Below are 132,303 nucleotides of genomic sequence, written 5' to 3' on the forward strand. Positions count from 1 at the left end.
GAGGCTACGAAATCTAGAATTTGATTAAGTTGATTAAATCTTTGTGAAAACATTTATAAGGCATGTATAAAGTCTTCACAAAACAGAAGCAAGTCGGCAAAATTGTCTATATACACAATCGTCTACATGATTGATTACAAACGTTAAAACTAAGGACTAAGCTTCTTGGTCATCCTCAGGAGCGGTTTCTTCTCTATCGGGCTCCCCCTCCCCCTCCCCCCCAATTCTCGGATCCGCTCTTGCTACCATCATCATCATCATCATCATCATCGCCATCAGAAACCAAGGCTTCAGCTTTGAGCTATTTAGCCTTTTTTATCTCTTCAGCAAGGTCAAAACCTCGAGCGTGTATCTCCTCGAGGGTCTCCCTCCGAGACCGACACTTAGCAAGTTTGGCAACCCAATATTCTCGAGTATCGGCAGTATCCGCCGCCTCTCGTGCCTCCATATGAGCAGCCTCGGCATCAGCCCGATATACGGCAATGGACTTGTCCGCCATGACTTTCGACAACTCAACCTCCGCCTTGGCTTCAGCAAGCTGTGTTTCAAGCTCTTCGGTCATCTTAGCCTGAGCCAAACCCTTTTGCTTGATGCTTCGAAGCTGATCATCGGCCGATAATAATTTGGCCAAGATGGTTTCTTTTTCCGCAGTCAGGCGGTCGATAGTCTCCTTCCACTGATTACATTCAGCCTTGATTTGATTGACTTCTTCCCGAAGTAACTTGATCTTTTCAACCTTTTGTTGCAGTTGAGATAACGAAGGGTTAACTTCCACAGTTGAGTCAAACCCATACTCTAACAGAACGAGGCTCACCTGCTTATCTAGTTTGGCCTCTTCTTCATGAGCCTTAGCCAAATCTGCTTGGAGGTCCTTTATAGACTCGTCCTTTTGGCTGCAAAGAAGTCGCAGGGCATCTCTCTCCCCCGAGACCTTCTGAAGCTCGACCTCGCACTGGCTGAGGTTGACTCGAAACCTACTAATGGCCTGCACAATAGGGAAAGAACACAAGTCGAGTTTGGAAAAGAACGAAGAAACCAAGTACAGGAAAATCATTACCCGAGAAATGAAACGTTGGGCCTCTTCTAGGAGAAGAGAAGCATCACCAATGTCGGAGGCATCATCGACTCCAGTAAACCAATCCCGAAAAGGGTCCCCTACACTAGAGCCTCCGCCCATATCAGGGGTCTTCAATTCTCGAGCCTCCTTTAACGCCTCCTCAGAAAAGGTTGGAAGAGAAGGCAAATGACCCATTGTCATGGTCCCAAGTGAATCGCTCGGGATTCTCTGATCGAGACTCGGGGTACCGGAACCAACCCCGACTGGTACAGACGCCATCGGCTCAGAAGCTCTGGCGACCTCGATAGCTTTCGCAGATCGGATCACCAAAGCTGAGGCATCATCTTCTTCTTCTTCTTCTTCTTCTTCTCTCAATCATTGGACCGAGTCCATCGAAAGAGCGATTGCCTTCCTCCTCACCCTTCGAGTTTTGGGCTTGGGGTCCTCTAACCGAGAGACAGCTTTTCGCTTCTTATATTTCCCCGGTTCCAGGACTAGGGACTTGGTTCCTTCTTCACCACTCAAAGGCCTCAAAACGGCATCCTTGGTTACACCTGCATGAAAGAAAATCGGTGATGAATGGAGCATAAACAATATTTCGAAGAACACGAGAAGTAACCCTTACCATGATTCTTGGCCTCCCATCTACCTTTCGCCAAATCACGCCAAGCGCGTTCGGCATAAGAGAAAGTCGAGGCTAACTTCCGAACCCAATCCTCGAGGTCGAGTACCGCTTGTGGCATCCAAAGGGCAGCTGTATATCGGAGAAAGACATCAAATAAAATCGGAAAAAGATACGAAAAGCAACGTATTATGAAAATCACTTACAGTCGAAATTCCATTCCTCGGGGAACGGCATCTTCTCTTCAGGAATGAGGTCACGGGTCCTCACCCGGATATAACGGCCTATCTAACCACGATCTTTGTCTTCGTCGATGCTCGACATCAAAGCCTTCGATGCCCGACGATGAAGCCTGATTAGTCCTCGGAAGATTTGAGGCCGATACAGTCGTATGAGGTGATTCAGGGAAAATTCCAGCCCCCCCCCCCGGCCTTGTTGGAGAAGAAGCGAAGTAAGGTTACTATACGCCATAGAGAGGGATGAATTTGACCAAGGGTAACCTGATATCTTTTGCAAAAATTGATGATCACCGGGTCGACGGGACCCAACGTGAAGGAGTAAGTGTAAACACTTAAAAATCCCTCCACATGGGTGATGACGCTCTCTTCGGGAGAGGAAATTTGCAACACAACCTCGGAACCCCAGTTGCAGTCTTTCCTCATAGCCTCGAGATGACCCTCCGTTATCGAGCACGTGTACATCGACACATACTCACATCGACCCGGAACAGATGAAGGATTCTTAACCTTAAAATCGATCTTCAGAGTACACGGGCCGGGAACATACTCATAGGTAGGCGGCTCCACCGGCGCCTTATCGTCGGACGGCCGTGAAGAAGAAGCTTTCTCCTTCTGAGGTACAGTTTTCGAAGTTTTGGCCATTGATATGAGAGAAAGAAAGGCAAAGGAAGATGAAAAGTTGATGTAGATGGCTCTTCATGCGGCGAAATAGAGAGCAAGGGTAAGAAAATTTGGAAGAGTGAAAGACGTAAAAGTGGTAAATGTTAGATGGAGGGGTTATTTATAGGCTTGCATCGTGACGGGTCAATACCAGAAGTGGCCGACCACCGTCTGACATGCATTAAATACCTTGAAAAGACTAAATCGATGGGACAGCTATCACATACGTCATGATCGAGTCCTGTGAAAACGTCAGCTTACAACCCGATCGAACCGTCGAAGATCATATTGATTCTCACCACATCCTTCCTGAGAAACGAGGGGACTATCTGTATACGGTCGAAATAGATTTCGGCCTTCCTACGTTCGATCGAGTTCGAATGGTAAGCAACCGGAGTGGGATTTTGGGATAGTTCCGAGGCAGTACAAATATGCCTCGAGTCCGAAGGCTGATCGAGGAGTCGGTTCGATACTTTTATCGAGCCCGTGACCAAATCGATTTGCAAGGCATTGCTTCGAGGTCATAAATGCGCTACGCCCACCCCGGAGGTCGAACTCAAGCCAAAACTGAGGGCTCGACCCAATAACGAGTTCGAGCTAGTGTCGAACTCACAGACAAGAGCCGTTACAACCGCACTAAGAGAGAGAATCTTGGCGGGTGAGGAAGAGACAATTCATCATGGGTCCTCCACTATATGCTTTATTTTATTGTAAATAAAGTATGATCCCTCTATTATAAAAGGGGGAATCCTTGTAAGCATACCACCACAGAGAATAGACTGTAACAAAAGATCACTTCTCATATTGGAAGATATCTCCTCATGCTTGTTTTATTTTATTTTATTCATTCTTTCGCTCATTATTCCCATTCTCATAGTCAAGAATACACATATTTCTATTTCTCTATATGATTTGTATTAAATTGTATCACATATCCTTAGAACCATACACAAATTTAACGTTATCTGATTTTTCGGGTAAACAATTCATTTTCTGCATAAAAATTTGTGGATTCCAAATGGATATGCTATATACGCACAAAAATAACATCTAATACTTGATCGAGAAATACGAGTATGAGTAAAGTAAATTTAGTATCATAGAGCGATCCAATTTCTTTTAGAATTTATGTTCAGTTCGATCGGCTGCATCTCCATTGACCGTTGATTTTATTTTCCATACGCTTTGATGGGGAGGGATGGCAAGGTGATAAGAGTTGCCTTTGCTTTCATATTCCTTCTCAAAATATCATCACTTTTAGTTCCTTTTCCACTTTTCCTAGTTTGTCCTTATGAAATAATTAGAAGAATACGCCTTTTATGATTTTGCAAGGAAATAAAATCGTTAAATAAAATAGGTTAGGGTGTGAATCATAAAAGAGTATATACGTTAGGGGCAAAAATGCAAACAAACCGTTCTAGGAGGGTCTCGTGTCGGTAAAAAGCAAACCAAAGAAAGTATCATAATTATTTGGTTACATAATTCTCCCATTTTGAACTTCCATGTGGTCAAGTGAAAGCAAAGACCTCAAGTATTAATATATATCCAATTCTACTTTTAAAAAAAAAAAAAAAAAAGACCTCATCCCCTAGAAATAGAAAAAAATTAAGAAAACCTCAATCAGGGAGTTGTTTTATACATAATCTTTGGAATAGTAGCAATTATCAATGAAATTTTATGAAAGTTTGACTTTCATCAATTTTTGAGAAACCTCGCCTAGCTGCCGGCTATTTCTTCACTAGAATTCTGTAATGAATTATTAAAATAAAGAAACCCCCAAAAAGAAAGAAAGCTGAATAAAAGTAAATTGCATTATTTCTACTAGAAAAAAAATATTGTAGTTTTTCTCAAGGAGGGGAAAATCTGGTAGAAACCATGAGATGCTGAGTTTGGCAAAATTTTCAAATTGTGGCGTTTTGGAAGATTTTGCAGATTCTTCATTTGTAAGGTAATGCAACTATATATGAGGGAATGATAAGTTTTAAAACCCTAATTAAACTATTTATTAGTAGTTAATTCTTACAAAACTAAATTATCGCATCATTTATCAAATCCAAAAGTAAAACTCCAAAAGGCTATCTTTTTTATAAAAAAAAAATTAAACAGTCACCATTGATCATTGATGTGCAAAAGGTTACATTTGGCATCCCAAACTTTGTACATGATCCTTGAGATTTGACTATCACTATCTATCCTAACTAAATGATGGCAAAAACAAAGTTAGCTCAAGGAGGATCATAGATCCAAAAGGCTATCTAAATGAAAAGAAATGGAACAACTTAACATAACACTTAAAGCACGTAATAATTGATTTAATAATTTAACTACTTAACATTGACAGTATGATAAGTAATTGCTTAAATATGTGGATTAGTAACTAAAGGAATATATCTTGATATAATAGGTCAAATTACATGAATAGTCTAAAAATAATTTATTACACTACTAACCATGTATATAAGTAGGAATTTTTATTTAATTAATGTAGTAACCTTACGACATGAGATAATTAGGATAGGGAGAACATGATTATTGTGTATTTATTAACAGCATGATAATGACGAGAGCCAAACATCAATGTTACACACTCCTATTCCATCAATGCGATACACGAGGCAATATAATAAACTTGAAAGACTTGCAAACTTTACCAAAAGAATATGGAAATTAATTAAATTTTAATTATTCCATCAATAGATTTAGAATTAGCTGGTTCCTAATTAAAAAATAGGTACTATGTAATTAAAAAGTAGTGTCAAATGCTAGAAAACAAGAAGATGGATCAAGGGTAGTCATGTTTCACAAAATTTATGAGTTATTAATATAACTATCACTTTCATCTCATAGCTAACAGGTAAGATGACAATCAAGAAAAGAAAACACTAAAATCCTTCTTAGCTCATCCCCAAGATTCGCTGACTTCCTTCTTTCATATTTGCCTCCAGCTTCCACGCGAAAAATACTTACATATATGTGGTTTACACTAACAATATTAATTATTTACTATAGTAAATAATAAATACATGTATTCATTGATTTGGTGGGCACACTACCAATACGGGTAGATTTTTTTATTTTTAACTATCTAGACTTTAATATATATACGTTTTCCTAACAAAGACTTATTCAATTGTAGAAAAGCAAACAAGTCAGAGCGGTTCTTTCGCTTTCACTTGCACACGAGCTTCAACTGGTGATAGTTTTTATTTTCTTTTATGTTCTTTAGTCTCTTAAGGAGTAATAGAATAAGCCCAACCAAACAATTGTGACATTATTGTATTAGAGAATAATATAATCAACTGTTATTATCATAACAATATAGTATGAAATATACATAGTACGGATGAAAATTATAAAAAAAAGTAATAAGAGTTAGGTTGGCTTGTGGAGCCAAAAGTCTAACTGAGAATCTAAGTATTATATTTTTATTTTTCGTTTGGGATGGTATTATTTAATCCCCAGATGAAAGGAACTTATGACCAAACTCCCATAATAATCGGATGAAAACAACATTTTTTCTTGATATCCTACTAAGCAATACATGCTTCTCTTTCTCTGAAATTTGAAACCTTCTCAAATTCAACAATTTCTTGTACGATATTTTCTTGATCCTAAGCAGCTAACAATATGTCGTCTGCGAATCTGACATAAGTAATACGTACAGTATTGATATTTGGCCTTTTTAGGTAATGCAAAGATATTCCTTTGAAAATGCGACTTTACGATTTTCTCTTTTCCTTCCTAATCTCACGATTTTCTGTCTAGCTATAGGTTAACTTTATTTGCTTGCATATTTCAGAGTCAAACTCCCGTGCGCTCTAAGATATGACACTTATCATTTGACAGAGAAATATGAATAAACACACATATCCAATTACGCCATAGCCCGTAATATCTTTTTTTTGTTTCCCCTCTTAGACCATTCACGTTATCACGTACAAGAGACGAAGACTAGAGGAAAATAGAAAATTTACTATTTCCTCTAAAATACCCTTGGATATGGAATATTTTCAAGTAATAAGAAATAGGTACCTGGACTTTTTCCGCCTTCTTTTGATCGTAATTGTAAGTTTGTCCTGCGATAAATCTTTTGAGATGTAGTTTTCGCTTTCCAGAACACGGTGGACTACAGTATTATGAAAATTAAGCCTAATCCTCATAAAGGTAACCACTCTAGTTAACAGGTTCTATCAACCTAGGAAAAAAGAAGTAAATCGTAAAATTAATAAATTTAAAAAATGATATATGCCTCTAGGGTAAATAACATCAATGCATGATGGACTCAAATACCCTTTTTCAACTTTCACTTTAAATACTCATTTTTAACGTGAAATACATGTACCTTCTTTTAACTTCAACTTCAAATATTTTTTTTTCAAACTTCATCAAATCATCTTAACTCTTGACAGAAATATTCTTGCGTCTTTAAACTTAATAGTTCTGATCTTTTTCCACGCGCAAGAGTATCTTTCTTGACACACTATGGAGGAGATAATAGTCAACTTGGGCGGAAGAGGAGGCCAAGTTTTATATTAACTGGGCCGAAGACTGTCCCCCTCCCTTTTTAAAAAAAAAAACAAATTCCTGTTTGAGGAGGGCTTGGCCTTACCTCAATAATAAACAACACAAGGATAAGAACTTATTCTTCTCAACAAAAAGGGAGGAATTTCTTGTCACGGCCCAAAATTACCAACCGGCTGCAATGGCGTCTAACTCACTTATTAGGCAAGCCAAACATAACAGAAGCGAAATATAAATACTGAATTAACAGAAATAGTATAAGTCTAAGGCCAATTAACATAAACAATAGAGTCAATACATAACAAATCCCCAAAAATTGGTAAATATAGAGTCATGAGCTCTAAAACGGAAATACAAGTCTGAAATGCTAAATAACAATATTGTCTGAGATAAAAAAAAAATAATACGAAATGGAAAGAGACGCCAAGATTGCGGTCGAGATACAACTCTACCTCGTCCCTCGGGGGCCAAACTCAGCAATAAGTCCCAGCTACTGATGGCTCAGTCCAATACCTGGATCTGCACAATTAATTGCAGAGTGCAATATGAGTAAAACCGACCCCATGTACTCAGCAAGTTTCATAACTAACCTCCGCGAGATAATATGAGCAAGAATTATAAATGATACTGCTAATCACTTGTATAGTTCATAAATCCAACAAGTGCAGAACAAATAATATGATCAAGTCATGATAAAGGAAAAGAACCACCTTGGTGCACACAATTACTTAATGTACTCTGCTCAGTCAAAAATCCAGCATATAAAGAAGATATGCAAATAAATCAGATAGCGGTCATGAAGTTGCAAGTAAAGATGAAATGGAACAACCAAATCAAACACTGACCAGCTTTTCCTCGGAATTTTCATAATAGTACCAAACCACTTATCAGTTTTGCTCAATCCGCGGGTACACTATCAAGAAGGAACATGAGAAGGTGACCCTAAAGCGATGTATCCATATCCACACGCTGCACATCCAACTCATTTGTTGCACGAATAACTCATGTACTAATAATATCAACCGCACGGATAACTCACGTGTTGCACGGATAACTCATGTGCCAACAATATCAATATCTCGGATCCGCACGGACAAATCATGTGCCAATAATATCAACCGCATGGACAACACACATGCTTCATGGACAATTCACGCGCCAATATCACAATCCGCCCGACGTGGTCTTATGCTCAATATCACAGTCCGCCCAGCGTAGTCACGGGCTACCAGTCCAAATCATATCACATAGAAAGCAGATATACATTAATACATGTACATGATCAATGAACATCAAATCTCATACTCTTGGACTAGTGTAAGTGACATGATAAGGGTATGCATGTGCAAGTGTGATATCATGGCTCAAATCAGGTAAATACATCACAAAACTAGCAATTACCAAGTTCAATCAGGAGATTAACCTAACCTCATACATGGCTCAAATAGCTCATAACAGAGGTATAAATAAGAGAAACATCACAGCATGAAGCTTGGCAATTAATTCAAGGCATATCACAGTCTAAGCACTACCCCGGGCATGAATAATACCCTGGTGCACGCACATGGGCTTCGCCTCACACATGTACACTACCCATAGCACATAGCTATCACAAATAACTCACGCAACTAGTGCCTCAACCATATTAATGTAAGATATTTACCTCAAGCAAGCCAAATCAGTATTCTATGAAGCACTTCCCGTATGAATCAACCTCCGGACGGCTCAAATCTATTCAAAATAACTTAATATAATCAACAAAAGTCTTAGGAAACAATTCCAAATGATAAAGCTAAGATCTTGAATCAAATATCAAAATTCCACCCAAAAAGTCAACCATGAGCTCGCACCACAGAACCCGGCCAAACTCACAAATTCCGAACACCCATTCCGATACAAGTCCAAATATATATGTGTTCCATCCAATTCAAGCCTCAAAAATCGACCCTCAAATATCAAATCTTACTCTCCAAAATCATAGTCCAAAAATCCTCAAATCTCACCTTTAATTCATGAAAATTAGGTGTAATAATCTATGGGTAATAAATATCTAACACTAAAATCAAGTAATGATCACTTACCCTTTCAAATTGTGATGAAAAACCTTCCAAACACCGCCTCTAACCGAGCTCCAAAATTCTAAAAATGAGAAAATGTCCAAACCCTCTATTTAAGTATTCTGCCCAGTCATACCGCATTTGCGGATACAACTGCATCTGCGACTCCGGTTCTGCGGAAGGAAGCCTGCATTTGTGTTCCAACTCAAATCCCTGGCCTTTCACTTCTGCGACCACACTTCACATCTACGCTCACGCATCTGCAGTCCCTCTTCGCAAATGTGACCCCGCACCCGCATCCTGACTTTCGCATCTGCGATCTTACACAGTCTTCAGCCCTGACATCTTCTGCGTCCCCATGTCCGCACCTGCGGACTCGCTTCTGTGCTCCTCGGTCGAATCTGTGGACCCAGCCTTCCCTAGCCAATCACCGCATATGCGGCCTGCCAGCCGCTTCTGTGGTCTCTCACCTGCGGCTCATCCATCGTAAGTGCGAAAGCACTAGAACTTAGAAGCCTTCAGCAATACAACAAAGTCCAATAATAATCCGAAATTAATCTGATACACACCTGAGACCCCCGGACCCCGTCCAATCATACCAACCAATCCCAAACTATGATACGAACCTGCTCGGGACCTCAAATCAACCAAAAACAATATCAAAACTACGAATCATACCTCAATTCAAGCCTAAGGAAACTAATGAATTATCAACTTCCAAAACTTGTGCCGAATCAAATCAACTCGGAATCACTTTAAATTTTGCATGCAAGTATCACATGACACAATCTGATACACACCCGGGGGCCCTGGGATCCCATCCAGTCATACCAAAACAATCTCAAAATATAACACGAACCTACTCGGGACCTCAAATGACCCAATCAAAACTACGAATCGCACCTCAATTCAAGCCTAAGAAAACTAATAAACTATCAACTTCCAAAACTCATGCCCAACTATATCAAATCAACTCGGAATGACTTCAAATTTTGTATACAAGTCCCAAATGACACAATGGAATGAAGTTTATATCTCAATTTGAACGAATTTGGTGAAGATTCGAGTTGGTTTTGGTTGGAATTTCATATTGAAACGCGAGGAAGAAGACATAAATAAGTTGTATATATTTTGTATGTTGGGTATAGAAACAACATATAAAATATCTACAAGTTATATATAAATTGTATGTAAATTATAATTTTTGACCGGATACAAAAATATTATATAGATAAATTGTACATTTTGACCGAATTTGTATACATTTTAAAAAAAAATTTAGTTACTTTCTCTGAATAGAAAATTCTAGAAAAATCCATAGCTTTAAACTGTCAGCGACTGTTACTAGCCCACCTTTCCTCGGAAAGGGGGGGGGGGGTTGCATGGCTTCGATTTTGAATGAAAACCCCTAGGCATTTTGTCACAGAAATGTCTCTCTAAAAAAGTTTGCTCTCCGTACAGTATAACGACTCTCTCACAACAGTAACTTAATGTAACGACCCAACCTGTCGTTTTGAGAATTTGTATTCTATTCAGCTATTTGAAGTCTTGAGTAGCTTTATATATATATATTATGACTTGTATAAATCGTCGGTTTTGGTTTTCAAGTGATTCAGAATTGACTGGAAGAATAATTTTTCAACTAGGAAGCTTTACGTTGGATGAGTTGACCAAGTTTGACTTTGGTGCGTTTGACCTCGGATCGGAATTTCGATAGTTCCATTAGGTCCGGATGGTGATTTTGGACTTGGGCGTATACCCGGATTTGCATTGGGATATTCCTAGAAGGTTTCGATAATATTTGGCGGAAGTTGGCAATTTGAAGCTTTGGAAAGTTTATAGGTTTGACTGGGAGTTGACTTTGATGATACAGGGTTCAGATTGTGGTTCTGTAAATTGAAATAGTTTTGTTATGTCATTTGGGACTTGTGTACAAAATTTGAGGTCATTCAGGGTTGATTTGATATAGTACGACACGAGTTTTGAAAGTGAAAAGTTCGAAAGTTTATTAAGTTTGATTTGAGGTGCGATTCATAATTTTGATATTGTTAAGTATGAATTCAAGCCTTGAGTAGGCCCGTGTTATATTTCGGGACTTGTTGGTATATTCAGACAGGGTCCCGAGGGGTTCGGGTGAGTTTCGGATGCGATTCAGATCATTTTTTGGAACTATTTGGTTAAGGCTGTTTTGTGGTAGGATCTGGTGAGATTGCACCTGCGGAGATCTTGTCACAGGTGCAGTGCCCGCAGGTACGGACAGTGGAAGCAGGTGCGAAAATGGGCTGAGTTTGGGAGTACCGCAGACGGGTGATTTTGGGGTGCAACTGCGGAAGCGTAGAAGCGGGACTTGGCGCAAGAGCAGAACAAGACTCGCACTTGCGATGTCGCAGAAGCGGAAAATGTTTCTGCAGGTACGAGGCATCGGGACTTAGTGTATTTCCACAGAAGTGGGTGTTTTGTCGCAGAAGTGACGCCGCAGAAGTGACCGATATTTCGTAGATGCGAAAATGCTGGGTAGACTGTATATAATTCGAGGTTGTTCATTTTATCATATTTTTTAGATTTGGAGCTTAGTTTTGGGCGATTTTGGAAAATAAAATTCACCACATGGATTGGGGTAAGTATTCTTGACTCGATTTTGATTATATTTCATAAATCTATCTTCGATTTTTGGCATTTGGATTATGAATTTTAAAGAGAAATTGTGGGTTTTTGTTTAAACTTACCTAAAGTGAATTTTTGAGTTTTGAACATCAATTCGGAGTCGGATTCGAGTAAAATTCATATGGTTGGTCTCATAATTCAATGGGTTGTCGGATTTTATAAGTTTTGTCGGGTTCCGAGGTACGGACCCGTGTTTGATTTTTTAGTTGAATTTGAGTAAATGTGTTAAGACTCGACCTTTATCATTTGGATTGTTTCCTTGGCATTATTTGATATTTTTGAGTTGCTTTTGGCTTGTTTCGAGCCATTCAGAGGTTCATACGTGCAGAATAGCATTTCTAGAGTATTATTTGGCTTGCTCGATAATGGATTTGGCTTGTTCGAGGTAAGTAACATTTCTAAACTTAGAGTTGAGGGTAATTATCCTTGGGAACCATGTTATTTGTGATGTGTTGAGGTGACGCACATGCTAGGTGACAGGCGTGTGGGCGTGCACTGGGGTAATCATGATTCAAGTTGACTGTTCGACTATGACCAGACTTGTTTTGCTGTTACATCTTATTCTATCTGTGTAACCCCTACTTGTTAGAGTAATTGAGCTGTGATTCATGTTAGAAATTATGTTAGGCTATGTGCTTATCCGGTTGAGACCTAATGAGGCTATTTTTGTTGTTTTGAGTTATTTTTTTCTAACTGTAATTACATACTTAGTCATGATTTTTCATTTACATATCATATCTCAGTCTCTGTTCATCATCCATTGTTACATCACATGTTATCAATGTTCGGGCTGAGTGGTACGAGATTGTGAGCCCTTGAGACTTGAGAGATTGATGGCTGAGGTGGGCATGAGAGCCATGCTGTGAGTGTTATTGTGGAGTGGGCTACACGCCGCATCATGTCATATTGGCTTTGTGACTGTTACTGATTATTGTGGATCGGGTTGCACGCCGCAACAGGCCTTATAGGCTTTATATAGCACTTGGGTAGGATCCTCCCCTCCGGAGTTTGACATACCAGCAGTGAGTGCAGGCACAATGATATATATACACGTGCTTTGGTGAGGGGCTTATGAGCCAGGCACCCGTATAGTGCTGAGTGATTGTGTGTGTGTGTGTGATGAAGTGGGCAAATGAGACAGATAACTTGAGTATGTTGAGGGTGAGAGTACCTGGGAATATCACCGTGAAATCATTTATTTGACATGCATACTTTGCATGTAGGCATAGAGATGCATTTTTCCTCATGCTATATGGTATTGTGATATTTATGATTTGGCATGTACATTTGGCATGCAGGCATTGAGATGTATATTCCTCATGCTAGACGGTATATGATAATTGATGACTTGATATGCATATTGACATGTAGGGATAGAGATATACTTCCTCATGATATCTGATAATGAAATATCTTATCTGTTGTTGAAAGTTTGGAAAAAATCACAGTTTTCTGATATGCTCATATTTTGGTGATTTCGGTGAAAGATTTGGATTTTACTGTTATACCTTAAAAGCATGTCTATTTTTCTGTAACTGTGAATGAGCTGAGCATATTATCTTTTGAGTTATTACTTGTACTGCTTTCATTAAATTGCTACGAGTTATTTTTTGGCTATTGGTGTTAGACTCTGACTATTTTCCTAGCTTGTGACTCCTTTCAACCAAATGTTAGGTTTGTTACTTATTGAGTACATGTGGTCGGTTGTACTCATACTTCGCTTCTGCACCTTGCTTGCATATTTTGGAGCTGATGTTGCTCTGTATGGTAGGAGATTGCACTGAAGATGTAATTGCGTTCCGGTTATAGCTGTCTCTTATTCTTGGTAGCTTTAGATTTATAAATCCGTTTATGTATATTTTAAACATATGATGTATTTATTTCATACTAGCTTTGTAAACTCTAAGTCTTAGAAGCTTATGATTTGTACTACCAGTCCTTGGGTTATTGTATAAAAGTTTAGTTATCTCATCATTTATTTTCTCAGTAAATCTCATTTGAATTGGATTATTGTTAATTGACTTACCTAGCGGGATGGGTTAGGTGCCATCACGACTAGTTGGATTTTGGGTCGTGACAAATTGGTATAAGAACTCTAGGTTCATAGGTTCTACGAGTCATGAGCCAGTGTCTAATATAGTCTTGCGGATCGGTATGATGACATCCATACCTTTCTTCGGTAGGCTCAGGACATCTAGGATAAATTTCCCATCTTTCATTCCTTATCGTGCGGCATTGATTCATCTTGAAGCATATCTCTTTGAATTCCTTCTACTCACTCATATGTTATGCTGAGCACTCGGTATCAACTGTGCATCGAAGGCTTTCGATTTTATGGATAAGGTGCGAGATGTGTTTTCTACATTTTGGTGATGGGCCAGACTGGAGGACTTGGGGCCGGGTTTTGACCGTAGCTTGGGCTCGGTGATTTCAGTTGCGTGAGCATGTGCTTTTGGACTTATATATCCGGTAGTGTCCCTGGGAGTGAGACTTATGGCTCGGTGAGTGGTTGGATGGCTATACAATGCATATGATGTGACTGCGGGATATTTTCAGATGGTTTTAATATGACGGGAATATTTTGCTTGGGATGTGAAATGACTATGAATGCTCGATTTCTATGGATGTGTTATACAATATTGAGTTATGAGTGTTTTGAGGGATTCTTTCATGTTGTTCATTTGTGGAATAAAGTAGATTCTCATGTCTTGTTGATGAGTTCAGACTCGGGGAGATTAAGTGATTACCTAGTAGTTGTGGCTATGAAAGGGTAAAGAGAGATGCCAATTTGAGGCTAAGCAGGTGAGTTATCTCCTGTGGAGTGGTCTACGGATATATGATCCTTATGATGTTGTATGGAGAGTTTCTTTCTACTAGAGGTTATATGTGTTGCGATTTGAGTTTGGATCGGTTGTGAAAGTTGACTTGACTGTCACGAGGATCAATGCGAGCTTCGCAGGTGATTTGAGGTATTTTATGATTTGTGTTTCATGATCTTATGAAGGATTTAGTTGGATTTCAGTGAGGTGTTATGGCAGTAATAGAGTATGGGTATGGTGAGTTATCAAACGTTTTGTTCTATGGATTTGAGCCAAGTGGGGCAGTCTGCTACCGATGATTTGATTGCATGGTTATGTGTTGTATTGGTTTCGGTCTGAGACATACTTGTGGATCAGTTCTGGCTTGCAGAGGTTGAGTTCGAGGATGACTCAAGTAAGAAAATTTTGGGATGCATGATGTATTACACCTTATAGATATATGGGAATCTTGGGATGATTTGGGTTTGTTATTCGTGGTAGACATGATATGCCAAGAAAAAGGGATCTACTCGGTTGCTTAGAGGTGTGGGTTACTTCTTTGGGTGTCGTTATGCTAATGGGGCACAAGTCGTTCGGCTCGTCTAGGCAGTGCATTTGAGATTAGAATAGGGTGGATGAATCTCGAGAAGGTTCTAATGGGTTCAAGATTCGTATATGGTATTTGAGAAATTTCTGGATTTGTGAGTGGCTAAGACCTGAGATTTGCATCGGAGGATGTTGAGACTCGCAGTATTTCTATATCATTATGGATCCTACATTTCAGTGTCAGAAAGGTAAAAGAAACAATTTTAGATTCACACAAGGTCTCTTCATAGTGGGTATCTCGGATGCGGTATTTTGAGTGTTTAAATGGGAATATAGTAGCTTATGGGATTTAGGACGACGTGGTTTTATGATAGTATCTCGTGTGGTAAGCTTTGGGTAAGGATCGTTGTGTACTAGCAAGGAGAAGTGTTGAAGGAAATTCAAAAGAAACACGGAGGAAATATGGCAGCTTGGTAGTAGGTTGGATCAGTATGGTAATGATATGATTGGTTCTTTTGGTTCTTATGATGTGGTGAGGCTTTACCGGTGTTTTGTGGTAATATTCTTGAGTTTGGCAACCTGTGTGACTTAGTTGGGTTCGAGGAATTCAATTTTGATGGCTTGGTTATGTGTAAATGGGTCTCCTAGTGTTCTTGATGATTCCTACCATGGTTGGAGATGGATATTTTCTACCAGCATGAGGAGTATGTTGTGTATCGTGATTTTTTGCTGAACTGGATCGAATGGAAGGTTTCTAGCTAATTGAGTATGTATTATGCTTGCAACTCAGAGTTGATAATGAGGTTCTCATATTTTTATATGATGGCGAGACAGAGGTGGTGCGTCGTGTGAGATTGAGACATGTGCAAGTATACGGTTCAATTTCAAAAGGAATGTCATGAGTTCTAGACGGTATTGATAGTTTCAGATATTTAGAAGAATTCTGGCACTATCTGGTATCACCTAATAAGGTTGCGCATTTCAGAAGGTGCCTTGTGTTTTGACTTACGGATGCTTTATTGGTATTGCGGTACTCGCCTGGTTGATCGACTGTTGATGTTCAGATTTTGCTATGTGTCACGGAAGAATTATGAAAGTATTTCTCATAGAATAATTATGTAAGAAGGATGTGTCAGTCACTTGAGTTGTGGAGATGGGATCAGATCTAGCGATTCTTTTGTATTCTTGTGATTTAGAGACTGGGAGTCTCAGAGGCAGATTGTTTCTTGGTTGCGGACTGCAAATATATGGCCTAGTTAGCAGCTGGTGGTATATGTTGTGGATAGGCTTAGTGGATCTTTGGAAAGGTTATCTACTTATTTCGGAAGGATCGAAATCGATTTGGAGGCCACTAGTAGGCCTAATGAGGGTGTGTATTCTACACCGGATCATATCTGTTGACTCAACACTGCTATTTTTGAGGGATGTGTCATTCGGTTAGATTCGAGTTATTCGCATTCTGATATTTTCTATGTGTTACACATGATGTATTTCTGTTTGGGCCTTGTGGCGGAATTCGAGCAAGATGGTATGTGGGATGTCGGATGGTTGATTGTGCCTTGGTTATGGTCTTTTCGGGTTGTGGTATATTGTGCTATCCATTTCTTCGGAATTATGGTCATGCACTTTGTATGGTTGTCTTCGACTTGCATATGGTTATTGATTTTGAGCATTGTGGCTCGAGGCATTTCATATGGATTGGTGTTTGGAGGAGGTCACGCATTGCATCAGAGTTATGTTGAGATATGACCCTTTGTGTGCGGTTCGTGTGTTTTAGTTCTACTATGTGTGATGGGTTCATATAATTGCGTTTGTGGTGGTACCTATTGAGCTTGCGGGATATATTTGAATTGTTGCTTAATGGTGCACGAATTACACAGTTTGTGGCTTTAGGTGGTATTGGTATGGCATGTCAGTAGAATAGATGCGTTTGATAAGATAAGGTCATTGAACCTAGAATGGGTGCTATCGAATTTGGTTGCGGTATGTTTGGAAGAATAATATCGGAAATCAGCTTAGAATTTGGCTTTGGTTCTTGTAAGAGAGAGAGAGAGAGAGAGAGAGAGAGAGAGAGAGAGAGAGCTCTATGACTTGTTGATCTGATGAGTGGTTATGAGTTCTGCATGTTTCTTTCATCATCGGTAGTGTACGAAGGTTTTGAATAAGGTTTTATTTGATAAGAGGTTTATTACCGGTACCGGGATGTTTATGAGCAGCTACTGTGATCGGAAATTATTGCTACGAGTATGCGAGTTATTGGGTGTATCATGTGATTACATCTTAGGTTATGGTTATGGCTTGATACAGCTTGTTCAGACTTATATAGTGTATGGATGTGAGATTCGGGTCTTGTAATAAATTCTGGATATTGGAAATTAGGTTATAAGGTTTACAGACTAAGATTGAAGTACGGATCTTTAGTTATGTTATATTGTGAGACTTGTATGGATTGGGGTGACATGGGATCACCCCCGGGTATATGCATGGTAAGGTTACACGGTGGATTGATGGCTTTAGAACAACTCTTGGCACATTCGAGGACGAACGTATATTTAAGTGGGGGAGAATGTAACAACCCAACCTATCGTTTGAGCATTTGCATTCTGTTTAGTTGTTTGAAGTATTGAGTATCTTCATATGATGTATAATGACTTGTGTGAATCGTCGGTTTTGATGTTCAGGTGATTCGAAATTGATTGGAAGAATGATTTTTCAACTAGGAAGCTTTAAGTTGAAAGAGTTGACCAAGTTTGACTTTGGTGTATTTGACCTCAGATCGAAGTTTTGATGGTTTCGTTAGATCCGGATGGTAATTTTGGACTTGGGCGTATGCCCGAATTTGCATTGGGATATTCCTAGAAGGTTTTGGTACTACTTAGCGGAAGTTGGCAATTTGAAGCTTTCGAAAGATCATAGGTTTGACCAGGAGTTGACTTTGATGATTTCGGGTTTGGATTGTGGTTCCGTAAATTGAAATAACTTTGTTATGTCATTTGGGACTTGTGTGCAAAATTTGAGGTCATTCCGGGTTGATTTGATATAATTCGACACAAGTTTTGAAAGTTCAAAGTTCGAAAGTTAATTAAGTTTGATTTGAGGTGTGATTCATGATTTTGATGTTGTTAAGTGTGAATTAAGGCCTCGAATAGGTCCGTGTTATGCTTTAGGACTTGTTGATATATTCAGACGGGGTCTCGAGGGGCTCGGGTGAGTTCCGGACGTGATTCAGATCATTTTTGGAACTATTTGGTTAAGGCTGGTTTGTGGCATGATATGGTGAGATCACACTTGCAGAGATCTTGGCACAGGTGCGGTGCCCGCATGTGCGGACAATGGACGCAGGTGCGAAAATGGTCTGAGTTTGGGTGTACCGCAGACGCTTGAATTTGGGGCGCACCTACGGTAGCATAGAAGCGGATTGATTAGCGTAAAAGCGGGACTTTACACATAAGCAAAACAATACTCACACCTCCGATGTCGCAGAAGCGGAAAATGTTTCCGCAAGTGTGAGGCATCGGGGCTTAGTGTATTTTTGCAAAAGCATGTGTTTTGTCGGAGAAGCGACGCCGCAGAAGCGGCCGATATTTCGCAAATGTGAAAATGCTAGGCAGACTGTATATAATTCGAGGGTTGTTTATTTTATGACATTTTTGAGATTTGGAGCTCGGTTTTGGCCGATTTTGGAGAGGAATTTTACCACGTGGATTGGGGAAAGTATTCTTGGCTCGGTTTTGATTATATTTCATGAATCTATCTTCGATTTTGGCATTTGGATTATGAATTTTAAAGAGAAATTGTGGGTTTTTGTCTAAACTTCCCTAAAGTGAATTTTTGAGTTTTGAACATCAATTTAGAGTCGGATTCGAGTGAAATTTGTATGGTTGGACTCGTAATTGAATGGATTGTCGGATTTTGTGAGTTTTGTCGGATTCCAAGGTGCAAGCCCGGGTTTGACTTTTTGGTTGATTTTGTGTATATGTGTAAAGACTCGACCTTTATCATTTGGGATTATTTCTTTAGGTATTATTTGATGTTTTTGAGTTATATTTGGCTAGTTTTGACCCATTCGGAGGTTGATACGCGCGTGATTGCATTTCTAGAGTATTGTTTGGCTTTCTCAGTATTGGATTTGGCTTGTTCAAGGTAAGTAACATTTCTAAACTTAGAATTGAGGGTAATTATCCCTGGGAACCATGTTATTTGTGATGTGTTGAGGTGACGCACATGATAGGTAACAGGCGTGTGGGCGTGCACCGGGGTAATCATGATTCAAGTTGACTGTTAGACTGTGACTAGACATGTTTTGTTGTTACATCTTGTTCTATCCGTGTAACCCCTACTTGTTAGAGTAATTGAGTTGTGATTCATATTAGAAATCATGTTAGGCTATGTGCTTATCCGGTTGAGGCCTAATGAGGTTTTTTGTTGTTGTTTTGAGTTATCTACTCTAACTGTTATTACATACTTAGTCATGATTTTTCATTTGCACAACTTATATCAATCTCTGTTCATTATTCATTGTTACATCACATGTTATCATTGTTTAGGCTGAGTGATACGAGATTGTGAGCCCTTGAGACTTGAGAGATTGATGACTGAGGTGGGCCTGATAGCCATGTTGTGAGTGTTATTGAGGAGCAGGCTGCACGCCACAGCAGGCCATATTGGCTTTGTGATTGTTAATGATTATTGTGGATTGCGTTGCACGCCACCGCTGGCCTTATTGGCTTATTTATTATTGTGGATCGGGCTGCATGCCACATCAGTACTTATAGGATTTATATTAGCACTTGGGCAAGATCCGCCCTTTCGGAGTCTGACACACCAGCAATGAGCACTTGCACAATGATATATATATATATATATATATATATATATATATATATATATATATATATATATATATATATATATATACATGTGCTTTGGTGAGGGGCTTATGGTCCAGGCACCGGTACAATGCCGAGTGATTGTGCGTGTGTGATGAAGTGCACAAATGAGACAAACAACTTGAGTATGATGAGGGTGAGAGTACCTGGGAATATCACCGTAAAATCATTCATTTGACACGCATACTTGGCATGTAGGCATAGAGATGCATTTTTCCTCATGCTATACGGTATTATGACATTCATGATTTGACATGTACGCATTGAGATGTATATTCCTCTTGCTAGACGGTATATGATAATTGATGAGTTGACATGCATATTGACATGCATGCATAGAGATGTACTTTCTCATGCTATCTGATAATGAAATATCTTATCTGTTGTTGAAAGTTTGGGAAAAATCGCTGCTTTTTGATATAATCATATTTTGGTAATTTTGGTGAAAGATTTGGGTTTTACTGTTATACCTGAAAAGAATATCTATTTTTCTGTAACTTTGAATGAGCTGAGCATAATATCTTTTGAATTATTACTTGTACTACTTTCATTAAATTGTTACGAGTTATTTTTTGGCTATTGGTGTTGGACTCTGACTTTTTTAGAGCTCGTCAATGCTTTAAACCTAAGGTTAGGTTTGTTACTTATTGAGTACATGTGGTCGGCTATACTCATACTACACTTCTGTACCTTACGTCAGATTTTGGAGCTGATGTTGCTGTGTATGGTGGGAGCTGACACTGAAGATGTACCTGTATTCTGGTTATAGCTACCTCTTATTTTTGGTAGCTTTAGATTTATAAATATGTTTATGTATATTTCAAACAGATGATGTATTTATTTTATACTAGCTTTGTAAACTCTAAGTCTTAGAAGCTTATGATTTGTACTACCAGTCCTTGGGTTGTTGTATAAAAGTTCAGTTATCTCATCATTTATTTTCTCAGTAAATCTCATTTGAATTGGATTCTTGTTAATTGGCTTACCTAGTGGGATGGGTTATGTGCCATCACGACTAGTTGGATTTTGGGTCGTGACACTTAACCCCTTCTTTTGGGCATGTGGTGCTCACACACCATCTCATGGAGACACTGATTGGTATTAATCTGGCGCATTTGACTGAGAATATGAAACCTACTACTGAGAATCCGAGAATCCTACTTCCATTTGTGTTGTTGCTCTAAAAACTCTATTGATCCCGAGCCTTAACGGAACTCGCCATGGGAATCTAGATGTGAAAGCTCGATACTCCACTCATAATGGAATGACAACGATCATTTTCAAAATCTCAGATTACTATATAGTCATGTCAGAAAAATATAGGCTCACTATTGTGGGTATGTTCTTACGATCTCGACCTCAAATAGAAAGAATTTGATCTAAGTTTGCTGAAAAAATCACAGTCAAAGGTAATTTAAAAATAGGGGTGTATGATTTTCGTACTGTATTTATAGATTTCTCTAATGAAGACGACTTCAAAAATGTTTAGTATAGATGCTCTATAGAAACTGATGGTCAACTAATGTGGCTAGAGAAATGTTCATCGGATTTTAAGCTAGAAGAGGATTCACCTATAGTTTTAGTATGGGTGCTCCTTCCTGAACTTTCCTTTCACTGCCATACTTGGTATTATATTAAGCAAAAAGTTGGTCATGATAGAACTCGTCTGTCTATGGGTTTGGTTATAGACCACAAAACTAGACCAAGTATGGCTAAGGTTAGAGTGGAGATTGATCCCACCAAGCCAAAACTGAACTCAGTCTGGGTTGGGTCAGAGGATGAATCTAATCCACTAAAAGGATTTACTCAGAAATTGGAGTATGAAAATGTCCCTATATTTTGTAAACATTACGGATTGCTTGGGAACTTGCTTGGGCACTCTATAATCCAATGCAAAAAAGTCATGAAAAAAGAAGAAGGAGAAGGAAATACCAAAGGAAAAACACTACTGAGGAGAAAGCAACCAATACAAATTTGAGTGAGGTTAACAAGAGAAGACAACATGATTCAAATGAAAAGTTGAAATATTACTAGAATAAACAAGAAAAGGAGAAAGTCTTGGACAAAATGGCTCAGAGCAGTATGTCTAAGACAGAACAATTGTAGGAAGGAAACAATGTGAAGAACCCTACGATTAGTACTGGACTGAAAAGAAAAAAGAAGCAAAAACAAAGTTAAGAAAATGCCAAAAAAGAAGAGTAAAGTATTATTCAAACTAGATATATCTCTAGAGAGTAGCAAAAGTATAGCAACTAAGGTTACAAAAAATTCTCGAAGTGAACAGAAGGGCATTATTGCAGAGTACAACAATAATAATTAACGTGGGAAAAAAATCCATCAAAACATAAATTATGAAGGGATGTCTAGTAATACAGGGAGAAAAGAAGTGGCATGAGATACCATAGAGAACCCAAATAGCTTCACGGGAGAAAATACCCATTCTTAGATGCATTTGAAGGTAACAACGAAGAAAGGTGCGATACTAACAAGCAGAAAGCTAATATGGAGGAAGATCTACCATCAACCTTTAGCTCTAAGTCCTCAGTCTTCCCACATACATAAAGGAGCAGGAATGAGTTCATCTTGTGGTAGATCTATATGCCAATCAAGCATAACCTAATACAGATCAAATAAAAAATGACACTCAAAAACACCCTCTCCAGGCATCTACATAGAAAATGAGGAGCTTGACGAGACAATATATATACAGGAACATCCTAGACCTAACAAGGACTTACCAAAGAAAGGTCTTATTACTAAAAAGGAAGGAAGAAGTGAAATAAGAAAAAGTGAAAAAAGACAAAGAAGTAAAACTAGACATTCCCATAGAAGGAAACAAATAGATCTCAATTCCCCTCCTGTTACCCATGACTAAAGCAATCTACTGAAATATTAGGGGAGTGAGATCTAAAAAAGCCATTCATAGGCTCAAATATCTTGTCAATATAAAGAATGATCAGTTTGTTGCTATTTTTGAAGCCTTTGTCAAAGCAGAAAGTTGAGGGTTACAGGAAGTTCTTGGGATTTCAAGCATGTCTTTTCAATATTAATGGACAAATATGGTGCTTCTGAAAAATTCATAAAAATTTCAATATCATTGCCAATGAAGAACAATATATTACTATCAATTTCAATGATGGTACTAATGACTCAAACATTTTCATTACTGGATTTTATGCTAAGTGTAAAGCCTCTGAAAGGAGGGAGCTATGGGAGAGACTTGAAAATATGAGTTTATTCATTGATAGCCACTGGTGTATTGGTGGCGACTTCAATGTTATTTCCGACACTAAGGAGAAACAAGGTGGAAAACCTTATAGAATTCATAGGAGCTTGAATTTTGTTAACTGGCCTAGGATTTTTGGCCCTGAATTTACTTGGCGCAATAACAAAAGACCTAGAAAGATGATCTGGAAAAGATTGGACAGTATTTGTATAAATAATCTATGGGCTCAAAAGTTCCAAAACAACTCAGTGAGGTATTTAGTTAGAACTGGTTCAGATTATAGACTTCTTCTGATAAAGAGCCAAGAGATCAACCACAACAACGTCAAATATTTCAGATTTCTTAATTGTCGGGTGAAGATTCCAGGATTCTTTGATATTGTTAAGGAAGTGTGGAATACTACCATCCAAGAAAACTCAATATGGAGACTTCAATCCAAATTTTAGGAACTGGAAAAAAGGCTTAGCCAATGGTCCAGGACTGAGCTTATATGAATCCTTTTTAGAACAGAAATATCAAGTGAAATGGTTTAAAGATAGTGACGGTAACACTAGATATTTTCAGTCTTCTTAAAGATAAAAGAAGAAGGTTACAAATCCATAAGATCAAAAATCAAAAGGGAAAGTAGATCTATAGGGAGCGAAATATAACTAAGGTTGCGGTTAAGCACTTCGAAACACTCTTCAATCTTTCCGAACCTGATTTTCAAAGCTCCATTCTGGATTGCATTGCCAGTTGTTTGTCTGATGATAGTAATTCAATTTTGATTACTCATCCACTTGAGAAAAATATTCAAAATGTTGTATTTAGCCTAAATGCTGATAGCACTGCAGGCCCTGATAGCTACAATGGGACTTTCGTTCAGTCTTGCTGGAATATTATTAAGGATGACATCATTATTTTTGTTCTAGAATTCTTTCGAGGGAAACCACTCACCAAGTATTTATTTTACATTGCTTGGTACTAATTCCTAAAGTTGATAACCCTACTTATTTTTCTAAATTTAGACCTATAAGCCTCACCAACTTCACCAACAAAATTATATCCAAATCCTTATCTTAAGACTTAACCTTCATCTCAGGTTTGATATCAGAAAATCAATGTGGTTTTGTTAAGGATATATTGATAACTGGCAATTTTCAGTATAAATTATTCAATCCATATCTCATCCCAACAAAGTGATAATATCATAATCAAATTAGATATGGCAAAAGTATACGATAGAATATCTTGGCATTTTGTCACATTAGTCCTTAGAAAATTTGGCTTCTTAGAGAATTGGATTGACATGGTCCTTAAACTTATATCAGGAGTGTGGTATTCATTTGTGATCAATGAAAAATAAATGGGCTTCTTTACATATTCACAGAGAATGAAACATGAAGACCATTTATCCCCGTCTCTTTTCATAATTACTGCTGAAATTTTATCAAGATCTCTTAATTTACTTCATTTGAATATAACTTCATTCCCTTTTCAATATTTTTAAATAGTCCATTAATTAAATGTTTGGCTTATGCAGATGACACTATAATTTTTAGTAGTGAAAGAGCAACTCAATCAAAGTGGTGATGCAACAGATTAACAATTATGAACATAGTTCATGGCAGTTAGTGAATAAAGATAAAAGTTTCTTTCTAACGGCCCAATGACTTCACTACAAATAATGATTGATATTATGGCGGTTTTATTATGGTAGTCTTAGAAAACCACCATAAATCCATCATATTGTGATGATTTTTAGACTGCCATAATACTTATGGTTAAAGTGGCGGGTTGTTAGATAAAATGGCAGTTTTAGTCACCGCTATATGTTTTCTCAATTATTAATATATTAAAGGTACCAAACCTTAGCTCAATTCCCTAATCTATTTGCTCTTCGAGATTTCCCCCTTCGCCTTCTCCCATTCTCTCCCAATTCCTACCTTCCTATTAGATACGTCATGGCCTTTCCTCCCTTAAATAAAAACCTAATTTCTCAGAACCTGTCTCTATATGAGCTTCCCAAAAGGTGGTGGTAGGTCATTGCTTCGCTTCTCAGTATTCTTACCAGATCTCAGGTTTCTCTTTGTTCCTCCATTTATTTTTTGATTTTTGCAGCCTCATTTTTGTAACATATTTGATCTATAAATTTAGGTGTTTTATGTTGATTCTTTTGGATTTGGTATGCTCGTGTGACGACCCGATAGGCCATTTTGAGTACTAGACTTAATTTTAGTATTTTGATACCTCCCATAGCTTCATTTAATATTTATTGATTTACGTGCATGATCCATGTCATTTTCCAGATAGCTTTTATGTAAAATTTTAAAGAAAATATAATTTTTGACTTAAAATAAGGCTAGAGTCGACCATGGTCAATACTTTTGGTAAACGACCTCGGATCAGTATTTTGATAATTCTGGTAGGTTCATATGATATTTTTGGACTTGTACGCACGTTTAGTTGCGGTCCGGGGGTGATCCAAAGCGCATCTCGACACATTATGTTGAAATTGTAAAAATTGAGTTTTCAAGTTGAAATCTTGAGTTTTGATGATCGAATCTTGTTATTTGATGTTATTTTGATGATTTGAGGTAGCGAACAAGTTTGTAGGATATTATTACCCTTCCGTGCATGTTTGGTTTGGGTCTCGAAGGGCTCGAGTGTGTTTCGGATGCATTGCGAAATGGTTTGGGATTGCTGATGCCATCTGTTTGTGCTTCAGGTTTGCAGGTCTCGCATTTGCGATGACCTGTTCGCAATTGTGAGTCCGGCTTTTGTGAAGTCGGACTCGCAAATGCGATATCTGGGAAGGGCTGTTAACTTTGCAAATGCAAATATATGATCGCATTTACGGGCTGTGGGTGGTCGCATTTGGGACCTTGGAGTCATTTTTGTGACTTGGAGCTGGGGGCTTCCAGCTTCACAAATACGAAGCTCAGCTTGCATTTGCGAGATTTTTGCCGCATTTGCGATGTCTGACTGTCTGATGCACGGATTGCAAATGCGATCAGTGTCTCGCATTTCTGTAGCTGGGTAAAAGAGGGAAAATCGGGACTTAGCTCATTTTACACTATTTTTAAACCCTAAGCTGTCTAGAGGCGATTTTTGAAGAACCTTTTCTTCCCAAATTTATTGGTAAGCATCTTTAACTAGTTTTCAATCAATTTCAATTACTTTTCATGATTTTTTAACATCAAATCTATGGATTTCATGGTAAAAATTAGGGGTTTTGGGTAGAACTTAGGGATTTTGTAAAATTAGGATTTAGACCTCAAATTGAGGTCGAATTTTGAAACAAATTACATAACCGAGTTCGGGAGTGAATGGGTAATCGGATTTTGGTCCGAATATCGGATTTTGACCAAGCGAGCCCGGGGCTGACTTTTGTTAACTTTTTCAAAATTGATCAAAAATTGAACATTTTTCATTCGCAGGTTGTTTCTAAAGCTTATTTTGAATTGTTTGAACAATAATTGGCTAGATTTGGTTGGTTTGGAGGCTTGTTCGAAAGGCAAGGCCATGATTGATTGTTGATTTGGTTGCGAAAAGAGGTAAGTGTCGTGGTTAACTTTGACTTGAGGGAATTAGGACTTGTTGGGTCTATTTGCTACGTGAATTGTGTATGGGGACTACGTATATGTAAGTGACGAATATATATATGTTGTCATGGGTTAAAACATGCGAGTAAAATTTATCTTATTTGTACCATGTTGTTTCATTTATTATGCCTTCCATGCCTTAGCTTGATTGTTTAATCTTTAACTGTTCGATTTTGTGTTTATTGCTCACGTTGAGGTTGTTGTGATGTTGAAAGTTGAATTTACTTATTCTAGCACCATGGTTGAAGTTAAAATTTTCTTACCACCTTGCTTGATACTTTGGGTTATTAATGTTGCTTGGTGAGGAAGAGTGAAAAGTACGAAGGGTGTTGCCATGCCATATTTGCATATTATTATCATTGATTGAGTGAATGTGAGGATTGAAAAATGAAGGGTGATGTCGTGCACTTGATTGCTATATTATCATTATCACATGAGGATGGGAATAAAAACACGAAGGGTGATGCCCTGCACATGCTTTATTTATATATTACATGGTGAGGATGAGAGTAAAAGCACGAAGGATGATGCCGTGGAATTGTATTTATATTATATGGTGAGGATGAGAGTAAAAGCACGAAGGGTGATACCGTGCAATTTGATGATTTCATTGCTTCTACATGATACTTGGAATGTGAATTTAATTGGTTGTTTCGTTGCTTATTTCGGAAAGAGACTTACTTGGTGATTATGTACTTATTATTTCGATTGTTGCCCCTTTTTATATGCCCCCACCCAGTTATTACTTTTAATGCTTTACTTCTTATTTTTGTTGTTTTATGTATATATCTGCACTGGTTTTTAGTAGGTGTCTTGGTCTTAGCTCCGTCACTACCTCATCGGGGTTAGGCTCGACACTTATTGAGTACATTGGGTCGGTTGTACTCATACTATACTTTTGTACTTCTTGTGCAGATTTTAACGTTAGTACCACCGGAGTCCACAGAGGCACTTAGTAGATACCAGTCTTTGATTCGAGGTAGAGATGCATTCCATTCGTAGACCTTGGAGTCACTTTCCTATTTCTTGTACTGTTTCCATTTTGCTTCGGACAATGATGTATTTCTTTCAAACCTTGTATTTAGCTAGATCTAGACGATCATGTACTTGTGACACCAAAATCTTGGGATGATTTATGTTATGCCTTTGATCAGTTATCATATATCTATTGCTTTTTTTATTTATATTATCTGTTTATGTTGGCTTTCCTGGCATTCGGTGTTAGGCACCATCACTGCCCCACATTTAGGATTTCGGATCGTGACATCTCGTTTCTCCGCCGGCACCGCTGCTCCAGTTAGGTGGCTATTTGTTTTGGTTTGTTGCTTCGCTGCTACGTTCGGGGTTGTGGCTTGATGAGTTCATTGTGTCGCACTCCTAGGGTAAATACATTTTTAAAGAAATATATGCTATGTAATTACAAAATCCGCCCTAAGATCCGTTTCGCTCAAAGGGTAAATATGTTCTTCCTTTTATTTTTTCACTTTAAACTGATTTTTGTTATATTTTTATTTTTGTTGTGAATATGACACAGGGCTTGCTTAATAATAATTAGTAAGGGTCACTTCGAGCCCAACAAGTACAAAATGAGGAATTTGATAACCTTAAGGAGAATGAGCACTACAACTTTAAACTACATTCGTTGCACTGTAAGCATTTTATTATGAAGGAAAAGCCATCTTGTCAATTGGGGAATATGATAAGCTTAAGGAAAAATAAATATGGGAGGGGAACAGTGTTGTCATGCTTAAGTATTGTATAATTTTTGTCTATTAGACAATATCCAAAACTTTGAGGATATGATCTCTGCATGATTCTCTCTTTGGTCCTTCACAATAGATATATTAATTAAACAGCTAGCAATTCTTCATAATGCATGCCATGAGAAATCTAGGCTTTTGTAAACTTCTATGATTTATGTATATTCAAAGCCAATGATGACTGATGAAGAGTATGACAATCCGAAGAGGAAACTTAAGGTGCTTGGATGCCATTAGCATCATATTCTATCAGCTTATCAAGTTATGGAGTTGCTGGTCTATGACAAATAATTGCTATTTCTTCAAGTTATTACCCCTACAAATATGTTCAATTCAAATTAGCTGGTGATGTTCCTCCTTTTGAATTATTTGTTTCTTATTATATATCGGTCTAATGTTGTCTTTTATGTATTGAAATCTCTTGATTTACTAGAGGTGTTCTATTTTTGAATGTCATGAAATGCTCCATCTATATCTATGAATGACTGCATAACCAACTTTCAAGAAGTTGCATACTCCCTCCGGTGTAAGTTGCAATTTTTAAAAGTTGGCAAATGTGCATGGAGTGTGCTCAATTTGAAATCAAATGGATCTTATGCATTGCTTTTTTGAGTTTAAGATTTCTTTGCTTAACTTGTTATTACGATTTCATGTCCTTATCGTGTGATTCTTGTTTTACTGATATCAGTTAGGATCTTTTGAGAAGAAGAGTTGTTTCTTAAAGATTTGTCTTTTTATTAGATTTGGTATATCGTGATTTTATCATCATTTGTACTGATAAAACTGATTCTTTTAGGATAGAGTTATGTATCAACGACTCTAGTTATGCCTTATGACTCAGGTAATAGTGCATGCGCTCTATCTGAATTCCTTGCAAATTGGAATAGAAAGAATGTTTTCTTTGGTATACATCATGATTGAGTTCTGATTACGTATTCGTTATTGTCTAATTCATTTTGCAGGCATGTATTGAATTGGAGCTCCATCACCTCACAATCCAATAAAATTGTTAGACGGAAGTAATGTTGCTCTAAAACGCACACGCAAATATTCGTGGTCGTACAAGTAATAAGATGATAAGTTGAGTGTCGAACCCACAAAGACTTGTATTAACTACCCACTAAATTCACCAAGATTATTATTCAGTTGAGCCAATCCGAGTTCAAAAGTGTAATTATACTAAACAATAATTCTAACTAGTAACTAAATTATCAAGCAGCAAAATGATTGTTGTGTATTCAGTAGAGACAAATATTCCAGGGTTGTGATCGATTCACCATTCCTATTGTGTTCTAGTTAACTCTCCCTTTCATACAATTCACTTATGGTTGCTAATTAATCGAACAATTGCTCTTGTAGCCTTCTCCCGAAGTACTACTCGCCTGTTCAAAATAGATTAACGCCTATATTCCTATGAAATCAATCTATTAACAACACATTAAGATTATGATATTTAATTAAGCACGATGACTAGGTATATTCTTATCCTAACTACAAATCCGCTCCCCCCTAGAGTTAAGATCGTGCTCTCTTTAATTCTTCTCCTCTAATCTAAACATGGCTTTCTCAAGCATAGCATAGATAGTAAATAAAACCTAACTGCTGGACAGACAATTAAGCAATTAATCACAGAATTGAAGAAACAACCATATATTGGTGAATTATAATTAAGGTTAAGTCAATGTTAAACAACAATATTCATGGCTAAATCACAACCCCAGAACTATGTGTTTTAGCCACTCATGATAGAATCAAACAATTTCATAAGTGTTGGATAATTGAAAATACTAAGAAAAGATGAAGAAAACTGAGATATCCTCGCTCCCCGATGTTTCTCGTGTGTATGTTCCGTTCAAAGTGGCATCTCTCCTCCAAAAATAGGCTTAGTCTTGCTTTTATACACGTTGGGTAGGTCTAGGACCGAAATAACCTTGTCCCGGGCAAAGTGAGAGAAATTCCCGTCACCAGCGTCCAGGGCAGCGTGGGGCGCTGGTGCTGGCAATTTAAACATTCTGCCCACAGCGCTACATGTGGCGTGAGGCGCTGCCTGTGGTGTTGGAATACCACATTTCCTATTTTTCCTTCGTTTTGGCTCTAATCTCGCACCTTTCGCCCCTAATTGCTTCTGGATGATTCCTACACATAAAAACACCACGAATTAATATAAATCAATACATTTTACATCCGAAATCCACGAAACACGAGTAAAACATGAGGCGATATACATATTAATATATATATATATATATATATATATATATATATATACACTTTAAGCTAAATATCAATACCCCATACTTAGACTCTTGCTCGTCTTCGAGCAACGGGACTATCAACTATACCCCAACTACGTACAAATCACAACTATAGAGGAGCACTTCAATTTTTTTAACCATACACTCTACCTTTGACTATGATCGATACCGACAATAAAGCATGAACATATAAAATTCACATTCTTCTCGTTTTAAACATGCCCAAATATATTCATTTCAATTCAATCAATTCAAACAACCTATATGTAACCACTCTACATCAAAAGCCGACTTGTTACCCCTAAGCACCCTCAACTCACGCATTCACCCAACAAGAGACGTTTACAACATTACCAATCCTTCATGAGATCATGTGCCCTCACCAACAAACAAAACAGTGAACATAGAATAGTCCACACATTCAAGTATGCTTTTGAATATAAATTAAGGACATCACACAATTGAACAAAATTCGCTTACTCTCACCAAGAATTCATGTGCATCCCGTGGTCGTACCATAATCTTGCCCATAGTGTACATCTCTACTAATCTAAGATAGCCAAATCTTGGACCAATTAGGACTTTAAGGTTGTAATGTAGGCTAAGGGACGTGTAGGATATATTTAAGAATAGTGACTAACCCCCCTAAGCACTTTAATACACTACACTCATAAATCGAGCACATATTCTTCTCAACCAATTCACTCGCCACAAACCATATACAACACAACCCTTATTTTCATTAAGCACTTCTATACTCCCACTAGCACAAATTTGTAAGATTAGGAGGTGTGTATTTTTCTACATTATTTGACTATCATTCTTTTATTTCTTTTCTTGAAATTTTTCTTTTTCTCTTTATTTTTTTCTACACACACTCCATACATTAAAGTTCATCGGATAGTGACCTTTTTTCAACTTTATTGCACCAAAGGTCCCTTCCATGGTTCCACTCGAAAGCTACTCCCTAATCTCTCACCTTACTTCTTTTAGCAACTAAGTGCCTTAGGAGGTACAGGTTCAAAAATCTCAAATTAAGAACAAAACGGCTTGTAATGTGGGTGCTAAAGAAAAGGTCTATAGGCTCAAAGGGGCTAGCAACGGAAAATTTTATCTTCAAGTGACAAGCATATCTATGCTCAAGCAAGAAACGCCTATGTCATCTCCTAGATTAGCACAACTTAACAAATTCGCTTCGATTAACACATGTGGAAAGTTCTAGACTACACATGATAGCACAGAGAATCACAATTCCCCACACATACATTGCACATGACTCAATGAAGATGGTTCTATTCAACTCTCAAGTCAAGCAAGCACATATAATTGAGAAATTTAAGCAATAATGCACTATGTGACATACAAGTCTAACAACTGAGAAAAGACGTCATAAAATAGGCTATTTACTTTACTTAGACATCATAATTCAAACCAAATGTACGGGAAGATAGATCGCATGTCATAGCCTAGGTATCTCAGAGCAACTCAGTTTCTTCCTAATCTACTCCTAATAAAAATAAAGTACCCGGTTTGAGCTATACCCTTGGAAAAGAACCGGCGCCCAAAGAAAAATCAAGGGATACTACCTAACTATCCTAAAAAAAAAAATCTTTTTGGTGTTTTTAATCGGACTTTATCCCTCAAGAAAATTGTCCAACAGATCCATCGTCGGGAAAAGTCCAAGTTTTTCTAATTTTTTTTCTTTTTGCATTTTTGTATTTTTTTTTCTTTTTTTCTTTTTTAAAAACAAACTAGACTAAATAAAAACTAATAACAGAAACAAATTGATACAATTTATACAAAGTACATCACAAGTATTAGTTCTCCCGCCCCACACTTAGCATATGCATAGTCCCCGATACATGTAAAAATGTAAACCAAAGTAGGGTGAAAAAACAACTCCCTGTCAATCTGAGTCCTCCTCCTCAGCATGCCCTCCATCCGCAGCTCCGGGCGCATCATCATCAGGTCCCAGGGGCACCAAAGCCATCGGCCCTGTGACATCATCACCAATCTCATCCTCCGTGTCGGAGCCTTTGCAAATGTTTGCATCCTCCGATGAGTGAATGGGGCTGCCAGATGCAATCCCTAACATCTCTTTGGAGGAACTCGACAAATCATTTCATAAATGCATACACTCCTCATCAGATACACCCATCCTGCTCATGAATACATTCAAGGAGTTATAAAGATACCTGTTGAAGTTCTCGTCTCTTTCGTTTTGTGCTGCCTGAGTGATCTTAGACGTAGTCTCCAACAAGGATGTGATGTCCAATAGCTCTTTAGGATCTTCCACCACCTCGTCATACCCGGAGTATTCCGGCACCTCCCGGGAGAGCATATACTGCGTGAGCATGTTGCCAAAGAAAAACCTCTTAATCTGCCGCTCAAACTGTATGCGAGCCATCTCCCCCAGCATGATCTCACCCACATTAATGGGTATCCCAGTTATCAAAAAGAATATCACACACACTCGAGCTCGAGTGCATTCGATGTTGTGTTCAACTGGCATGAGTCGGGCTTGCACGAAATTCTGTCACACTTTGGCGGTTTTGTTGAAATAAGATCGAACCATCTAAAGATGGATATCGCCTTGCTTTCTGGTCCATTTGGCATTTGAATTGATGCCACAAAGAGTGTGATGTATCGCCATGTAGCTTGGGCATTTGACAAATTTCTTTAGCCTCCTCGGGTTAGAGTTCTCAACCCCCAAAAATTCACATAACGCCGCCTATTTAGTAGCACGTCTATTCCACGGACATGTGAATGGAACAAGTCCTCATTCCAGTTCCCGCACCATGCTCAAATTTTCATGACCGGGGCATTCTATGAGTTTGTCCATGTGTAATTCTTGCAACCAGCCAAGCACGTGATAACAACACGATAGGGGTCCATGAAGTACTATAGAAAGTCAAAAAACGTGCAGAAGCTAAAAGAAAATAAAGAAACAAAAAGAAGACAAAATATAAATATATATTGAATTCAAGAAAGAATTTCTTGAATTCAAGAAGTCTATTCTTGAAGTTGAATCCTTACAACAATAATTAGCTAACGAAGAACTAATCGCCTTTCGTAGAGAATTAAAAACAAGATATAGATTGTGAAACCCGACCCTTTAGAATCACAAGAACAACAATAAGCCTAAACTTATCACCTTTTTTGAATACCTAGAAGTGATCTAAGCTTTCGAAAGAGTTTAATCTTACCACCTTAAGTTGAGTCTTGAAGGTTGAAGAATAAATCCAAGAGTAGCCACACACAAGAGTGCAAGGAAAATCTCACAATTCTTTTTGATAATAGTCTATAATCTTCATAAATTTGTGAGGGAGTCAAAGGTCCAAGAATGAGCTTCTTCCCGTTAACCTCAAAAGAATATCTATTTTTTTTCCATATTATATGAAGCTCTTCTGTAGACATAGCAGGTCTTTTTCAACAAGATATGATAATTATTCATGGGAATCACATCACACCAGATCTCATCCTCATACCTTCCAATAGAGAATAGTAATAACACTCTTTTATCTACCTTTATTCCTCCCAACATGTAGGGTTCAATATGCTCAACACAAGGCAAGTTCAATTTCTCAACCTTATAAGTGCTAATTGAGTTATAGCCAAACTCCTTGTCAATTTTTAGGGCACAAATCTTAGATAGCACTTTAGCTCTAGTTTGAAAAATAATTTTGCCATTATCTTCCTTCCATTCGGCATACTGCAAGTTTGACTTTTCAAGTTGTTGAGTCATGGTTCACCTCCTTTATTCATAATTACATGTTTGAAACATCTTGAACAAAGATTAGAAAAAATATGTATCTCTCAAATTTGGCTTTTTTCCCTATAATGCTCTCACCTCTCCTTCCTTTTTTTATTCAAAGCAATTTATGGTCGTTAATATTTAGATTTATTAATAAACCTTACTAATCACAACCCTTAATGACAAGAATATGGAGTTAGAAAAGGAAAACGAAAGTGAAGGACCAAAATTAGGAAGAATAGAAACTAGTTAGTAGAAAAAAAACGAATTTAGGAAATAGGAAAGAAGTACCTTAATCTTCAAGAACTAGGATCCCCTCTTCTTGTTTTCTTTTTTGACTTGAAAACCGAATAATACTTGAATTCTGAAAATAATAATGAGCAATAACACTTTTTAGGGCTGATTTTCATTTTTAATGTTTTTGGATTTTGTTTTTGGTTTTTTTGCCTCAAGAACCTCCCAAGATTATCAAGATTGAAATCTTGATTAGTCTATACTCTGATTCCACTTGATAACAACACGATAGGGGTCCAAGAAGTACTAAAGGAAGTCAAGAAATGTGCAGAAGCTTAAAGAAAATAAAGAAACAAAAAGAAGACAAAATTTAAAGATAGATTAAATTCAAGAAAGAGTTTCTTTAATTCAAGAAGTCTATTCTTAAAGTTGAATCCTAACAATAAAAATTAGCTAACGAAGAACTAATCGCCTTTAGTAGAGAATTAAAAATAAGAGATAGATTGTGAAATCCGACCCTTTAGAATAACAAGAACAACAATAAGCCTAAACTTATCACCTTTATTGAATGCCTAGAAGTGATCTAAGATTTCAAAAGAGTTTAATCTTACCACCTTAAGTTTAGACTTATTGTTGTTCTTGTTATTCTAAAGGATCGGGTTTCACAATCTATCTCTTATTTTTAAGTCTCTACCAAAGGCGATTAGTTCTTCGTTAGCTAATTGTTGTTGTTAGGATTCAACTTCAAGAATAAAATTCTTGAATTCAAGAAACTCTCTCTTGAATTCAATCTATCTTTAATGTCTGTCTTATTTTTCGTTTCTTTATTTTCTTTTAGCTTCTGCACGTTTCTTGACCTTCTTTAGTACTTCTTGGACCCCTATCATGTTGTTATCAACACGTCAGGGAAGTTCTTTTCTAAAGCTTTCAAATTAATCCCCATCTCAGAGACGTACCGCCCATATGTCACGAAATCCCTATGCCCCACATCATTCTACCTATAAATTCTATGTCTACAAAAAATGCAAACTCTAGTCTACTCTAACTAAATTTTTAAAAAAAAAACTAAGCTATGAAAGCAATAACAATTGGGTTGCCTCCCAACAAGCGCCTGATTTAATGTCACGGCATAACGCAGGATCTCGCTTACTCATCAGCGAGTACTACTTTGGTCTTCTCACGACCAATTATTCCTCCCCAATAGTGCTTGACTCTGTATCCATTCACTAAAAATTTCTTTCACCATTTAAAGCGCGTATCTTAATTGCACCATAAGGAGTGACTCTTACCACCTCAAATGGTCCTGACCATCTCGATTTTAACTTCCCAGGAAACAACTTGAGCCTAAAATTGAACAATAATACTTGTTGGCCTGGTTCGAAGTGAAGTGGTTTGATACACTTGTCATGCCATCTTTTTATTTTCTCTTTGTAAAGCTTAGCATTTTCGTAAGAGTGCAGCCTGAACTCATCTAACTCATTCAACTGCAATAGTCTCTTCTCGCCCGTGACTTCAAGGTCCATATTCAACTTTTTAATGGCCCAGTACGCCTTGTGTTCAAGTTCAACAGGCAAGTGACATGCCTTCCCATAGACAAGCTTATACAGAGACGCCCCAATTGGTGTTTTGTATGCAGTTTTATATGCCCACAAGGCATCATCTAACTTTGCAGCCCAATCCTTCCTATTCACACTCACCTTATTCTCTAATATTTACTTTATTTATCTGTTAGACATCTCAGCTTGTCCACTTGTTTGAGGATGATAACAACTCTATGGCAGACTCCATATTTAGCTAGAAGATTATTCAACAACCGATTGCAAAAATGTGTCCCTTCATCACTAATCAAGGCACGTGGAGTCCCAAACCTCAAAAATATGTTCTTTTTCACAAATGCAACTACCACCATAGCATCATTTGTTGGCAATGCAATTGCCTCTACCCATTTTGACACGTAGTCAACTGCTAGGAAGATGTATTTATTTCCTCTGGACAATGGGAATGGTCCCATAAAATCTATCCCCCACACATCAAAAATCTCGACCTCCAGGATGTTGTTCAAAGGCATCTCATTTCTCTTTGTGATTGTTCCTGTTCTTTGACATTGGTCACACTTCTTAACAAATGCATGGGCATCCTTGAATAATGTCGGCCAAAAGAACCCGGATTATAATACCTTTGCAGTTGTTCTATCGCCTCCATGATGGCCTACATAAGGTGATGCATGAAAATCATACAACACTAATTCCAGCTCCTTTTCTAGAATGCATCTCCTCATCAACTGATCAACACACTGCTTGTACAAGTATGGCTCATCCCAGTAGTAGAAGTTCACATAATGTAGAAAACTCTTTCTAGCTTCCGATTAAATATCAAGAGGAAGTACCCCACTCACAAGATAATTCAGATAGTCCGCGTACCATGGGGGAGAGTCTTGGGTAGTAGAAAAACGTTGCTCATTAGGAAATGCCTTTTTAATTCGTCCACCCTCCTCCACGTGGTCATGCTATTCCAGCCTTGATAGATGGTCAACTACTTGGTTCTCTGTGCCCTTTCTATCTCGTATTTCTACATCAAATTCCTGCAACAACAGAACCCAACGCATCAATATAGCCTTGGATTCTTTTTTTGTAAATAGATACCTGCTTGCTGCATGATCGGTATGGATTATGACTTTTGTTCCCACCAAGTATGCCCGAAATTTCTCAAAGGCTCACACAACAGCCAACAACTCCTTTTCAGTGGTGGTGTAATTCAGTTGTGCATCATCAAGAGTCTTACTCGCATAGTACATGGAATAAAATATCTTGTCCTTCCTCTGGCCTAGCACTGCTCCAATAGCATGGTCAATTGTATCACACATAAGTTCAAATTGTAAGGATCAATCCGGTGCCGCAATAATGGGGCAACCACCAACTACTTTTTGAGCTCTTCAAATTCCTTCAGGCAGGCGTCATCAAAATTGTACCTCCTTTTCAAGAAACCTTCACAAGGGAGTAGTAATGTTTGAAAAATCCTTAATAAAGTGTCTATAGAATCCCGTGTGTCCCAAGAAACTCCGAAAACCCTTCACAGAAATGGGTGGAGGTAATTTTTCAACCGCCTCCACCTTCACCTTATCAACTTCAATGCTGCTCCTTGACATTCTGTGGCCCAATACGATGCCCTCTTGCACCATAAAATGGCATTTTTCCCAATTCAACACTAGTTTTGTTTCTTCACAACGGGCCAACACCTTGCTCAAATTTTTCAAACAGTCATCATAAGAAGAGCCAACTACTAAAAAATCATCCATGAAGACTTCCACAAATTTTCCCATCATATCGGTGAAAATAGCCATCATGCATCTCTGAAAAGTGGCTGGTGCATTACAAAGACCAAACGACATTCGCTTAAAGGCGAAAGTTCCATAAAGACAAGTAAAATTGATATTCTCCTGATCCTCTGGGCATATGACAATCTGGTTGTACCCCGAATAAGCATCAAGGAAGCAATAACATTCATTCCCCACCAATCTGTCCAACATTTGGTCAATGAATAGAAGTGGAAAGTGGTCCTTGCAGGTTGCTTTGTTGAGCCTTCTGTAATCAATGCAAACTCTCCACCCCGTCACTGTGCGAGTAGGAATTAGCTCATTTTTCTCATTCTCTACCACAATCATCCCCCTCTTTTTAGGCACACATTGCACTGGGCTTACCCAATTGCTATCAGAGATGGGAAATATGATACCTGCATCGAGCCACTTAATTACTTCTTTCTTCCCGATCTCTTTCATAATGGGATTTAATCTCCTTTTCTGCTCAACACTGGGGCGGTGTCCATCTTCCAGAAATATTTTATGCATGCAAAATGATGGACTGATTCCCTTGAAGTCAGCAATTGTCCACCCTATAGCCTTTTTATGCTCACGGAGTATACAGAGTAATTTTTCTTCTTGTACATTAGTCAATTTGGATGAGATAATAACTGGCAATGTCTCAGAGTTCCCCAAATAAGCATAGCACAGATGCGTTGGAAGGGGCTTACGCTCTAGCTTTGGAGCTTCTTCAATAGATGGCTTGGGAGGGGTCAGAGTGACAGGCGTGTCCAACTCCTTAAATCTCCCAAACCCATGGACATAACTGTAAGACATGTCAAGTACTTGCTTAATTTATACCATCATCTCGTCTTCACTGTCTTCTTCATCCCGAATCAAAAGCTTGTTCAAGAGGATCTATGGGGCTCATATAAGGCACCAATGACGTAGCAGTGCTTTCCACCACAAAAATCATGGATAGCTCTTCATAGTGGACTGGCAATCTGAGTGCTTTATACACATTGAATATCTCCACTCGATCACCCACTCTCATCGTCATCTTTCCTTCGCATACATCAATAATAGCTCGGTCCGTGGCTAAGAATGGACGCCCCAAAATAAATGGGACTTCCTGATCAGACTCGTAGTCCAAGATAATGAAATCAGTAGGGATGAAAGAACCCACTTGAACTAACGCATCTTCAATCACTCCTTCAGGATGAGCAAGGGAGCGATCAGCCAACTGTAAGATTACCGTTGTTGGGTACGGCTCACCCAACCCCAATTGTCTGAACATAGATAGCGGCATCAAATTAATGTTTGCTCCAAGATCACATAAATCTCGCCTGACTACATGTTTACCAGTCGAGATTTGGATAGTGAAACTACCCAGATCCTTCAATTTCTGAGGTAGCTTACTTTGAATTCTTGAGCTACATTCCTCAGTGAGTGCCACAGTCTAGAACTCGGTCAACCTCCTTTTATTTGCCACTATATCCTTAATGTATTTAGCATAATTGGGCACTTCTTGCAGGATGTCTACTAGTGGAATCTTGATTTGCCCCTGCTTCAAAATATCAAGTAGCTTTTTATACACGACAGTATCCTTAACTTTCTGCAATCTTTGAGGGAATGGGGGTGGTGGCCTCGCAACGAATAGTGGGGGTTGCTTAGCCACCACATCTTCAGCTGGCTTCTCTGACTCCTTTGATTTTTCCGATTCTCCCTCTATGGTGGCTGACTTCTCATTAAAGATCACATGTTTTCTCTTTTTTGTCTAGACTTCTTCTAACTGTCTCCCATTCCTCAATGAAAAAGCATTAATATATGCCTTAGGATTAGCCTCGGTGTCGCTTGGAAAAGCTCCAATTGGTCGAGTATTTTGAGCACTAGCAAGTTGCCCCATTTGTCGCTCTAAATTTTTCATCGCTGCTGCTTGGGCCTGCTGGTCAGTCATTAATTTCTTCATCATCTCTACTGCTTGGGCCTGCTGGTCAGCCATTAATTTCCTCATAATATCCTCAAGGTGACTCATCGAGTTTGCATGTTGTTAAGCCTGATGTGGTCTATATTGTTGTTGAGGTGCTTGTGGCCTGTACTGATTCTGAGCACCTTGGTTTTCACCCCAAGAGAAGTTTGGGTTGTTCTTCTAGTTAGGATTGTACGTGTTCCCATACTGGTTCGTCTGGCCCCTATTTGCATTACCAACAAAATAGACAGACTCTGGATTAACTAGGCATAAGTCGTTTGTGTGACCCTCTCCACATACTTCACAAAACAATTGAACCGGTTGCACTGGTTGGGCTTGTTACTTGTTAATAACCAAGGTCATCTGATTGACTTGGTTGGTCAATGTGGAAATCTGCGCTGATAATGCAGAGATGACATCTAACTCGAGAACCCTTGCAGATTTTTGCATTCTGTGTCTGCCCATCTCTCCTTGCCAATCAGGATTGCTTTTGGAGAATTTGTTCAATAACGCATATATCTCATCAAAGCTTTTCTCCAACACTTGACCTCCAATTGTAGCATCTACCACAATCTTTGTCTCAAGATATATCCCTTCTATGAAAGTATGAGCTAACACTTCATTTATCTGATTGTGATGAGGATAGTCTCGGAGCAGCCCCTTGAACCTCTCCCAAGCTGAGTATAAAGACTCCCCCGGTTTCTGTTTGAAGAAAACTATCTCACTTCTGATCTTCGCTGTTTTGCCTGAAGGGAAGAACCTTGCCAAAAATTTCCTTGCCAGATTATTCCATGATATAATAGAATTAGCTAGTTCTGCCTTCAGCCATCGCTTTGCTTCGCCCAACAGAGAGAATGGGAAAAGTGTGAGTCTTACATAGTCTGGAGTGACTCCATTAGTAATGTAAGTATCACTAATCTCCAAGAAGTTCAAGATATGATGTTGTGGATCCTCGTGTGGAAGACCCATAAAATGCCCATTCGCATGAAGTAGTTGGATCATGCTCTGTTTCAGCTCAAAGTACCCATTAATTCTGGGCTTCACAATGCTGGAGGTGACATTAGCAATGTTGGGCATCGCCACCTCCTGAGCCGCCATATGTTGCTCCTCTGACATGTTCACAAGAAATTGAAAAAATGCCTGGAGATTATTTGTGTCCCTTGCTTCCCTCAACCTCTTGTGAAATGTTATCTCAAGTTCGGGGTCAAAGCCTTAAAGTCTATCCTGGCTTCTGACCCTTCGCATTCAATCAAGGTTCCTGAGAGCATAGAAATAATTAAGTAACGTTAGACTTGACGAAATAAACAATTATAGCTAAAACTAGAAAGTAGTCAATATTCAAGTCCCCGACAACGGCACCAAAAACTTGTTGCTCCAAAACGCACACGCAAGTATACGTGGTCGTACAAGTAATAAGATGATAAGTCGAGTGTCGAACCCATAGAGACTTGTATTAACTACCCACTAAATTCACCAAGATTGTTATTCAGTCGAGCCAGTTCGAGTTCAAAAGTGTGATTATACTAAACAATAATTCTAACTAGTAACTAAATTATCAAGCAGCAAAATAATTATTGTGTATTCAGTAGAGACAAATATTTCAGGGTTGTGATCGATTCACCAATACTATTGTGTTCTAGTTAACTCTCCCTTTCATACAATTCACTCATGGTTGATAATTAATCGAATAATTGCACTCATAGCCTTCTCTCGAAGTACTACTCGCCTATTCAAAATAGATAAACGCCTATATTCTTATTAAATCAATCTATTAAGAACACATTAAGATTATAATATTTAATTAAGCACAATGACTAGGTATATTCCTATCCTAACCACAAATTCGCCCCCCTCAGAGCTAAGATCGTGCTCTCTTTAATTCTTCTCTAATCTAAACATGGCTTTCCCAAGCATAGCATAAATAGTAATTAAAACCTAACTGTTGGCCAGACATTTAAACAATTAATCACAGAATTGAAAAAACAACCATATATTGGTGAATTATAATTAAGGTTAAGTCAACGTTAAACAACAATATTCATGGCTAAATCACAACCCCAAAACTATGGGTTTTAGCCACTCATGATAGTATCAAACAATTTCATAAGTGTTGGTTAATTGAAAATACTAAAAAAAGGTGAAGAAAACTGACATATCCTCGCTCCCCGATGTTTTTCGTGTGTATGTTCCCTTCAAAGTGGCGTCTCCCCTCCAAAAATAGGCTTAGTCTTGCTTTTATATGCGTTGGGTAGGTCTAGGGCTGAAATAACATTGTGTGGGGCAAAGTAGAAGAAATTCCTGTCACCAGCGTCCAGGGCAGCGTGGGGCGCTGGCAATTTAAACATTTTGTCCACAGCGCCACAGGTGGCGTGGGGCGCTGGAATTCAACATTTCCCATTTTCCTCCGTTTTGGCTCTAATCTCGCACCTTTCACCCCCAATTGCATCCAAATGATTCCTACGCATAAAAACACCACGAATTATATAAATCAATATATTTTACATCCGAAATCCACGAAATGCGAGTAAAACATGAGGCGATATACATATAAATATATATACTTTAGGATAAATATCAAGTAATCATACGAGTGCTCATTGGACATTATTTCTGTGATACATTATATATATTTTTATTGTTGTGTTTGATGGATGTAAAGTACCACTACTTTATTACATTTCTGTAAATTTTGAATTGCTTATATTTTCCATATATAAGATGAGCTTTTTTTACTGTATTGATAGTTCTTTTATGTTTGTGTCAAACTAGTATAAAAGCAACAACCGATTTTAATATAATAGATGGGTGTGATAATAGAGTGAAAAATGTAAAAGAATAAAATTGTAAAAAATGAATAAAGAGAGCTTAAAGATTATGGCGGTTGAATATGAATTATGGTGGGTCAAAACCACACGATTAAATAGAGTGAATGATGGCATTACATAAAGTTATGTCGGTTAGGAACCTAGTAATGTGCAACATATAAACCACTATTTTATGCAACTCACGATTACGACCGTTTTCAAAAAACTGCTGTTTTAATATTGTGGCGAACGTAATTCCAGCTGTAATGATCCGATCGGTCATTTTGTGTATTGTAGCCTTGTTCCCCTATTTATTGCTTCTTCTATGTTCATTTTTGATTATGTGACTTGCCGGGATGGTCGGTTTGATTTCGGAGATGTTTCAGAATGAATTGGGACACCTAGATCCAACGTTGGAAGCTTAAGTTGGAAGAGTTGACCGAAGTTTGACTTTTGTGTAAAGAACTCCAGAATGGAGTTTTGATGACTCAAATAGATTCGTATGGTGATTTTGGACTTAGGCGTATGTCTAAATGTTGATTTGGAGGCCCGTAGGTTGATTTGATTATTTTTGGCGAAAGTTGGAAAGTTGAAGGTTTAGAAGGTAGAGAGGCTTGCCCGAGAGTTGACTTTGTCGATATCGGGTTCAGATTTCAGTTTCGAGAGTTGGAGTAGGTCCGTTGTGTCATTTATGACTTATGTGCAAAATTTGAAATCATTCAAAATTGGTTTGATATGATTCAACATTAGTTTTAGAAGTTGGAAGTTCATTAAGTTTGAATCGATATGCGATTCATGGTTTTGGTGTTGTTTGATGTGATTTGAGGCTTCTAGCGAGTTCGAATTGTATTTTAGGACTTGTTGGTGTGATTGGACGGGGTCCTGGGGGCCTCGAGTGTATTCTGAATAGGTGTGAGACCATTTTCCTTCATTGTTGGACAGTTGATTTCTCTACATCTGGTTTTCTCTTTCGCGATCGCGAAGAAAGGGACGCGACCGCGAAGAGTTGCAACTGGCAGTGGTCATTTATTCATCGCGTTCGCGATATTAAGCTCGCGTTCGTGAAGCTTTGAGAGGCTCGGGTCAGCACGGTTGCGAGTAGGGTAACATGTTCGCGTAGAGGAAGTGTCAGCTGGGGCGTCAGGCTTTAAGCCCACGTGATCACGTAGGTGTGCATGCGTTTGCGAAGTGTAAGGTCTGGTAACCATCACGCTCGCGACTGTTTCTTCGCGTTCACGTAGACTATTTTTGAAGGCAGTGATTATTTGTTCTTCGCGATCATGATGTATAATACCTGGGCAGAATGTTTAAATCCCATTTCTACGGTTAGAGTTATTATATCACATTTTGACATAGAGAGCTCGGTTTTGGGCGATTTTGGAGGGAAGTTTTAAGATTTGGAATGGGGTAAGTACTTTTGACTCGGATTTGTTATTATTTCATATTTCATCTTTGTTTTTAGCATTTAATTAGTGAATTAAAGTGAAGAAATGGAGGACTTTTGGTAAAACTTCCTAAAGTGAAAATTGAGGATTTGAAGTTCGAATCAAGGTCAGAATTGAATGAAATTGGTATGGTTGAACTCGTAATTGAGTGGGTGTTCAGAATTTGGAAATTTTGTTGGGTTCTGAGGTGTGGGCCCGGGGTTATCTTTTTGACTTTGTCAAAGATCGAAACTTTATTGTTTGAAGTTGTTTTCTACGTCATTATTTGGTGATATTGAGTTGTTTTTGACTAGATTCGAGTCGTTCGGAGGTTGATACGGGTGGGATGGGCTTGTTGGAGTATTTATTTGCACGTTTAGAGGTAAGAAACACATCTAAACTTTGAGGGTATTTAACCCCGTTAACAACGTTATATGAAAGATATTGGGTGACGTACGCACTAGGTGACGGGCGTGTATACGTGCACCGATGTGTTCATGATTTGGGGAGGCCTTTAGGCTATTACCGAGCTTGTTTTGCTATCATATCGTGTTATCCCTGCATTTCCCCTACTTGTTTAATCATTTGAACTGTGACTCATTTTAGACATCATGTCTAGGCTAAGTGCTATTTATTTGAAACTTGATAGGGCTATTCTTGCTGTCTCAGAGCTACATGCCTTATTTGTACACATGTTCTCAATCATGAAGCTCTATCCATGCATGAAGTCTCTGTCTCAGTATTTCTTATTTGATTCCTCTGATGTTATTGATCCTTCTTATGTGTAATCTTGTTAACTGAGCATTCTGCGATGTGTTTATTTGAGACATGAACGGTAAATGACTGATTTTGGGCCATAGAGACAGTTAGGTATTGATTTTGAGGTGACGCGTATGCCAGACCCATATTGAGCTAAGTGTTATTGTTTTGGGGTGATGCGTGCACCAGGACTTACTATTGGGCTACATGATTATGATTAGTGGTTGGGTAGGATCTGCCCCTCCGGAGTCCACATGCTAGCAGTGGGCGCATACATAGTGTTTTGTATACGTGCTTTGATGATGGAAAATTATGTCGGGCACCGGTACAGTGCTAAGTATGAATATTGATGGATCCACCGTGATATTGTTGATTGACATGTATACTTGACATGTAGTCATAGAGGTGTACCTTCCACACGCTAGCTGTTAAATAAAATATTTTATCTGTGTTGGGCTTTAACCGTTATACTTCAAAGCATGTCTAAACTTCTGAAATGTGAACAAGCTGAACATGATATCATTGAGCTATTTATTTCTGTGATCTTTCCTTCATATTCTGAACTGTTACTGGTTATTGATATTGGCATTGACTATTGTTTTGAGCTCGTCACTGCTTTTAGCCCAAGGTTAATGTTGTTGCTTATTGAGTATATGCGGTCGGTTGTACTCATACTACACTCTACACTTCATGTGCAGATCCAGGTACATCCGGTCGAGGCGATTTCCAGACTTGAGTTGCTGCTAGCCTTTGGGAGACTACGAGGTAGCTGCTATGTCGTCTGCAGTCCTTGAAATTGTGTTTCAGATATTTCTATCTTTAATGTTATATTGTTTAGACAGTTGTATTAGAGGATTTTACTTGTATCTTGTTATTCGGTAGTGCTCGTGTACTCGTTGACACCAGATTATGGGGTTGGTTGTAGTATTATTATAGTTTTATTCTCAGATACTTTATGATATTCTTTGAGTACCACCAATTAGGGCTGCGAGAGGATGGGGCCGCGGTAGAGGCCGAGGTGTGGCTCTTACTACATCCAGGAAACACATGTGGAGCCACCGGTCGATCCAGTTTGGGAGCAGGTACACGATATTGTTGAGCAGGCGGGGCCAGCTCAAGCACCACCAGTACCCATCATTATTCCTGGCCTTCAGGAGGCCTTAACCTACATTTTGACTGTGTGCACGAGCCTGGCTCAGGCGGTTGCGGTTCCAGTTGCTCCAGGCATTTCATAGGTGGGAGGATGTGCCTAAACTCCTGCCGCCCGTACTCCAGAGCAACTATCTTAGGGACTCTAAACACCGGGGGAATTACTAGCCCAGTTGGTTACTGCTGCTCGGGCCGAGGTTGGTCCACCTATGAGTGATGAGGAGCATAAGATACTGGAGCGGTTTGTGAGGCTTAAGCCTCCAGAGTTCAGCGGGGAGTAGTCAGAGGATGCACAAGAGTTTCTAAACCATTGTCAGTGAATTCTTCGCACATCGGGTATTTTGGATACTAGTGGAATTGCATTTATCACTTTTTAGTTTATAGGGGAAGCCTATAGATGGTGGCAGGTCTATGAGTTGAGCAGGCCAGTTAGCGCAGCGCCACATACATGGAAAGAGTTCTCCATTCTCTTTTTAGAGAAGTTTGTCCCACAGACTCGCATGGAGGAGCTGCGAAGATATTTTGAGCAGCTACGCTATGGGGATATGACTCTGACTCATTATGAGATGCCATTCGCAGATTTGGTTCGTCATGCTATATGGTTGGTTCCCACTGAGAAGGAGAGGATCAAGAGGTTCATTGATGGCCTCAGCTATGATTTACGTTACAATCTGGCTCGAGAGGCCGAGACGGATGCTAGGTTTGACCAGGTAGTCGAGATTGCCAGGTGCTTGGAGTTGGTTCGTAGGCTTGAGCGCATAGAGAAGGGGGTAAAGAGGCCCCGTAGTTCAGGTGGTTTCAGTGGCACCTCATTCCGAGGTCAGTCACATCACAGCAAAGGTCATCTTTATAGGCCCGCTCAGATGGCTCTTCCGATTTATCGTGGTGAATTAGTTAGCCATGGTTCATACATTACTCATTTGGGTTAGTCATCTTTCAGTGTACTTCCTGCTCAGAGCTCGTACCATGCTCTATCAATTCAGGGTTCATCGGTACTGGGCACTTTCAGTGGTTATTCTAGTTCTTGGGGTCCGATTCAAGCCCCACCATCATTTCCAGCTCGAGGTGGAGGGTTTCTCATCCATTTTTGCACCTTTGACTAGATTGACCTAGAAGGGTTCCCCATTCAGTTGGTCCGATGAGTGTGAGGAAAGCTTTAGAATCTCAAGACTACCTTGACTACAACTCTAGTTCTAGTTTTGCCGTTAGCATTGGGTCCATATACAATTTATTGTAATGCTTTGCGGGTTAGCATCAGGTGCGTCTTGATGTAGAAGGGCAGGGTGATTTCTTATGCTTCGCATCTGCTGAATCCCTATGAGAAGAACTACCCGATTTATGATTTAGAGTTGGTAGTCATTGTACACGCATTGAAGATTTGGAGGCACTATCTCTATGGCGTGTCTTGTGAGGTTTTCACAGATCATCAGAGTCTACAACACTTGTTAAGCAAAAGGATCTAGACTTGAGACAGGATAGGTGGTTAGAGCTATTATAAGACTATGATATCACTATTTTATATTATCCCCAGAAGGCCAATGTGGTGGCCGATGCCTTGAGTAGAAAGGTTGTGAGTATGGGTAGCCTTGCATATATTCCAGTTGGTGAGAGACCGCTAGCATTGGATGTTTAGGCTTTGGCCAATCAGTTTGTGAGGTTAGATATTTTGGAGCCTATCCGGGTTATTGCTCGTGTGGTTTCTCGGTCTTCTTTGTATGATCTCATCTGAGCACGTTAGTATGATGACCCCAATTTGCTTGTCCCTAAGGACACGATGCAACACGGTGATTCCAAGGAGGTTTCTATTGGAGATGATGGGGTGTTGCTGATGCAGGGTCGGATTTGTGTGCCTAATATGGATGGATTGCATGAGTTGATTCTTGAGGAGGCACGCAGTTTGCGGTACTCCATTCATCCAGGTGACGCCAAGATGTATCAGGATTTGAGGCAACACTATTGGTGGAGAAGAATAAAGAAAGATATAGTAGAGTTTGTGGCTCAGTGTTTGAACTGCTAGCAGGTGAAGTACAAGCATCAGAGGTCGGGCGGTTTGCTTTAGAGACTTGAGATTCCCGAGTGGAAGTGGGAGCATTGATTTCGATATTGGTCTCCCATAGACTTTGAAGAAATGTGACACAGTATGGGTTATTGTGGATAGACTGACCAAGTCTGCCCACTTCATTCCGGTTGTGACTACTTACTCTTCAGAGCATCTGGCTCAGATCTTTATCCGTGATATTGTTTGTCTTCATGGCGTGCTAGTGTCCATTATGTCCGATCGGCACGCATTTCACATTGTATTTCTAGAGAGCTATGCAGCGTGAGTTAGGTATACGAGTTGAGTTGAGTACAATATTTCACCCGACGAGCAGTCCGAGTGCACTATTTAGATCTTAGAGGATATGTTACGCTCCTGTGTTATGGATTTCGAGGTTCATGGGATCAGTTCTTATCGCTTGTAGAGTTTTCTTATAACAGCAACTACTAATCAAGTATTCAGATGGCTCCTTATGAGGCCTTATATGGGAGGCGGTGTCGTTCTCCAGTTGGTTGGTTTTACCTAGAAGAGGCTAGGTTGTTGGGTACTAATTTGGTTTGGGGTGTTTTGGAGAAAGTCAAGTTGATTCAGGATTGGCTTCGTACAACATAGTCTAGGTAGAAGAGTTACTTTGATTGGAAGGTTCGTGATGTTGCATACATAGTGGGTAAGAAGGTGTTGCTTCGAGTTTCGCCCATGAAGGGTGTGATGAGGTTCGGGAAGAAGGGCAAGTTGATCCCTCGGTATATTGGTCCCTTTAAGGTGCTAGAGAGTTGGAGAGGTGGCCTACAAGCTTGCATTGCCACCTAGTCTATCGGGAGTTCACCTAGTATTTCATGTTTCTATGATCCATAAGTATTATGGTGATCCATCACATGTTAAGCGGTTCGGTTAGATGGGGATTTGACTTATGATGTGGAGTTAGTGGTCATTTTGGACCGTTAGGTTCGAAAGTTAAGATCGAAGAATATTGCATCAGTGAAAGTTCATTGGAGAGGTTAGCCAGCCGAGGAGGCTACTTGGTAGGACGAGCGAGATATGTGGATCAGTTATCCACATATATTTGAGACTCTAGGTATTATTCTTGACCCGTTCGAGGATGAACGTTTGCTTAAGAGGGGGAGAATGTAATGACTCGGCCGGTCATTTTGTGTATTGTAGCCCTGTTCCCCTATTTATTGCTTCTTCTATGTTCATTTGTGATTATGTGACTTGTCGGGGTGGTTGGTTTGATTTCGGGGATGGTTTAGAGTGAACTGGAACACTTAGACTCAAGGTTGGAAGCTTAAGTTGCAAGAGTTGATCGGAGTTTGACTTTTATATAGATGACTCTGGAATGGAGTTTTGATGGGTCCGATAGCTTCGTATGGTGATTTTGGACATAGGAGTATGTCTGGATGTTGATTTGGAGCCCCGTAGGTTGATTTGATTATTTTTGGCGAAAATTGGAAAGTTTAAGGTTTGAAAGGTTGAGAGGTTTGACCGAGAGTTGACTTTGTTGATATCGAGGTAGGTTTTTTGTTCCGGAAGTTGGAGTAGGCCCGTTGTGTCATTTATGACTTGTGTGCAAAATTTGAGCTCATTCGGAATTGATTTGATATGATTTGGCATTAGTTTTAGAAGTTGGAAGTTCATTAGTTCATTAGGGTTGAATCAATGTGTGATTCGTGATTTTGGTATTGTTTGATGTGATTCGAGGCTTCGAGCAAATTCATATTGTGTTTTAGGACCTGCTAGTGTGACTGGAGGGGGTCCTGTAGGCCTCGGGTGTGTTCTGGATGGGTGTCAGACCATTTTCCTTCATTGTTGGACTGCTGATTTCTGTGCATCTGGTGTCCTCTTTCGCGATCACGAAGAGTTTTTGCTGGCAGTTGTCATTTATTCATCGCATTCGCGAAGCTTTAAGAGGCTCAGGTCAGTGTGGTCACGAGTAGGGTAACACGTTCGCGTAGAGGAGGTGTCAGCTGGGGCGTCAGGCTTTAAGCCTACGCAATCGCGAAAGTGTGCACGTGTTTGCGAAGTGTCAAGTCTGGTAACCATCGCGTTCGCGACTGTTTCTTCGCGTTCAGGTAGATTATTTTTTAGAGAAGTGATTATTTGCTCTTTGCGATCACGATATAGGTCCCGCGAATTGCAATGTATAATACCTGGGCAGAATGTTTAAATCCCATTTCGAGGGTTAGAGTTATTATATCATATTTTGAAGCAGAGAGCTCGTTTTTGGGCGATTTTGGAGGGGATTTTCAAGATTTGGACCGGGGCAAGTGTTTTGGACTCGGATTTGTTATTATTTCAGATTCCATCTTTGGTTTAGCATTTAGTTAGTGAATTAAAGTGAAGAAATGGGAGATTTTTGGTAAAACTTCCTAAAGTGAAATTGAGGATTTGAAGGTCGAATCGAGGTTGGAATTGGATGAAATTGGAATGGTTGAACTCGTAATTGAGTGGGTGTTCGGAATTTATAAAAAAATTTGGGTTTCAAGGTGTGGGCTTAGGCTTGACTTTTTGACTTTGATATAGATCGAAACTTTATTATTTGAAGTTGTTTCCTACGATATTATTTGTTGATATTGAGTTGTTCGTAACTAGATTCGAGTCGCTCGGAGGCCGATACATGTGGGAAGGGCTAGTTGGAGTATTGATTTACGTATTTTGAGGTAAGTAACACATCATACTTGGATCTGAGGGTATTTCACAATGTGAACTACATTATATGAAAGATATTGGGGTGACGTACGCGCTAGGTGACGGGCGTGTGCGTGCACCTGTGTGTTCATGGTTTGGGGAGGCCTTTAGGCTATTACCGGGATTGTTTTGCTATCATATGTTGTGATCCCCGCGTTTCCCCTGCTTGTTTAATCGTTTGAACAGTGACTCATGTTAGACATCATGTCTAGGCTAAGTGCTATTTGTTTGAAACATGATAGGGCTATTCTTGCTGTCTTAGAGCTACATGCCTTATTTGTACACATGTTCTTAGTCATGAAGCTATATCTGAGTATGATATATCTGTCTCAGTATTTCTTAATTGATTCCTCACATGTTGTTGATCCCTCTTATGTGTAACACTTTTAAACTGAGCATTTGGAGATGTGTTTATCTGATACATGGATGGTAAATGGCTAAGTTTGGTGCATAGAGCTGGTTTGGTATTGATTTTGAGGTACCGCGTACACCAGAACCATATTAGGCTAAGTGTTATTGTTTTGGGGCAACGCACGCACCAGGTCTCACTATTAAGCTAGATGATTATGATTAGCGCTTGGGTAGGATCTGCCTTTCGGAGTTTGACATGCCAGTAATAGGCGAAAACACAGTGTTTTGTATATGTTCTTTGATGATGGGCAGTTATGACAGGCACCCGTAAAGTTCTAAGTGTGAGTATTTATGGATCCACCATGATATTGTTGATTGACATGTATACTTGACATGTAGGCATAAAGGTGTACCTTTCACATGCTAGCTGTTAAATGAAATGTTTTATATGTATTGGGATTTAACCGTCATACTTGAAAGCATGTCTAAACATCTGAAATGTGAACAAGCTTAACATGATATCATTGAGCTACTTGTTTCTACGTGTTTTCCTTTATATTCTGAAATGTGAACAAGCTATTGATATTGGCGTTTGACTATTGTTCTGAGCTCGTCACTGCTTTCAGCCCAATGTTAGTGTTGTTACTTATTGAGTACATGGAGTTGGTTGTACTCATACTATACTCTGCACTTCGTGTGTAAATCCAGGTACATCTGGTCGAGGTGATTTCTAGACTTGAGTTGTTGCCAGCCTTTGGGAACCTACGAGGCAACTGCTATGTCATCCGCAATCCTTAATGTTCCTCTTCAGTTATTTCTATCTTTACTGTTCTATTATTCAGACAATTGTATTAGAGGATTTTACTTGTATCTTGTTATTCGGTAGTGCTCGTCTACTCGTTGACACCAAATTTTGGGGTTGGTTGTAGCATTATTATGGTTTTATTCTCAGATAATTTATGATATTCTTCCACTATTGCGTTATTAGACCATGTTTATTTGATTTCATTGTTATTGTGTGACTGTTGTCTTACCTAGCGGGTTGGGTTAGATGCCATCTCGACTTGTAAATTTTGGCTTGTGACACCGGCGTACTATTGAACAGCTATTGATGCACATAGAGACGGTTTGAAACCACCGTAATACGCTTAGAAAACTGCCATAATAACCTAATTAGTTTTATAGTGCTTGTGATTTAAGGATCAATTCTGAGAATGTACAGGCTTCATGGAGAAGGAGTTTAGATTCACATATCTTGTGTGTCCAGTTTATGTGGGGAGGAAAAAGATATAATACTTTGACAACATGAATCAGAAAGTTATCACAAGACTTAATGCTTAGCAGGGCAGAATGCTATCTCATGAAGGAAGAATGGTTCTAATCAAACATGTCCTTCAAGCTTTACCAACTTATACTCTAAGTGCTATGTCTCCACCTATTGGCACCTATAAGTTGCTAGAGAAACATCTTGCTAATTTCTTTTGAAGGTCCAATGGGAATCAAAAGAAACATCACTAGAGCTCATGGAGGAACTTATACTATCCTATCGATGATGGATGAGTCAGAGTCAAAAGCATGAAGTAATTCAGTAAAGTATTATCAACTAAAAGATGGTAGGGATTTAGATTAACACCATCTTTATGGGCTACTTTTGTGAAGCACAAATACTGTATAAGAGCTCACCCTACTTCTAAAGTTCGGGTTTCAGGAAACTCATACCTATGGAAAAGCTTGACTCGGGTAAGAAAGAGAGTAGAAAGTCATATGATCTGGCAAGTGAATTCAGGAAGTTGCATCTTTTGGTGGGACAATTGGACGGGCAAAGGTCCTATAGCTGCTACTATCCCTAATACCCCTAAAAGTACCAAGAGTTTGGTCAAGTACTATACTCAGAATGTGGAATGGAATTTAGAAAAACTTGAGGAATTACTCCCTAATCACCTGGTGAAACACATTGAAACAATTGATGTAGGCAGACAAAATCTTCAGGACAAAGTCTACTGGGACCTTATTGATAATGAGAAGTATAACAATAAATCAGCTTGGAAATATATTAGAGCATGCAAACCAAATAATCCATTTTTCTATAAAGTCTGGCATAGTTCAATACCATTCAAAATTTCATTCTTAACTTGGAGACTCTGGCTGGGAAAGTTACCATTTGACGAAGTCATCACAAGGTTTGGGAAGCAGATTATATCGAGATGTGTAAGTGTCCAAACACAGAAACTGTCCACATGTCTTTGTGGAAGGAGAAACTACTAACTTCATCTGAAGACTGTTTGATGGACCTTTGGGAATTACGTATCACTAGGGTAATATCAGAAGCACGACTAATACATGGTATCAAGAGAGGTCAGTTAATGTTTTTCATAAATTAACGTTGCAAAACACCCCAGTTATCATTTATTTGGAGCTATGGAAGAAACGTAGTGCATGCAAATATGGTTACAAGAAGATCTTCTATTTATTTAGAATGGTGCAAATATTAGTTGTTGACACAAGCTACTATTAATAAGGCTTTCCCTGACAACAACTTGACATTGCCCTGGATCTATTTTAGTGATAAGATGATCAGATTAAAACCAGTTCCCTGAATCTACAAGAGAATAGAACAATCAAGCTCCACATAGATGGTAGTCTCGATGGAACATGGTAGGGAATCATGGGAGGTATACTTAGAGATGATAAGGGTGACTTAATTATGGCCTTCTATTTTCCTATCCAGTGCAGCACCAGTACATTTGCTAAAGCTCTTGCGGCAAAATTTGAAACTAAGTGGTGCACGGAGAATGTCTTAGCTATTACTCAGATGATTGCGGATAAGAAGGCTATAGAATGAACAAGACAGTTGATGACATTCAACAAATTCTGAAGCAGGGTAATCTCAGGATTAGACATTGCTTCAGAGAGGCAAATCAAGTAGCAGATCACCTAGCTAAAGCTTACATCAACTAGCAATGCGAGTTCTTACTATTATTATGATCACCACCTCCCGTTAAGTGTGAAGGTCCCTTTTTATTCGGACAAAAACCAAATTCCTAGCATTCGTATCAAATATGATAAGGCTATCAAATATATTGGTGTATTCTCGCAGCCGGGAGGATCATGAGAAGCATTTTAGGATTGTACTCCAAAATTTGAGGGAGAATAAGTTGTATGCTAAATTCTCCAAGTGCGAGTTTTGGCTTGATTCAGTGGTATTTTTTGGTCATGTATTATCCAGCGATGGGATTAAGGTGGATCTGAAGAAGATTGAGGCAGTTCAGAGTCGGCCTAGACCATCCACTTCTATTGAGATTCGAAATTTCCTTGGGTTGGCTGGGTATATCGCCGGTTTGTGGAGGGGTTTTCATCTATAGTAACCATACTAACTAGAGTGACGCAGAAGGGTGTCCTATTCAGGTGGTCTTATGAGTGTAAGGAAATATTTTAGAAGCTCAAGACTCCCTTGACTACAGATCCAGCTCTGATTTTGCCTTCGGGATCGGGTTCTTATACAGTCTATTGTGATGCTTCATGGATTGGCATTGGATATATGTTAATGTTGGATGGTAGAGTTATTGCTTATGCTTCACGTCAATTGAAGCCCCATGAGAAGAACTACCCTGTACATGATTTGGAGTTGGCAGCCATTGTTCATGCGCTCAAGATTTGGAGGCATTATCTTTACGACGTGTCTTGTGAGGTGTTCACATATCACAGAAGTCTCCAACACTTATTCAAGTAAAAGGATTTGAACTTAAGGTAACTGAGGTAGTTAGAGCTATTAAAGGACTATGATATCACCATTCTTTATCATTCGGGGAAGGCCAATGTGGTGGCCGATACTTTGAGTAGGAAGGTTGAGAGCATGGGGAGTCTTGCTTACATACCAGCTGGAAGAGACCGTTAGCATTGGATGTTCAAGCTTTGGCCATTCAGTTCGTGAGGTTGGATATTTCGGAGCCTAGCCGGGTTCTTGCTTGCGTGGTTTCACTGTCTTCTTTGTTTAAGCTCATCAAGGCGCGTTAGTATGATGAATCCCATTTGCTTATCCCTAGGGACATAGTGCAACACAGTGATGCTAAGGAGGTTACTACTGGTAATGATGGGGTATTAAGGCTACAAGGTCGGATTTGTGTTCTAAAAGTGGATGGGTTACGATAGTTGATTCTTGAAGAGGCCCATAGTTCACGGTATTCCATTCATCCATGGGCCGCAAAGATGTATCATGATTTTAGGTAGCACTATTCGTGGCGGAGGATGAAGAAGAATATTTTTGAGTATGCTGCTCAGTGTTTGAACTGTCAGCAGGTGAAGTACGAGCATCAGAAACCTGGTGGTTTGCTTTAGAGGATTGATATTCCGGAGTGGAAGTGGGAGCGCATCACTACGGTTTTTTTAGTTGGGCTTCCACGGACCTTGAGGATATTCAGTGCAGTGTGGGTCATTATGGACAGAGTGATCAAGTTTGCATACTTTATTCCAGTCATGACTACCTATTCTTCCGAATAGCTGGATCGGATTTATATTCAGGAGATTGTTCGCCTTCATGGTGTGCCAGTGTCTATCCTCTCGGATCAAGGCACTCAGTTTACAATGCACTTTTGGAGAGAAGTGCAGTGTGAGTTGGGCACACAGGTCGATTTGAGTACGACATTTTATCCCCAGACGAACGAGCAGTCTGAGCGCACTATTTAGATCCTGGAGGACATGTTACATGCCCATGTTATTGATTTCAAAGGATCATGGCATCTGTTTCTACCACTAGCCGAGTTTGCCTACAACAACAACTATCAGTTGAGTATCCATATGGCTCCTTTTGAGGCCTTATATGAGAGACAGTGTCATTCTCCGGTTGGTTGGTTTGAGCTTGGGGATGCTAGGTTGTTTGGCACTGATTTGGTCTGTGACACTTTGGAGAATATGAAGTTGATTCAGGAGCGGCTTCGAACAATGCAATCCAGGAAGAATAGTTATGCTGACAAAAAGGCTCGTGATGTTTAATAAATGGTGGGTGAGAAGGTTTTACTCACAGTTTCGCCCATGAAGGGTGTGATAAGGTTCGGGAGGAAGGGAAAGTTAAGCCCTATGTATATTGGTCCTTTTGAGGTGCTTGAGAGAGTGGGCGAGGTGGTATACAGACTTGCCTTGCCACCTAGTCTGTTGGGAGTTCACCCGGTGTTTTATGTTTTTATGCTCCGGAAGTATTATGGTGATCTGTCACATGTCTTGGACATCGGTACGGTTCAGTTAAATGGGGTTTTGACTTATGATGTGGGGTCGTTGGCCATTTTGGATCGGCAAGTTCGGAGGTTGAGGTCGAAGAATATAGCATCAGTAACGGTTCATTGGAGAGGTCAACCCATCGAGGAGGCTACTTGGGAGACCGAGAAGGAGATGCGGAGTAGATATCCCCACCTTTTTAGACTCCATGTATAATTCTAGACTCATTCGATAATGAATATTTGTTTAAGAGGGGGAGAATGTAACGACCCGGCCGGTCATTTTGAGTATTTTAGACCCGTTTCTCCTACTTCATGCTTTACTTATGTGTATTTGTGGTTATGTGACTTGCCGGAGTAGTTGTCTTGGTTTCGGGGAAGTTTTGGAATGAATTGGGGCACTTAGTCCCAATGTTGGAGGCTTAAGTTGTAAGAGTTAACCGGAGTTTGACTTTTATATAGACGACCCCGAAATGGTGTTTTGATGATTCCTATACCTTCGTATGGTTATTTTAGGCTTAGGAATATGTCCGGATATGGATTTGGAGGTTTGTAGGTTGGTTTGGTGCTCTTAAAGATATCCCTAATCATTTGTAACAACACCCAATCTAAATAAATAATAATTTCGTAAATTTTAATTTCCGAATTCAAAGCTTCGAAGCTTCTTAATGTCTTTCAACGGGGTTCTTAATGAATTAACAGAGTTTGGTTCCCAAACCTTTCTTCCATAGGCGAAAAAGCTGAACAATTTGATCAATGACAATAATCCAACAACATATAGCATAAGTTTATTCCTCGAAAAGGAATCCAGAAAGGAACCTCATGAAAATATTTTCATTAAGTCCTATTACTCTTGTATCTACCCGGTTTTTGATTTTGAAGGTACCCAAATTCATCCTTTTGATTGTGATTATTGTATTTAGTGAATTTTGAAAGAATCATTTGATTGAATAAACAATCAGGCATGAGAAGAAAAAAAAGGGGGAGAGAAAATGTGGAAGATTAGATTCTAATATATTATTTTGCATATAAGTGGTAAATTGTGTATTAACTTATAACTAGCAACTTGTTTGGATGGTTGTTACATATCGTTTCATAATGTATCGTATCATACTGTATTGTACTGTATCGTTTGATGAATACAATATTTGGATAGATTGTATCGTTTACCGTTGTTTCATGATATCACACACCATCAATATGAAGAATAAACTTACAATATTATAAAGAAAAATTATGATACGGGGTAAAATTATAATATAAAAAGGTAGGGTAAATGATAAAATAAAATTATTTAATAATAATAAAGGGAGAGATGAGAGAAAGAGACAAAGTAACGACGTAACCACACCAAATCGGTCGTTAAATAAAGTGGCACATTTCGTTGTTACGTAACGACGGATTTAACAATACGATACAATAAAATTTAAGTAATAATGAAAACAAACATCGTATTTCAAGTAACAATACGATACATACAATAGGTAACAACCATCCAAACAAGCTGTAAGTTAAAACTTCAATATTGAGGGTAAATAAGTTTTAAAAGTAGTATGGATAAGTAAAAATGAAAGCTACTAAGGGTGTGTTTGGTATGAAGGAAAATATTTTCCGAAAAATATTTTTTAATTTTTTCATGTTTTGCTGGCTTAAATATTTTGAAAAACATTTTCCTTATGAACTCATCTTCCTCCAATTGGAAGAAAATATTTTCCTTATCAAGAGAAGGGAAAATATTTTTCAAAACTCCTTCTCAACCTTCCCCACCCTCACCCACCCACCCCACACCTTCACACCCACCCACCTAACCCCACCCCCTCTCTCCAAAAAGGTTTTTTTTTTTTTTTTCAAATTTTAGTTTCCACCCACCCTACATCCCCCTCCCTGCAAAAAAAAAATACTTTTTTTTGTAATTTTAAATTTCTGTTTTTTTATTTTTCTGCACCCCCACCCCACTGCCCCTCCACCCCGCACAAAAAAAAATTTACTTTTTTTTTTGTAATTTTCAAATTTCTGTTTTTTTTTTCTGCATCACCCACCCCCCACCCTGCACAATTTTTTTATTTTATTTTTTGTAATTTCAAATTTCAGTTTTTTTATTTTTCTGCACCCCTCCCCCTCCCCCCCGGGGAAAAAATATTTTATTTATATATTTTCAGTTTTAATTTTTTCATCTTTCGGTTTACAGGTTCAAAATTTTACAAGTTCCAAAGTTATGAGTTCGGAGGTTTATGTGTTTGGAAGTTTACGAGTTTAGAAATTATAAATTTTACAGGTTCGAAATTTCGCGGTTCCGAAAGTTTAGTGGTTCGAAAATTTATGAAATTTGTGGATTCGAAAGATTGTTGGTTCAAAAGTTTATGACTTCATGTTTATTGTATCTAAATTATTTATAAATACTCTTGATAAGTTATTTTCCTTAATTTGCGTACCAAATACCGAAAAATAAATAAAATTACTACTTATTTTCTAAAAAAATATTTTCTTGGAAAACATTTTTCACGGAAAATATTTTCCGTTATACCAAACACACCCTAAGCTTCAATTATGCTGGGCTTCACTTTAGATGTCCACTTCCACAAGTATCGGGCTTGTAAGCTTACGTAGTATACCAATTCAAAAACTCGGGCCTTAAAAATAGGCCCTCGTTTATGGTTTGGGCTTCAAAACAGAAAAATATCTAACAACGTCGAACTAGAACTACTATGGAGCAATTGAACTCCGGCGACACCATAGTCTTTGCTGCTGTGCTCCTTCTTCAGCTATAATGTTTACAACTTGAATTTTGAAGTGAGCTTAGAGAAAAAGAGCAAGTTCGATGGATTTAAGCTTCCCAGTGAAAGCTCAGCTTTTTGGCTCCAAAATTTGTTACAAGTCCCCTAGCTACACTACTTCAGTAAAACTCTACCACAAACTATCTCGGCCTCAATTTTCAGTACATGGAATTAGGGTTCGTTCAGAATTTGACCACAAAGTCAATGGAGCTTTCTCTCCCGATTATGACGCTCGCTTCCTCGACCGGGTATCTCTCTCTCTCTCTCTCACCCACACACACAAAACATACGTGTGTAAAAGCATGTGTTTAAAATGAAATTTTGGGAAAAATATATATTTGCTTGTTTTTATTTTGACGGAAAATTGTTAACAATCATTTGCTTCAGTGAAGATTTTCCATGTGACTGACTTGACTAACTGTTTGTGCTTCAGCAAAAGGCATTGGAAGCTGCAATGAATGATATAAACAGCTCCTTTGGCAAAGGAAGCGTCACTAGATTGGGTAGTGCTGGTGGAGCTCTTGTGTATGTAATTTTTCCTTGATGCCAAATAAAAGAAAAAAGAAAAAAAAAATTGGAAAGAGTGAATGGTGAATCTGTTTATGATTTAATAGGTTCTCTAGGTGGAACTTATCGTAGGAAGCTTTAATAGTCTCTCTGTAGAGATAAATCAGTCTCACAATCTGCTTTTTTCTGCAGTGAAACTTTTCCAAGTGGCTGCTTGACGCTTGACTTTGCTTTAGGTGGTGGCCTTCCCAAAGGGAGAATTGTTGAGGTTTTAACTTGAATACTTTTCATCTGTATTTTCAATATGCATTAGTTATTGCTGGTTATTAATCTTCTATTTGGTTAAGATTAATTGATTTCTCTTGGTTTCAAAAGCATATGGCTGCTTAAATAGAGGTACTCATTACTACTTGTTGGTTTTGATTACACATTCGTGGAGTAATCCTACATGAAGCTACATAGAACAATTAAAAGTAATGCGTTAATAAAGTTGATTTTGTTACAAAACTATTTCATCAATAGGCTGGGGTATTAGATTCTGATTTTTCTGTACATCTTGAATTCCTCAATTGATATGAGCTTGTGGAATATTAACAAGATTGGTGCAATTTGTTTTCTGATAGTTTTCACTCACATTTGTCTTTACAGATATATGGACCTGAAAGTAGCGGAAAGACTACCTTGGCTCTCCATGCTATTGCGGAAGTACAGGTGCAATATGTGTTTGGTTTATTCTACTCATTAATTTGGAACTTCTACTGGGCATGGACCTGCACTTGGACAGGAGGGGGCAATTGATAATTTGGATGAAAAACAGAAATCGTATGGTTCTATCCACAGATAAACTGGAAAGAAAATAATGGACAATTTAGAAGGGTAAAAGGCAAGCTTAGAGTCCTTCTAGGGTCCATTAGACCTTTATTGCTGCAGCCTATCCTCTGAAACCACTTATCTTAGGCTTCTTACTTAAAGATGTTCTTGTATGAAGTGAGACATTATAAATTGTTAAATTCTCGTTATGCAGAAGCTAGGAGGCAATGCAATGCTTGTTGATGCTGAGCATGCTTTTGATCCTGCATACTCTAAAGCACTTGGAGTAGATGTAGAGAATTTGATTGTCTGCCAACCTGATAATGGAGAGATGGCTCTAGAAAGTAATACTTTTCCCTCGTTACACCATTAGAAATGACTTTGCGTTTTTTGCGCTAGCAAATTTATCAATGATCATGGTGGTCTTACTAGAGTTTGGACTTTTAACCAAACTTTTGGTTGCCCCAGTCGCAGACCGAATGTGCAGATCGGGAGCTGTAGATCTCATTTGTATTGATTCAGTCTCAGCCCTTACTCCACGGGCTGAAATTGAGGTAAGCCAACATTTTAGTTTTCTGAATGTTTAGAAAGTCCCACCAGTTCCTGATTTCATGGTATGTTGTTTTGTGTAGGGAGAAATTGGGATGCAGCAAATGGGTTTACAAGCACGCCTGATGAGTCAAGCTTTACGTAAAATGTCAGGCAATGCTTCGAAAGCTGGATGTACTCTTATATTCCTCAATCAGATAAGATACAAGGTATTCTTGACTTAGAAATTGCAGCATGCTCTTTCTAAGTAAACATGTCATTCTAGCTTCCATAAGTGTGGTTAACTTCATATACTGCATGATTCTCATCCTTACTTGTGGACTCACTTGCTGAATGATAATAATTCCTATGATTGGAATCAGATTGGTGTTTATTATGGAAATCCTGAGGTCACAAGTGGAGGGATTGCCTTGAAGTTTTTCGCCTCAGTTCGACTTGAGATCCGTTCTACAGGGAAGATAAAATCTGTGAGTTCAGAACTGCTCAGATGGCTAATTTATTTTATATTTTTCACATTTAAATTTTCTATATTGAAACGCTGTTACTGATTCTTTCAGGCAAAAGGAGATGAGGAAGTGGGCCTTAAGGTCCGGGTAAGAGTTCAAAAGAGCAAGGTAAAACGGCTTCACATCATATTTACTCAATGTGGTGGCATCAGTATTATGTTTGTCGAAATGGAAGACATGTGTTAATGGTTCAGTTATACAAGTGTTCAGTGCTTAAACTATAAAGCTGACATTTGCATGATAAAGGTTGTCATGGTTATTGGATTTCCTGCACTGGCGAAGCATGTTGATTCCACTGTATAATTATTGTAAATTGGTGTTTATATTGTCGAAGATTTTAGATAGCTACTTTAGTGATGCATCCTTGCAGAAATCTCTTCTAGCAAAGACCTCTATTTATTTTTGAATCTCTTTTAGCAAATACAAGAACATCCAAGAAATTGCCAGTATACATCTGATCTGTTACTGTTTGCATCTTCTTGCTGATTATGGTGCCAATATGCTAATTGGTCTTACTCTTTTCCTTCTTAGGTTTCTAGGCCATACAAGCAAGCAGAATTTGAAATTATCTTTGGAGAAGGAGTGAGCAAGCTGGTCTGTGTGGCATTATTATCTTTCTTTTCCTTTGTGATCGGCTCAAATTCTGTTCCTGAAATTGACCTTTTGCAGGGTTGCGTATTAGATTGTGCTGAACTGATTGACGTGGTGTCTAAGAAGGGTTCATGGTATAATTATGGGGAGCACAGGTTTGCACATTTTGCAGCTATTGCTAAAATATAGGGACTCCCGAGAAGTTTACAAAACCATTAATTATGGAACTCCATATCTCAACAGAAATATTTGCATATTTTTGTCATGACCAATCAAAAGTCTGAAAATTTTCTATAGGCCATACTAGAAGTGTCAAAGTTTACGCTCAATTGAAAAGAAAACAGCTTAGGTCAATTTATATTACTCATACCTCATATGGTTGCTGAAGGAAATAATTTTATGTAATGATAGGAATAAGCAAGAAATTGACTCTCAATGTGATTCAGAACTGTCCCAAAATTGAAGTGATTCAGAACTGTCCAATTTACTGATTATTGGTGCAGAAGCTAAGATTAATCAAAGATTTGTCTTACTTATTACATCTGTGAGCCGATTCTTGCGACCGGTTCATTACAAATATTATGTGACTCAGCACTGTTTCTTTGATGTTTTACTTTATTACTAATCTTATGCTGGTCAACACTTATTCTTGATGCTTTAATGAAGGTTGGGACAGGGACGAGAGAAAGCATTGCAGTATTTGAGAGAGAATCCTCTTCTCTCTGAAGAAATAGAGAAGGTAATTATACTCACTTTTTAGGTGCATTTTGGAAGTGTTTTACTTCTCATATTGTGTAACTTAAGTTCAATATCTGAAGATGGATAACCTGGGAGGTTTTAAGCGATTAAATAACCTGATAATAAAAGAGAACTAATAAAGCAAACATCCTCAGTTTATTTGCATATTAGTTATGTTCATTGTTCATTAGCTGATCTGTTCTTGTATCTTGAGCCTGTAGGTTATTTTTTTAGATGGAAGACAGATGGAAACTATGACCATTTTGTGGTCATAGTACCCATAAGCAAAGATATATTTTTATATGTCGTAGTTATTGGCTTAACACAACGGGGGAAGGTTTCTTGTACACTGTAAATCAATATTGTAGGGGCGTAGAAATGACATTATCTATCTGCCCGCAGATGGTTCGGTCATCCGTGGTAGACACAACTGGGTTTTTAGGCTCTTCTTCATCGAAACACCCACTGCCACAGCTTCAAGAGGAAGATGCACTTCAAGAGATGCAATAACATGAATCAGAGTTCTGCTTTGATTGATTATGACAACAAATTTCACAACCAGTATTGACAACCGTCTGATTTTATAGAAGAAATGAACAAAATTTAAAGAGTCGCTACCGGAATTGCTTAGTATGAGACCATTTCTGTACTCTACATTGTTGAAGAAAGATGTATATTCTTGTATACTAGTACATCTTGATGGGGAGAAGGAAATAGATACGTCCTTATTGGCGGACTGGTTACCTGTTGTGCAAACAAGAATGCTTTTTTTATTTGGACGTCTAAATTTTCTGGGTGACTTAGGTGTCACCTGAGCCAAAACAGAAGAATTAGAGTTAGGGTAGTGAAAAGGAGTATGTAGTTAGCTCAGCTGAATATTTTGTCTTTGTGGTTTGGTTGTATTGTTAGCCAACATTTGTGATCGAGCTCTTTTCTCTGTACATCAACTTTAAGAGGTCAAAATTGTACCATTTTGTTGGACTTGTAGAAAACAATATTTGAACATTTAACGATGTGCTAGTGGCAATTGAAGATTTTTGCTAGTATCGTGGAGTTTCTTGACATCTGCATTGGATGTAACATCTTACTGTTGCATTGGTATTGTTATCAGAGTAGTCTGTTGTATGTATTGGCAGGCAAGTCATTAGTTCATGGAAGGCAGTCAATATCGATTAGACGATTAAACTTAAAAGGTTTAGATTACAAGACCTTAGATAAACAACATTATGTTTAATATATCCACAGTAAAATCACAGCAATTACAAGATGCCAGGAAATATTTTGTAGTAGAAAGTATTCTTGAAAAGATACATGGTGCAAGCTGGAATACAACTTAAATAGGAGTACAAGGATAACGATCTACTGTGCCAAAGCACTTGTGTTGAAAACAAGGAGAGCACCTCCAGCTAGAATGCCAACTAAGGTGACTGCCCATATGGCTAAGCCAGTGGTACCTGCAATTTTTACCATTTTTCAAACTTAGAAGAAAGAAACAAATAGAGAAACTTATTCTGTGTAACTTGTTAGGGATTAAATGGAGGCTGAAAAAGCAGAACTGAAAGGATAGGCGAATCAAGATCTAGAGTTCGTAAATTCAAAATGAATATGATCTTATTGTATGTACTATATATTTCTAGCTAAAAGCAAGGGTTTCATATTAAATTTCTTGGAATCCACCCTAAATTCTTCTCTTGGCTATTTTGTAGAAGTAATCATCATCAATCAATTTCAAAAAATTGTCATACCTCCAACATAGACATCACCACTTGGAGACCAGTCATCTGTGTTGTAGATGGGGCTGTAACACAAAGTAATTACATTAATTTTTCTATTAGTGGGAATTACGTTAAGCAAAGAAGTTAGTTTTTCACTAACCTGTATCCATCAACATTTGCTCCATATTTGTCAACGAATTGGTAAACACCCTTTCCCTGAACATAACCAACATGTTTGCTTATATATTACAAGTGTCTCACCACAAAATTAATTTGACAAATTATTGGGTCTATTAATTTCGTTTATGTAGCCTGTGATATGGAGTACTAATCTTCATGATCAGAGTACAATAATCAATGCATTCAACTAAATTTCATGATAAAATTTTACTTACGTAGGGAGTATTTTGTTTTATCTTAAAAAATATTTGAAAATATCATAACAAAGAACAGAAATTTTTTGCCCTCATAACTAACAATATAATACTTGAAAACAAAATTGTAGAAACAAACCTTTTGCTTCCTGCCTGAGGCATCAACGCCGTCTCTCAAGCTCATGCTTCCATTAATTCCTAATGACAAAACCAAATGGTAGCACTTTATAATCAACAGATAGAAGAAACAACATATGGGAGAATATATACAACCCAAAACACGATATAGAAGGTAAAAATGAAATCAGTCAAAACTGGGGTTCATTAAAGAGCTGACTGAAAAGGATTAAAAACACCCCTACTCTATGCAAAATATCTTAATTTTATCTTCCGTTATACTTTGTATATATTCATACCTTCGTCGTTAGGTAATCATCTCATATTAACCCATGACCCTAATGGAGCCCCCCCAACCTAAAGTATACAGGAGGACAGGGGTGTTCAAATCGAATCGGAAAATCATACCAAACCGAGAAGTCAAATCAAACCGGTTAAAAAAACTGATTAAGTTTGGTTTGATTTGGTTTGGTATTAAGTAAAAAAATTCGAACCAACCCGACATATAAATATATTTTTATATATACTTTTAAGATTTTGTATAGAATTTTAAAAAAAAAATATCTACAAATATGTAGGAACCTCTCATGAAATATAATAGTATTTAATAGAAGTATGAAGTGCATCCATTTTTATTTAGTTTAAATAATAGTGTATCATCATTTTCTTATCAAGTGTTATTGAAATGCGTAAATATCTTTGTTCTTCCATAATCATATGTCAAGATCTTTTAAATTCTTATATCTTTTTCGAATTTCAAATGGCATTTTGATCATTTTAAAATGAAATAGAACTTATCATTATAGGTTTCATATTGATTTTTATGTTTAGTTATTAAATTCGGTTAACCTTAAAAGTGTACATCAACGGAAAATTATTGTTAAACGACTAAGAAAATAAAATCCATATGTCACTAAAAAATTCTCCCATAACAATATTTTAATGATTCATATCTTTGTCAGTTATTTCAACTAATACTAAACATATATTTATTTATCAAAACTTTATTTATAACTTTAACAAAATAAGATTGAAATAATATTTATGTAACAAAAAAATCCGAAAAATCGACAAAACTGAACCAACCCAAACCGATATAGTTGGTTTGATTTGGTTTTGATAAAAACCGAACTAACCCGGTCCATGTACATCCCTACCGGAGGATAATTTTAAACCATAATTAAATCCGCTGGTTAAATTTGGAGCTTTTACAAAAATATTTTAACATGCGGAATTATCCCTGTTAACACTAACAATACGAAATAATTTACTAACGGTAAGGATATGAATAGCTCCAAGTACAATAAATAATAATATTAAGATACTTTGTATAGTACTAGGGTCGATTTGGACCTTTTCCCAAGAGATTGACGAATTTTCATGTTTACTTACGGATTCACAAAAAATTCATAATCTACAACTATTAAAATAATTATATATTCTACAACATAAAAATGATCTATAAAAATGTACCCTAATATAAGGATGAGTACCTGTAAAAAGGCGTCTGATCGTGAAAAGTATCCATAATTAGTCTCTTAAAATTCTCAATTTTATTAATTATAAATTATTACTATAAATACTTTAGTTTATCATGATAACACTATCTCATAACCACAATGGATCCCCAAAAAAATACATTGTATCCTTCATTAAAATAGGTTCTCCATCTTGGGATTCTTTGGTTCTTTCAATTTCATCGTCCACCTTGGTAAACTTATAGTAGGAATATTTTTCTACAGTCAATTCATCTTCGCAGCATCATTTTAATTAGAGAAAATCAATCTTCAAGAAATATGATGAGTTATTATGTTTAACAATTATATATTATATAACATATAATACACAATATGTAATACATATATATCATATATTATATGTAATTATACAATATACAAACGTTAATTAACACTTTAAAATCCAATATAGAACAATTTTATTACAGTTTACCTTTAATTTATTATAATGTATACACATATATAAGTATATAATATCCTATATATAATATATAATATATTACTATATATTGTTACTGTATTTAATTATAGTAATTGTAGGGAGAAGTCAAATTGGGTGATTCAGAAATATACTGTAAAGGAGTATGAAGAAAGGTATCAGCATTTTGTAGGGGGTGGAGGGAGGACGGGGGTGACATTATTTTCTACACATTCGGGGACGACTTATATCTATGTAAAAGGGAGGAAAGCGGCTAGGGACATGGGGATATACTCGAATTTTTTAATGGAGAAATTGGTGGGAAGTTAATACGGATAGATATATTTTAGGTGAGACAGAATCTCAGATATATTTTAGGTGAGAGAATCTCAAGGGAGATATTAGGGATATAAGTTATAGATTTTAAAATAAATTGTATTTAATGTAATTTTTTAAAAGTAATTATAACTTGTGTAAATAAGTTATATTATATGTAAATTATAACACATAATTTTTTTTTATTATTATTATTATTTTTTTTATTTTTTTTTACAATTAGGTCACCTAAGAATCTAGAAGAATTAACCTAAATAGCCGTCAACCAAACCGCTCAAGTGTTTAATTTATGTATACCGTCTAGAAAAAGTAGACTATGAATCTGGCGGACTATTTGCGTAAAAATCCATAAAATCTAAGTAAAGTAATTAACTTTAATAACAAACATGGATTAGTAAGATGTAAAACATGATAAGAACCTCTTACAATAGATAAAATTGAACCAATAATGTAAAAGTTGCAATAGTATTGGTGTATATAATTAAGTTAAAGTCGGAGTTAAAGAATCGAAGGAAGAAATATATATATATACCGTAAGGCTTGTCAGTCTTAAGCTTCTTGACACCACTGGCTTGAACTCTGAAGGAAGAAGAAGACCTAGCAAGTGATGGCAGTCCTTTCACTGCTGTCTTCTCCACACTGAAAGGTGCAGGTTTGAGGCTCATTACTGTGCTTGCCATTTCCTATGCTCTCTTTTCTTCTGACTCTATACTTGTAAATGTGCTTCTTTAGGCTTGCATGGTCCCTTCATAATAATATTAGTCAAGACTTACAATTTGTGATTTACAATCTTACACGTGGCACCTCTTTTGTGGATTGCTTCTAGATATCTGCTTGTTTAAACCTCCTCTACAAATTACTATTCTCCTTATCCTAATATTCTACACTTGGACTTCATTTATTGGTTTCTTTCGATGCCCAAAGGGGCCCAAAAGATTGACTTGCTTCTCTACATTTTCTTTCCCTCTTTTTTTCTGTGAACGGACTACGGAGGGAGAAATAACTCTGTGAGATTACGATTGAAAACTTTTTTTTCTCAAATGATGCTGTTAGTAATTTGTGAGAATAATCTTGAACTAAATAATGAATTAATTGTTCACCGTGTATAGCATCTTAACCGGCTAGTTATTGATTTCACTCTCACGACAAAGACAAATCAAATGCAAAGACTAAATTCCTCCTTTTTTCTATTTACTTTTGTTGTTCTACTGTTTTAGGGCGATGGCAGCATATAGTTCTAAACTTCTAATCAAAATGCAAACTCCATGTTAACGATAACAAGAATGCTAAGTTAAGTTGAGCCACTGATTCTCTTTTGCCAAAATATAAATGAAAAAAAGAGGCAGAGATATGGGACACAATTTGTTACCTTAATTATGACACATACTAATAGGATCTGCTTACGAAGAATATGTGAGGTTGAGCTAAATTTGTGCGGGTCAAAATGATTTGAATCATTAGATGGCCATGACCCGCTCTGTTCTAAAGTTTAGCTGAGTTAAGATGAGCCGAGTCAAATTAGACTAAACAATGGGTTATACCCCACAAAGGATTAACAGTTTTACTATCCTGGAAACTAGAGAACTAAGCTGCCTACAAGATAGCCGAATTTAGTAGTTGAATTGCCATCCTCTGAACTCAAATACAGACAAAAACCACCGAATGCAGCAAATTGGATAGAGTTCCTTCAGTATCTAACTGAAGCATTAGAAATAGGATTTGAAAATGTTGGTGTTGATGTTCTTTGCTATCATGCAATCTAATGCATGTGATCTGCCATAGTCTGTAATTTGGTAATCATCTGAAATGCAGCTGACTCCAGTGCTTCAGAGGGGCTGGAATGCAGATCACTCTCACAAGAATATAGAAAGTCAACCCCCTGTAAACTAACTCTAGCATGAAATCCACCTATAAGAAAATGAACTGAAAAGATTAGTTGAATCTGGAAATTTAAACGGAATGAGTACCCATTAAATGTCATAAAATTAGATTCTATGAGCAGCCAATATTGGGAATTTCTGTTTTCCTTTTTATCAGAGGGAAACTGTGTTTCAGACAATAAATAGGTGTTACTAGCTTGCCCGACAGATGAACCCCCCCTCAATGCAGTACGTTCAGCAGTGCAGCATTAATGGAAAGATAGAACAAAAATCTTGGAGAGTTGCACAATCTTGGGAATTTCACCACAGAAACAAATGAAAATTATAACGGGGAAGGAAATGTCAAAAGTGGGTTTCATGTTAAAAGATGAAGTTCTTTCACGGGAAATAAACAATAAAAAGTCTAAGCACATTGTACTAAAATGCCTAAAAGGAATCGCATCTTATTTCAAAATCACTACGTATTGTGAAGCAAGGTCTGGGTAGGTAAGGGCAGTAGATGAAAGAATCGTCACATGATATGGTTGAAGATGAGGTTAATGTTGTCAAAACCCTCATTAGGTACGGTGGAATATTAGAAAACCCAAGACAAGGCCAGTGGAGTAGAAGAGTATGTTCGAGTGATGCGCCAGAAGTTGCACAGGGGAAGTGCCAGTGAGAGTGTTTGAGAGCAAGTACACATAGACATTCACCAGTACAAGCACATGTATGCCTGGGAGACGAATAAAGTGAGAGAAGCATACACTGATTTACTCCAAGTTCATTGAACAGAATAAACTCATTTGCAACTGCTCGTGCAAATAGAAATGATGTGATCTTGTCGTTTTAGGGGTGATAAGACAAGACAGCATCAGGGTTCCAACGGGCCAAAAGGAAAATTAAGTTCACATCTTTTTTGTTGTCTTAAAGGAAGATCTACTTCCATCTCTTTGTTTCAAGAAACATTTGATCGTTATAATCAGCAACCAGATGTTCTCAACTATCAATCACGGCCCAGGCCCAACTGCCAAGGTATAATCCGCTTTGGCCCGGTAGCTCTGGGCCACCTCAAGGTTTTTGTGCCTCACGATTTTTTCCTCCTAGGCTTTAACCCAAAAGGTGCCTCAACAGTTAAATCCTGAACTCACCCTTATATGGCCCCTAAATTTACCCTCCCATTCCGTTGTGGAATTTCCCTAAAGCAAGTTTTCCAGCTAACCCCCTTTCGAGTAGCTGTTACACCATCTTTATTAGAAATTTAAAAAAAAATGCATAAGCACACTGTAGTAGCAGTAATACATGAGAAGCCATCTAATATTCACATCAATGTAATCTATCTGTTTAAAAAAAAACATTCGCATATATGAAAAATGATATACCGTCTATTGCTGACACACTATATGATGGAAACATCCAGTTATTCACACAACATATTTGATACAAGTCCTGCCAAAAGAAAAATTGTTACATTTAATTGGGGAAAATGACAACAGAGTAAATGCTTCATAAGATGCTATTCAGAAAATGGAAAAAATGTGAGCAATCATAAAAGAGATGACATATAGTCCCGTGCAGGCAAGGCTGATAGTATTGTATGGTCAACACAAGCATTTCTTAAGGATCATCCAACACACTAAGGGGCACAAGAACAAATTATCAGACATGATGCTTGAGCATACCAAGAGCACAAGACATCATTAATCTACATGGAAATGATCAAGTTATAAAGCATGGAACAAACACTGAGAAAAGAGGAGAGATAAAATTCAAGCAAGTTCGGATGCCAAAACATGCCTGAGATGCACGTTGTGAAGTGCGTACAGCTTTGGGCAATTTCCTTCCACTCATAGGTTGAACCAAGCCAAGCTCTTCGTCAGGTTGATGGCCTTCTTCTTGGATAGCAGCTCTATCCTTCAAGCACATTTCATCACAGAAGCCCAGCAGCGTTTCTAGTTTTAAAGCCAAATTATCTTTGCCACCTACAAGGCTTTAAAATAACATGAGCACATTGACCTTCAGTAATTTAGATCAAGTTCATGACACAGCAGTTCTGAGTAGTTCACAACTCCAAGAAACTACGAAATCATGACGAGGAATCAAAACCTCCACAAGGAAACTTGGCCACCAAAGCCTCATTTAATCACAGTTCTCAACCACACTCTGTACCCCTTCACCACCCACCCACCCACCCTCCAGCACAGAGAGAACAAAAAAGAAAGCAAGAGAAAGGAAACCATTTTAGTCCCCTCTTAACTTAGGACAAAGCATCCTAGGGTCTTTGTTGTACTCCATGCATAACAGTTACGTTATCAACTTCAACATCTGTCCATACATGATAAAACTGGTAATACACTTACGATGTGAGATATAGTATTGATAGCTTTTCTAGTTGTTTTGAGTGCAGCTTTTATGCACAAGTAACTGTATCTAATTGCTTAACAAAGAGAGAAGAAATACAATGCTATGAGTCTTCCATGTTCAGTACTTCAGTTATCCAACTCCGCAATACTGATTTTTTGCATTTGATAATTTCTAACATGATAATGCGTCAAGGTTTTATATTCATACATCAGTTGAGGTCAAAAAATGGAGTAATTACTTTAGTTTTGACTTCCTTCAGTCCCAAGCATATGTATAAAGGAGGGCTGCGGGTAGGTTTGACAACCAGCATGAGAATAGTCTAACTATGATGAATCTCCTAAAGGTTGAATTGATTACGACATGCCCACTACACACTCACCATGTCAGCTTGGAATAAAATGGGTCTAAAAGGAGATACAGAGGCAACTAGTAAGTTCATTTGACATTCATTTCTTAAAAAAGATCAAACAAGTGAGGAGGAAAAACAAACAACAAGCAGAAGAAAATAATTTTGATCCATACAGTACCAAGTCATGTAAAAAGAGTAATACTAGCACAAAGAAACTGAAACAAAAAAAGCTACTAAAGCCTGAGATAGAAATCATACCATCTAAGATTCTTTGAATACTTTTATCACATAATGCTATTTCATCTTCTATTTTATGTTGTTGATGACACTGCCAAGAAATGAATGCAACTTGATATTACTGAGAACCAAATAAAGTGTAAGCTCCACTAATCAGATTTAAAAAGCTACTCCACAAAATTTTTAAAATGGAAATAAGAAAAATAATAGTAAAATAATTCAGAAGGCATAAGAGACAGAAAAAGGAAAACTCCACAAGACTTTTGGCCCATTAAAAGTACATAGCTAAGGACCATAATATATTACCGGACTATATTTTGAAGGATGAACATTTCATTGACATTTTAAGTGGTCAGTTCAGAAAATATACATCATAGTCTTCGTCTTACAAAAAAGTCCAACTGAGGAATTAATAGGTGAACCTAGTGTCTCATTTTGGATTAAGCAGAAGTCAGATGAAAAAACAATGAATTAAGATTGATTAAAATATACTTAGGAAGATCCAAGGGAAAAGGAAAAAATAAATGTCGTCCTATCAGTAATATTAATTGAATTATCAGCTCACCAGCATAGATCAGAAAAAAGCCGTAAGTATATTGCTAATCATTTAGAGCATTGGAGCTGGAAACAATAGCAATTGGATTTTAGTTTGGAACCCATTGCTCTGTTGTCTATAAGACCTGACACAACAAAAGGGACATCTCCAAACTTTCCAAACACTGATTTTCAAATTTAAATTGATCAAGGAATAACAGCAGTATTAATAGCAAATAAACAAATGAGAAGGCTCTTGACACATATTCTACGTCATACCAAACATAAAATTACCAGTTTCTCTCGTTTATCAAGAAGAACTCTAAGGGCACTTTGAGTTAAAGCCTTCTCTTTTGAAGCCAAAACAGTTTGTAAATCGCCTATATCCATAGTATCATGCTGATAAGGAACAAATGCAGTATGTGCCACTGAAATCCCATTTCGATTAGGTGAGATAGTGGAAAGGCCACACTCTTTACCAGCCTTCCCTTCATCAGTTCTTTCTGCCTGCAAATAATGCTTGGTATCAAATATGACAATGAAATGAAGAATGAAGGGGATTCTCTCATCTCCAGGAAAAAAAATGAAAAAGCAAAGGACTTCCATCAACTTGATTTGATGCCTAAGGAGTTACAATAATGCCTAATAAAAGGCAGCAGCAGCTGTATGTCCTTCCCGAAGAATAAAACTATATCCTCCATCACACATTGCCTCAGTCTAGATCTCCAATATAGTCCATCCAATTCTTTTGATTTATTTTTTACTAAAAGGAAAAGTTCGCTATTTCCAGGTACTCACATTAGGATAAGGGCATAAATCCACATTATTTTTCCCTTGTCAACTTCTTGTAGTATCTCTTTTACAAACTACCATTTCAACCACTATCTCAAGCATCATTCAACAAAGTTCAATATAGTAACATGAGGAAACTCTTTAACACAAAGTGCCCTTAGAGTTTTCCCTCATGTTACTATATTGGGTTTCCTCATGTTACTAGTGGATGCCTCCCCTGTACAAGGCTTGAGGAAGATACATATTAAAATAAAGAATGTATATCATCCAAAACTGCAATTGAATGTATCACAGATTTATCAGGGAAAGGAATTAATGTCTGCTTTGGAACCAGCACAGAATGCACAACCGTAAAAACTTAAGGAAAAGAAGAAAAGAGTTCTATTTAAAAATTGTGCTATTTCTTGATGAAATTCCCTTCATTTAAAATATTGATCGCTAGTTCATCCCAAGTGGGTAATTTCACGAATGCTCTTGAAAAGAGAAAGGGAGGATTAGTAAGAACAAATAAGACCAATGCATCGTAAATTCAAAACTTTTACTACATTAACTGAAAATGTCTTACCTTGCAAATTACACCACCTCCAATGATTTCTCCACCACTCACCCTCGTCCTCTTTTTCTCGTGATGGTAAACCTTTGTAATAAGCTTACGATCCTTACTGTTTCCATTTTTGGAGCAGGGAATACAAGCATCCATGTCCATCCTCTGAGGCCTAGTAGGAGACCTAGAAAAGTGATAATCATCATTCACTTGCACCTCCAAAGGTTCAGGATGAGCACCAGCTAACTCCATTCCATTAAAATCATTGATTTCACAGCTTTTAGTGGACTTCACCAGCTCCTCGGCTTTATCTTCTTGTGTCCTTGGACGGTTGATGGTATCATACAATTCTTTTGCAGTTGAATCTTTATAGTCTCTGCTATTTTCGTGGTGTACCTTTTTACTTGTATCATTTAGACATTCCAAGTTGACATCAGATAGCTTATCATCACTGAAATCTACAATTTCTGTATTTTTAATTGAACTATCTCTCCCAGCTTCTTCACTTTTCCTTATCCTCTGGTGGCCATCTACAACAGTTGCTTCTTGACCAACTGCAGAACGACTAACTTTTTCGCGACCATCACCATGTTTTGCCTCTGAAATTTCTAGGTTTATACGATCTGACTTTGTTCCAATTAAAGCTTCATAACTTTCATCAGGCGTCTTTGCTTCTATCTTTTCTACAGGTTCCTCTACACTCTGGCTATCAAAGCAGAACGAAAACCCAATTAAGCCAGACAATGAATGACTATCAAAGCAAGATCTATTGACAACTCACCACAAACAAAGCCCAACTGAAATTGAAGGTACCTCAAAAGAAAGGCTGACATGATATTGGCATAGGGAAGCAGATGAAAGTACTCAACTACTTCTGTAGTGGACCAACTACCAGAACTCTTTTTCACCAATGGACCCTGTAAACTACAGAGATAAACAGTTATCACTTTTCTTTTTCTAGCAGTAAAAGGTACCAGAATATATGAATTAATGCTACTGACATATTTAAGCAATTATGCCTTTTGACTTCACCTAGTGGATGTTTAGGATTGTTCTCTGACTGTGAGTTTATCAATGTTCGACCCATAACAACACAAGACGATATTATAATCTTCAAACTCCGCATAGTTAATGCCATTAACCTACTTTAAATTGCTCTTCAAGGACAAGAGTATACAAACGAATCATTCTACTTATTCACGTGATTCTGTCAAAGAAAGTAAATATTGATGAACTTGAGAAACCATCACATCATTTCTTCACAAGAAGTATCAGTATCATCAAACAAATGAGCTAATCTAAGACTAGAGATACAAGAGTTCTTGTAGAAAAAGCCCATCTCTTAAACTACCCTTGATAAAATAAGCCCAATTATTCTCTAAGCCAAAGCAGTTAAAAAAACAAGAACTAACCTCTCAAAAATCTCCTTGACAGGAATTTGAATGTCCTGATTGATTGATTTACATTGCATGATGTAAAAGCAAGATGCTGTCTTTTCTTTAGTTAGTGAATATACCACATGCTTCTCCAAAACCACAAGGTCAGACCGAGAAATACCTGTCCATATCAAGTAAAGTCTCATCATGACACAATGACTCTCTAAATCAGAACAAACCTGTAACTCAAGAAGTTCATTTTTATAAAACAGGAACAGAAAGATCGCACTGCCTAGGTCAAAGCACTGTCGACCAGTTCTTTCTCTGCCCAGGCATGAGAAAACACTATTTAAGACACTTGTTGCTAGCAAAGGCATTTGTTAAGTAGTTAGTCATGTATAGTGTCCCACATCGGAAAGTAGATACCTATTAATCATTGTATATAAATTGGGCATTGTACAACACTTGAATAATATTTTTTCTCTCTTGCTTTCTCACATGGTATCAGAGCTAACGTGAGAGATTCATCGCTGTGCAAAAATACAGGCGACTCCGGGAAGGAAAAAATAACAGTCACTGCGCGAAATCCGGTGGCTGCCCGACGTCAGTCCCTTTTTTGTTGGCGTTGTGCGAAAACCAACACCACCATAAGGTTAAGTATCATCCGGCGAGCAAACCCCAGCCAGAATCTCCGGCAAAGGACGCCTCACGCACTCACACGCGCCGTCAGAAGCGAGAGATCTACCGGTGCGTCTAGTTGTTTCCGGCCACTTTCCGGCAAACCTTCTTGAGGACAGTTTGGTCGCGAGGTGTTTCCAAGCCTACCCATCCAGGTTACACCAAAATCCGACGACTTTTTATTGTTCCGGCAGTTATTTCCAAGTTTCAGCTTGCTTTTGTGTCCAGCTTCATCTAACTAAGGAAAAAAAGGAGGCTCTAACTTAACTTGTTCTGACTTGGCATTCCACGATTAACCATACAACTTTTGGTCAAGAATTTGAGAAATTGGTTGTAGCGAAATGGGATCCAATACTATGAATAGTTGGATGGTCTCTTTACCATTATATTGAGTTCCTTCAGTACAAAGTATGTAAACAGACATCTTCAGAGATAGCTTCCGTTGTTCAAATAGGTAATAGCGTGACTTGTGTCTCCCAATCTTCATCATCCGATTCTTGGGCCATTGATTCAAGTGCATCTGATCATATTTCTGGTAACAAATCTCTTTTCACTACTATGTCATATTCTCAATCTTTTCTAACAGTCACAATGGCCAACGGATCTCAAACCATGGCAACTGGAATAGGTCAAGCAAGTCAACTTCCTTACCTTCAGATTCAGTTCTTTATGTTCCCGATAGTCCTTTTAATCTCATAGCCGTTAGTCGCTTTGCCAAATCATTTAAATGCTCTGTTTTATTTCTTGATGACCTTGTTTTTATACAGGAACACAGTCAGGGCGGATCATTGGTACCAGGCGTGAATCAGATGGACTTTATTACCTTATCCTTGCAACATCACATGGACTCACATCCTTGTCTTCCTTCAACAACTTGTCCTGTTACCGATTCACCAGATTTATTACATAAACGGTTAGGACATCCCAATTTGTCAAAACTTCAGAAAATGATACCTGATTTATCTCACTTATCCACTCTAGAGTGTGAGTCATGTCAGCTCGGTAAGCATACCCGCTCTCATTTCCCTCGGCGTCTTGATAATCGAGCAGAGTCACCTTTTACTTTAGTCCATTCAGATGTTTGGGGTCCTAGTCGTGTCAACTCTACCTTGGGATTCCGGTACTTTGTCAGTTTCATTGATGATTATTCCAGGTGCACTTGGATATTTTTGATGAAAAATCGATCTGAGTTCTTTCCTATTTTCCAGACCTTCCACGCTGAAATTCAAAATCAATTTGGGGTTTCTATCCGCACATTTCGTAGTGATAATGCCCTAGAGTATTTGTCTTCCCCTTTCAGCAGTTTATGAACTCTCATGGGATTATTCATCAAACATCTTGTCCGTACACATCTCAACAAAATGGGGTAGCTGAAAGAAAGAATAGACATCTTATTGAAACTGCTCGTACCCTACTCATACAATCTCTTTTTGGGGGGTGCAGTTCTTACATCTTGCTATCTTATTAATCATATGTCATCTTGTGTTATCCAGAATCAAGTTCCATTATCTGTCCTGTTTCCCTACTTACCTTTGTTCTCTCTTCCACCCCGTGTCTTTGGAAGCATGTGTTTTGTTCCAGGAAAAGATAAGTTAGCTCCTTGTGCTCTTAAATGCGTATTTCTGAGTTACTCGAGAACGCAAAAAGGGTATCGTTGCTATTCTCCTGACCTCCAGCGGTACCTTATGTCTGCTGATGTTACCTTCTTTGAAACCCAATCATACTTCACAGGTCCAGGTAATCACTTAGATATTTCTGAGGTGCTACCAGTTTCATCTTTTGGAGATTCAGTCACTATCTCCCATTCATCTTCTTCTACAACTCTAGCTCCACCACCTATAGCTCCAGTTCCACCACCTAGTCCAGTTTAACCTTCTGCAGCTCCACCACTCTTGACTTATCATCGTCGTCCATGTCCAGCATCAGGCCCAGGTGATTCACGTCCTGCATCAGATTCTGCACCTACTGCGGACTTGTCTCCTCTTAGTCAACCAATTTCACTCCGCAAAGGTGTACGATCCACACTTAATCCTAATCCCCATTATGTCGGTTTAAGTTATCATCGTCTGTCATCACCTCATTCTGCTTTTATATCATCTTTGTCCACTGTTTCTATCCCTAAGTCTACAGGTGAGGTTCTATCTCATCCAGGATGGCGACAGGCTATGATTGACGAGATGTCTGCTTTATATGCGAGTGGCACTTGGGAATTTGTTCCTCTTCCTTCAGGTAAGTCTACTGTTGGTTGTCGTTGGGTTTATGCAGTCAAAGTCGGCCCAGATGGTCAGGTTGATCGGCTTAAGGCTCGTCTTGTTGCAAAAGGATGCATTCAGATTTTTGTGCTTGATTATAGTGATACTTTCTCTCCCATGGCTAAAGTAGCATTTGTTCGTCTCTTTTTGTCCATGGTTGTTGTACGTCATTGGACTCTTTATCAGTTAAGACATTAAGAATGTTTTTCTCCACGGTGATCTTGAGGGAGAAGTTTATATGGAACAACCACCTGGTTTTGTTGCTCAGGGGGAGTCTAGTGGTCTTGTATGCCGATTGCGCAAGTCACTATATGGTTTGAAACAGTCCCCTCGAGCTTGGTTTGGTAAGTTCAGCACAGTTATTCAGGAGTTCGACATGACTCGTAGTGAAGCTGATCACTCTGTGTTTTATCAGCATTCTGCTCCTAATCTGTGTATTTATCTAGTGATTTATGTTGATGATATTGTTATTACTGGCAATGATCAGGATGGTGTTACTAATCTGAAGCAGCATCTCTTTCAGTACTTCCAGACTAAGGATCTGGGAAGATTGAAGTATTTTCTAAGTATTAAGGTCGCTCGGTCTAGCTCAGGTATTGTTATTTCATAGTGGAAGTATGTCTTAGACATTCTTGAGAAGACTGGAATGATGGGTTGCAGACCTGTTGACACTCCTATGGATCCGAATGCTAAGCTTCTTCTGCCTGGACAGGGGGAGTCTCTTAGAGATCCTACGAGATATAGGAGGTTGGTTGGCAAATTGAATTACCTCACGGTTACTAGACCTGACATTTATTTTCCGGTGAGTGTTGTAAGTCAGTTTATGTATTCATTGTTCGCATTCTTCGGTATATAAAGTCAGTTCCAGGCAAAGAATTACTATTCGAGGATTGAGGCCACGAGCAGATTGTTGGGTACACAGATACTGATTGGGCAGGATCACCTTCTGATAGACGTTCTACGTCTGGATATTGTGTTCTAGTAGGAGGTAATTTGATCTCTTGTAAGAGCAAGAAACAGAATGTAGTTGCTCGATCTAGCGCCGAAGCCAAATATCGGGCCATGACTATGGAAACGTGTGAGCTAGTTTGGGTCAAGCAGTTACTCAAGGAGTTGAAGTTCGGAGAAATCAGCAAGATGGAACTGGTGTGTGATAATCAAGTTGCTCTTCACATTGCGTCAAATCCGGTGTTCCATAAGAGGACTAAACACATTGAGATCGACTGTCACTTTATTAGAGAAAAGATACTCTCAGGAGATATTGTTACAAAGTTTGTGAAGTCGAATGATCAACTAGCAGATATTTTCACTAAGTCTCTTACTGGTTCTCGTATTAGTCACATCTGTAACAAGCTCGGTACATATGATTTATATGCACCGATTTGAGGGGGAGTGTTAAGTAGTTAGTCATGTATAGTGTCCCACATCGGGAAGTAGATACATATTATTATATAATCACTGTATATAAATAGGGCATTATACAACACTTTAGATAATGAATAATATTTTTTCTCTCGTGCTTTCTCACAGCATTCTAAGAACTTAGGAAATCAGCTTACGATCTAGAGCAGCCTAGGCACAAATTAATTTTGCCAATCTAGAAATATATTACAAATATAATTCTGATATTCACATACCTGTTGCATCCTTGACAGCCAAAAACGCAAACTGCTGAAAGCCAGAGTCATCATCTTTTTGCTCTACCGTCACTGGTCTCATACTGGTTCGCCTCTTTTTGTTTGGATGTTTTCCCTCCACCATACCTTCAATTTCAGCAGAGGGAAGCTCACGATTTTTTTCGAGGAGAGACCAGACGCCATCTGTGACAGAACTATAAAGCAGCCAACAAGTTTCTTTCTTAGAGTCTAGTAATAAGACAGAAGCTTTGGCAATTAGCCATTTGTTTATAGACGGAACATTTTTGGAGGCATCTAAAGCGCAAGATATATTGCAAGCATCTTGAATTGCTTTTTCAGCTACAGAAAGATCATTGTCCGTGTCCTTGGAGCCAGTTGGATCAGATTGATTCATGAACTTCATGTATGAAACCAAAGCCGGTTTTAGAGCCACAGCCAACTTGCAAAATGACTCAAAGTCTAAATTTTGTGCCTGTGGATTTTGCTTCCTCTGGTAGTAGTTGTAAAGTAACACAACAGCATGCAACTGAAGAAAGAAAAAAGGAAGAAGGAAAAGAATTCAGAAGCCAGCCGAAGATCTTATTGGACAATTTACAAAATTAATCTTCTCCATTCCAAGGTCTTTTCTAAATTTATAACAGGTAGATAAGAACTGAGAAACAAAAAGTAAGTCCATTCTCATTATTTGAACACAATGCTACGGTAACACATCCTCAAAAGTCTTAAATTAAAAGGAATTTTCGAAAGGAACAATGAGTTAATTAAAAAAAAGAACATTGAAATCAGTCATGCTTCATTTTCAAATAAATGTCAAGGGTCAAAAAGAAGGGCAGGCAATGAGTATAGAAGGTAAAGAGAGAAGGTATTGTTAACCTGTTTGGCAACAGAGAGCTGCTGAGAAAGAGAGGGAGGTTCCTTAATGGCAGAAGATTTCAAAGGCAAGTGAGGATCAACTAAGTATTCCATCAATGCATTCACCACTTCCTCTGTAGAAGCTGATGCCATTTTCCTTATCCTTTTGTGATGGTGGATGAAAACAAATAAAGAACCAAAAGTCAAAATGTGATGCTTCATGACAAACCCAAGGCTTCCCCCCACAAAATGCCAAACACAAGGTTCTTTACTGAAATACATTAGGCATAACAAGGAATTACTACTAATTTTCTTCATTCTCAATAAGCATTTACTATACTATACAGGAATCATATCCAATTGCATATTGCACATGCAACAACAAATGAATATGCTTCTATTCAAGTCCTTGTTCTGAACTGAATTTCATAGACAAATGGTAAAGAGTAGTCAAACATTTCAAGATCAGCTTGTTTGGTACTTACTACTACGAGACACTGTGTTGTTAATCAGACCATTTTTTTTAAGTTCAATTTCTGCATAAATGCAACAAATCAAACAAAATGTATAGAACGCACGTAGCCTAAAAATTGATAAATGGCTTAAACATGTACCTTCAATGGAAGTAAATCTTCAATCTCACTCTAGAAATTAGGTCTAAAACGTAGCATGCATGTCTCAGGGGCTGCGTCTTCCATAAAAAAAACCCTTTTCTTTCTGCGATATTCTCTCTCTAAGAACCGACGAGTGTCTTATTTGAAGACAAGAAGCTTGATTGACTCCTCGGAATCCGTGTCTTTAAATGGAGGAGGAAATTTCAGTATTCAATAATGTTGCTTATCCCAAAAAGAAAAAAAGAAAAAGTGAAAAATTCGTAAGAAGCCCGTTCGGGTTGCCACCGAGTAACTTAGACCTCATTTATTTTTTAAAGATTAAAATATTTAAATATTGAGATGTGCATTAAGATTAAAATAAATGAATTTGAATATACATCTGAATATTAAGATTGTATTAATATTTGAATACTAAATTATTAAGAATGCTTATTTTTCAACATCAGAATATATAAAACTTATCTTTATTTAAAAATTAATAAATATAAAATACTAAAAAATATTAATTAATTTAATATTCTATCAATAAAATATTATTTTTAAAATAATATGGTAATTGATGCTGATGATGACTAGCAATGGTGCTTGTGGATGCCGACTGATGGTGGTTATTAATGGTTGTTTTGGTTGATAGTTGTGATTCTGGGTAGTAGCTAGGGTGATTGGTAGTGATAGTTATGGTTTAGGAAGATGGTGGTAGGTGATAATAGTTTATAATGGTGGATAGTGACGGCTATGGTTGATAATAGTGGTGGAGGTATTTGGTGGTGGTAGATGAGGTGGGTGATTTTGGTTGAGGATAATGCCGGTGGTGGTAGAAGATGTGAGTGATTTTGGTTGAGGATAATGCTAGTTGTGGTAGTTGATAATGATTGAGTTGGTGGGAGGTGATCGTCCATAATGGTGGGGTGGTAGGTGTTGGTAGTCGATAATGATGTCGGTGGTGGTTATGGTTGAGGATAGTAGTGGTAGGTGGTGGTCTGCGGATGAAAAGTTGTGCTAAGCTCTACCCGGGTACCCAACTCACTCTGTAGTCTGTACTGCTCTCCAGAAATGTGAAGTAAACTGAGGGCCTCTATCTGATATGATGGAAACAGGCACACCATGCAACCGAACTATTTTCTGAATATAAATCTAGGCCAACCTCTTTGAAGTATACGCGGTCACAACCGGAATGAAGTGTGCCGACTTGGTCAACCTGTCGACAATGACCCAAACTGCATCAAACTTTCGCAAGATCCGCGAAAACTCAACTACGAAGTCCATAGTAATGCGCTCCCATTTCCACTCAGGTATAGTTATCCGCTGAAGTAGGCCACATGGCCTCTAATGCTCATACTTGACCTGTTGGCAATTTAGACGCCTCGCAACATACTCAACTATGTCATTCTTCATCCGACGCCACCAATAATGCTGCCTCAGTTCGCGAAACATCTTCATAGCACCTGGATGAATAGAATACCGAGAACTTATGTGCTTTCTCTAGGATCTTCTCCCTCAAACCATCAACATTAGGAACACATAGGCAACCCTGAAGTCGCAGAACACCGTCCTCACCGATAGTAACCTCCCTGGCACCACCCTGTAATATCGTCTCTCTGAGAACCAACAAGTGTAGATCATCAAACTGGCGAGCCTTGATCTGCTCGAATAGTGAAGACTGGGGGACGACGCATGCAAGAACTCGGTTGGGCTCTGAAATATCCAACCTCACAAGTCTGTTAGCCAAGGACTGAATGTTCAAAGCTAGTGGCCTCTCCTCTACTGAAATGAATGCGAAACTACCCATACTCTCTGCCTTTCTGCTCAAGGCATCTGCAACTACATTCGCCTTGCCCGAGTGATAAAGAATGGTGATATCATAATCCTTCAGTAACTCAAGCCACATCCGCAGCCTCAAATTGAGATCTCTCTACTTGAACAAATGCTGCAGGCTGCGATGATCGGTGTAAACCTTACAGGACACCCCATAAAGATAATGCCTTCAGATCTTAAGATCATGAACAATCGCGGCCAACTCCAAATCGTGTACATGGTAATTCTTCTCGTGGGACTTCAGCTGACGTGAAGCATATGCAATAACTCGACCCTCATGTATCAATACACAACCCAAGCCAACGCGTGAAGCGATACAATACACAGTATACATCCCTGAATCGGAAGGCAACACTAATACCGGTGCTGAGGTCAAGGCGGTCTTGAGCTTCTGAAAGCTCGCCTCACAATTGTTGGACCATCAGAACAGAGCACCTTTCTGGGTCAATCTCGTCAAAGGTGCTGCAATAGACGAGAAGCCCTCTATAAACCGACGATAATAACCTACTAACCCCAATAATCTTTTGATATCAGTCGCTGTGGTAGGACGAGGCCAACTCTGAACTGCCTCGTTATTCTTGGGATCAACCTTAATACCCTCGCCTGATATAACATGTCCCAAGAATGCCACAGAATCTAGCCATAACTCACCCTTGGAAAACTTAGCATATAGCTTCTGTTCCCGCAAGGTCTGGAGTACCACTCTCAGATGCTGCTCATGCTCCTCCATGCTACGCGAGTAGATCAAAATATCATCAATGAATATAATGACAAACGAATCAATATACGCCCTGAATACCTTGTTCATCAAATCCATAAACGCCGCCGGCTGACAATATACGGCCTGACATGAAATCCACCGGGGCTGGTCCTGGTGCAGGCACCTCAACCTGCTCATTAACAATGAGATCCTCTACTGATCCACTAGTGGTGTAACTGGAGCAACTCTAGGACGCCCTCATCATCTACCACGAACTGGAGCTCTCCCTCGGCCTCTAGTGACAGGGGGAGCAGCTCCTCCATGGTCTGGTACATCTGTTGTACGCGTTCTCACCATATGTGAGAGAATGAGAGAAAAAAATACTTAGTACTACATCAACTTCACGATAGGAGATGAAGAAAGAGTAGTTTCTTAACACCCTATAGCCTCTCGAAGATGAGTACGAGCGTCTCTGTACTAATCCGCAAGACTCTATTAGGCCTGCTCATAACTTGTGAGACCTACGTGAACCTAGTACTCTGATACCATATTGTCACGACCCAATTTCTCCTATAGGCCGTGATGGCGCCTAACGTCACTGCTAGGCAAGCCTACGGGGAATTTACTACGTGATTTCTTCTTTTAACCAATTTCCAAGTAATTAAATCCCATTTGTTTAGAGTTTTGAGAGATAGAGATTCAAATGGTTAAAAATGAAGACAACTGAATGCAAGCATAAATATGTAACTACCCCAAAACCGTAAAGTTTACTAGAATGTGTGCCAAGATCTGGTGTCATAAGTGTATGAGCACTAATAGAATATACAAATTTCTAACTACTGTCTGAAATAACATAGACAGAAAATAAGTACAAAAGAAAGGCCTTAGGTGCTGCAGGACGACTCAGGATGCAGTTCACCACTAGGCCTCCGGGTAATGAGGGTGTGCGTCGGTATGTCCACCAAATGCACCTGCCTCAGATCCTGCACGGCCAGTGCAGAAGTGTAGCGTGAGTACACAAACAACATGTACCCAGTAAGTATTAAGTCTAACCTCGAAGAAGTAACGACGAGGGGTCGACATCGACACTTACTATGGGCTACAAATAAAATGCGAAAATCATAAATTAGCATGGATTATATAAGAAATTAATACCACACAGTAACAAGCAGTGAATAATAATTCCCTTTACCAACAATAACTTCAAATTAGTTCATGTCCTTTAAATAATAGTGACCGCTCAAGCCATAAATTAATATCAAATAAAAGTTAGGCTCCGAGTATTATTGTTGATACCCAATTTTGCCCTCATATTTTATAAAGTATTCCATATACCTTTTCATTATTACCCAACGTATAGGGGTCAAATAAGTATTTTCTATAATTTTTAGAGCTTTAAAATTAATTTTCTTGCATTTAAATTATTCATATATTTATTAGTTATCCCTTCAAATATTTTGGGGTGATTTAATCATCCAAATTTATTATTTGTACCCATATATATATATATATATATATATATATATATATATATATATATATATATATTTCATTTTATATAATATTTGCATTCTTTATATCATTTGCATATCGTTTAAAATAATAGCCTATGTTCTCCACAATTAATTATATCTATCATATTTTCTTTGTCAAAATAATATTTTTTTCTTCTATTTTGATAAACTTAATTTACTATTTTTACAAAATAGCATTTTACATATGTATTTAACATTTCATAAAACTATTTTATTTTTAATTATATGTATTCTTAAAAAGCCCCTAAAGTCTCAGTCCATCTTCAAAACCCACCAAGAAAACCAAATAAGATCAAACACTTCCCAACCCCTTTCAACAACCTTCCGTCGGCGTCAATGCATCTACGACACCAACATCTCCTTCTTTTCTCTTTTTTAAGTTTTTAGTTTTTTCCTTTTTATGTTTTCATTTCTTAATTATTCTACCCCAATTTCCTAGTCAATTGCCCCAAATTGCGGACTACAATCTCTCCTTAAATTACAAAATCAAAATCTCTTTCTCCTCCTCTTTCCATGGCAAGAATGTGTTAAAAAAAAAGGGTTGTAGAGGTTTGAGGCCGAATCTCTTTGAAGAATCTGTCCAAGTTCATGATGGCGTAGACTAGCTTTTCTTTCCTGGTATATTCTCTTAGCTAATAAGGTAATGGGTTAATTTTATGCGTATCTTTTGGTATTCTTTTTTCCGAATTAGTTCTTTCCCGAAAGATTAATTAACTGTAGATTTTTGCTAATTGATTCTGTCAAAATCAATCTTTTACTAATTTGCAACCTTGATTTTCGAAGCGTATCATTCTTCTGATTTTTTTATTTTTTATTTTTAAAAAGTACTTATATTACATGTATTTACCTGTGGGTTTTAGTTTATGGGGGGGGGGGGGGGGGGGGGGAGACCGTATTCACGCTCGTTTATGACTTGATTCACCTATTCTTATAGGCTTTCATCTCTATTCTACACTTCTAATAACTAGACTCTGCTATTACATCCTTCACGGCTCAACTCTTTGTTTCGGTTTTCTGCCACTGTTTGTTTCTGTCTGCTGAAAGCCAAGGCAGAAACTTGATCATTTTGGTGATCGGATACAAACTTCCTTTCACTCATTTATTGCTATCCGTGGTTGTCACTTGTTCGTGTTTGCTGGGTATTTTTTAATCCTTTTATTATTATTATCGCTGCTATGCACAATTGCATTCTGCTTTGGTAGCGCACGAACCCGGTTACTAGTTGATGACTCCCTCTCTATTGAGCTTATAGTTGGCGTTTACTCTGACTTAGCAATGCTACTATTTGGAGGCTTTTCTACAGACTCTCACACCCCTTCCCACAAAGGTCCATTCTTTACCTTTCTTTTGATGTTTGGTATGATATGTGTGTTCAAATTATTATTTGTTTTCGTTTGCAAAAGCGAAGATTAAGTGATTATGTGACTTAATATGACGATTGTTGCATATTGATTTCAAATAGAATTCAACTCGTTCAAAGAGTTGCAATGTGTTTTTGTGGTTATCTGAAATTAATTTAACCATATTATTTGAATTAAGTTTATGATTTCAAAAAAAAGTGTCTGTGCTTAGCACAGTGGTCTTTTCTATTGAAGGCATTGGCATAATATTGGTGGACATTGCATTTCAATGCTTAATAATGGCTAGGATATATGGCTATATTTTTTGGTGTAATACATAGCATGTGAAGTATTTAAATTTGGACATGAACATGTTTTTGTGCATATTGGATATTTCGATAAGCGTTGCCTAGAATCATCGCTTGATGGCTCGGTTTCTGATATTAAGATGCATGTATTTAGTAGTTTAATTACTAATGAGGTCAAAGAGAAGTCAAATAGGCTATTATCCAGAACATGTATCGTAGGAATTAAGCTTTTATTTAAGGGATCTTCTTGACATCTTGTTTCTTAGTTTAAATGAGAAATAGGTAATAAAAAAAACGATTTTATGTTTGGCTAATATGAGTGTTGCATATGGTTCTCTCTCTTTTCTCTTGGAATTTGTTCTCAACTAGGAAATTCTTTAGTTTAGCCTTATCTAAGGTGTTAGCTTGGCTGTTATTATGTGGGAAAATTTATTTGAAGAGGTTGTGAACTATCTTGAGGCTTCTCTATTCACCCCTAAGATCCCGCATTTGGATAGAGTAGTCTTCCATGATGCCTTCGACCTGTCCTTGTTTGGAACACAAGTAGTAAGTATTAGTATGTGTGCCTTACTCCATGTTCATAACTTGAGTCTTTAATTGCGTAGTCGAATATTTACCACAAGGGCTTTATTACTATCTGTATCAATAATTGCAATATTTCTTTAAATGTGCAATAATTGATTGCTTGTTATGTGATTAGATCTTGTTCGTGACTGGCTAGTCAAACTACTTGCTTTACGTGCTTATGTATTAATTTTGACCTCATATTAAAGTTGCCATTAAGGTTAACGGCATGTGATTAACAATTGTTACAGCGCCATGCCTCTAAGGTGGCGCACATTTTTACTAACTTTTTATTTTTATTTTGAGTTGCGATTATCATGGAAATTCACCGGAAGCAATTTTGCCGTGGAGAAGAAGAAGTCTATCCCGTTTCGTGCCCCCTTCTCTGACAAACTTAAGATTTGCAAAGACATAGTAAAACGATATTTTATTAGCAATGAGAAAAAGGATTTGCGAGTTGGTATCCTACAAATTGGTATGATTTTCTTTAGATTACTTCAAAAGGTCAGTATTCTTCTTCCTCCGATTAAAGGTTTCTCCGTTTGATTGTTATATTTTTACTACCTGAAGGATTCTTTGTATGAATGCCCTGTATGTCTTTATTTGGTATAATCATGAACCATGTGTCTTTTATGTGAATTATGTATATGGATATAAGTGAAAAAAAACAAAATTGTCTGTTTTAGATTTTTTATTTAATCTTAGTAACTTTGAAATAGTAATTTGGTTTCCTTGAAGATATATAAAGCTTTTAGTGTACTTTTGTTAATCTGTAAGCAGTTTCTTTATTAGAATATTGGGCTCATTTGGCGTTACACATTCTTAAATTATTTTCTTAAGCGTCCTTTGGATTTTGGAAGGGTTGAAAGTATCTCAGCATTTGGGTTTCAAAACAGTAATTTAAGTTTTGTTCTTAGTTTCGTTCATTCATGCATCGACATACTATTTTGATAATTTTTTTGTATTTTAATTATTCTAATCCAATATTTCGTCGCAAGCTTTGACTTATTTTATTACTTTACATTTAACTATTTTGTTATAGTATGCTTGGGACTACTTTACTCTTTCTCAGTTGAGTATTTAAATAAAAGATATAGTTTATTGTATAAAACTACTTCACTACTTTATAATAGAATATCGTATCACTTTCTTTGTTAATAAAATGTTCTTCCGTCAAGTTATCCCACTTTCCATGCTGAATGCTATTTTGTTTCTCAAATTACTTTCTTTTCTCTTCGTCCTTTATTTCTTCTAACACTTTCTCTTAATATCCTAACTAATTATTTGCATAATTAGTCATTTAGTAACTTATAATTTAGCTTAATCATTTAATAATCCCATATAGTTTAAAATTCGGCCGGGAACCACATATGTGGACTTCGAGGAGTGTCTAACACCTTCTCTCCGAGGTAACTTGAACCCTTACCCGATCTTTGGTGACGTTGACTAGTGAAAATAGAGTTATTTGCAAATAGGTGCCTTAACGCACCTTAAAAATCGTTAGGTGACGATTCTCCTCTTTTAATACCTCCTTTAAAAGAGTTGTCACACGTCGAGGCCCGCTTTCGCGAGAAAACGGGGCGCGACTATTATCACGCACGATTTATGCCGAGGTCGTACGGCCCGATCCAGAAATATAATGTGTTCTACCGAGGGTCGAACGACACGAACCATAGATGGATCTATTAACCTGCCGAGGCGAAATGTCCGCTCCCATGAGAGTAGAGGAAAATTTACCTCGCTCGCGGAGATACTTGTGACGCGAGTGAACATAAAATTGTCGGAGTTCTCATAAAATCCTTAAATTCTTTCCAAACACAAGAAATAGAGACTTTAAATATTTAAATCCTTAATCTCAGCTCATTTCAAAGCAGTTAATGTGCATAACCAACATAGCAGTGCAAACAAGGCATGGTATAAGTCTAAGTCTACCTGGACATCACATAAAATACAACTATGTACGGACTCTCGTCACCTAGTGCGTACGTAGCTCCCACACATAAAATTCACAGCAAAAATACACCTAAGGTAAGAGTTCCCTCTTACAAGGTTAGGCAAGAGACTTACCTCGTCTCAAAGTTTACTTTCCGATCTACAATTGTGCTTTACACCCTCAACTCGGTGCCAAACGACTCGAAACTAGTCAAATGTTATATAAGATAGTCAATACATGCTCAAAAATTCATATCCTAACTATTAAAGTGATTTCCCAACCCTAATTGAAGAATTCCTAAAATTCACCCTCGGGCCCACGTGCCCGGATTCCTGAAATTTTTGAAGAAAGTTGTTACCCATAACCTCATGACCTCAAGTATATGATTTTCATTAAATTCCATAACCATTTTCGTGGTTAAATCTCATTTTTATCAAAACCTAGGTTTTTCATCTGAACCCATGATTTCACAAATTTTTCATGTTAAATTTACCCATAATCTATGTATTTAACTCACATTGTAAGGAAATTACTTACCTCAAAGTGATAGGTGGAAACCCCTCTCTAAGAGCTCCAAAAATCGCCCAAATGAGGGTTCTGCCCAGCAAAACTTCTGCATCTGCGATCACTGGGTCGTATTTACGGTACCGCTTCTGTGGCACAAGGCCCGCTTCTGTGGAACTCCACAGGCCCAGCGTAGGCCGCATCTGCGAACGGGTTTTCGCTTTTGCGGCTCCTCATCGCAGAAGCGGGGTCGCTTCTGCGCTCAACCCTTCGCTTCTGCGCTCAACCCTTCGCTTCTGCGGACCACTAGCCAAGGCTCCAAAGCCTTTTCTGCGGCCAAGAGGACGCATCTGCGGGCTCGCACCTGCAGCCAAAATCTCGCAGGTGCGGGCACACCAGAACTGGTGCACCAGCAACCCTTTTTGAGTCTTAAATCAATCCGCGCATCGTCCGAATGGCGTCCGGACCCCCCGAGGCCCCGTCCAAATATACCAACAAGTCCATAAACATAATACGGACCTGCTCGAACTCTCGAAACGCGTAAAACAACAACAAAATCAAGAATCACACCCCAAAACCAAATCGAATCAAGTGATGAACTTCAAGTTTCCAAATCGCTCTGAACGCGCCGAATCATACTTAGGCTACTCGGAATGACATCAATTTTTGCGGGCAAGTCTTAAATAACCATACGGAACTATTCCCGATCTCGAAATCTCAATTTGACCTCGATAACACCAAAACCTACTCCAAACCAAATTTAAAGAACTTAAAAACCTTCAAGAAACCATCTTTCACTATTAGGCGCCGAAACGCTCCCGGGTCATCCAAAACCCGATCCGAACATACGTCTAAGTCCGAAATCATCATACGAACCTATTGGAACCGTCAAATCCCGATTCCGAGGTCGTTTACTCAAAACGTTGACCGAAGTCAAACTTAGCCTTTTTAGCCAATCTTAAGGAACCAAATGCTCCGATTTCAACTCAAACCCTTCCAAATCCCGAACTAACCATCCCTGTAAGTCATAAAACAGTAAAAGTACATACAAGGAGTCTTATTTAGGGGAATGAGGTTCTAGAAAGCAAAATGACCGGTCGGGTCGTTACACATACAAAATTTATTGGATTTAAATTCAAGAAAATAATTTGGACTATATATTAAATATGTTAGTCCAACTAAATATTATGGGCTAATATAATTAGATTAATTATGTAAGTCCAAATACACATGGGTTAAATAAATGAGTCCAAATCTATTAGGCTAACCCATTTAATTGGCCTGCAAGTGATGAACCCACTTCATTAAACCCAAGATATCATCTTCCTATAGGCCCAGTTTGGTGCCACGTGTCAAATGACGTGGCACGCCAAGTCAAATAAAAGAGACAATAGGATCGTGCCACGTGTCAAAATGATGAGGCATGCCAAGTCAAATTAAAAGGCCAATGAAACCGCGCCACGTGTTCCAATGACATTTTCGGGCCAATCAAATGCGGCCTTGTCATACTTCAATTTGATTGGTCAGAAAGAGTTTGTTCTTATCATAACTCTTCCCTCCCATAACTATAAATAGGGGTTTTCATAACCCAGAAAAGGAACCAGAAGTTATAACAAGAAGACACAAGGGAGCTCGTGGATCAAAGGCCACAATTCTCTGCAAACTGCAAGTGTTCAAGCATTCAAGTACTTCAACATAAATTTCAAGTATTCAAGATCAAGAACGAAGTCAAATTAAATACAAGGCGTTCAAGATCAAGGCTATTTGTTCGTGATACAATTCGTAGCAACAATCAAAGTGTTCGCGACGGATAAATCAAATTCAAATTCAAGATCAAGCTCAAAGGCCCTTGAATTTATATTGAAAAAATAGAATTAGAGGATCCATAGAGATTGTAACACTCATATTACTTGAATTCAAATACAACAATTGTTGTAATATTTTCGGTCTTGATTATTTTCTTGACGCAATTTTATTGTCTACACATGTTTCGTGCAGAAAGGTCACCGTCTAAAATTTTAGGCAAATTACTCAATTTCTAGATTGACGGCAAAAAATAGACTAGGATTTATATAAGAAAAACTGTACACTAATTTAAAGTCCTAAATATAGGGACTTTCTGCTTAGTTCAAATAAGGAAAAATACTATAACTAAAATTTTTGATTGATTTTAAATTTTTAAATATATATTAGGAAAATTATTAAATTATAATTTTATTCAATATTAACTCTATTTTTAAAAGATAAAAATGGCGAACTACATTTCGCTAAGCGCGTTCATGCTTTTAATATAGTATAGATAGATATAGATAACAAAATGAAAGAGTGTCCTAAAGAACATACAATTAAGATCCATAAAAGAATACACAATTTTTTTTAATAATCATCAATAATACAAATTCTTGCGGAGAGGAGCAAAATTATGAAACGGATCTTTAAACTATAGACGTACGACAAACATATATGAAGATAAAATATAATAATAATCATTAAATCCTTGTAGAGAAAAATATGAAGCAATATGTACATTCTTACCTTCTAAAAGTTGAAGCAATAGTAGCCTAGCGAGACGGGACCTGTTATAGTAGGATTTACATCAAGTTACAAATATCTCTTAAATAGATTGCAATAATGTTTGATTCGTTTTTAAAAGAATTTAAACTTGTGTGCAAAAAAGTTCTAATTCCACTGTACGTGATTTCTAGTTCTTTATAAAAGTTGAAATTAGAAAAAAATTAATAGGAAAAACTGTATTCAATTTCAAAGTCCTAAATATTAGGGTCCTAAATATTAAAAAATTAATTAAATAACTATTTTTGTTCCTGTGTGAACTTTATTTTTAAAGGGTAAAAAGGTGAAAAATATTTCTAAGGAGCTTTGTGCTTTTAATATAACTAGTCTTTAGGCTACGTGCTTTGCGCGTGTACCCATATTAAAGAATACCTAATTTTAAAGAAATTACGTGAATATTAATAGATAATTAGTTTGAGTTATATAAACTTATATAATAAAAGTTAAAGAAAAATCTCTAAAAATAATAAATGTTGTTCCCACTTACCTAGCTCAATAAATAAAGATATCATATACCACAAAAGTTTTCAAATGCCTTAATTGTGATTTAAAAAGGACTTACATCGAAATTTGAAAATTAAAAATTGATAGTGACAATGTAAAGTTTAAAAAATAACTAATATTAAATAATATTTTACAAGAAATAACTTAATATAAAAAAGAATATAGCGAGACATTGTCACCTATTGGAGGGAATACAAGGAAAAAAATGATAACTCATTTATAATATTTTATCCTTTACTATTTTATTCTTATTACTTCAAATCATATTATTATCAATTTGACTCTTAGAGCCTGTTTGGATGTTCTTGTTGTAAGTGACTTTTAAACCAAAAGTCATAAGTTAGGAATTCGAACTTTTGGCTTTTAGCTTACTTTTGTCATTTTAGCTTAAAAATAAGTGCTTAAAATTATATTTTTACTTTATCCAAATACTACAAAAATGATTTAAAAGCACTTAAAATAAGCCAATACAAACGGACTCTTAATTTGATATTATAGCCTTTTTTTTTTTTTATAGTTTTTTCCACCATTAATGCTCTTCTTAATAAAATTAATTTATGTACCTTAAGAGTTTTGTCAACTTGATAAATAAATTTACTTATATGATGAATTTAAAAAATAATTGAATTGAATTCTTTTGCTAATTAGTTAACTAAAAGACTTAATTATTTATTCTGAACGTTAAAGAAAATAACTTAATTTTTGCTAATTTAAATTCTTAATTTTAGATCATCCAAATAATTTTAATATTAACTGTAATTACAAATTTATTCAACAAAAAATTTACTTCAAATAGTTTAAAAATTATCAGTACGTCAATTTTGAATTGTTATGCTTCCGGAATCATTGTGATTTTGACTAATAGAAAATCTTGCTAACGCATAATTTCTAAAGTGTTGAATAACAAGAAAATCTTATAGTTTAGTCTAGCTTTAATATTACAAGCTTCAAATAAGGAAATTCATATAAGGTAAAAAGTTTAATAATTTTAAAGTACTAAATATTAGAATTTTTTACGTAGTTTAAGAAAAGATTTAATAAACAAACTTGTAATTGATTTTAAAGTCCTAAAAATTAGGAAAGTAGCTTAAAATTACAAAATTATCCAATGTGAAATTTATTTTTAAAGGGTAAAAAGAGCGAACAATATTTCGCTAAGGGGTTTCGTGCTTTTAATATAGATATAGATATAGACTAGTCTTAGGATACGCACATTGCACGTGTACTTAATACCGATGCCTATAATTTTTAAAAAGTTATATATAGATATCTAATCTTTGTATACGTGCGAACAACCCTTCTCAAATATTAAAATAATATCTTTTAAAAAAATTTAATTGGGTTTATATTGCAAAAATCTTGTACAATTGCTGGTAATAACTTTCAACTACAAATCTGTAAAAATGTCAATAGAAAAACTATACCAGCAGACGGCATATAGAGTGGAGATTATACTACATTGAGTAATTAATGATATGAAGCATGAATTAAAATATATTAGCTAAGTTATTTAGTCAATTGTACAGAATTTTTTGTTTATGGCACTACAAAAATTAAATATATAAAGAAAAAAAAGCAATTTTAAATTCAAATCAACTAAAAGATGAGGAGCTTTCAAACACATCTAATACTTTTTTTTGGTCGAAAGAGATTAATAGAGAAGAGAAATTCTTCTTCTTAATATTCACACACACACACACACATATATATATATGCAAATATATATTTTTATTTGGGAAAGAACTTATATAAGTAAAATCTTATAGATTTTAGATTATTAAATATTATAAGTTTTCAAATAAAGTTTTAATAGCCAAAATTTTAGTTAATTTTAAAGTCCTAATATTAGAAAAATAATTAAATGATTATTTTGTCTACTGCGAAATTTATTTTTAAAGGGTAAAAAATGTGAACGATATTTTGCTAAGGGGCTTCGTGCTTTTGATATAGTATAGATAATTTCCCTTTTGATTTTTGAAAACACTTGAAAAATGTACTACTGGTAAAAGAAAAAAACTGCTCGACTCTTTGTGAAAAAACTGTAATTAGAGTGGACTGTAGCTTTAACCTTACCACGGAATCTCATGATTTTGACGAAATTAACATGAAAAACCTGCTTCTTATTGTTATGACTCTGCATTTTAATTATTCACTTTCATGTATCAACTTGTGCAAATGATGCATTTAATATGTCGGGAAGATTTTAAATGATTAAATGCATGTTTGAAAAGTTATGTGAATGTTTGAGATCGGGAATGGAGAAAATAATTTGAGTATAATTGAAAATGATAAGGAGGAAAATGCTTCACGTGAAATATACCCCAACTTTAAAAATGTACAACTCATAATACAGGAAGAAGTTTGACTATAATGTATGGATAATATAGACAGAGGTTGACTATAACAGTCCTTCCCCGATTTTATTTTAAGTTTACTAATCTAATAAGTAATTAAAGTAGTCGTCATTTGATATTGAACTGACTTTTCTCATAAAGATAATTACTAAACTCCATATTTGTGTAAAGGGTAAAATATGTTTATAATAAATGATCGCGTGAGAAAGTGATATGTGGAGCCAGAGACAGAAGATAGTTGAATCCGAAGACAACAATCCCGTTTGTTATCAGAGAAAATAATACTCATAAAGATGAAGTAAATGCCTGTCACCCGGTAGCATTTAATAAGGATATTCTACAGCATTAAGTGCGCAGCCCGTTGCAAGGAATATGTCATTCACTGCCTGCCGTTACACATTCTTCAATGGCCCTCATAATTGACATTAAAGAGGGGCTTGATCCTAGGACCTTGTTCCCTAGGTGTAGCTATAAATAGTGAGCTCTATTATCGTTATAAAAGACACAAATTTTCTGAAAAACATATGCTACACTCTATTCAAAACTCAATATAATTCTATCTTCTTGTTTATTGATATCATTGTTGTCGTGTCCGGAAACCTTGCTCTCATAATTACTATTTCTGCTATTTTATCTCCATCTCAAGGCTAAGTATTACATTTTCGTCTAATTCATCTGTTATTTCATGATCAAATTAATTCACTTGTCTATAAACCACGTATAAATTCAACTATACCGTTTTACGGAAAAATAGTTTGGCGCCCACCGTGGGGCTTAGACAGTTGTGTAATTAAGTTGGTCCTTGCCTCTTTTACTAACGTGTTTGATTATCTGTTCTTAGCAAAAAATCATAGAAAATGGCAGATAATGGTGTTAACAACACACACAACCTTGAGGCCCAAGGAAATCATCCTCAGCACGAGGATTCAATCAGCGATACCCGCAGTGAGGGGAACGAGGCCACACTGGTCCATGGAAGACGATACTCGTGACATGTTCGAGAGGCGACTCCTGATGATGCTGAAGAGGAGCACGTTGTCGAAGGGGTAAGGGTCCTGCAAGAGCAACAAGAGGCCATTCTAGGCCATCTCACATGGCAGGATAAGGTTATAACAGAACTGAAGCAGACATTATCGGGTGCCTGAAATAATGCGAATGGACGAGGTCCAGTTCCTCCCGGTGCTCCCGCAAATCAAACAACGCAGAAGGTCGACAATAATACCCCGATGGGCGAGGTTGGCTTCGATGGGGTTGGGGGGAGTGGATCCAGTCACAACAACGAGAGCGATCCCTTCAAAAACAAACTCATACGGTTTATGAGGGAAGTGAATGCCCACATGGCCCAAATCACGGGTGTGCCACCGATGCTGAAAGGACCGGACTCAAAGAAGTATACTCAATTGCCATACAAACCAAGCGCGACACCATAGTTGATCCCGAAACGATTTAAAATACCGGACGTGCCGAAGTATGATGGGACTTCAGATCCTCAGGAACATATCACCACATATACAATGGTGGTGAAGGGGAACGATTTAGCTCCCCACGAGATTGAATCGGTGTTGCTGAAGAAATTCGGAGAGACTCTTACGAATAGAGCCTTGACGTGGTATTCACTTTTGCCCGAGCTTTCCATAGATTCCTTCGAGATGCTCGCAGATTATTTCATTAAGGCCCATGCTGGGGCCAGAAAGGTACATGCCCGAAAGGCCGATATTTTCAGGATTGCACAAGGAAAGCCCAAGTTGCTACGGGAATTTGTAACCCGGTTTCAGAAGGAAAGGATGTTACTACCGGCCATTTCAGATAAATTGGAGGCTGAAGCATTCACCAAAGGTTTGATTCTGAGGAGTTTCGATGCTTCCCGGAAGTTGAAAGAAAGCTTGCTCAAATTCCAAGCGATAACTTGGGCGGATGTTCACAACCGGTACGAGTCAAAGATAAGGACTGAGGATGATCAGCTCGGTTTCCCGGTGTCGGTTAAGGGTCGGGAGAAGAATAAAGAGAAATCAAAATACAATTTCGACACAGATCGACGGTCTTCGAGAAGCCGGTTTTTGCCCTATGAACGGGTCTAAGGACCCGATAGAGGTTTCAGGTCGGCAGATAGGTTCGTTACCGATAGTAGAACTGATCGTGGCCAGAGCAATAGGTCATTACAGGACAAGGAAACATCAGGTTCTCGAGATTCTTCCTACCATAGACTTTCAGAATATAACTTTAACGTAAATATAGTAGAGTTAGTATTGGCTATGAGGAATATTAAGGAAGCACGATTATCGAAATCAATGAGATCCGATCCCAGCCAGAGGGATCCTAATTTGTGGTGTGAATACCATGGGACGAACAGTCACCGAACTGGGGACTGCCGGCATCTGTGTGAAGAGGTTGCGACGCTGCTAAAAAATGGCTATCTCAGGGAATTCTTAAGTGACCAGGCTAAAAACAATTACGGTAGCAATCATGAAAACACGGAGCCCTCAAAAGCAGGAGAAGATCACCCGCGCATGACGATCAACATGATTTTTTGGGGGAACAAGATTAACGGGGTTACCTTCTCGACAGCAAAAAATACGAAGGTATCAGTAATCCACAGCAAGAGACTCTGGGAAGTCGTTGAAGACGACATCACTTTCACGGAGGAAGACGCATATGGATTATTGTTATCGCACAACGACGCATTAGTAATTTCTTTAAATGTGTTAGATTTTAAAATCAAACGTGTTCTGGTGGATCTAGGGAGCTCGGCCAATATTATAAAATATAGGGTATTGGAGCAGGCCAAGATTACCGGAAGCATCATTCCGGCCACAAAACTCCTCCCCGGGTTTAACCTAGCAAGCGTGACAACCCGAGGAGAGATCCTGCTGTCTACGAATGTTGAATGGGTGATAAAGACGACCCTTTTTGAAGTGGTGGATGGTGATATGGGCTACAATATTATCCTGGGAAGACCATGGTTGCACGAGATGAAACCTGTGCGATCGACATATCACCAGTTGCTGAAATTCCCAACTCCCGAGGGAATTAAACAAATAATAGGTGACCAACCGACAGCAAGGGATATTAATGCAATTTCGGTCTCCATTAGCAAAAAGAGAGAGCATGCGGCATAGCAATTACAGGACCCAATGCCTGCTCTCAAGTCAAGTGAAGTGTAACGACCCGGCCGGTCTTTTCGAGTATTACAACCCCATCTCCCCATTTAATGCTCAAATTGTGCTTAACGATTGTTATTTGACATACCGAGGTAATTGGTTTGGGTCCGGTGAGGTTTTGGAGTAATTTGAAATACTTAGTTCCAAGGTTTAGAACTTAAGTTAAAGAGGTTGACCGGACGTTGACTTATGTGTAACGACCCCGAAAAATATTTGCTAAGGAAATTAAGGTTTTGTGATGCCGAACTAGGCTTACGTGCCGCGACTCGGATGCTTTGGGTTGAACAATACACTGGTGAGTAAAGAAAAAAAATATTTCTGCAGCCCACTATGCGATCGCAGAATCACTTTACGGACCACATAATGGCCGCAAAGTGAAGCAGGTTAGGCCAAGTTTGGAGATCAGGTTTGCGGCGCATTATGCGATCGCAGACGAGTTCTGCTGTACATTATGCGATCACAGAACAGGTATGCGAGCTGTATAATGACCGCAGACTGAAGCAATGATGCCCAGTTCTGGAGGGCCTTTTTGCGACCCATTATGCGGTCATTTTGAAGGGTTTCATCTGATTTTCGGAGCTTTATTTTTTTTGGTTTTATAAACCCGACCCCATTCTTATAAAACACTATTAGGGGTCATTTTGAAGGGTTTCATCTGATTTTTTAGAGAGAGAGAGATGAGAGCATCTTAGAGAGAGAAAGTGAAGACCTAGCCATTTATACATCAATTCTTGTTCAAGGTTTGAAGATTTCACAAGGATCTTGCTAGGGCTTCAAAGAGGTAAGAATTTCTAACCCTAGTCTTCAATTTCGAGTTTGGGTAAAGATGGGTTATTGGGAGTATGATTCTTGAGTGTAAGAGTATTAATTATACATACACGTACCCATAAGATTTGTGCAAAGATTATTGAGTTCAAATGGGTAAAGATTGGGTTGAAAATGACAGAAATCTTTAAAGACTTTAATTGAAGGTTTGAGGATCGAGTTGATGTCGTAATTTTGTGAAAATTATATGGTTGGACTCGTGGTTGGATGGGCGTTCATAGTTCGTAATTTTTGTCCGGTTCCGAGATGTGGGCCCCACGGGCGATTTTTGAGTGCAATTTCGGATTTTGTTAAAAATTTAGTATTTTCATATGAAATTAATTCCTATAATTTGAATTGATTGAATTGAATTAATTTTGACTAGATTCGAGGCGTTCAGAGGTCGATTTGCGAGGCAAAGGCTTATTGGAATAAAGAATTGCTCGGATTGAGGTAAGTAAGAGTTCTAAATTTGGTCCTAAGGGCATGAAACCCCGGATCATGTGTTATGTGATCGGTTTTGAGGTGACGCACATGCTAGGTGACGGGCGTGTGGGCATGCACCGTAGAATTTGTGACTTGGTCAAATTCCATGGAACTGTGTAGTTGAATAATCTGTTGTTATCTGTACATTCTCTATGTAGTAGAGAAATCGAACCACAATTCATGTTTAGATTATGTGTTGGTACTAAAGGGACCCACAGTTGAACTATCTGCTAAATTATTATTTTGTCTCAGTCACAGTTTTCTTATTTTTTTTGTCTCAGTCTCTATTATTCATTATTGATGCAACATATCATTATTGTTTGGGCTGATTTTCATGATTATTGAGAGCCCGAGAGACTGGAGAGATTTATGACTAAGTGACGTCGAGGGCTTGATTGTGAGATATTGATACTATGGCACGTGAGTTGTCCGTCCAGTACGTGAGTTATCCGTGCGGATCCAGATATTATACTATAGCACGTGAGTTGTCCGTGCGGATCCAGATATTATACTATAGCACGTGAGTTGTCCGTGCGGAATCAAATATTATACTATAACACATGAGTTGTCTGTACAGCACGTGAGTTGTCCGTGCGGATCCAAATATTATACTAGCACATGAGTTTTCCGTGCAGCACGTGAGTTGTCCTTGCAGCACGTGAGTTGTCCGTGCAGATTATAGCGCTTGGACTGAAGGAGCCCTTCCAGAGTCTGTACACACCCCAAGTGAGTGCAGGTACCTACTGAGTATAAGTATTGAGTGCGAGTGCTAAGTGAATGGAACGGGTGAGTGACTATGGTCCTGAGAGGATGCATTTGATTTCATTCTTACTGTTCTACAATTGTCATATATCACTGTGTTGGAAATTTCTGAAAGATATTATCTCATGTTTCAGTTGAACTTGAAAGCATGCCTATCTTATTATGTTAAAAATTACTGTTTTGGCCTTAAATGTTGAACTTGAAAGCATGCCTACCTTATTATGTTAAAAATTACTGTTTTGGCCTTAAATGTTGAACTTGAAAGCATGCCTACCTTATTATGCTGGAAATTACTCTAAATGGACTCAGAGGTGAAGCTCGTAACTACTTTCAGTTCTTTATTTAGTATCGTTACTTGCTGAGTTGGTTGTACTCATACTACACCCATGCACCTTGTGTGCAGATCCAGGTTATTTCGGATGCGGCGACTGCTAGTTCTCGGAGTTTTATTTGTTGGAGGTTATTGAGGTAGCTGCTTCACGTCCGCAAACCCTGACTCTCTTCCCTTCTAGTTTTGTATTGTTCTAAATTTTTAGACAGTGTTTTTAGCAGTCATACTTTGCTATCATTTAGATGCTCATGTACTCAGTGACACCGAATTTTGATAGTGTATTTATATTCAGTATTTGTGGAAATTTTCTCTTAAACTTAATTATTATGTTTTCAGTATTTAAAAGAGAGATGTGGGTTATTGATGTTGTCGGCTTGCCTAGTATTGATATAGGCACCATCACGACAAATGCGATTTATGATACATAGCATATGTTTTTTCAACAATGAGGGAACCCGCTCGGCGTTTGAGTTCTTCTTAAAGTTGGTCAACCTCGACAGAAAGATTTTACGGATCTAACAGAATGGAGGCTAACATCGAGATCAGGGACAGTAGAGCTGAAAAGTCTATTATGCTCGATCGTCTTCTTATATTTCTCCTCCAATTGGGCATATTTCACCCTGGCAGCAGCAAACTCTTTAGTTTTGGAGTTCTAGACCGCCTCCAAATTATTTAATCTTTCAGCGGAGGCAGCCTCGCGATCAGATACAGCAAGAACGACACTATGGACTTCAACCCATTTGTCCCTAGCCTCTTCAAATTGAACCCCCAGTGGGGCGATCTCTTGGCTAAGGGTCTCTAATTCTTGCTCACTTTGCTGCAACTGAGCCTCCAACACAATAACCTCAGCAACTTTAGCTTCCAGTTCTGAAAGGCGAGCAGCAGTTTGATCCCGCTCGGCCAAAAGTTGATCTCTCTCAGAGGTAAGTTCCTCCTTATCTAGAATTAATCTTTGAAGGCCCTCAGAAGCAAGAAAATTAGCATGCGAAACAAAAAAGGCAAACTCAAAATACTACTATATCAAAGATAAAAGAGATAATGAAGGAAGCGAAGAGCATACCGTTGCAGCGTTGTGCATAGCATTGTTCAACAAACACTCTCCCGAGAAAGCTTGTATCTTTTCCCTATCATTCTCTGAATCCAAAGGCTTCAGATAGTTAGCAAGTTTCACCAGCCGGGACAACAGATTGCATCCGGTAGAGACCGAGAGAGTAATGCTCCTCCTCCTTTGTGGATCTTCTGAGGAGACAGCATAATTTTGCCCCAGGTTCTCATGAACTGGGACTGGGGGAGAGGAACATCCTCTTATCGGACAGATGCAACCGGTGGTGATGATGTAGCAGTTGCTAGAGGTAGAGGAAGAGTTGGTGAAGAAGGATATGAAGATGATGACGTTAAAGGGTGATAAGTGGATGTGGCAAGCGTAGTGCTGGTTGTTGATTTCTCATCAACCGCAGACGGCAGGGGCCCGGTACTCATCCTCACGGTACCGGGCACAACGATTGGGATTCGAAAATGGGAGTTGGCATTTTTCACCATTTCAACCCCCTCCCCCCAGAGCGCCGAGGCATCGTCCTCGGTTGGTGTAACTAACCTAACAGATTGAGCAGTCTGTTTAGTTGAGGAAGGTCGTTGTCTTCTATGTAGAGAATCCCCCTCCTCACTAGCTTCCCCATCATCTTCAATCATCACGGTGTCTATGGACGGCCCGAGCAGGGGGCTCGTCACCACAACTTTCGGATACGACTCAGGAGCGGCATTATTTGCTCTCTTATTCTTTCCCCCAACCGCGGAGGAATGTTTTCTATTTGGTTGTTTGTTCTCCGGCCGGGGACTCCGAGAAGAAGCACTCACACCAGAAGCAGGCTCGGAGACACCTGTCTGTGTAAAAGCCTCTTGCAGCAACCTTGCCGCATCAATAGGGTTAGACAAAATGTCCTCATCGGGGACAACAACTGAGCCTTAGGGTAGACCTGAATTCAACAAGAGAGAAAAGTCAAACAACTTCCTTATGTGAAAAGGTAAAAACAAGATGAGTTCAACTTACCATGATTTTTGGCCTTTCACCCGTATTTCAGGGACAATTCTTTCCATGTGCGGGTTTCGGGCGTAGTAACATCTAAACTTTTCTGGACCCATTGGTCCAAGCCTCAACCCTAGGTGGAATCCACTGAGTTGCTGAAATAGGTAAAAGAAGAAGGGTGAATAATAATGTGGAATGATCTTTAACAGAAGAAGAAACAAATGACAGACTTACGAGTGCGGTTCCATAATTCCGGAAAAGCTAGAGTCGTGGCCGGGATGATGTCACTAGTGGCGACTAAAATGAACCGTTCTATCCACCCACTGTCATTGTCATCATCCATGCTGGATAGCAGTGCATGGTGGCCACGCTTTCTGAAATTGACCATTCCCCCGCGGGAAATCTTAGGGGAATAGAGGTTCATCACTCGAGCTAGGGATATCTCTTCTCCCATCTTCTAGAAAAGGTGCCAAAGACAAGTGATTGTCCTCCACACGGAAGGAATTACCTGTGCAAGCACACCTGATAGCGGAGGCAGAACTCCATGATGATAGAGTCAAGCTCTCCACTCAAAGAAAATGCTCCGAACCCTTCTTAGGTAAAGTTATCCGCTCCGCCAGGTCGGTAGAGATAATGTCCAAATCTTAACAGTGACAGTCTTCCTTCACAGCAGGGATACTGGAAAGACGGATAAAAGAAGGATATACGCTAACAGCCCACGTACGAAGGTGAACAGAAGGATACTCCTCTTCAAAATCTTTGGTAGTAATCAGATTCTTTGGTATGATAGTACTCACCGTAGGGGGAGCAACATCATCAGCTTTACCTTTGTTCTTTGAAGAACTAGGGTTTTTGGAAGAAGAGACCATTTTTTATTAGAAGGAGGGTTTTCTCTCAAATAAGAAAGCTAAAGAAAGGTTAAAGACGATGTATGAATTGAGTAAAGAAAGTTTGAAAAAATTTAGAGTATTATGAAGTGTAAATGAAGAAGGTTGATGCGTATAAGTAAAGGTGTAGGCGGCTAAACGCTGGCCATAATTACCTCGATAACCGGCAAAAGTGATGCTAATTCGTAGGATGACGCGTGTTCGGGGCATTAAATGCGGAGAGATGTGCGTCTACTAAACCATCAGAAACTTTTCAGAGAGGGTTAGTGAATTTTCCGCCAAAGGGGATGTTTCTACCAACTTCCCGATGACACAAAGTTATGCCACCAGAAAGTAGGGGGACTATATATATAGTGTAAAATATGTTTATAATAAATGATCACATGAGGAAGTGACACGTGGAGCTGGAGACAGAAGATAGTTGAATCCGAAGGCAACAATCCCGTCTGTCACCAGAAAAAATAATACTCATAAAGATGAAGTAAATGCCTACCACCCGGTAGCATTTAATGAGGATATTCTACAGCATTAAGTGCGCAGCCCGTTGCAAGGAATATGTCATTCACTGCCTGCCGTTACACATTCTTCAATGACCCTCATAATTGACATTAAAGAGGGGCTTGATCCTAGGACCTTGTTCCCTAGGTGTAGCTATAAATAGTGAGCTATATTATCGTTATAAAGGACACAAATTTTCTGGAAAACATACGCTACACTCTATTCAAAACTCAATATAATTCTATCTTCTTATTTATTGATATCATTGTTGTCGTGTCCGGAAACCTTGCTCCAGAATTACTATTTTATCTCCATCTCAAGGCTAAGTATTACATTTTCGTCTAATTCATCTATTATTTCAGGATCAAATTAATTCACTTGTTTATAAATTACGTATAAATTCAACTATACCATTTTACGGGTAAATAATTTGTTTACTTTAAAATTTGTTGCTGCTTGGTTCGAACGTGTTGGAAATTTGGTTTTGATGATAAACAAACATGTCACCTGCTAAGACTCAAACCTTGAGTCTACTAGTGGTTCCTGTACAGCTCAGAGTTCTAGTGAGAATGGGATTCACTTTCGTGTCTGACAATCACTTATTTATACTACGCTGACCTGTCAGCCACGCGATTACGTCAGAAAATTTTAGCAGATCTTTATGAGTTGACCTTCGGTCAAGATTTAAGGAAGTACTCATGGAAATAAATTCTACTTCCATGGAAGATTGAAGAAAATATTTTACTGAAAGTTATTTGTAAGAGTTCTTGAGTGACAATCTTTTGTTCTAGACTAAACAATTAGTTTATAATGAGTAGCTAAAATCAGTTTGATTATAGGCTGTTGAGTGACTAAACTTAGTGTCACGATCCAAAATCCACTAGTCGTGATGGCACCTAATCCCAACCCGCTAGGTAAGCTAATAGTCACGTAATAGCAATAAAATCGATTAAACATGGTCTAACAACTCAACAGTGGAAAATTATCATGAATTTTCTAATTAAGATAACTGAAATACGGCTACAGCCATCCTCAAAATCTAGTGTCGACGAGTACACGAACCCTACTAAATAACAAGATACAAGAAAAATCCTCTAATATAACTGTCTGAACAATAGAACAATAAATATAGAAATAACTGAAAGAGAACTTCAAGGACTACGAACGACATAACAGCTATCTCGTAGTCTCCTAACAGCTAATAGCCACTCAACTCTGGAAATCGCCTCGGTCAGATGCACCTGGATCTACACACAAAGTGTAAAGTGTAGTATGAGTACAACCGACCCCATGTACTCAATAAGTAACAACACTAACCTTGGGCTCAATGTAGTGACGAGCTCAGAAATAATAGTCATATGCCAATATGGATAACCAGTAATAATTTAAAATATAAAGGGAAAACAGTAGAATAGGTAGCTCAATCATATTGTGTTCAACTTGTTCACATTATAGAAAATTTAGGCATGCTTTCAAGTATAACAATTAAAGCCCAACACAGATAAAAAATTTTAATTAACAGTTAGCATGAGGAAAGTATATCTCTATGCCTACATGTTGAGTATACATGTCAATCAACAGTATCACAATGGATCCATCAATTATTTACACTTAGCACAAGCACGTATATAAAACACTGTGTCTGTGCTCACTGCCGATATGTCTGACTCTGGAGTGACGGATCCTGCCCATTTAATCATAATCATTTAGCTTAATAGTGAGGCCTAGTGCACGCGTTGCCCCAAAACAAAAATACTTAGCCCAATATGGGCCTGATGTACACGTCACCTCAAAATCAGTACCAAACCGGCTCTATGGCCCAAACTCAGTCATTTACCGTTCAAGTATCAGATAAATACATCTCACGATACTCATTTCAACAATATTACACATAGGAGGCATCAACAACATGTGAGGAATCAAATAAGAAGTACTGAGACAGAGATTTCATACATGGATATGGCATCATGACTGAGAACATGTGTACAATTAAGGCATATAGCTCAGAAACAACAAGAAAATGACCCTATCAAGTCTCAAACAAATAAAGCTTAGCCTAGACATGATGTGTAACATGAATTACAACTCAAATAATAAAAAAGTGGGGAAAACGCGGTTATAACAAAGTATGATAGCAAAACAAACCCGATAATGGCCTAAAGGCCTCCCCAAACCATGAACACACCGGTGTACGTACATACGCCTGTCACCTAGCGTGCACGTTATCCTAATATCTTTCATATAATGTAGTTCTTAGGATTAAATGCCCTCAAATTGAAGTTTAGATGTGTTGCTTACCTCAAAATACGCAAATTAGTACTCCAAAAAGCCCTACCCACGAGCATCGGCCTCCGAATTACCAGAATCTAACCACAAAAACTTAATATCAACAAACAATGTCGTAGGAAATAACTTCAAATAATAAAGCTTCGTTCTTTATCAAAATCAAAAGGTCACCCCTGGGCTTGCACGAGTCCAACGTTACCAAAATCATCTAATTTTGACTCCAAATCGACCTTCAAATCCCCAAAATTTATTTTAGAAAGATTTCTACAAAATCCCCGTTTTCTCTACTTCAAATCACCAAATTAATGAACAAGTATGGAATCATGATAAATGAAGAAATCCGAGTAAAAAATACTTACTCCGATCCAAGACGTGAAAATTCCATCCAAAATCGCCCAAAACCGAGCTCGACAACACAAAATATGATATAATAACTCAAACCCTCGAAATGGGATTATAACAGTCTATCCAGTCATTACTCTTCGCGATCGCGGAAAGTCCCTCGCGATCGCAAAGAACAAAAATCACCCACTGCTCAATCCTCTTTCTCGAACGCGATGCCCAACACTCAAAAGCTACGCGATTGCAGACCTAACCACGTGATCGCGATGAACAAACGCGTGACATACTTAGGCCCTCCATTACTTCTAAGCGAACACGTCTGATCACCTGCGTTTGCGATGAACAAAAACCCCCAAGGCTTCACGAACGCATCTAACTCCTCACGAACGCGAAGAACAAAGACTCACATGCCTGAAATTACTCTACGCGATCGTGACCCTATATTCACGATCGCGAAGAAGGAAACCAGAATCACAGATTCAGCAGTTCCTCAAGTCCAAAACATCATCCGACAACCATCCGAAACGCTCCCGGGTCCCCCGGGGACCCCATCCAAATACACCAACAAGTCCGAAAATACAATACGAACTTATTCGGAGCCTCAAATCACACCAAACAATACCGAAACCATGAATCACATATCAATTCAAGAATAATAAAACTTATAAACTTCCAACTTCTAAAACCAATGCCGAACTATATCAAATAAACTCCGAATAACCTCAACTTTTGCATGAATGTCCAAAATGCCACAACTGACATATTCCAACTCTCGGAACCGAAATCTGAACCTGATATCAATACAGTTAACTCTCGGTCAAACCTCTCAACCTTCCAAACCTTCAACTTTCCAACTTTTGCCAAAAGCCTCAAACCAACCTACGAACCTCCAAATCAATATCCGGACAAACGTTGAAGTCCAAAATCACCATATGAAGCTATAGGAACCATCAAAACTCCATTCCGAAATCATCTATACAAAGGTTAAATTTCGGTCAACTTTTTCAACTTAAGCTTCCAACCTTTGGAATAAGTATCCCAATTCACTCTGAAACTTCCCCGAAACTAGTCCAACCACCCCGGAAAGTCACATAACCACAAATAAGTATAAAAAAGGCAATAAATAGGGTAATGGGGCTACAATACAAAAAACAATCAGCCACGTCGTTACATTCTCCCCTCTTAAACAAACGTTTGTCCTTGAACGGGTCTAGAATCATACTTGGAGTCTCAAATAGGTGAGGATAAATTCTCCGCATCTCCCGCCCGGTCTTCCAAGTAGCCTCCTCAACTGGCTGATCTCTTCATTGAACTTTCACTGATGCAATATTCTTTGATCTAAACTTTCAAACCTGCCAATCCAAAATAGCCACCGATTTCATATCATAAGTCAAGTCCCCATCTAGCTGTACTGTGCTGAAGTCCAAAACATGTGACGATCACCATAAAACTTTCGGAGTATAGAAACATGAAATACTGGGTGAATGCCGATAGACTAGGTGGTAATGTAAGTTTGTAGGCCACTTCCCCAATCCTCTCAAGCACCTTAAAAGGGCCAATATACTGAGGGCTCAACTTGCCCTTCTTTCCGAACCTCATCACACCCTTCATGAGCGATACTATGAGAAAAAGCTTCTCACCCACCATATATGCAACATCACGAACCTTCCTATCAGCATAACTCTTCTATCTGGACTGCGCTGTACGAAGTCGCTCCTGAATAACCTTAACCTTCTCCATAGCATCACGAACTAAATCAGTTCCTAACAATCTAGCCTCCCCAGGCTCAAACCAACCAACCGCAGAATGATATCTCCTCCCAAACAAGGCCTCATAAGGAGCTATTTGAATATTCAACTAAAAGTTGTTGTTGTAGGCGAACACTACTATTGTTGTTGTAGGCGAACACATGCACGTAACATGTCCTCCAAGATCTGAATAGTGCGCTCAGACTATCCGTCCGTATGAGGATGGAATTCTATACTCAACTCAACCCGTGTGCTCAACCCTCGCTGCAATACTCACCAAAACTGCGATGTGAACTGCGTGCCTCAGTCAAAAATATGTAAACGGGCACGCCATGCAAGCGGATGATCTCCCGAATGTAGATTTGAGCCAAACGCTCTGAAGAATAGGAAGTCGCTACCGGAATGAAGAGTGCGGACTTAGTCAACCGGTCTATAATAAGCCAAACTGCGTCATATTTCTTCAAAGTCCGTGGGAGTCCGACAATGAAATCCATGGTGATACGTTCCCACTTCCACTCCGGTATCTTCAGCCTTTGAATCAACCCTCCTGGTTTATGATGTTATTTTTCCACCTGTTGATAATTCAAACACCGAGAGGCATAAGCAACGATATCTTTCTTCATTCTCCCTACCAATAGTGCTGTTTCAAGTCATGGTATATCTTCGTGACACCTGGATGAATGGAATAGCGCGAATTGTGAGCCTTCTCAAGTATTAAATCTCTTAACCCATCAACATTTAGAACACAAATCCGGCCTTTAAGCTGCATAACACCATCATCATCAATCACAACCTCCTTAGCACCACCCCGATGCACCGTGTCCTTCAACACCAACAAGTGAGGATCATCAAACTGGTGAAACTTGATACGCTCCAACAACGATGACTGAGACACAACGCAAGCAAGAACACGATTAGGCTCCGAGACATCCATTCTCACAAACTAATTGGCCAAGGCTTGAACATCCATGGCTAGTGGCCTCTCTGCTATCAGTAAATATGACAAACTGTCCATACTCTCTGCCTTCCTACTTAATGCATCGGCCACCACATTGGCCTTCCTCGGATGATATAATATAGTGATATCATATTCTTTCAGCAACTCTAACCACCTCCACAGTCTCAAATTAAGGTCTTTCTGTTTGAACAGGCGCTAGAGACTATGATTGTCGGTATAGACCTCACAATATACACCATACAGATAGTGTCACACCTCCTTTTTCCCGAGGGATAGGGGAGTTTTTCTAATTAAAGTGAAAATATTCGAAATAATATTATTTATTTAATTAGAGTCGCCACTTGAGTTAATTATTATGGTGTCCCATGTCACTGGTTTATTTTAAGATCCCAAATCGAGGAAATTAACTCTATTTATGGTCTGCGAACACAGAAGATCGAGTAAAGAATTCTGTTAACTCGGGAGAAGGTGTGAGGCATTCCCGAGTTTCGTGGCTTTAGCACGGTCGCTTAACAATTAATATTTGGCTTAATTATCTGAATTATTATATATTTTAGAGACTTTTATGCATTACCGCTTATGTACCACTTTAATTATTTTAAACAATTATGGAATTTATTTAAACAAGTCGCGATGTCGCGCGCTTGTTATTTTTGTACACACCGCAAATCACGCCTCGTGAAACATACCCGTGATTCACGACATATTTATTTTAATTATTTGAAGTTGGGGTCAAGTCGCGTGAAACGCGCACTTGAGTTGGGATTTATATATCATGACCATGCCACGAGAACCGTACCCATGGTCACGATAATTTATTAATCGCGCCTAAAGCAAACTACGATTGAATTATTTTTCTACTTTGAGATTATTGTATTGTGAGGCCAAGAGTTATGGAATAGTTGTGAAAAATATAGTACGATCTAATTATTAGGCTACCAATAAATATTTAAAAGAAAACTAAAACTCAAATACACTTTATTTCTAAATATTGTTTGGTCCAATTAGTTCCAACTATTCCTACAGTCAAACTATTTTCAGGATAAACTTTAGCCCAAACCAATTCTTTAACACTATGTCTAGCAATCTCGATGCCCATTTATTACCAATTAATTGATTTCAATGCGTTGAACCCATAGCTCGAACCCAGTTGTGTTTACCTAGAAATGCTATATTTCATTTTAAATCTATTTTGTGACCTTGCTTCAATAAATAAATATTAATAAATTATTAACAATATGATGAAGAAAATAAAGCAACACCATAATCTTACGTAATCACTTTAAGAAAATCTATAGGCCTACAAGGTCAATAACAATGAAAAGAAAAGTTAGAAGTGGACTAAATACTAACTCTCAAAGCAGCTTAATTTAGGCTATTAAACAAATTCACTCTAACCCACCTATAGGCTCATCTTTCTTACTTAATATAAAAACCAGAAAAAAAATTAATTTAACTAAATAAGAGCTACGAGGTACATTTCACGCAAGAGCTTCACATTCGAACATCAACAGGAACAAATCAAGGAATTAAAAATGCAGAAGAAAGTTTAGAATTGGACCTTCAATAGAGTAGAGCATTTCATATATTAATAAACAACTTCTAAACCAAGCTTTAGTACAACAATAACAATTTGTTTAGAAGAGCAAAGACGGAAACTTGGAGCTAATCCGAATCGAAGACTCGACAAGCGATCTCAACACTGACTGAAAAATTCGAATCCACTTTGTCTAGATGCGTTTTGGGTTATTTCAGATAGTTTTTGGGGAGGTTTTGGATCTGATTTCGGATTGGTTTTCAGTTGGTTTGCATGGCTGATTTTGCTGAGTTTTTGGCTGGAAAACATAGCATGTTTTTGCTGGGTTTTAAAGCTAATTTTTGGGAGGCTTTTCAGCTGGATTTGGTGTTGATTTTGGAGCTGATTTGAGGTGTTTTGGGGTTGGATTTCGGGTGTGTTTGGGATAATGTTTATGCTGTTTTTTGTGAAGCTTTTGGCTGTGTTTCCATGGCTAGCTTTGGAGGATGATTTTTCCTAATTGAAGAAGAAAGGGCTACTGCTTTTTTCTGTTCTCTCCCTCCTTTGCTCGCCTATTTGGTGGCCCTTTTATTTTGCCTTCCCACGATCTCCCCCTTTTTCTTGTGTGTCTGTGTGTGTTTGGAGGGGAAGAAAATGTGAGCGGGGGACATGGGTGGTGAAAGTGGGAGTGTGAGAAGTGGAAAGTAAGTGAGGGAAGTGGAAGTTAGGTATTGGGGAGATGAGTGGGGAAAGTGGGAAGTGAGGCATTGGTGAGATGAGTAGGAAAAAATTCAAGCACGGTAAAAAATTAGGTGCTCACAGATAGTGCCTCCAAATCTTCAATGCATGAATAATAGCTGGCAACTCTAAGCCATGCATAGGGTAATTCTTCTCATGGACCTTCAATTGTCGAGATGCATCGGTAATCACCCTACCGTCCTGCATCAACACTGCGTCAAGCGCAATACGCGACGGATTACAATACACGGTGTAAGATCCCAAACCCGCAGGCAACACCAACATTGGGGTTGTAATCAATGTAATCTTGAGCTTCTGGAAGCTCACCTCACACTCCTCAGACCATCTGAAAGGAGCACCCTTCTGGGACAATCTAGTCAAAGGTGTAACAATGGACGAGAAACCCTCAACAAATGGGCGATAATAGCCTACCAAGCCAAGAAAGCTCCGTATCTCAGTAGCTAAAGCCAGTCTAGGCCAACTCTAAACTGCCTCAATCTTCTTCAAATCCACCTTGATCCCCTCACTAGACACCACGTGGCCCAAGAAAGCCACTGAATCAAACCAAAACTCATACTTGGAGAATTTAGCATATAGCTTCTTCTCCCTCAAAGTCTAGAGTACGATCCTCAAATGTTGCTCATGATCTTCCTAGCTGCGTGAGTACAACAATATATCATCAATGAATACTCTCACAAAAGAATCAAGATACGGCTGGAACACACTGTTCATCAGGTGCATAAACGTTGTTGGGGCATTAGTCAGCCCAAAAGACATCACAAGAAACTCGTAGTGATCATAACGGGTCCTGAATGCCATCTTTAGAATGTTCAAATCTCGGATCTTCAACTGGTGATACCCAAACCTCAAATCAATCTTAGAGAATACTCTAGCACCGTGAAGCTAATCAAATAAGTCATCAATATGCGGTAGTGGATACTTGTTCTTAATTGTAACTTTGTTCAAATGCTTGTAATCAATACACATCTGCATAGAACCATCCTTCTTCTTCACAAATAGAACCGATGCACCCCAAGGCAACACACTAGGCCGGATGAAACCCTTATCAAGTAACTCTTGAAGTTGTTCCTTTAACTCCTTCAACTCTGCGGGTGCCATATGATATGGTGTAATAGAAATGGGCTGGGTGCTTGGCACCAGGTCAATACCAAAATCAATATCCATGTCGGGTCGCATGTTAGGTAGATCTGTTGGAAACACATTAGGAAAATCTCTCACTATCAAAACTGACTTAACGGTAGGAGTATCAACACCAACATCCCTCACGAAGGCCAAATATGCTAAAAATCCCTTCTCAACCATCCGTTGTGCCTTCAAATGTGAAATCACTATTAGGAACATAATCCAGAGAACCTCTCCATTCTAGCCTCAGCACCCCCAACATCGCCAATGTCACGGTCTTAGCGTGACAATCAAGGATGGCGTGATATGGCGATAACCATTCCATGCCTAATATCATGTCAAAATAAACCATGCCGAGCGATAAAAGGTCAATTCTCGTCTCAAAACTCCCAATAGTCACCAAACACGAATGATAAACATGATACACAATAACATAATCACCCATAGGCATAGATACATGAACATGCATAACTAAAGAATCACGAGGCATATCCAAATAACGAGCAAAGTATGATGAAAAAACTGAATAAGTGGAACTAGGGTCAAATAATACTGAACCATCCCTGTGGCATAGTGAAACAATACCTGTGATCACATCATCGGAAGCAACTTCCTCTAGCCTAGCGGGAAAATCATAGCATTGAGCGTGCCCACCATCTGTCTGACCTCCCCCTCTAGGGAGACCTCGACCCATACGTCCTCCACCCCGAGCTGGCTGAGCGGGTGGTGTAACAACTAGTGTAGGGGTAATAGACTTGCCTCCTTGCTGCACTGGACCTCTATAATGACAGGGACAATACTTCCTCACATGCCCCAACTCTCCACAGTTATAACAATGTCGAGGTGGGAATGACGATGGGGCATGCATCGGACCCCCGGAACTAGAATAGCCACTGGAAGAACCCAGTACTAATGAACCTTAAACTAATGAAGCACGGTACGAGCTCTGATCTGGAAGTGTACTGAAAGATGATTGAACCAAACGAGTACAGTATGAACCATGGCTAGTGATGTACCACGATAAACCAGACGATCCGTTTGAGCGAGTCTGTAAGGACGACCTCTGTTGTGATATGACTAACCTCCAAACGCGGTACCACTGGAACCACCTGAAACACATGGCCTCTCGTGCTCCCGCTCCTCGCGTTCAAGCCTGCGAACCGACTCCAAGCGCCTAGCAATCTCGACCACCTGGTCAAACCTAACATCCATCTCAGCCTCTCGAGGTAGACTGTAATGTAAACCATAGTTGGGGCCATCAATGAACCTCCCGATCCTCTCTCTCTCGTTGGGAACCAACCATATAGCATGGCGGGCCAAATCTACGAACATCTTCTCATACTAAGTCACAATCATCACCCCCTGGCGTAGCTGCTCAAAATCTCTACGCAGCTCCTCTCTGCGAGTATGTGGAACAAACTTCTCTAGAAAGAGAATGGAGAACTCATGCCATGTAAGTGGCGCAACGCCAACTGGCTTGCTCAACTTATAGGCCTGCCATCATCAGTAGGCTGCCCCTGTCAACTGAAAAGTAGTAAATGTAACTCCACTGGTCTCCAAAATACCCGCTGTACGAAGAATCCGCTGACACCGGTCTAGAAAATCCTAAGCATTCTCTGACTCCTCCTCGCTGAACTCTAGAAGCTTGAGCCTCCGAACCGCTCCAATATCTTCTGCTTCTCATCACTCATAGGTGGTCCAACCGCAGCCTGAGCAGCAACAACTAGCTGAATTGGTAGTTCCCCTAGTGTCTGATGGCCCGGAGCCAGTTGCTCTGGAGTACGGGCAGCAGGAGTCTGAGCCTGTGAGGTAGCTGGTGCAGCTGGAATCGAAACCGCCTGGCCAGGCTCGTACATACCGTCAAAATATGGGCTAAAGCCTCCTGAAGGCCAGGAATAATGTCACGACCCAAAATCCCACCACATGAGTCGTGATGGTACCTAGTCTCTAAGACTAGGTAAGCCGATTTCCATTGCATTTTTGAAGCCATTTTTTTTAATTAAATAAATAATCAAAACTAATAGCGGAAATAATTACAATATAGAACCTCCCAAGACTGGTAGTACTGAATCATGAACTCTAACTGAATACATGGAATGATCACGAGGACCAAATATACAATACTGTTTGATTACAAATTAACAGTACAATGAAATGAAACGACTCCAAGGGACCGCGACAACCAAGCAGCTCTACCTTGAATCCTTATGACCCCGCTTTAATTCTGCTTAAGTCCGTTATCTTCAATACCTGGCTCTACACAAAAATGTGCAGAAGTATAGAGTGAGCACACCACAGCGGTGCCCAATAAGTATCAATACTAACCTCAATGGAGTAGAGACGAGGTACAGTCAAGACACTCACTAGTCTAATAACCTGTGCAATATAATATACAAAATAATAAGAAATAAATAATAATAAGGGCAGGATAAAACAACCAGTGATATGTACAACAGACAACAAGAATACCATTAATATCACTCAAGAATACAAAATTACACCCAATTACTTCAAATAAATGTCTTTCACATATAATTCTTCCAGATAACTCTCTTTCAAATATAATTTTCTCAAATAATAACAATTATTATTTTTTCAAATATAATTCTTTCAATAAATCTTTTCAAATATAATTTTCTCAAATAAATATCTTTCAAATACAATTCTTTATTTTAAAAAAAAATATAATTCTTTCAATAAATCTTTTCAAATATAATTTCCTCAAATAAATATCTTTCAAATACAATTCTTTCATGATAAAAACCTTTCAAATATAAAATTTTCAAATAATTAGCCTTCAAACATAGTTCTTTCAAGATAAATACTTTTCAAGTATAACCCTTTTCAATTAAATATCCTTCAAACATAGTTCCTTCAAGATAAATACTTTTCAAATATAAACTTTTCAAATAATATCCTTCGAGTATAAGTCACCCTGTGACACCTAAGCATGGAAGATTAGCAGCTCCGAACACAGATATAACCACAGGGGAATCTACCGGGATACCGTCCCGTAGTCCCGAATTAATTATGCAGTACGAGGGGGATCTCCCGAAATACGTCCGTAGTCCCAAAATAAATATGCAGTGCTGGGGGATCTCCCGGAATACGCCCGTAGTCCCAAAATAAATATGCAAGACAGGGGGATCTCCCGAAATACGTCCGTAGTCCCAATTTAAATATGCAGTGCTGGGGGATCTCCCGGAATACGTCCATAGTCCCAAAATAAATATGCAAGACAGGGGAATCTCCCAGAATACGTCCGTAGTCCCAATTTAAATATGCAGTGTTGGGGGATCTCCCGTAATACGTCTGTAGTACCAATTTAAACATGCAGCGCAAACAACAGAGATAACAACTATAACACGACAGAAACCTCGTACATCACCACAGCAAGTGCAAAAGCAACAATGACAGAGATGCAAAGTACGGTGAACAAATCAACTCAAGAACTTAAATCACAATAACGGTGGAACTCATTCACAAGGAATAACCACAGTAAAGAATGCTAGGCACAAGGAGAACAGCTTAACAAGGGAAAACAAAACAAAATGTAGCAACGATTCCACAATATTCAAGTCAACAATAAGAAGCCAACACGACAAATAATATCAAATAATGGCAAGTCAACTAGGATATAGGTTATCTAAACTCCTTTTGAGGTTGAGCAATTACGAGGAATATTCAACAATTCAAGTAAGTATTTAGGCACGACAATTAGATGATTAAATATATACCAACAATTACCCAATTTAGCACACAATATGCTCAGGACTTTAACTCAATAAACTTTACACATATAAGCCAAGTACGTACTCGTCATCTCGCATAAATGGTTTTCAATTACACAAATTGCACATAAGACTCAATGCCTAAGGGGGTAATTCCCCCACTCCAGGTTAAGCAAGACACTTACCTTTTTGAAGTTAGGTTGATATTCCAAAATAGCCTTCTTGCTTGAATTGACCTCCGGACAGCTCAAATTTATCCAAATTAATTGTATAACTTCATTAAAATTCATCGAAAATAATTTCGGATAATAATGCGTCGACATAAAATTTTATTCCAAAAAGTCAACAAAAGTCAACGCGGGGCCCGCCCCTCAGAACCCGACAAATTTTTATGAAATCCGAACACCCATTCCGATACGAGTTCAACCATACCAATTTTATCGAATTCCAATAATAACTCGACCTCCAAATCTTAATTTTTTGTTTTCAAATCCCTAAGTTCAAACCCCCGATTTACATCTCAAAAACATATAATCCAATCGGATTATTTGATGATAATTCAATATTATGGAGTAGAAATGATCATAAGGGACTTACCTCAAGTTTTTCCATAAAAACCTTGCTCACAAATCGGCCAACCCGAGCTTGAAATGCCCAAAAATGGTAAAAGCTCGGAACCCCTCTGTTTTTTTATTGCCCAGGGGTTTTCGCATCCGCGGTGATTTCTTCGCACCTGCGGTAAGTTTTTCGCACCCGCGGCTTTTGTATCCGCGGCCAATTTTTCGCATCAGCGGCCAATTTTTCGCACCCGCGGCAACATTTTCGCACCCGCGGTGTCTGGCCAGCCCATGAATTTTCCGCTTCCGCGACTCATTTCTCGCATTTGCGAGCTCGCACCCGCGGCCCTTTTTCGCGCAGGTGCGATCACACTAGCAGCTCTGCTGCTTCAGCTGCTCCTCTAAATCCAAATTCGATCCGTTAAGCATCCGAAACTCACCCGAGGACCTCGGGACCCCGGCCGAACATACCAACAAGTTCCATAACATAAAACGGACCTACTCGAGGCCTCAAATCATATCAAATAACATCAAAACAATGAATCTCACCTCAAATCAAAATCTATGAACTTTGAACTTTCAAATTCTATATCTTGTGCCGAAACATATCAAATCAATCCAGAATGACTTCAAATTTTGCACACAAGTCATAAATGACATAAAGAAGCTATTCAAATTTTCAGAATAATATTTCGACCCCGATATCAAAATTTCAACTCCACCGATCAAACTTCCCAAAAATTCAACTTTCGGCATTTCAAGCTTAATTCCACTACAGACCTCCATATACTTTTCCCGACACGCTCCTAAGTCCAAAATTACCATACAGAGCTATTGACATCATCAAAATTTTATTCCGGAGTCATTTTCTTAAAGGTCAACTCTTTCCATTTAAGCTTCAAATTAAGGATTGTTCGTTTAATTTAATTCCAAATCTTTAGTAAATCAAACTCGACCACACCTGGAGGTCATAATACATATTGCGAAACTGCTCGAGACCTTACGTCATTGAACGGGGCGTAAATTCTTAAAACGACAAGTTGGGTCGTTACAAATAATAATAGGTACTGCTGGTGCCTGAGCGGGTCCTACCGGCTCAAGAACATTTGGGACATGCTCCTCAACTGGAAAAACTGGTGGCTCCACAAACATTGCTCTAGCTGTAGTGCGAGACACACCGTAGCATCTACCACGACCTCAACCTCTCGCGACCCTAGCTGGTGGTACTGGTGCCCATCCGCTTGAATCGGTAGTACGTGTCCTCACCGTCTCTAAGAGAACAAAAGAGTCAAGTTTCAAACTTCATAAATAAAAAATTCGCACAATAAGAATGAAAGAAAGTGAAGTTTCCTAATAGTTTGGTAGCCTCATAAAGATAAGAACAGACATCTCCGTACCGATCCGCAAGACTGTACTAAACTTGCTCGTGACTCTAAGATCTAACCAACCTAGTGCTCTGATACCAACTTGTCACGACAAAAAATTCACTAGTTGTGATGGCACCTAACCCCAACCCGTTAGGTAAGCCAACAGTCACATAATAACAATAAAATCGACTAAACATGGTCTAAAACCTCAATAGTGGAAAGATATCATGAAATATCTGATAAAGATAACTGAAATACTGCTACAATCATCCCCAAAATTTGGTGTCAACGAGTACACGAGTACTGCTGAATAACAAGACACAAGGAAAATCCTAAAATACAACTATCTGAACAATAGAAAAATAAAGATAGAAATAACTAAAAGAGAACTTCAAGGACTATGGATGACATACAACTACCCCGCAGTCTCCCAATAGCTAATAGCCACTCAACTCTGGAAATCGCCCCGGCCGAATGCACCTGGATCTGCACACGATGTGCAAAGTGTAGTCTGAGTACAACCGACCATATGTATTTAATAAGTAACAACACTAACCTTGGGTTGAAAGTAGTGACGAGCTCAGAAATAATAGTCAGATGCCAATATCGATAACCAGTAACAATTTAGAATATAAAGGGAAAATAGTAGAACAAGTAGCTCAATGATATTGTGTTCAACTTGTTCACATTTCAAGAAATTTAGGCATGCTTTCAAGTATAACAGTTAAAGCCCAACACAGATAAAGCATTTCAATTATCAGTTAGAATGAGAAAAGTAAATCTCTATGCCTACATGCTGAGTATAGATGTCAATCAACATAGTGGATCCATCAATTATTTACACTTAGAACTTTACGAGTGTCTGTCATAACTGTCCATTATCAAGCACGCATATAAAATACTATGCATGCGCCCACTGCTGGTATGTCAGACTCCGGAGGGCGGATCCTTCCTAATTGCTAATCATAATCATTTAGCCCAATAGTGAGGCCGGTGCACGCGTCGCCCCAAAATAATAACACTTATCCCAATATGGGTCTGACGTACGCATTACCTCAAAATCAGTACCAAACCGGCTCTATGACCCAAACTCAGCTGTTTACCGTTCAAGTCTCAGATAAATACATCTCACGATACTTAGTTCAACAATATTACAAATAGGAGGCATCAACAATATGTGAGGAATCAAATAAGAAGTATTGAGACAGATATATCATATACGGATATGGCATCATGAGTGAGAACATGTGTATAATTTAGGCATATAGCTCATAAACAGCAAGAAAATGGCCCTATCAAGTCTCAAACAAATAGCACTTAGCCTAGACATGATGTTTAACATGAATTATAGCTCAAATAATCAAACAAGTGCGGAGGTTATAATAAAGTATGATAGTAAAACAAGCCCGGTAATAGCCTAAAGACCTCCCCAAACCATGAACACACTGGTGCACGTATACACTCCCATCACCTAGCGCGTATGTCACCCCAATATATTTCATATAATGTAGTTCTCAGGGTTAAATACCCTCAAATTCAAGTTTAGATGTGTTACTTACCTCAAAACGCATAAATGAATACTCCAAAAAGCCCTTCCCACGCGTATCAAAACTCACAAATTTCGAACACCCATTCCGATACGAGTCCAACCATACCAAAATCATCCTATTCCTACTCCAAATCGACCTTCAAATCACCAAATATATTTTAGAAAAGTTTCCACAAAATTCCCATTTTCTCTACTTCAAATTTCCAAATAAATGATAAAAACAAGGATGGAATCATGATAAATGAACAAATTCTAGTCAAAAACACTTACCCCGATCCAAGACGTGATAATCTCCTCCAAAATCGTCCAAAACCGAGCTCTACAACTCAAAATGTAATAAATAACTCTAACCCTCGAAATGGGAGTATAACAGTCTGCCCACTCATTACTCTTCGCGATTGCGGAAAGTGCCTCACGATCACGAAGAACAAAAATCACTAGCCCCTCAATCTTCTTTTGCGAACGTGACATCATAGTCGCGAACGCGATGCCCAACACTCAAAAGCTACGCGATCGCGATGAACAAACATGTGACATCCTTATGCCCTCCATTCCTTCTACACGAACGCGTCTGATCGCCCGCATTCGCGATGAACAAAAACCCAAAGGCTTCGTGAACACATCCAAATCCTCACAAACGCAAAGAAAAAAGACTCACTTGCCTGAAATTACTCTACGCGATCACAACCCTATATTCACGATCGCGAAGAAGGAAACCATAAGCACGGATTCAGCAGTTCCTCAAGTCCAAAACATCATCCAACAACCATTTGAAATGCCCTCGAGCCCCCTGGGACCTTACCCAAATACACCAATAAGTTCTAAAGTATAATACAAACTTACTTGAAGCCTCACTCACATCAAACTATACCAAAATTACGAATCGCACATCAATTCAAGCCTAATGAACTTATGAACTTCTAACTTCTAAAACCAATGCAGAACCATATTAAATAAACTCCGAATGACCTCAAATTTTGCATGTAAGTCCCAAATGAAACAACTAACCTATTTCAACTCACAGAACCAAAATTCAAACTCGATATCAATAAAGTTAACCTTCAAACCTCTCAACCTTCCAAACCTTCAACTTTTCAACTTTTGCCAAAAAGCCTCAAACCAACCTACGAACCTCCAAATCAATATCCATACATATACCTAAATCCAAATTCACCATACGAAGCTATTGGAACCATCAAAATTATATTCCGGAGTCGTCTATACAAAAGTCAAACTCTGATCAACTTTTTTAACTTAAGCTTCCAACCTTGGGACTAAGTGTCCCAATTCACTTCGAAACTTCTCCAAAACTAGTCCAACCACCCCGGTAAGTCAAATAACCATAAATAAGCATAAAGGAAGTAATAAATTGGGTATTGTAGCTATAATACACAAAATGACCGCCCGGATCGTTACACTTAGTCTCTTAGGTTATAAAAGAGTTTTGTATCTAAACCTGCTCCTTGTTTGTAGTGAAGTTCGTGAAAAACTCCCAGACTTGGATCGTGATTTTTAATCCCATGAACAAGGAAGTTTTCCATATAAAATTCATGTCTTTTTTATTTTTCGCATTTATTAGTGATAGAAAGTGCAAGAACATGTCGAAGAACCATGTTCTGGAGAAAACATAAAATTCTAGAAGAAAAAATTTAATTGGTCGGTACACTATTCACCCTCCCCCTTTAACAATTGGTATCAAGGCAGGCTCTCAACTATGAGACTTATACATTTTAGATACTTACAAGATGAGTGCACCCTAGGATGAATGAGGGTAAGTTTACCACGCGTATACCTTCGTTCAATGGAAAGTACTATAACTGTTGGAAGGATATGATGGAGAACTTCTCAACCGCTGAAGATTATAAACTATGGAATATCATTTTGGATAGACCAAACATTCCAATCAAGCTTGATGCTGGAGGAAGAGAAATTCCCAAGGAAAGAAGCAAGTTTAATGATATTGATTGCAAACTCATGGAGAAAAATGTCAGAGCCAAAAAGATATTCATATGTGTCTTGGGTTATGATGAGTGCAACCGAGTCTCTGCATGTAGATGCAAAGGAAATTTCGGATACCTACAAACTGCACATGAAGGAACATCTCAGGTAATGTTTTAAAAGGCGTAGGCGTAAGGCGGTACATTTTACATATGCCTCAGCGGGGCGTAAGCACCATAGGTATTTAATTTTTAATATTTTATAAAATAATATAATGACAGTTAATATTTATAAACAGGTAAAAGTGCATAAAAATTGAAGAAAACTATATATATGTGTCCTCCATCCCCACAAAAAACTAATCAAACAATCTATTATACGTTACTTACAAGCACAAGTTATTTGAATCTAAAAGAATAAAGTTTTCTATATGGAGGAACAAAAAGGATGATTAACCTGCAATTTGAACTTTGAATTTGCTGCTATGAAGAAAAATATAGTTCTCTTTGTATTTATAAAAAAATTTAAATATCCGCTGCTTTTGGGAGATATTAGCAGACTAGCTTACAAGATAAAAAATTGAGAAAATCATGAATTAGAGCTTAAATCAATAAAAAGGTCTTTACTTTTAAATTTAATACTTTTGAGTTCCTTTTTAAACCTTTTGAGTAATTACCAAACTGACTTTTGAGAATTTGGGTATTATATGAAGGACTAATTCAACAAATTTTATTTTAATTTGAAAAAAGTCTCTAGGGCTTACTCCTTACTAAAAAAAACGCACCTCGAATGCCCGGGCTTACGCCCCAAATTGCGGGGCGTACGCCTGAGACTTTCGCCCCACACCATCGCCCCGGGACATTTTTGGTACGCCTCGCCCCGGGGCTCGCCCCAGAAACGCCTTTTAAAACAGAGATCTCAGGTGAAGTAATCCAGGATTGAGTTTCTCTTGAGAAACTATGAATTGTTCTACATGAAAGACTTGGAAACAATCCAAGATATGATCACTATGTTCACATTCATTAGAAACGAGTTGAGATCACTTGGGAAGACCTTTACATCTGAGGAATTGATAAGAAAAGTTCTCAGAATACTTCTTGCCTTGTGGGAAAGTAAAGTCATTGCAATCCAAGAAGCGAAGGAATTGAGCACAATCACCCTGGATGAGTTGGTTGAAAATATGAGAACATGTGAGATGAGAAAAATGGAGTTGAATAAAGATGACTTCAAGAGAGTCAAATTATCATCACTGGACAACATTTTGGCTGGTGAAAGGATAGAATGGAAACCTTTTTGCAAGCTGAGGATACATGAGATGAGGAAAATGGAGTTGAAGAAAGATGACTCCAAGGTCTATTTATGCCGACAAAGAGTGATGACAAAGGAGAGGAAGTTGCTAAATCGAAAGAGGAATTCAGTATTGATGATAGGATGATGCTCGAGAAAAATGCCAAGGCTAATTTGATTCTTTACAATGTATTCAGTCTTGAGCATTTAAGTAGGATCTCCACATACAATACTGATAATGAAATTTGGAAGAAGATGATCGCAATGCATGAGGAAACTCACTCAGACATGGAACTAATGGTCTTGATAAGTGCTGGGTCTGGAGAGGTCAATACTGAGGAAGTTATATCCATGATGGCCATCTGTGACTCTGAATCTGAAGCTGGTAACGAGGAGATAAATATCCTTGACCTTAAACATAACTTCTACCTACTTCCTAAGAAAAGACTATTTGCCATGGTGCTCCTATTAATTAATCAGATTGAAAAACTGAGTGCTGACAAAGAAGAATTATTTAATAATTTTTCAACTGTTAAGTTTCAATTTAACAATCTTGAGTTCAACATGTCTGAGCTCAAAATGGAAAAACAAGATTCCGAGAAACAAACTTCCATTTTAAAATCTAAAATTAAAAATCTCAAACTTGAAAATGAGAAGTTAAAGAAGCACCATGAAAAAGAAAACATAAGATCAGTGATAATCAAGAGTATTTTGAAAAGGATTTGAAACAAACAAAGGAAAACTTGTACAACAAGATTGAACGAAATAGAATAATTCAAGAGGATATAAATAAGGTTAAATACAAACTAACTAGAATCTCCAAGTGGAACAGGTCCTCAAAATCTCTAGAATAGCTGAATCAAAATCATAGAAGAAACAAGACTGGGTTAGGTTATTATAAACCTCTCCCTAGGATAAATCTTAAGTATGCAACTTCTTTATCTAGCAAGCTATGTACATATTTCGATAAAACAGGCCAGTACAAAAAATTTGCTTATCACTGTTCAATGCTCAATATAAAAAGGTTCAAGTGCAAGGTCAAACTAAAAGAAATACTTCCTTTGTGATGAAGTCTAACTTACCAAGCTGGACTAAAAATATATCCGATTCATCATTTCAATCACAAATGGGGACCTAAACTTGTTTGGGTTTCTAAATCTAACCCTTGATTTGTACATTTTTAATGCTAAAGTGAGATAAAATAACCAAGACTGGTATATCGATAGTGGCTGTTCAAGGCACATGATACGAAGTAAGAAAAGCTTCCTCTCACTAACAACCTTTCAAGGAGGGAGTGTGGATTTTGGTAACGGTAAGAAAAGTGAAAATCACATGAATACGTAATATTGATAAGTCACTCTCTTAAGCTATAGAAAATGTATATTGTGTGACTTGATTGAATTATTTTGCTGAGTGTTTCTCAGATATGTGACAGGGGAATTAGAGTTCTGTTTGGCTCTACAGAGTGTCTTATCACTAGTGCAAAATATGGTGAGACAATACTCAAGGGAAAGAGTCATCACAATGTATACATTGTATCCATTATGTCTCTACCTGATAATTAGGTTACATGCCTCAGTGTGCTTGATGATGATCCCTTGTGTGGCACAGACAACTAGGTCATATGAGTCTTGGTCAGCTTAATCAACTGGCATCAAAAGACCTAGTCGTGTGATTGACAAAATTTAGTTTTAAAAATGATAAAATGTGTAATGCATGTGTTACAGGCAATCATGCTAGATCCTCCTTTAAACCTAAAAAGGTAGTCAATACCTCTAGACCTTTGGAGCTATTCCATATTGACCTTTGTGTTCATGTTAGGGTCATGAGTAGAGGTGCCAAAAGATACATTTAGGTCATAGTTGATGATTACTCCCGGTATACATGGACCCTGTTTCTTTCCAGTAAAGATAAAACCTTTGATGTTTTCTACATTTTTCTCAGAACAATCCAAAAGAAACTGGGTCTTAAATTTGTCAGCATTAGATCTGACCATCGTTCAGAATTTGAAAATGTTAGATTTGCTGGATTCTGTAACATGCATGACATTGATCATAATTTCTCAGCTCCCAGAACTCCACAAGAAAATGGAGTAGTAGAAAGAAAGAATAGGTTTGCAGAAGATATGGGGGAGAACCATGTTGATCTTCAGTAGGGCAAAAGCTATTAATATTGCATGTTACCTATTGAATAGATGTATGGTTAGTCCATTATTGGAGAAAATTCCCTACGAATTACTTAAAGGAAGAAAACCAAATGTATCACATCTTAGAGATTTTGAATGTAAATGTGACGTTCACAATAATAGCAAGGAAGCTCTAGAAACATTTGATGCTAGAAGTGATAAGAGAGTTCTTGGGTTATTCGCCACATAGTAAGGCATGTAAAGTGTTTTACAAGTGAACTATGTGTATTGAAGAAAATGTGCATATGGTATTTGATGAATCTAATCAGTCCATTGAGAAAAATATGCATAATGATGACCAGAGCTTGATCTAGCAAGAAAGGCTGATCTTAATGGTCAATGAGACTTTCTTGATAGTGAAAAATAGGAGAAAATGAAGGACAACATTGGTGAAGATGAAGCATCGCATTTAGGGAAAACCTCAATTCCACCCGATGAGGAAGAAGATAATGGATTAGAAGAACATATTCTTTCTGCTGGTCCTCAGAATGAGGAGATTCCTCCTCTTGGGCCTCTAAATCAACAAGGTCAGCAGGCTCAAATAAGGGCTTGGAAATATAAGGGTTGTCATCCTCTTGAGATATAATCTCGGACCCCAGCTCAGAAACAGACTAGATCATCTCTTAGATATCTATGTACATTCAATGCTTCTCTATGCACCATTGAATCAAAGAATGCTAATGAGGCTTGTAGGATGCAAATTAGATAGTGGCTATGCATGAGAAATTACATCAATTTGAAAGAAACAATGTATGGCACCTGGTTCCCAGACCTAATGATAGGACACTTATTAAAACTAAGCGGGTCTTCAGAAATAAACTGGATGAACAAGGAATTTTGATATGGAATAAGGCCAGACTTGTGCTCTAGGGGTACAATCAAGAATACGGGTAAATTATAATGAGACCTTTGCTTCAGTGGCAAGGATGAAGGCTATTCTCATGTTGATTGCCTTTGCAGCATATATGGAATTCAAACACTTTTTCTTGTTGGTTGAAATTTATAAAGAAAAAAAGCGAAGCAAAACGTATTCTTTTATCCAAACTTTCCCCTATGCATTATCTCCCCCATCGTAGATAGTTCAGCCATACTCGGACCATGAAGAGAGGAATCTTGTTTTCCTTTTCCCTTCAGTCCAGTTTAAACCTGTCCCAAAATGAAATGGTTCCTCCATATCTAGTCATCCATAATATCAAATAAATTATTTTTGTCTTTGGTAAGTTTGGATTGTTGGTGCTGCCTAAAATGTCTTAAATGACTTTGCCTGGTGATTCGTATTTTGTATTGTTATTCTACTTCTTGATGGCTAGTATTCTTAGATTGACTGTGCTTAATGTCTTTCTCTTATTTGTCGGTTGTGTAGCTAAGTGGCCATAAGAAAACTATTCTCCAAAAAAACTATTTGTTAACCTTATTTTATCTTTTCGATGATGCCAAAAGTGGGAGGTGAGATGCACAAAAGTGAATAAAAATTAATTGATGAAGGAGTTTCATATTCATCTATTTGTCATTATTAAAAAGAGAAAATTTGATGGAAATTTAATTTTGATGATCAACATACATGTCACGTGCTAAATCTCAAACCTTGGTCCTACTGGTGGTTCTTGTATAGCTCAGAGTCCTAGTGAGAATGTGATTCCCTTTTGCGCATGACAATCGCCTATTTATACTATGTTGACCTGGCCATCACACGATTATGTTTGAAAATCTTAACAGATCTTTATGGGTTGGCTTTGGAACAATATTAAGGAGGTAATTATGGAAGTAAATTCTACTTTCTTGGAGGATCAAAGAATTTTTTTGTTTACTTTCTTTATTAGCTAGAGTTACGAGATTTGGTGTAACTTGATGATCACTCTTCTACTCCTAGCCGTCTACTATCTATCTATATATATATATATATATATATATATATATAGTATGAGTTTATTTGTGTAGAGGTTGTGCACCTATGCACAAATAAGAGAAATCCTTCTTATGAGCAGCGACTTTGCGAGAACTAAGAGTAAGGCAAATGTGACGATCTGATAAGTTATTTTAAGTACTAGCACCTTTTTCTATATTTAGAGACCTTTCATAGATTTATTTGATAGTCTATGACTTTCGTGCGTGGTCTATGTCATTTTTCAGAAAGCTATTATGTGAAATTTTAAAGAAATTATAATTTTTGACTTAAAATGAGGCTTCGGTTGACCATGGTCAACGTTTTTGGTAAACAACCTTGGATCAGTATTTTGATGATTTCGATAGGTTTGTATGATATTTTTAGAATTATACGCGTGTTTGGTTGGGGTCTCGGATGACTCGAGCATGTTTCAGCGCATTATGTGATGAGTTTCAAATTTAAAATTTTGAATTTTGATGATCGATTCTTGATAATTAATGTTATTTTGATGAATTGAGTTAGCAAGCGAGTTTGTATGATATTGTTACACTTGTGTGTACGTTTGGATTAGAGCCCGAGGGGTTCGGGTGAGTTTTGGATAGGTTGCGAATTGTTAGGGACTGCTCTTGGAATAGCTAGTGTCAAATGCTTGCAGATATCGCAAATGCGAGGTACTGCTCGCAAATGCGAGCCTCGCTTTTGCGAATGATTGCTCACATTTGTGAAGGGGACTGGGGGGGGGGTAGAACTTTGCTTTTGCAAAGTCAGGTCGGTTTTGCGAACTGGGCAGGGATCGCATTTGCGACCGTTGTGTCGCATTTGCGACACTGGTAGGACGTAAGTGGCTTCGCATTTGCGAAGCCTTATCGGCATTTCTCATTTGCGATAATTGTAATGCTCGGACACTGTTCACATTTACGAACAGTGAATCACTTTTGCGACATCTGCAGCTGGGTAAAAGTGAAAAATTTCGAGACTGCTAATTTTACACCATTTTTCAACCCTAAACTCTCTAGAGATAATTTTTGAAGAGGATTTTCTTCCCAAATTCATTGGTAAGTGACAAGCTCGAAATACACACCTAAATTTTGCTCGCAAATCAAATATAGTATAGTATAATATCGTATTCACAGAGATTGGATTTAAACAATATTCTCATAGTTTCTAGCTCTGTTCATATCCAAGATGATCAACAATTGAGATTTCTATAATTTTTAACTACAATTAACCAAGAATCTAAAGCTATTGACTAATGACAATCGCAACAAAGGTAAGCAAGGAAGTTATCAATGGGAGAAAATAGGGGTTGATAGGATAGGTGCAAGATAATTATTTGGGATCTAACTCTAGGTAATTCACTTCTAATATTTAAGTGAGTCTCTCGAATTCACTCAATTATTAGTTCAAACGTTCAGCAAAAACTCCTCTTTCGATTAAGTCTTAACTTCACAAGATGAACCAATTTAAGCACGTGAAGATATGTAAGAATGTGTAGTGGATTGGTCTTTAGGAGAACCTCTCTCGATTATCCTCCTAACTAGGTTTAATCAATGATTCAACTAGCCTTTTTCGATTACTAAGAAGAATTAATGAACTCAACCAACAATATAATGTAAAGATATCACAAGTTATGCCTCTCTCGATTACATGAACAAATGACTATAGATGCAACAACTAAATCATCCAAAAATGCTTCAATACATAAAGCTAGAGTTATAATCCACAAACAATCATCAATACACCAAATCCATCAAATCCTAAAGAGAACTACTCCATAGATATGGAGCAATTCATCACAAATAAAGTTAAAGTATAGGAAAACATAAATTCAATCCAAACTCGTGTCTTGAGTGGGGAAGGAATGATGAAATCCATGTGCTCGTGTTCTTCCAACTCCTCCTTAGCCTTCTTAGGTTATATATGTGTCAAAAGTCCAGAAAATATGTTTTTCATGTATTTATACCAAGTAGGATCGGGCCTAGACGAAACCACCTTCTCCTAGCCGAAATAGGACATTGGTTTTGTAAATATTGCACAGGCGCGACGCATGGGGTGAAGCGCCATGCAGGGCATTAGTGGGGAAATCTAGAGAGCTCAACAATTCATCAGCCTACAAAAATACACTGCTGCATTGCACTATGACTCGCACACTATGTCACACTAGTGAAAATTTCATAGAGTACAACTCAAATCTTGGGTTTTGACATCTAGACTTGGTCCTCGACCACCGAATACGATCCCGACTTAATCTCTTGGGCCTTTACTCAGACATCAAAGCTCCAAATAGCTCCACAATATCTACATCACTCGACATCACTCCTACAAGGCATAAAACACACAATAAGTGCAAAACACTACCAATTAAAGTTCAAAACAAGTGAAGTGCAGTGAATTATAGTGCAATAAGCGACTAAAATATGGGATTATAGCCCACCATCAATACCCCATACTTAAACCATTGCTCGTCCTCGAGCGATCAAACTACACTTCACATAGAACATGACCTTTTTCAACAACTCTCATAACTCATCACACCAAGAATATTTAAAACAGATTAAGTATAATACCGTAACATTCTAGCCTCAAGATTTGACTCACAAGTACCACAGACTTTTCACAACTCGCTCACTTACTCTAACATAGAGGTCAATAGCATTACCTTTCCTTCATGAATTAAGTGCTCTCACACAACAATAGAGAGTAGTTCCACACACCATAAAAATTAAGAGCAATCAAGAACTCAAGATAGAAAGAATTCACTCACTCTCAAAAACAACATTCATATGCCACAAAAGACGTACCATAGGCTTGCTCGTTGTGTAATACTCAACTAATCGAGCTCATTCAGTCAAGGATCAAGTAGGACTTTAATTGGTTGAAATGTAGGCTGCAGGATGGGTAGGATATATTTCGATATAAGAGTGACTACACCTCCCTAAGCACTTTGATACATACAATTTACCTTTCAAAACCCCACACTTATGTCAAACCATAACTCCACCTTCACATCAATATACATTAACTCCCTAATTCTTTAAGCACAAATACATCAAGATTACCACTATCAAGGAATATTTTTCACAACAAAACAACTATTTTTTCTTTTTCTTTTCTTATTTAATTCAAGTGACTCTTACTTTTTCAAAACAGTTTACCTTTATCCTTATTTCAATAGTTCCATTCAAAAGACAAACCTATCCACCCGCACTTCAACTTTTATAAAATTCATAGCAACTTCAAGTGCTCACGAGAGGTACAAGGTTCAAATAAATGGTCAATTCAAACAAATGGATAAGGCTTGTAATGTGGTTGCCAAAGAAACATGATTACAGGCTCAACGGGGTTAACTAAGGTATATACAATTAGGTGGGTAAACATATCATTGGTTCAACAAAGAAACGCCTATATCACTTCCAAGACTGAATAAAACTACTATTTCACTTTGCAAATACACGGGGCAAGTTCTAGACATCAAATGCAATGCACAAAATAACACAAAACCTCACACGTACATAGCACATAACTCACTCAGGATCGGATTCATCAAGACACTCTAGTCAAAATAATTAAACAAAGTTAAGATCATACACTTTAAAGTACTTATACAAGAGTCAAAAACTGAGCCTAAGCGTCACAACTAAGAACTTACTATTCTCAAGGTATAATAAAGTTAAAAAATATTGCCTTCAATCCAAATGATAGCACAAGGTTTTCTATTTCTAACAAAAATAAAAACTAACTACACCCGGTTCAACAAAAACCCTTGAAAAAGAACCGCAATACAAAAAAAACCAAGATGGAATTATTATACTACCTACAAAAGAAAATCTTTTTGTCTTTTTCTTTCGACTTTAATCCCTCAAGAAACCTGTCGAATGATATCCATTGTCGGAAAAAATCTAAAATTTTAAAATTTTAATGTTTTTCCAAAAAAACATTTTCTATCTACTAAAACTAACAAAACAAAAAAAACTAAAACTAATATACATACATACATACATACAACATATCCCTCACCCCACACTTTAAGTCGTGGAATATCCATATGCCACACAATTAAAAAGCAAAAGGTAAAGGAAACTTCCCTGAATATCTAGTCGGGGGTTGAATCGAAGTCATGCTCCATTCCTCACGCCCGAATTAATGCCCACATCCATGCGAATAGCTTCTTCTCGGCCTTTCTTGGGTACACCCCATACTTATCTTTCTCGCTCACTGCAACATTCTCTTTCGAGCCCTTCACTTTCCACTCAACACTTGCAACTGGTTTTTCCTTTTGTGCCCCTTTTTCTACATCCATATTGAAAGTCACAGTCTCCTCACCCACTCTAAGCATGAGTTTTCTTTCGTGTATATCCAATATTGTTCTATCCGTCGATAAGAATGGTCTTCCTAGGATGAGGGGGACCTCC

General features: G+C 38.1%; 7 protein-coding genes across 13 annotated transcripts; 3 read left to right on the forward strand and 4 right to left on the reverse strand.

Moving 5' to 3' along the window:
* Positions 1-36,092: 36,092 nt before the first annotated feature.
* Positions 36,093-37,729, reverse strand: LOC108944140 (uncharacterized). Its single transcript, XM_018768888.1, has 2 exons — positions 37,584-37,729; positions 36,093-36,549 (listed from the first exon to the last, which is right to left on the reverse strand). The coding sequence occupies exons 1-2, from the start codon at positions 37,727-37,729 to the stop codon at positions 36,093-36,095; spliced, it is 603 nt and encodes a 200-aa protein (XP_018624404.1).
* A 21,485-nt stretch (positions 37,730-59,214) lies between these two features.
* On the forward strand, positions 59,215-64,068 carry LOC104120078 (DNA repair protein recA homolog 1, chloroplastic). Of its 2 annotated transcripts, none has more exons than XR_001974001.3 (13): positions 59,215-59,569; positions 59,755-59,846; positions 60,021-60,096; positions 60,477-60,539; positions 60,853-60,982; positions 61,107-61,192; positions 61,271-61,396; positions 61,550-61,654; positions 61,745-61,801; positions 62,225-62,287; positions 62,376-62,439; positions 62,951-63,023; positions 63,425-64,068. XR_001974001.3 is itself a non-coding variant. In XM_009631763.4 (13 exons), exons 1-13 carry the CDS (start codon positions 59,366-59,368, stop codon positions 63,530-63,532), a joined length of 1,260 nt encoding a protein of 419 aa, XP_009630058.1. In that variant the 5' UTR covers positions 59,217-59,365; the 3' UTR covers positions 63,533-64,068. The 2 variants fall into 2 exon arrangements, 1 of the variants encoding a protein (XP_009630058.1); XM_009631763.4 differs by having other exon boundaries at positions 59,217-59,569; positions 62,363-62,439.
* A 164-nt stretch (positions 64,069-64,232) lies between these two features.
* On the reverse strand, positions 64,233-68,291 carry LOC104120075 (photosystem II 10 kDa polypeptide, chloroplastic). Of its 2 annotated transcripts, XM_009631759.4 has the most exons (5): positions 68,032-68,291; positions 65,251-65,309; positions 64,898-64,953; positions 64,768-64,820; positions 64,233-64,476 (listed from the first exon to the last, which is right to left on the reverse strand). In XM_009631759.4, the coding sequence occupies exons 1-5, from the start codon at positions 68,177-68,179 to the stop codon at positions 64,382-64,384; spliced, it is 411 nt and encodes a 136-aa protein (XP_009630054.1). In that variant the 5' UTR covers positions 68,180-68,291; the 3' UTR covers positions 64,233-64,381. The 2 variants fall into 2 exon arrangements, with proteins under 2 accessions (XP_009630054.1, XP_070044438.1); XM_070188337.1 differs by lacking the exon at positions 64,898-64,953 and having other exon boundaries at positions 64,768-64,850; positions 65,225-65,309; positions 68,032-68,238.
* A 559-nt stretch (positions 68,292-68,850) lies between these two features.
* On the reverse strand, positions 68,851-81,789 carry LOC104120076 (uncharacterized). Of its 5 annotated transcripts, none has more exons than XM_018779003.3 (11): positions 81,585-81,789; positions 80,992-81,133; positions 80,119-80,644; positions 75,588-75,732; positions 74,989-75,099; positions 74,197-74,875; positions 73,134-73,346; positions 72,327-72,396; positions 71,153-71,337; positions 70,738-70,804; positions 68,851-69,407 (listed from the first exon to the last, which is right to left on the reverse strand). In XM_018779003.3, the coding sequence occupies exons 2-11, from the start codon at positions 81,121-81,123 to the stop codon at positions 69,259-69,261; spliced, it is 2,277 nt and encodes a 758-aa protein (XP_018634519.1). In that variant the 5' UTR covers positions 81,124-81,133; positions 81,585-81,789; the 3' UTR covers positions 68,851-69,258. The 5 variants fall into 5 exon arrangements, with proteins under 5 accessions (XP_018634519.1, XP_009630055.1, XP_070044437.1 ...); XM_009631760.4 differs by having other exon boundaries at positions 74,197-74,881; positions 81,585-81,788; XM_070188336.1 differs by lacking the exon at positions 71,153-71,337 and having other exon boundaries at positions 69,289-69,407; positions 74,197-74,881.
* Positions 81,790-83,820: 2,031 nt separating this feature from the next.
* LOC138901619 (uncharacterized mitochondrial protein AtMg00860-like) lies at positions 83,821-84,216 on the reverse strand. Its single transcript, XM_070189397.1, has one exon. It carries the CDS (start codon positions 84,214-84,216, stop codon positions 83,821-83,823), a length of 396 nt encoding a protein of 131 aa, XP_070045498.1.
* A 13,010-nt stretch (positions 84,217-97,226) lies between these two features.
* LOC138901620 (uncharacterized) lies at positions 97,227-97,790 on the forward strand. Its single transcript, XM_070189398.1, has one exon. It carries the CDS (start codon positions 97,227-97,229, stop codon positions 97,788-97,790), a length of 564 nt encoding a protein of 187 aa, XP_070045499.1.
* A 174-nt stretch (positions 97,791-97,964) lies between these two features.
* On the forward strand, positions 97,965-98,828 carry LOC138901621 (uncharacterized). The gene has a single exon (XM_070189399.1). It carries the CDS (start codon positions 97,965-97,967, stop codon positions 98,826-98,828), a length of 864 nt encoding a protein of 287 aa, XP_070045500.1.
* The last annotated feature ends 33,475 nt before the right edge of the window (positions 98,829-132,303 follow it).

This window comes from Nicotiana tomentosiformis, chromosome 11 (assembly GCF_000390325.3).
Source record: "Nicotiana tomentosiformis chromosome 11, ASM39032v3, whole genome shotgun sequence".
Lineage (NCBI taxonomy): Eukaryota > Viridiplantae > Streptophyta > Magnoliopsida > Solanales > Solanaceae > Nicotiana > Nicotiana tomentosiformis.

Excerpts from the sequence above, each read along its gene's own strand:
- LOC108944140 (XM_018768888.1), bottom strand. The coding sequence starts at position 37,729 with ATGTGTGATACAATTGACCATGCTATTGGAGCAGTGCTAGGCCAGAGG. Across the intron at positions 36,550-37,583 it reads AAGGAGTTGTTGGCTGTTGT|GAAGGATTGGGCTGCAAAGT; the intron begins GTGAGCCTTTGA and ends GAGTGTGAATAG.
- LOC138901621 (XM_070189399.1), top strand. The coding sequence starts at position 97,965 with ATGAGGAATATTAAGGAAGCACGATTATCGAAATCAATGAGATCCGAT.
- LOC104120078 (XM_009631763.4), top strand. The coding sequence starts at position 59,366 with ATGGATTTAAGCTTCCCAGTGAAAGCTCAGCTTTTTGGCTCCAAAATT. Across the intron at positions 61,802-62,224 it reads TAAGAGTTCAAAAGAGCAAG|GTTTCTAGGCCATACAAGCA; the intron begins GTAAAACGGCTT and ends TTTCCTTCTTAG. Across the intron at positions 62,288-62,362 it reads GAGAAGGAGTGAGCAAGCTG|GGTTGCGTATTAGATTGTGC; the intron begins GTCTGTGTGGCA and ends GACCTTTTGCAG.
- LOC104120075 (XM_009631759.4), bottom strand. The coding sequence starts at position 68,179 with ATGGCAAGCACAGTAATGAGCCTCAAACCTGCACCTTTCAGTGTGGAG. Across the intron at positions 64,954-65,250 it reads CCTCAGGCAGGAAGCAAAAG|GGAAAGGGTGTTTACCAATT; the intron begins GTTTGTTTCTAC and ends GGTTATGTTCAG. Across the intron at positions 64,477-64,767 it reads TGGTGATGTCTATGTTGGAG|GTACCACTGGCTTAGCCATA; the intron begins GTATGACAATTT and ends TAAAAATTGCAG.
- LOC138901620 (XM_070189398.1), top strand. The coding sequence starts at position 97,227 with ATGGTGGTGAAGGGGAACGATTTAGCTCCCCACGAGATTGAATCGGTG.
- LOC138901619 (XM_070189397.1), bottom strand. The coding sequence starts at position 84,216 with ATGGATTTGATGAACAAGGTATTCAGGGCGTATATTGATTCGTTTGTC.
- LOC104120076 (XM_009631760.4), bottom strand. The coding sequence starts at position 81,123 with ATGGCATCAGCTTCTACAGAGGAAGTGGTGAATGCATTGATGGAATAC. Across the intron at positions 72,397-73,133 it reads TTGATAAACGAGAGAAACTG|TGTCATCAACAACATAAAAT; the intron begins GTAATTTTATGT and ends ATTTCTTGGCAG. Across the intron at positions 70,805-71,152 it reads CTTCACAACGTGCATCTCAG|GACTTGTATCAAATATGTTG; the intron begins GCATGTTTTGGC and ends TTCTTTTGGCAG.